The sequence below is a fragment of the Peromyscus maniculatus genome, chromosome 2 (genome assembly GCF_049852395.1).
Source record: "Peromyscus maniculatus bairdii isolate BWxNUB_F1_BW_parent chromosome 2, HU_Pman_BW_mat_3.1, whole genome shotgun sequence".
NCBI lineage: Eukaryota > Metazoa > Chordata > Mammalia > Rodentia > Cricetidae > Peromyscus > Peromyscus maniculatus.
The window spans coordinates 161,978,147-162,122,325 of NC_134853.1; the positions used below are offsets into that span (position 1 = coordinate 161,978,147).

Sequence of the window (144,179 nt, forward strand, 5' to 3'; positions counted from 1 at the left end):
AACAATGGCAGCCCTCAGAAGCCCTCAGCAACAGTTGGTTAGAAGCACCCCTCCCCCAGTGTGTCTGCACAGAGAAGGGAGCTCACAGCTGGTGAAGCCCTTTCTTGCCCCCAAATGATTTTATTTTGCAACATCCTGCCAGCCATTGCCAAAACAGATCCTCTCACTCATCCTTCTGCCTCAAGGCCTTTGTATCCCACAGCAAGAGAGGGAGGCTGTGGATTCAACACCCAAATGAAAAACAACTCCATTTCACGCATCAGGCAGAAGGCAGAGGCACAATCCCAAGATGTAAATGGCAGGTGTCAAGAGTCACTTGAACACTCTTTAAGAGTCCTAGGGCTCCACTTGACATTCAGTGACCTTCACATTCAAGGCAGAAGCCACTTTGAAGAGCAGAGGAGAAACAGGCCCAGCTGCTGGGCTGAGGGCCAGTTGACTGCTGAGCACTCCCAGTCAACTGCAGAAGTCAAGATGACCCAAAAGAGAGGGACAGCATAGAGGACGTTTTGACCTCTGCACAGGACTGCCAGACAGGGCAACATGGGGTGCCCAGGCACATTGGAACTTCACATAAACAGTTGTTTTGGTGTAAGTGTGCCCTGTGTGATATTAGGGACATATTTACATTGTGAGGTCTTTTCATGATTTTCCAAAATTCACACGATTGGGCATCCTGTATCTTATCTGGCAGCTGCTGTGGGAACTGTTTTTTTCCCTTGGAAGATACAAACAAATGTCTCCTCCTTCTAGAGCACCAACAATAAACCAAAATAGGATTCCACCAAAGTCCAGTTTGGGAAACCAGCAAGTCCATTGGGTTTACTTACAGAACATGGGGGAGGGGTTGCTTAGAGGAGCATGGGTGGTCCCAAAGCAGCTGTTACTACTTGAAAGTCTCACCCCAGTATAAATGATGACTTTCCCATAGCTGAATATATGCAGTCCCCCAATCAGTTAACCTTCTGGTCTACATGCACTAGCACCTCCCAAAGCTGCAAGGCCATGTGCAATTTTGACAGAATTGTATACAGATAACTAGAAGGTACAAAAGAGTGGCCAGAATCTCCAGTGAGGGTCCAATGACCCTCCCCACACCCCTCCTTTCATGTGGCAATGTCAACAGTCAACAAACCCAATCATGGGGGACTCTTGTGAATGTCATAACATCTCTCATGAGGATGACAGCCATTACACTCGGGGGATAGCTCTCCACAACAGCAAAACACCTGAGAAGCAGCAACATTTACAATAAAGCCAACCTCACTTGGCCCTTGGACCTCAAGGTGGGCACAGAGAGAGCCTATACAGTAGCAAAGCCAGGCACAGAGGCCATGTACAGAAGCAAGGACAGGCACATAGCCCCAGCCCAGTCCGAGCATTGAGGAGCATGGGGCCAAATACTCTACCCAGCTTGACAGCTGCAAACCAGTCATTTCCACACCTTCCTTGCAGTTAACACCAACACAGCCAGGGCTTCTCTGAGGTTTAATACTTGACACACACAGAGGCCCCCCGTGCATCCTACAGTGACTCAGAGGAACCACTGGGGCCAGAGGCTGGAACTGACTATGGGACACAGAGTTAGCCCCTCTGGGCTTGTAGAATTGATGTTTGAGAGAAGCTAAAGACTAGAAAATCCCATCTGGGACCAGTTCCAAATAGGAGGCTACAGCCAACCAAGTGGACAGGGAGAGATCCTAGGGAGATGGCATCTAAGCCAAGAGCCATGTGACTATTGAAAGAACCATTACAGGGAACAGAGTTAGTTCATGGCACGACAGAAGATGGCTTATATATCCCTGTGTATCTTAGTGAAATGCAGCTGTTATGGCTGGACTGAAAGGGGAAGGTATGGAAGGAGGTGATTACTCAGCCCAATAAACACACAGCACCCGAACCACAAATGGGGGAGACAAGTGAGGTGCCTGGGGTGCAATAAAAACATTCAGTCTCAGATTCCCTTGAGTTGGAGAGTGAGATGGAGGGGGATAAGATGTTTGCTGCTAAGCATGATGATCTGAGTTCAATTCCCAAGACCCACATGGTGGGAGGAGAGAAGCAACCCCTGAAAGATGTCCTCTGACCTCTCCATATGCACACGCGCACAAAATAAACAAATGAATGTAATAAAGAACTTTTAAAAATAATTTAGATTCCCGTGAGTGCCACTTCTCACTTGTAGCTCTTTCTGTGGAAGCTGAGTGGCAGTTGTCGTATGGGCAGGCAGCCTTGTACCTGCCTGAGCATCTCAGCAGACCTGCCCGTTTTCTCTGGCTGACTGTCAGAGAATAGGAGCCAGTCAGAAAGGAGGAGGAGAAGGGAGATTTACGCCACCCATGGGGCCAGGCAGCAGGTCCCATTTCCTGGGAGTCTGGGAGCCACTACATACAGTCCTGTTATCATCACAAAAGGGACAGAAGTCAGGTTAGGCTTGAAGTGTGAGTCTCCTATGGGGGAGTCTAAAAGTTAGCAGCTGTCTGCTCAGCTGAGTGTGGCTAGCAACCCCACCCAGCACCCTGAGCTTCTGGCACCCTAGCTGAGCTGAGCACCTGAGCTGAGCACCCTAGCATAGCAGAACCCCAACCAGGGGAAAAGGTAGACTAGATGGAGTTGGGTGCCTCAGCCCAGACTGTGGCTTTCCTCCTTTGCTACACACCCAAAAGCCATTCCAAGCCTCCCTTTTCCAAGGTAGAGAGCACAGGCACAGGAGCTCCTGACTCCACCTGTCCTGTCCCCGCCCAGCATCCTCGAGCCCCAACTCCGTTTGCTGTCAAGAGACAGCATCACAGCTTTGGCTGAACCACTGGGTACCCTACCATGACCTGTACAGCTTTGGAATTGATCTGACTTGGGCGATGGGAAATAAAAAATGGCAGACAGAATGTGCAGAAAAGCTGGGATCAGGTGGAGTGTGTGCTCTGATGGAGATACACTATGAGCTGGGAACTCGGTGCGTTTATTACAAGCAGCTGAATAAGGAGGCAGGTTAGCCAATCCTGGTAGAGAGGTACAATGTAGGGAGCAGTCTCCGGCTGCAGTCATCCATGAAGAAGAAGCTGTGGTTGATATTTTCTGCATACATCTTCAGCATGTGTACTCAAAGCAGGGGAAGGCCCTGCCATTTCCATGGGTCTAAGCATTGGTGTCCTTGATGTGTCTGTGCTCATGTCAACAAAGCATACACTCTGAATTTCATCCACATTCCCCCTAGGCTTCATTTCCTCCCAAGTACCCAGGATGATGGGCCAGCCTCCCAGCCAGGGCTAGCAGCAGGTTCTGTCTGGGAAGCATTGTGCATTGGCAGCTCTGGTCCCCTTGGCACCCGAGAGTCCACTCTTGATCACTTGGCAATTTGCTAAACTCCAGGCCTCACTAAAGTCCTGGTTTGCTGTGATGCCCACTGGTTTTTAACCTGTCCCAGAGAAGTGGAGGGCATGTAATTGTCTGCTGCTGCTGCCACAGAGGGACATGGGACTTCCTATCTCTATACCCTCTCTTTATGTTGCCTCATTGGAGCCAAGTGACTGGGTGCCGCAGGCTCTGTGAAGCACCTGGAAGATAAACAGTCACCGGGGGCTAGAGAGATAGCTCTATCAGTAAAGTGCTTTACTTACAATCGTGAGGACCTGAGTTTGATCCCCCAGAGGACACGTAGAGGAAGGATAGAACCAACTCCTACAAGTTGTGCCCTGACTTTCACACACATATCATGGCATACACACCACACACATACACACTAAATATATGTAAAATAATTAAAAAGCAAAGCGTGGTGGTGTGTGTTTGTAATTGCAGCACTAACAGAGACAGGAGCATCATGGGGCTTGCTGGCCAGCCAGCCTAGACTATTTGGTGAATTCCAAGCCAGCTAGAGACTCTCCCTTAGAGATGGAATTTGGGGATGGACCTTAGCTGTAGTGCAAGGGAGAGAGGCCATGGTCTGGGGTGGGGCACTCAACCACTTCCAGGTCCCTAGCATGGCATCTAAAGATGATAGGTAAGGTTTCCCTATGGTCTCCACATGCACACATATACATGTGTACATGTGTACAAGATATACACATACACTGGATGAATCCTGTACATCCATGCATGCATGCGCACCTGCATACACAAAGAATCCTCAAGATGTCAACTACCTTGGCAACATCAGCCTAGTGACTGGCTCAGCCCTGCAATGCTGGGCTCTGATCTGGGCTGGTGCTCCAAGGCCTGGCCCATGAAACCTGAGCCTCTTCTATGGCCATGAACTTGAAGTGGAACAAAAGTCCAGAATCTGAGTGCTCTTCCTGGGGGCTGGAGACTTATCTCCATGGTAACATTCCCATCTGAAGGAAAAACCAACCCTGAGGAGATGGGGAGAGCAGTTAGGGCAGGGATGGGCAAATAAGAAACGTTAGCCATTGGACCCTCAAAAGCTCTTGTCCAGCTCCTGCCTGGTCCACATCCCCCAGCTGTGTGATGCTGGCCAGACGGCCCAATATCTCTAAACCTTTGGTGAGATGGCAATTGAGATGCCCACAAAAATGGGCTGTTGGGAACTTCCTGGTATACCACAGGGCTCAGTAAGTGGTCCCGTGCAATAGCTACCACCTGCCCAAACACTGAGTAGGTACAACCTGGATGCATTTCTTAGCTTGCCAAAACCACCTGCAAAGAGGAACCAGTGGGCCATGAAATGGAACTGTGTGAGTAGCTGATGGAGGGGAAAGTGGTCTAAAAAACCTGGTCATTGTTTTAATCCCAGCCTACTGGTTACTGTGCAGCACTTCCCTCCCAATCCAAACATTCTCTCCAAGAGTGAAAGGGAAGCCCACGAGACTCCAGAGGTAAGGCAAATGTCACACACACATCTGAGAAAGCCAAGACTTGCAAGATTCTCAAAGGTCCCTCCCACCATGATCAAAAGCAACTTGCGGGGGAGGTGGTTATTTCATCTTACATTTTTGTGGTCCATCATCCAGGAAAGTTGGGACAAAAACCTGGAGGTAGAAACTGAAGCCGAGGCCACGGAGGGATACTGCTTACTGGCTTGCTCCCGCTGGCTTGTCCAGCCTGTTTTTTGTTGTTGTTGTTGTTTTTAAGATTTATTTATTATGTATACCATGTTCTGCCTACATGCATGCTTGCAGACCAGAAGAGGGCACCAGATCTCATTATGGATGGTTGTGAACCACCATGTGGTTGCTGGGAATTGAACTCAAGACCTCTGGAAGAGTAGCCAGTGCTCTTAACCTCTGAGCCATTTCTCCAGCCCCCAGCCTGCTTTTTTTTTTATAGCATCCAGGACCACCTGCCCGGGGATGGCACCTGTCAGTTGTACCATCCACAGTAGGCTGGGCCCTCCCATATCAATCATCAATCAAGAAAATATCCCACAGACAAATCTGGTGGGGGAGGCATTTTCTCACTTGAGGTACCCTATTCCCAAATAACTCTAGCTTGTGTCAAGCCAACAAAACTAGCCAGCACATCACCTCTACAGACACAGTAAGCATCTTGGGGAAGAGACTCTGAGGAGCCCAGCTGCTCAGAGGAGGCAGAGGAGCTATCAGTAGACCTCTTAGACCTGTGCGGCTGCCAGTAAGTGGTGCAGAAATCTCCAGGGTTGCAGCTTTCAGGCTGCATCAAGTGAACTGTCACCCATGCTGTGGTGGGCTTTTTGGAGATTCAGCTGCTCCTACGTCATCCCTGCTCCTGTAACCCCTCATTCATGCTCCTATTAGTAGCCTCATTAACAACTCATTGGGAACAGCAGTGGCTCAGCAGCTAAGAGAACTGGCTGCTCTTGCACAGGACCCAGGTTCAAGTCCCAGCACCCATATGGCAGCACACAACCATCTGTGTCTCTAGTTCCAAGGAATCTGGTGCCCCCTTCTGGCCTCCCCAGGTTTTGCATTCACATGGTGCACAGATGTGCATGCAGATAAAATACCCATTCACATAAAAAAAATTAAATATAAAAAATAAAAACTCTCTATTGAAGATAATTACAAATTTATTAGTATGTCTTTGAAATACCATACTCTCCTGTCATTTGTAATGTCAAAATGCACAATAACAAAATGATACTTTCATTTTTAATGACTGTGCTATAAAGCACTTTTAAATCTTCTGTGGAAATTATATAATCTCATTATTTTGCTGAGTGCTAAGTTTTAAAAATTCTAGCTTTCATTTTAGCTATGGAATCAAAAATGCATTGTTGCTGGTGTGATATAAATATGTAAAGTTTAATGCAATATTAATTTCACCTCCTTTTGGTAAACATGTAAAAGAAGACAGAACAAAGTATAATAAACAGTGAAAAATTCACATTTTAAAAGAACAAAATTACCATTTAGGAAAAAGAATTCTAAATGATATTTAATACAAAAACATACATGAAAAACAGAAATAAAAAGCACTCCACCACTCAGAGAGTTATTGTGATAATAGTTATTGTGAGAGTTATGTGTTAACAATATTCTGATAACATTCCCAAACCCAGACTTGGAAGCCTTTCCCTTTTACATCTCGTGACCTGATTATACAAACCATTTTCTATGCAGCTTTTTACACTTAACATTATAATCATGCAACTATAGCAAGTTATATAGGTTACCACAAACTTTAACATTTTTTTATTCCAGTTGCTTATTGACTTAGTTTCTTTTCCTACTGCGGTGATGAAATCCCTGACAAAAGCCACCGAAGAGAAAATGGGTTTATTTTGGCTCACAGTTCTAAAGGGATACAGTTCATCATGGCAGGGAGGCACGGCAGCGGCAGAGAAGACACAGACAGCAATTAGATCTGGCTGATCACACTGCAGCCACACTCGGGAAGCAGAAAGAGAACAGGAAGTGGGGCTAGGCTGAAGCCGCAAGACTCACCTTAAGTGACATATTTCCTCCAGCCGTGCTCCATCTACTAGTTTCCTCAACTTTTATGAACAGGACTCCCAGCTGGGGACCAAGTATTGAAACACACGAGCCTGCGGAGGCTCACCCAGACCACGTAACAGTTATGCCATTGCTCTTAATGTGTGTAATACTCTGTGATATGGACTGAGCCTTGTGATTATCCTCCATTCTGTTTACCCTCTGGTCCTGTTGAATCTGCTAAAACTAAGACTTTGTTGCATTTACTAGAAAGGTCCTAAAACTGATAGATCAGGACTGTATCCTGGCTCCAGCCCACAGGAGAGCACAAGAATCAGATGACAGCATGGTAACGGTGTCGTCTAATTATAGGTCAGATAAGTGCATGTGTTTCACAAAGTTTATTTGTCATGATTTGGTAGCTTCTGGATCCCGGGAGAAGCTGAAACTTCAGCTCTGCGGCAGGTGCATGCAGAACGCTTCATGGATTAGGACATACATCTGCAGCATTCTTAGCTGAGAAGAGAGGAAAGGCAATATATGATAGCTTGCAAAAAACAGATGTTCCAAAAGAAGCTTCAGGACTATTTAGATCTTTCCCACAACACCGCCTCTTACCCAATAAAGGATTAATTTTGTCATCAAACTAAAAAAAAAAAAAAAAACCTCAAGCTGGGCGGTGGTGGCACATGCCTTTAATCCCAGCACTCGGGAGCCAGGTGGATCTCTGTGAGTTTGAGGCCAGCCTGGTCTATAGAGCGAGATCCAGGACATGCACCAAAACGACACAGAGAATTCCTGTCTCAAAACAACACCACCACCAAACAAACAAACAAACAAAAACCAAAAACAAACAAACAAACAAAAAACCCTCATTAGTTCACCAAGTTGGACTTTGGGGTAATCATTACTTTGGTCTGTTATGGGCTCCCTTTCTAGGACGAGTGAATGTGTGTTGCATCTCTCCCCAGGCGCCCAATATGGAGATCAGTTGAGACCTTATCAGCATCAGTCCGAGTCCCTGGGTCTCCTTCTCATCTAGGAAGCCCTGACAGTCCACTCCAAGCTCTCAACACCCACAAGACAGACTTAGCACCTCTCTTATCACGTTGAATGGTGTCTTAGTCAGAGAGCACAGTAACTCTTACAAAGAAAACATTAAATTGAAGTGGCTCACTTGCTGTTTCAGAGGTTCTTTCTATTATCATCACGGTGGGGAGCATGGCGGCATGCAGGCAGACGTGGTACTGGAGAGGTAGTCGAGAGTCCTACATCTTGCAGGCAACAGGAAGTCAACTGACACACTAGGCAGTATGCTGAGCATAGGAAACCTCAAAGCCCACCCCCACAGTGACACACTTCCTCCAAGGCCATAACCCACTCCACCAAAGCCACACCTCCTAATAGTGAGTGCCACTTCCTATGAGATCATGGGGGCCAATTACATTCAGACTACCACAAATGGTCTACTTTATGCTGTGTGAACTCTGCTGCATTCTTCTTGCCACCACCAGTGTGGGGCCCCAGAGGGAGACCTGTGAACTCAGGCCTGTAGTCCAGCCAGGTCCAGGGATTCAATGAATGGATTTCACCACGAGAGGAGGTTCACCTTCCCTTTCTACTTTGCTCCAGAGAGTGAGAGGTTGTGTGTGGTGACTAACTTCACACTGAGTGGGTGGAAGTGGACGTGGGATCAGGCTGAGCCCGATTTTGAGGTCATCTATGAGGTTTTCAGATGAGAATATCACTTCAGTCTCAGAAGACTGTGGCAACATTGTGTTCCCCAAAATATTGTGCATCCTAATAAACTTATCTGGGGTCAGAGACAGAACAGCCACTAGATATAGGGGCCAGAAAATGGTGGCACACACGCCTTTAATCCTAGCATTTCAGAGGCAGAGATCCGCCTGGATCTCTGTGAGTTCAAGGCCACACTGGAAACAGCCAGGCATGGTGACTCATGCCTTTAATCCCAGGAAGTGATGGCAGGAAGCAGAAAGGTATATAAGGCATGAAAACCAGGAACTAAGCTGGTTAAGCTTTAAGGTTTTTGAGCAGCAGTTCAGCTGAGACCCATTCAGATGAGGACAGAGAGGCTTCCATTCTGAGGAAACAGGATCAGCTGAGGAACTGGCAAGGTGAGGTGGCTGTGGCTTGTTCTGCTTCTCTGATCTTCCAGCATTCACCCCAGTATCTGGCTCTGGGTTTGTTTTTATTAATAAGACCTTTTAAGATTCATGCTGCAGAGGACATCCTCAGTGTGTCTGGACTTGTCCAATCTATGGAGGGCTCTGAATAGAACAAATGTGATCAGGAGGAACTCTGCCCAGTCCCTGCCTGTCTTAGCATGAACTATCAACCTGACATAGCATAAAAATTCTTAAAGAGTCTCAAATGAGTCAATGTCTATGAGGTTGGTCTGCAGACATGTGCACAAGTTATTGTATTAATTGCTGTGGGCAGCCTGACCTACTGAGGGCCACATCATTCCCTAAACTGTGTAAGACAGCTACGTAAGCCTGAACCTGTGAGTGAGCCGGAACCATTCCTTCGGTTCCTGCTCTGATTTCCCTCAGTGATGGCTTGTGACCCGGAAGTGTAATCCAAATATAAGCCCTATCCTGCCAACTTGCTTTGGACCACGTGCTTTATCATAGCAACAGGAAACCAGAACAGTAACCTGCTGAGGGGGCTGAGGCAGCTCACTTCCTCTCCTGCCCTGGGTCCCATGGGTCCCTGGTTCTCAGGCCCTTGGACTCAAGACTGAATGGCATCTCTGCAGAGCTTCTCGGCCACCCCAAGTTTGCAGACAGCAGATCATGATGCCTCCCTTTTACACATATGGAAATCTATTTGCCTCATTTCTCTGGAGATCCCTGACTTCTGCTTTTTAGAGTGTTTAGGTGAAAATATAGGATGTTCGACTCTTTCTCCTATCATGTAGTACTTGGGCATCAGTGAAGATCTGCTCTGAACACAATACAAAACACTTATGTAAGCCTATTGTATCCAAAGCAAATTAGATCTCAATAAAGAAAAATTTTAAAATATACTCTTAAAAGAGTATATTGGTGGGGCTGGAGAGGGAGCTCAGGGTAAAAGAGCAAGAGTTGCTCCTGCAGAGTACCTAGATTCAACTCTCAGCACCCACATGTCAGTTCACAACCATATGTAACTCCAGTTCCAGGGGATCTAGAACCATCATCTGGGTGCAGTGCGCCTGCACAAATCTCTCTCTCTCCCCTCCTCCCTGCCTCCCTCTCCTCTCCCCCCCCCCCCCACGAGGAAGAGGGTATTGCGATCACAAGAGACTGTCCAGTCTTAACAGAATACAGTAACTTACGGTCTGGCAGAATGGGAAGGGACGTGAAGGTAGAGAAATCTTGTTCAACACGAGGCCGTCCCCACCACTGGCCTCGCAAGCCTCTGATTTTCTCTGTTCCTAAATCAGAGTCTACCCCACCTTTGCTCCGCCAGCCCAGAATCCACCAATGTGGAAGACCAAGTCTGAAAATGGAAAATGACCAGGCCCACACCGGTGTTTCACAATCGCTCCGCACTTTTATTGTTCACTTTCTTCACATGGCAGATACAGAACTGTCTTCGCGCGTGGCCTAGAACCAGGCTGGAAGACCTCCACTGACCAGGAAACACCACTCATGACAATACTTTCTCCTTGTTTTCCTGACAATCTGGGAAGTGTTGACGGGTGACCCAGCACAATTTGCACATGCAGAGAGAGAGGGAGAGAGAGAGGGAGAGAGAGAGGGAGGGAGGGAGAGAGAGAGAGAGAGAGAGAGAGAGAGAGAGAGAGAGAGAGAGAGAGAGAGAGAGAGAATCCCCCAAAAGCCCAGCAACACTTTCCAGAGTTTTCCAAAGTCTGACTGGAAGCAGCCTGCCAAGGCTTTGGGTTCGTGAGTTTTCCTGGCTGCTGGGAGAGGCTGAGCTAGAGTCCGTGTGATCAGCTGTGGGGCATCCTGTGTCTGTGGGGTTAGCAACAGCCACGAGTCCATGCTTGCAAGGATTAACTGCAGGGTGTGGAAAAGGAAAATTCCAGTTGAAGAAATAAAAAAGGCAACACCAGAGTTTAGCTGGGTGGGTGAACAGGAAAACTGTAACACTGGACGATGATGGATGTTTGTCTGCCCGCGTGAGTCTCTAGGGACGCTTTTTCCTGGACCAGTCAGTCCCCTTGCTGCAGCCAGTCGACTGATTAATTAAATAACACACGTTATAAAACTTTAAAAATGGAGCATTTACAGTCGGGGCCATAAATACGTGCTTTTAAAAGTGTCTACATACATATTTACAGAGTTGTAAGATCAACCATAGTAGCCCTGAAAAAGAAAACCCCTTCCACGTGTGACAACTCTCCCAAGTTCTGTCCTCCCACTTCGACATGTTGGGACCAGAACGGAGCTGAGGAAACAGCACCAAAAATGTCTCAGGCATCCTCCGCCCCAAAGGCACAAAACCCAAGAACCTCAGTGACCCAGGTGCGAACTCTGAGCTCAGTCCCGTGTTTCCCCCAGACTCCAACTGTCCACCAGAGCAGGGGTCAGCGGGAGGTGAAAATCACCCGTTCACACTCCGGTTCTGTTTTCTTTAACCCGACCATATTTTTCTTCATTTCCCTTTTTACAATTTTTTTCTTTGCTTCCCTTCGCAGCTAACTTGAAACGTCCAGATGCTAACAGTAGAGGAGGTCGACCACGTGAGACAGGGGAGGGCACAGGAGAGCCACGCCTCCACCTCAAAGTCCCTAACCACTGCTTCCTCTCAACAAGAAAGCAGGTCTGAAAACCGCTGGGCGGGCGCAGAGCCTGCCTCCCAGGTGCACGGGCTCTAGGGTTCCCTGCAGAGACTTCAGAGCAGTGGACTCTGGAACTTCAAAGGAGAAAATGACTTGAAAGCTGGAGGCTCTGGTTGCTTAGGGAGAAAGGGGGTTTCCAAGTGCGGGGGCCAAGGTTCAGGCTCAGCCCTGATGGATCTATATGCTATTTGCTATTGATTCCCAGAGACAGTGTGAGGAGAATGTTGGTGAGGGAGGGGCTGGCATGAAGGGGAGCTCGGCCTCTGAAAGGTCATCCTTAGATAGGATCCCTCTCCACCCCTCAGGGCCAGACTGAAGCCCCAGTGATGGCAAGCGACAGCTCAAGAAGCACAAAGCAGGGTCAAGGAACTCTTTAAAAAATTGCATAGAAGGAGACGCCCCTCCGGGCAGGATGGCTGCACCACAGAGCACGGTTCTGGGCCACGTCCAAGGATCAGCTGGAGGATGATGCGAAGGCTACTGCCTTCCTGCTCCCGAGGCTGGGACCTTGGCTTGAAGACCACATGCATGCACCAGCACACACACATGCATGCACACATTCATATTCTCTCTCTCTCTCTCTCTCTCTCTCTCTCTCTCTCACTCACTCTCTCGCTCTCTCGCTCTCTCGCTCTCTCGCTCTCTCGCTCTCTCGCTCTCTCGCTCTCTCTCTTGCTTTCACAACTGGGAGAGGTCAGTACTCTCTGCAGGGCAGAATGCTGGTCCCTTTGGCTTCACTGATTCCAGGTCACTTCAGGTGCTGGGGAGAAACAAAGAGAAAATAACAACAATGGCCACATACTCACTGCCTTTTGTGGCTGCTCATGTTTCCCTGTTTAATTATTCTATTAAGCAGTTTAATAAAGTATAAAAGACATATAAAAGCCCCATTTGACCAATTTTCATAGCATATATTCAGCATTAGATAAAGATGCAGACTATGACCCCAACCCACCCTGAGCCATCCCTATTTAAGGATATCTACCCCCAGATAGCCATCATCCTGGTTTTTAATCACTTTATGCCCTTGCCTGCCTGCCTGCCTTTCCTTCCTTCCTTCCTTCCTTCCTTCCTTCCTTCCTTCCTTCCTTCCTTCCTTCCTTCCTTCCTTCCTTCCTTCCTTCCTTCCCTTCCTCCCTCCCTCCTTGTTGTGACATATTTGGTTACACTATATAAAGATATGTCACTCTGATTGGTTTAATAAAAAGCTGAATGGCCAATAGCTAGGCAGGATTTCCAGGTACAGAGGATGCTTGGAAGCTGAAGGGTGGAGAGACGAGGAGATGCCAAGAGATGGAGAACAAGCAAGACATGAAGGAGGGGAGGTACAGCCTCGAGCCACATGGCAGCACATAGATGAGAAGGTTGGGTTAGTTAGAAACCAGCCTAAGCGATCAGTGTAGTTTCATGATTAGTAATAAGTCTGTGTCATGATTTGGGAGCTGGGTGGTAAGACCGAGAAAGATTCACTACCCTGCCTTCCTCCCCTTCCTTCCCCATGATGCTGAGAATTGAACTCAGGACCTCCCACATTCTAGGCAAGCACTCCACCACTAAGCTACATCCTCAATCCCCTCTTTGAGACCATTTCACAATGTGACCCAAGGAGGCTTCAAATTCAGAAATCCCCCTGCATCAGCTTCCCAGGTGTCTGGAATTATAGGTCTCCACCACCAAGCCTAGCTCATTTTTTTTTTTTTTAATTTAAACACACCGAATTGACTAGCATCTATACCTTTGTGCTTCAGTTTAGCGTGTCTGTGAAGGTCTGGGCATGCAGCTACAACTCTGTGTATATGAGCAGGCTGTATTTCTGTCTGTCTGACCGTGTGGCTGTAGCTCTGTCCATCTGCTGCTTTACAATATTCTCTTGGGGGAACATGCACATTGGTCCCTCGGGTCCACTGCTAATGCACAACACGGAGCCCCTGAGGCAGACAGCACAGACTCTCATGCAACATGGAGGAAACGGAGACTCAGAGAGGACCGGCTTTTCATGAGATCAAAGGGAGCGTGGGGCTTCAGGGAGTGACCTTCTCTCCTGCAGTGGGCAGCTCTCCCTCCCTGGGTGCTGTCACCTACAGCCCACTGTCCATGCTGGAAGTCAGAGGACCAGAGTTCTGACACATGTTCTCCCCGTCAGTTTCCCTCGTGAAAAAGGAGGGGGCCAACCTGCGGGTATCTTCCTGAGCTGAGATTCTATGCCATGGACTTTAGAAACCTTTCTGCACCCATGTCCAATAGTGCTCTACAGTGAATCTCGTCTCCCTGAAAGCCCTGTGTTATAAGCAGACCCTTCAGTGTAACGGATCAGGACCGAGTGGCAATAATTAGGGCCCCAGCAAGTGAGGACACAGTAAGAAGGAAGATACTGGCTACAGTCCAGGAATTGGCAGGTCTAGTTTGAGCAGGCGCATTTGCAATGATCTTATGGTTGAAATGGCTGTGATACACAATTTTAAAATAAGCACTTTATTGTCTGAGTCTGGGATGACACAGCAAAATACCACCAACGGACAACTTCAACAGCGTTTGTCCCTCACTGTTCTGGAGGCTGCAAGTCCCCATTTGCACACGTGGAAGTGGAGACTCGGAGAAACTGACAGCCAGTGAATGGCAAAGCTGGGGTTTGAACCCTGGTGGTCCAGAGTCCATACGCTAAGCCACAGAACTCATGCCTGCAGAAGGGCCCATGCCAGCCTGGAGGGCCCTTGGCATGCCATCTCTCCCACTCACCACCCACCCAAGACCTACCTCAGACCCCATCCCCAAGACCCAAGAGCCACCCTGATGGTGCCAGGGTGCCTCTGCCTCCTACCTGTCAGGGAGCAGACAAAAGTGCCTACTCTTTGAAGAAGGGTCCCTGGAACTGAGCTGCTGCTGCGCCCTTGACCTTTCTGCATTGTCTGGTGATGTAAGGGGCTGCTGAGGAGGCGCATCGGGACGCCAGGCGGAGACTGTAGCTGTATGGAAAGGAACAGCACAGGTCATCATCAGGAACCAGTTTTGGGTCTCTGGCATCACTGAAGGCACACACAAGTTTTTGCTGCCTGTATCTCCCAGGCCCAAGCAAGATGGCACTTCCTTTCATGCCAGGGGAGGGGTGATGGGACTTCCTAATGGAAATGTAAGCCCAGGCCTCTTTGACATGGTAGAGCTTTGTGTTTTATAGCCATCTATTAAATGGGATTCATTTTTTTCAAGAACAACTATTTTTTGGTTCCCACCCATCACTCACCCTCCTCTTCTTGCACCTAACTAACTTGTGTTCAGCTGGGTTTCCACCTTCTCTGGGAACCCTGGCCTCCTGTGAGTGCACCCCACCCCTCCCGCCATGTCTCCCCATCGCAGCGCTCAGCACACTGAACTACTATTGTAGACTACAGGAGCTACCGTCCTCCTGAGCACTAAGAGCCCAAGGTCACATCTTCTTAGCTGCGGCTGCTCCACCGTTGGCTTAGCACAACAAAAATAGGAGTGGCTAGATGTGCCTGTAACTCCAGCAACCCAGGAGGCTGAAGCAGGAGGATGGTGAAATTGGGGCTAGCCTGAATTATATTATATAGTGAGACTCTGTCTCAAAGTGAACAAATGGCTATAGGGTGCTCACTTCATGCCTGGGTGTTTCATGTAGACTAGCTACCTTCCTTTTCATACAAGCTGCTGAGTCAAACCCTTATTGTCTTGAATTCACAGAAGGGGAAATGGAGGAACAGAGAGGCCGAGGATCATCGTCAGCTGTCTCTCTGGGCACAGAACAAGGGTGGCCGAGCAGGGACTGGGTGCGAGTCGGCTTGTGAGGTGCAGAAGGCAGAAGTGGGCGGGGCCAGCACTTCTCTACTCCACTTGCTTGGAAGCTAGCAGTGCCTGGGAGAGCAGGAGATGGGAACAAGATCCTCCCTGGGGCTGGCCAACAGGAGGGCGGGAGTCAGTACTATTCAACCAGGACATGATTTTGGCAACGTATGGAGATATCTGGGTTGCCATAACTGGAGAGGTGGGGACTGCTGTCTGCATATGGTGGGCAATGCTCAGGAAGTTATGAAACATCCCACAAAGCACAGGGAAGCAAAGAGCTAGGCAGCCAAAGCCTAATACAGTAGACTAATACCCCTGAGCCACAAGGGCTCTGCTCCAAGACACCCTGTGCACACTGCCTACCTAGAACAACACAGAGTACTAAGCCCAGTATACACTATATTTATTCCTGTACATACGGTTGTGACTTAGAGATCAAGTGAGCCAGGCCTGGTGGCTCATGCTTGTAACCCCAGCACACGGGGGCAGGAGGATCACCCGGAGTTTGGGGTCTGCCTGTGCAACACAGCTCAGCAGCCTGGGCTAGAGTAAGAACTCTGAGCGTGCGTTTCCGTTAACATCTCATTGCACGTTCAGCTTCCCTCTGAGAAGCAGCCTTGACAGCTCCTCTTTGGCACTCCCGTTGCCGCCCTTGCTTGGATATCTGTCAAACATTTCAAACCAGGCCCTAGATACCGAAATCCTGCGGGCCCCACCTCCTTGCCTCGAGGCCCTCTCCTCCCAGGCAGCAGCAACCACAGCCATTTCCACAAGGGGGCGCACTTTCTCCCCAGCCCAGGACATCCACCCTGGTGTTTCTAAGTAGCAGAGGAAGGGCCCTCTGTTTTTACCCCAGGCATGTCTGGCATAAACGGAAGACAATTTCAGCCACATTCACATGGCGCCTAGGAATCCCATATTCTTTCTCTCTGGATCGTCCATCCCACGAGTCAGGAAAAGCAAATGATTCTACATTCATCTTAGAGATGAAAAAATGGAGGCATGACTCAAGGACAGGGGCTTATTCTTGGGGTGACAGAGGCCAGGCCTTGCACTCCGACTGTGGTAGACACCGGGTCACCACCTTGATGTCTCCTATGAGGACTAGGGTAAGAGTCATCTACTGGATAGACTCCTTCTTGATCCTGAGAGGTTGAATGCCTACCAGTGTCTCCGGAATGAGCTGGTCCTCTAGCTATGGATCTTACCAGTTTTTGAGCCTGGCTGCAGGTAGTTACCACCATGACTGGGGGTAAGCTTGGGCAGCTGAGGTCTGAACTAGCTCTGACTCCAAGCCTGTCACCTCTGAGCTCGACATCCTCTTCAGGTGACCTCATCCACAACCTCCTAGAGATGACCCCAGTGTCCAGGCCCAGACCACACCTGGCTGTAACTTGAGTCTGAATCAAGCACCATTTCCATGCAGAGAGGGACATTACCTGGACATCTGAGAAACCCCTTAAATTCAGATCCTGACCTCAACTTGTGATACATTCCCTATCTCTTTTTCTTGGTGACTGGTACTCTCTTAACACCCTGAAAGTCAGACCCATGGGAGTTTTACAGTCCCCTCCTCTGCCGCTGCCAGGTTCTATCTGGGTCACATTCCTCCCTGTCACCACCACGGACCACCTTTCCCCAGGTCTCCTGCAATGTGCCTTCCTCACAGGGCTTTGCATGGCCACACTGGCTCCCCTCCCGTCAACGGACTGCAGAACTGTGATCTTTCCCCCAAAGCGCACACTGGATCCTGACAGCCCTTCACTGCACCTACCCCTCCCACTACTCTCAGGACAAGCCCACCTTCTTTCGTAGGTAGGGTCTGCAGGGTCCAGCCCTACTGACCTCACAGCCTACCTCGGTCCCTTCAGAGCTCAGTGATTCAGCTAACCTGGGCAGAGGGCTTGGTAGCAGTTGTTTGGGGGCAGATAAGAAACAGTCATGTTCCTAAGATTTCCATTCAAGTGACTGACTTTCCTGAAAACCAAGGTGCAGAGGGAGTGTGGGGTGGACTCTCTGTGCTGTGCGTGCACGCACACGCACACGCACACGCACACGCGCACGCGCGCGCACACACACACACACACACACACACACACACACGGGTGCATCACTTGTAGCATATGCAAGGTGCCTTCCGGAAACAAAGTCCAGGGAGCTCATACACCGTGCAAGCCCACCCCAATCTTTAGACAGGCAGGATGGTGCAGATGCCACAGACAAAGCTCTTTACCCATGTCCGGCTCTTGGAAAAGAAGACCTTTCACTTATGGCAGGCAGGATGCATTCATCCCCTCAGGCACCTTTTACATCTCCTGTGTACTTTGCCTGGCTGTCCCTCCTGTGTGACACTCTTCCCCACAGACAGTCATGTGACTCCCATCCCTTCTCTAGGCCTTTGCCCAGATGTTTTCTGGTTAAAAACTGGACCCAACCCCTCCTTAGGAGATAGGTGGTTAATGGCTGCCAGGGGACCAGGAGACATTTAATTCAGTGGCGTAGCCATTGTAAGGTGACCATGGTCCTGTAAATAATCTTCACTCATGCCCCTGTAAGCACGCGCAACGACACCCAAGGGGTCTCAAAAAAAAAAAAAAAAAAGCAGAAGTGAAGAGAAAGGGACCAGTGGGAGCCAGAGAGGGGGAAGAGAGGACAATGGGGATGAGTATGATCAAACTACACTCCACACACGTACAAAAATGCCATAATGAAACCCATTATCATGTAACTGCGCATAACTAATACATGCCAACAACCTCCCCAGCATCGAGGCTGTTGCCCTACAGATGTCCTATGGCCTGTAGGGAACAGTTCTGTGTCCAAGGGAATTGGGTGCTAGGGCCCAGGCCTCAGGTTCCCAAAGGACCACGTTCCTTTTCAGCTCCCAGGAATCGGTGTGAAAGAAATCCAGGTAAGATGGTATGTCCGGGAGCAAGGGGAGGTGATGGTAAGAGGTGATGGGGCAGAGAGAGCAGCCAGGAGCTAAGGACAAGGCTCAGGCTGTCAGCAACACACGGGCCCTGAGGGACTTGGTCTACTTGTTTGTCCTGGGTGCCTCCTATGAGGTGATGGAGCCCCAGCGGGTGCCTTAAGCAGCACCAAGCCTTGGGAGCTGGGGAGGAGGTGAGGTCACAATACCTGGAGCTTCTCCTCCCTGGTGCTTTCTCAGGGACAGGGGAGAGCTGAAACCAAGGTGAAGAAGGAAAGCTACATCAAAAACACAAACTACAGAAAGAGAGTAAAACTCAAACGGGGCGTGGGGTGGGGCCCAATTGGGAGGGTGCTCGCCTGGCTTGATGGAAGTACCACACAAAACCCAATGTGGCGGTGCATGTTGTCATCCTAGCACTCTGCTAGGGGAGGCAAGACGATCGGGTCAAGGCCATCCTAAGCTACAGAAGGAGTTCGAGGCCACCTTGGGCCACCTGAGACCCTATCCCAAAATAAATAAGTAGAAGATGGGTAATTCTATCAATAAATCATTTTAAAAAATAAACAACTTAAAATGGGCAAAAGACATCAAATCACTGAGCAAATTTCAAATAAAAACGGTTAAGTGGCACAGCAAAAGAACAGCACATATTGTCACCTTCACTGGCCAGACTGAGGTAGCCTTTGCAGGAAAAGGAATGTGACAGGCCCCAAAACAACCCCCAGTGCCCCACACCACGGATGCCCGCCCACAACTGAAACCTGGCCGCTAGGCCCTTCTTGAAGCCATAGTCCCAGACCTGGTGCATACAAAGACCACTGCCCAGCACAGCAGGGGACCGGAAGCATATGACAGGACCTAGGGTGTTAAAGCCTGGCTCCCCAGACACTGTACACACTCACAAAGCAAACACACACACACACACACACACACAAAACCCCTCAGGCCTTAATGATCGACTGATCACTATGGAGAGAAAGGAGGCCAAGGAGGGAGCCCCAGAGTGTGCAGAGGCAGGTGAGGGCTGTAAAGTGAAGAAGAAGGCTTCAGATGTAGCTGTGTGTGAGCTGCCCAATGTGGATCTCGAAGACACTTGGCTCTTATAGGTGGGAACGGCATGTGCAGAGGCCCTGAGGTGTGGCGTGTCTAAAACACCAGAGAGGTGGAGAGGAGCAGACGGGAGGATCTTGTAGGCCCTGAAAGAGATGAGCGCTTGTTTGTCCCTGATGTGACAGCTGTGGGTTTACAGGGACACAACTGGGGAGACCAACTAGGAAGAAGTGCTGGAGGTCTGGCCTTTTCCGACTACTGGAGGCTGAGCTGTGGGAAGCGGCAGGTTTGCACACACTGAGGTCATGGCAGAGGGAAGCCTGACCTCTAGCAATGTCAGGGCTGAACGTAGGGGTATGAAGAGAGTATGCAGTCCAGCTTAGCTCCAGAGCAGGATGTGTCCATCCTGCTGACATGGGTAGAGGACTCCAGGGACAGCCAGGCCAAGGCATGCTCGCCAAGGCGTGAGGGTGCCTGCTGGGTTCCTGCCTGGCCTTCCCCTGGCTCACATCTCTCTTATGCACAGACTATGCTGGGTCTCACATCAGATGCCTTATCCAACTCCATACCTGTGTGACAGTTCATTGGGAATCAGTATTGGATATTCTGTATTATGCCAGAGGTAGAGGGGAAAGACAAAGGTGAGGGAAGACAAGCCTGAGACGCTGAGAATTCTTGTGGACTGAACTGAAGGAGCCACTTCCAGGAATGCTGGTCAGTTGGCACTGTGGGCCTCTCCCATTCTCAGGCTGGGAGCCCAGCGACAGAAATGGAAGACAGGCCCACACTCGGGCCTAACTCTGAAGGCCTCCAAAAGATGCCACAGGAGACTCACCTGCAAAAGGAGTATTTCAAGAGGGGGTGGTGGTGTGACGGCAACATTCGTGAGCTAAACACTGGGGGTGGGGGAGGGTGCTATTTTAGGTCCCTTGCTGGAGTTCTTTCAATCCCCTGCGCTGCAAGGCAGGGCTGCCATGACCTTGCTTTATGGGGGAAGAAGAGGTTCAGCTTGGTAAAGGCAGCAGCTGTCAAAGTTTATAGGGAAGCAGATCAAGATTTGAATCCAGAACCATGTGCTCCCAAGCCGATGTGCACCCCTGATACAGGCCTCACAGTAGTGGAGATGAATGGTGCTTCAGGGTGGGGTTCCTCTTCCCTAGAACGGCTGCACAGACTCTGGAGAAGCTGGGTCTGCTTTGAAATGGCCCTGTCCAGGCTCAGAGGAAGCCAGGAACGAGCTAACTCAGGCGCTCAAGGGAAATCCTGGGATGCTTAAAACACTCAAGACTGAGCTCACAGCCAGACATTTGAAGTGGCCCCCATCCCCGCACCCCCACCCCTGTCCCCGCCCCCAGCTCAGCACTGGGATTTTGAGAGCAGGCTCTGAGAGCTGGTGAGCTCTGTACTTCTGCTCAATGTGAGGTCCACAGTCTGGCAGCACAGTAACCATGAGGCAGGTGGGACCCTCATTCCCAATAGCCCTGGGCCACAAGCTTTAAAGGAAACCAGAGGGGAAACCACACTGAAGATGTGGGGACCTGTGGCTGGGGACACGTAGGTGTGAGGCTTCTGATCTGGATTAGGGCTGGTGTCTAGACTATCTGTGAATAAAGTGCCTCTGTGCGGACGTGGGGAGGAAAACACAGGTGGTCCTTGGGATCAGAAAAACACTGGCCCTCTGAAGTGGCCAGATGGCTCAGCAAGTAAACAATACTTGTGATGAAAGCCTGAGTCCCTGAGTTTGATTCCTGAAAGTCAGATGCAGTGGCGAACATCTGTAATGCCGGCACTCCAGCAGGGAGATGGAGGAAGGAGACAGGAGGACTCACCTGGATGCTCACAATGTGGAAAGTTACCTCCTCTGTCCCATACATACATCATGGAATGAGCACACCTGTAAAACACACACACACACACACACACACACACACACACACACACACACACACAAATTAAAAAATTGCTGGGCCTGGAGGGCTGTGATTTCTTAAGGTTGTGACACCTGAGATCTCTCTGGTCCTGTGATGCTGGGGCAAGCTACAGTTGACATGGGGATCTGGCAAGCACAGCGTGAACTCTTTTATGGGTCTCTTTATTTAGTATCTCCTTTAACACTGTTAAGATGGTCATGCCCTCCTTAGGGCTGAGGGGACAGGAGCAGAAGGGTTCCGACCACCTCTCCACTGACAATTTCCCTTCCTTCCCCACAGGCCCAGCAAGGACCTCTTGCTCACCTAAAAGATCCATCCATCCATATTAAGCTCTGCCTTGTTGGGGCTTCTGGGTCAAACCTGTTGGGTCCGAACTTGAAATATCCAGTACGTGGCAAGCTCCTAACACCTGACCCAGTTAACAGGAGGGCCGACAGGGCAGCCAAGCCTGAGGATCTCGGCCAAGGAAGCTACCAGTGGGGAAACCCGTATGGATGCCTCCCTTCCAGCTAGGACAAAAGAGGCCAGCCTAGTTCATGGTCAGACCAAGAAGCTGAGCCAGAGGGTGCAAGGAACTGGGTCAAAGCAGTGCAGTGTGCTGCTCTTGGGAAGGGGGCTGTCATTGGCTTCGGAGTCATCTGGGCAAAAGCGGGTGGAATGTAACCCCAGGAACACAGAGGGAAGCCTGGGAGTCAGGTAATGGTCCTGACTGGATGATGAACTCTCCCTACCAGCTGAGCCCAAACGCTCCATTTGCAAAGAAGCCAAAGGGCAGCCTGTATCCGTCCACTTCCTGCCCACGGGGCCATCACTGCCCTGGAAGGGATGAATCCACAGCAGGCTCTCTATGCAGTCACACCTACAATGTGCAGGTTCCCACTCCCAAGAGTCAAACTCTCCAAGGAGCTGGCTTCCCAGAAGGTTTCACTCATTGCCAGAGTCCTCTCCGGAACATGGGACATGTGATCACATCTGCAGCTTCAGACCTCTCCCACAGATCCCCCTACTCCACTAGTGCTGCCCTTTAGTCTCGGGGACAGGAATCCCTGCTCTACAGGAATCCTGCTACTGCCTATGACACGTGCAGCTCAGGCAGAGAAGCCTGAGCCACCATGAGAATGATCTCCCCAACCTCCTCCTCTCCACATCTCTCTCCTGTGACTTCCAGACTCTCCTTCTCCTCCAATTAAGTCAGAAAACACTATTTACAAAGAAAAGCCAAGAAGAAAATAAATATATGTGCCAGGAATGCTGATAGAAAATTAGGTTCCCAGTGTGGGATCATCTAGAGAAGGACAGTCTCCCAGGACATCACGTGGAAACACTCTTTTCAGTGACAGTCCTTTGGAGATGTGAGACATCACTAGCACCTGTCTGAAAGCTGAGCTTTAGCCAAAGATGTTAAAAGATGATGAGGTCAGCACCAGGGGCAAAGCAAGGCTCAACCCTTCACGGGATTTGCTGTTGTTGGTACAAAGGTTCTCGTAAGATTCACATGGCATCAGTGTTGGCTCCAGGACTCCAGAACTTGGCGTCAGATGCCAATGTTGAAGATGGTTCATCACAAGAACAAGCCCAAGGCTGATCTTACACAGCTGAGCGGCTCATGTAGGACTTTCTGCTCCCGCCTCCGCAGAGAAGCCCATGTTCCTGGCTAGTGTCCTAGACACAGGGCTGACACTGTCACTGGAAAGGCACGCTTACCATGTGATTGCATGGGCATTAGTCAATGGGAAAGGAGCTGCCAAAGAGCAGGGATATTATGGGATGGGGGCCAAGTTCCACCTCTAGCTTGTGTGCCTTCCCCCAAAGCCCTCACCCTGTCTGGCGCCAACCTTAACAGTTTAACCTGCTCCACACACTGGAGATGATGTGGCCTCAGGTCGTTCGTCCCACCCTGAGCTGCTCTACCAGCTCACTGGGTGGAGACCTTCCAGAAAGGCTCCTCCTGGTTGGGACAGACAACTCGGCCAGTTAGACGCTACTCAGTACTTGCGGAGCCCAAAGGCTTGCAGCTAGGTGGAGGCAGGTATAGAATGAACAACACGCCCCCCCCCCCCATACTTCCTTCCCCTTATCTGCCCTAGCTAATGGGGACTTGTTCGTTGGAATTTAATCCTCACCAAGAGCTGTGAGATGGGTATGCCAGCCTTTCAGAGTGGGTAAAGCACCTTGCTGTGGAGCACAGACACCGGGCCCCAAAAAAATCAGGATTGAAGCAGTATAGACTCCTAAGGATAGCAGGCAGCTTGTTACTGACCTAACTTGTTTTGCCCATTGGCACTATGGGATGTAGCTGTGAGCAAGGATCAAACACTGCATGGGGGGGGGGGGTGGAGATGGATGGATGTTCTCCAAGGAGATGAAGAGGAAGAACATACGATTTAATTGTACGTGTGCTCACTTGCATGTGAAAGACAGGGGGCACACTTAGGTGCTGTCTGTTTGGTGCTGTCCACCTTGTTTTTTAAGACAAGATCTCGCCTTGGCCTAAAGTCACCAAGGATACTTGGCTAGCTGGTCAGGGAGCCCCTGCCTGCCCAGTGCTGGGACACAGCTGAGCAGTCACACTGCACTTGTTCTCATGAACAAGGCTACTTTCATTACTGACTCCTGGGAAGCAAACACTGGGCTCAGGATTTACAGAAGCATCGAGCTGTAACTGTTGATTACAGTACGCTGGGACGACACCACAGGCAAATGAGTCTCAGCTGTCATTCTGTCCACAGCTCGTGTCATAGCAAAAGGTCAGAGTTTTTCTGGGACCTTCCCACTCTCCTAGCTCCTTGCTTCAACTCCTTAGGCAACAGTGGACACGTGACACCCAGTGACTTAGGAGACCTGTTTCCTTCATCTGCAGCATTAGGAGACCTGTTTCCTTCATCTGCAGCATTAGGAGACCTGTTTCCTTCATCTGCAGCATTACCCTTTGATTCTGTCAGCTGCTTCATTACAGCAGCTCTGACTCACAGGTGCGATGGAGAAATCACCAAGGTAGGTGACACTAGGCCGTGGATTAAGGCTTTGGAAACAAGTCCAAACACAGCCCTGCCAAGTGCGTACAGCATTGTGAAATCAGCCAATGCAGACATCAACAAGAAGGAAGGGGCTTCCATATTCTGGGTGAAAATCTCAAGACAAGAGGAGTGGGGTCCCCTGCAATGCATTCTGGGTGGCTGCTCTGAAAAGGGAGCCCGTGGATGTCTAGTGTCAGGATAAAGTGGGAGATGGTCCGATTTTTAGCTCCCAATTCTAGAACAACATAACAGAAAACTCTTCGAGCCTATGTGGGTAGCTCAACTCCCGAGGCTTGGCTGAGGCCAAAACTTGCCTGTAAGGACTCAGGTCTGTGCTATGGCACCAGAGTGGGCTGTAAAGAAAGAAGCCAAGCTTTCTAGTGCCTCTGAATGAACGAATGGTGTTTCGCTGTTCTGACAGCACCTACAGTCTCTGCTGTTTACTGATCAGCTGTCATGTTTTGTATGCATGTACACGACTAAGTACACACATGGGTGCATGTGAAGGCCAGAGGACAAATCTGAGTGCCAGCCCTAGAGATACTGTCCAGTCCTCTGAAATAGGTAATTCTCATCAGCTTGGAGCTTGTCAGTCAGGTTAAACTGGATGGCCACTGAGCCCTAGGGAATCTACCTGTCTCTGCCTCCCGGTGGGTTCTGGGGATTGAACTCAGGTCTCTGTGCTTACAGGGCAAGTACTTCAGCCACTGAGCCATCCTCCCAGTGCACACCATGAACGGTTACCCTGAGGACTGCATACTGAGGCACTATCCCTTCAGCCAGGTCTGTCATGGCATAGCTCCCCAAAGGGGCCTCTGCCTCTCACTAGATTTTAATCATTTCCACAGCTCCAAGAGTCACACTTGAACCCAAAACTTCAGTACTTTTTCATCACGAGGCCTGTGAAGTGGAGTAGCTCTCACACTTTAACCAGCCCTAAACATTTTTTTCTTCCATTATCCCACAAGTACTGAGTCTGTGTAGGAGCTTGGGCTATGGCAGGTGCTGGGGAAGCATGGGAAGGGAGGATGCTGCACCAAGCCAGCCCAAGTAATGACTCAAGTTCCTGTTTCCTCCTTGGGAAAATTCAAAGGACAGACAAGCCTGAGAACTCTCAGTTCTACCTCAGCTCTGACTTTCGGAGAGTCCTGGACTTTGAAGCTGCCCCTAACTTACCTGCCACTAGTGGGTTATAAAGACAGAGGAAATGTATGTGAAAGCACCTGAGAACTGAACAACACTCTATACCAAACAGAGATGGTAAAAGCAAGAGGAGTGCTGAATGACGACAGCTGGGAGGAAATTACACAAGAGTAATATATATCCTTTTAGGATGAAGGGACTCTGTAGTCTGGTTATGGCTCACTTGGGAAGCTAATTTCAAAGTCCCAGGGGTTACCGTTCAGTATATTTGGAACCTTATATAAACTTCTCGGGGGGCCGGCACACAGTCACAAAATGGTAGTCTCTTAAGCTGAAGTTAACAAGACCGTTCATGCTCAGCAAAATATTACCCTCACCTAAGCAGGTGTCAGACACAGCTCGGAATGTTACCACAGTGAGACACTGGCTGGCAGTGTCACTAACGGGCTCCATTTCTAAGTTTAAAAGACGCTTTAAAGAATGTAAATGTTGTTCACAATAGTGATGGAAGTCATTCTGTGCAGCAGTTCATCACCATGCCTGGGTTCAAACCCAACACCACTGAGGACAAGCAGAACAAGAAGCTTCTTCAGCAGCCCCCTCCCTCCAAAAGTCCCTCAGTGACCATCACCATGAAGACTGCTCAAGCACGTCCCACCCATTTCACAGGGAGTCAGTTCCTGAATGTCGCCTGGCAGATACTCGGTGATACCTCCCAAGGTTATGTGACCTTGGTGGGTGTTAACAATCACTACCGGGCCTTCCTAGGAGCCTGTGTCACCTTCATTAACACTCACAGCCCATGCATGGAGGCCTCCATCTACAGAGCAGGCAACCCAGGCTTGGCCAGCAAGCATTCATTACTGACAAAACCAAGGGAATCATAGTAATTCAGCTGGTTCCTCCAACTCCACTGAAACAAAACCGAGTTTTGGACAAGTGACAGAGGTATCAAGCTGCCATCAGGCACAGTTATATAAATGAAATCACTTTAATACAAGACAACCAGGTGGCTCCACACTGCAGCTTAGCACAGCAGCTGGGAGATCAGACTACTAGGTGTGGCGTCCCCTTACACCGGTGTGGGACAGGATTCAAGTACTGTCATCTTCCCCTCTGTTACCTGTAATGAGAACTGTGCTTCCTTCAGGTCCCGAGAGAGCTCAGAGTGAGGTCCCACTATGCACTCAGAAGAGATGCCATACAAGAAACAGTGGTTACTTTTGTTCCTCAACAGAATTGGTGCATCCCACGGGGTAAGCCCCGGCGCACAGGAATACTCTCCGGATCCACAGCAAGATACAGAATACAGCCTGACACCTGATGGCCTACACAGATGTTTTCTGATTAGCAGGAGCTAGGGGTAGGACTCAACACATCCAGTCATCGCATGGAAACAGAAGCTATCTGAAAATGTTCCTGCATCCTATCTGGGCTGGCAAGGGCTGGGCCTGATTATAGAAAGTGAGGAAGAGGATGCTACTACAACAAAAACTAAATCAACAAGGCTTAAATAACTTCATCCCAATACTGAAATATATCTCATCAAAATACTTATCTGCTTTAAATAGAAAATGTCCTTAAGCACTGCTGTGACAACATCCAAAAGCTGTCATACATTCTTTTTGCTAACCTACACGTGCCTCAAAGTCTAGGATGCTATGAAGTGAGTCCTGTTTAAAATTTACATTTATATTGATGCTAAGACTCAACAGATTACTAAAGTAGAACTTTACAGTAAATGTCTGTCTAAATACTGATAGATTCCTGCTCAGAATATAAACCTGCATCTCACAGTCCCAGACTCTGTGGCTCCCCAAACGACATTACTGTCTTGCTCCATCCAACATCTCAGGGAGCACCTATTACAGGACCCCTGGAGAAGCTGCTTCTCTGGCTGGCTTTCTGCTCTGGTTTGGTAGCTGAACACTAACATCTTCCATAAGATGTTTATGTTTCTTTTAACATCTGCCTGGATCTCCTATCACTCTACATCAAAGGCTTGAAAAAAGACATCCAGCCAGCATAAGTGAGGCAGAAACCACAGTGTGTGCAAATCCTATTTCAGAAATATTTCTAAGACCCTTATGGCTCAAAATTAAATCTATATCTTTTGGAATTGCATTAAGTAATTTAATGCAGTCATGTGGAGCTTAACCAACCCCCCACCTCTAGTTTTCTTGCTTAGTCAGAAGTAAATGAAGCTTACAGAGACCCTTAAGGCCCTAACACCCTTAAAACCCAGGAGAAGAACACTGGTTTAGTTCCCACCACGTGACAGCTCACAACTGTTCGAAGAGCACCAGGCACGTATGCACTGTGCATACATAAACACAGGCAAAACTCTCACACACAAGACAAACTTGAAATAATCTTTAAAATAACACCACAGGCAGATCTGATTTTGCATGTAAGGCAGTTTGCTGAGGTCGGAGGAGCCTAGACTAGCCTTCTTTGGGGGCTAACACACAGCTGGCCATGGTCTTCTGGCAGTCCCCCAACCGACTTCTTAAGAATCACTGTTAAACACAAAGGGCATGATGCTAACAAACTTGATTTTACATGCATGAACTCAGTTTCTGTTGCAGTCAACTGCTGAAGCAGAAGGTTCCTCTGAGCCTAGTCTGAGAGGAGGGACAGGCTGAGGGAGATGGGGCCGAAGTGCCAGCCAGGGTAGTCCCTCAGCCGTAGGTGTTCTATGTTTACTAATGCCCAAGTCTTTAAAGGAGAAAGTACCAGGATGGCTCCTGAGATCAACCCTAACAGTTCTTGAAGAGGAAAGGGCACTGTGAAGGGAGGTAAAACAGGTAAGTGATGAGCGAGCAGGTTGTGAGGCAGTGCCCTAAGGCACCACCTCAAGACTACAGTTGGCAGCAGTTCATGCCTTCCCTAATCACACCCACTCACAAGCCCCAGTTTGGTCCTATTTTCTCCTGTGTGAGACTGGATGCTTTATATTTGGAATTTTAATGCAACACAGATGTCATCTTTACCCTCAATTTGGATCTATTATTTGGTATTCCATAGCAGCGGCCACTTAAGGTCCTGGTGTGGAACAAGGTCTGTGGCAGGAAGGCTCAAGGCTCAGAAAGGAAGTGGCTTAAAAGGGTCTGAGGGCGCTGTGGCTGCTCCTGCTCCCCTAGGATTTACACGCACCCCAGTCCTGTGCCACCAGTGCGTATGTCTGTAAGTCCAGAGCTCAGGGTTCAGGGACTTCTGCAGTGTCCTGCAGGATGGTCGTGAGGATTAAGTGTGCAAACAGAAGGCTCAAGAACCCACAGATCCTCTAGGGATGGAGTTGCACACTGAAACTCTTGTTCGTGGGCTGAAACTAGCCAGAATATTTAAAGCAGAAACTGTCCAGCACTCCTGGGGCTCATAGTCTAAGTTGAGAGGGCTCTTCTAGTGAACTGCAGAAACCCTGGTCCAGAAAGGATATGGCTCTCTCTTAATGGCCTGCCCACACTTCCAAATATACAACAGTGCTCTAGCAGAAAGTTCACTGGGACCAGATGGGCAAGTGACAATCTCAGGCTGGTGTCAGGGAGGAAAGGCTAGGGGCTGCCAGCTCTGGAAAGCCAACAGACAAAACCATTCTCCTTAGCCATCAGCCAAGTCCTTAGGGCACCTGCAAAGTGGCGTGTATATTCACATAACCCTCTCAGTCTACTTGTGCTCTAATGCATTTTCAAAGTAAACTACCCTCTATGAAGTTTTTGGGTTTTTTGTTTTTTTTTTTTTTCCTTTTTTTGGTTTTTCAAGACAAGGTTTCTCTGTGTAGTTTTGGTGCCTCTCCTGGATCTCGCTCTGTAGACCAGGAACTCACAGAGATCCACCTGCCTCTGCCTCCCGAGTGCTGGGATTAAAGGCGTGCACCACCACAGCCCGGCGAAGTTTCTTACAGACATCAATCGAGTACAAGCAAACCTCAATATCCAAAGGCACACCACACGAAAAGTGAACTTGGATGTCAGTAAGCATTTAGATCTAAGTATGAAAATCTGCATTCCCCAGTCATCAGCACTCAAGCATCAAGTTGGTTGCACCTTTCTCATCAATCAGTTTGGGGGACAATGACATGAGGACAGCACTCCAAATATGAAGTTTGACACCAAAGCAAAGATCGCTAGGAAACCAGACTCACAGAGGTCAGGAGTTTTTGCTTTGCTTTGCTTTTTGGGACTGGGTCTCACTATGTAGCCCTGGCTGGCTGTGTAGCCCCTGACTCCTGATTAATGATATGCAGCACTGCACCTTCCTGGGACCAGGATTTTTGTTCATTCTGTTGGCTAACATACATTAAAGTACCTAGAATGGAGCCTGGCACATGTTAAAGACTCAAAACTAAGTTGACTCTAGAAACTATTCTTGCCAGGAAGTACTTGTCACAATGGAGCTTACAACAGCCAGGATGGGATCATCCCTGGAAATGACGTGAGGGGCCTCCAAACAGTACAAGGGACAGAAGGCTCTAGTCATTCAGCTTTTTAATGTTTAACAAATATTTCACTTGGCATAAAAGGTAAGAGGAACTGGAATGGAACAGCTCCTGCTTTACCAGATGGACATGGATGGCATGGCTTCTTGGGAGCTCTCCCATTTGGCAAACGTGTCTGAGGTTCCAGTGCCTCTGTCAGAGTCAGGGACACGATGGAGAATGGGAGAAGCACACCCTGTTCTTTGCCAGTGTGGGTGGACCAGCATGCAGGTCCAGCAACAGTCCACTCCTTGCTTTCTGCACACTGGAAACTAAGATCCAGAAAACAGCACTCACCCAAGGCTAACCCACGAAACACTAGGAAAGGACAATAGTCCAATGAACGAACCCTAAGCAGACAGGGTGGGAGGGATGCTGCTTTTCTTTCTCAGAGTACCTCCAAGAGTACCTCCAAGATCTGGCTTCCTGGCAGAGCACTGTGGTGCATCTGCATGCAATTGTGTACAGCATTTCCAAGAACAACTGTTGAAGGCATTTCCAACTTCCATCGCCATCCCCTCCTTCTCACTGGGTTTCTTAGAACCTGGTAGGTAGATTTGTGAATACCTGGACACTTAAGTTGTCAGGCCTGCAGTTCCTTCCCTAGAGGAAGGCCAGATAGAGGACCCTGGGATGAGAAGTGACAGAGTGTCAGACTACAGGAAATGCCTCCTATATACACACATTAAAGCCCCTGGAAGAAACTTAACACAAGCTTCTCTGATTCATGCCTGGGAGCAGTCAATCTGGAAACTAAACTGCAGGCAGCTCAGATGCAGTTGAGACCTCAGGTAACAACACCCCCAGTCCTTTGAACTGTTCTCATAATCCACAATCTTGATCCAGCCCTCTTAAGAGGAATCAACTGCAATTAGCAAAACCCAGTTGACACCACACAGACACAGGTAGAGAGAGGTCCCCGGTCAATGGCTGACTACACAGACTACACACCAAACAAGGTCCAAGTAGCCTGCTCCCCCTTACAGACAAAATGCAGTCCTTTCACAAGTGTTTACAAAGTGTTTATTGGTTACAATGATATAGAATGTGTGTCATCCAAATCTCCTCTAGTTATCAGGTATTTTAAATAACATAAAAAAAATCTTTCTTGGCCATCTAACAAGCAGAGGATGCATCCATTCTAAAAGGGCAAAATAGCAAACATCACTCTTGGATGTCTGTAATAAACTCTGTCAAGGCTACATTGGTTAAGATCAATGAACAATCCCTTTTGTAGGTCAAATGGTAAATTTTAATGTTTCCATTAGAATAGTCTTTATAGCACTCTGCAACAAGAAGCAACAAAATAACTAACAGCAAACTTCAGTACAGCAGACACTGTCCAGATTAACAATGCAAACAAAAATGTAAGATGTAAATCACATAATACAATTGAAGCACCCAAAACAATTTAAATAATTTTAAATATTTTATTTTTAAACTGCTACAAATGCTTTATACAGTATTTCAACACCAAGTCTCCTTAACAGAAATGTAACAAAATGGGAATGACAGTGAAAGGTTAAAGTGGCACAAATTCATCAAACAAGTATTAAACTACAAATTTTAAGAGGTAGATTACTTTTAAGGTTGAGTACAAAACACAGCATGAATAAAATGTAGCCATTTTCCACCAACTCAGTCATGAATTTGGGGGAAATGTCAGGACTCGTGGAGAAGTGGTACTGATCCACTTCAGAAGGAAGAGGCCAGTCTGCTGTTTTCAATCTACTGAGACTCAAGTGTAAGGCCTGGTGTGCTGATACAGACAGCTATACAGGACTGGATGCTTTCCATAGTCTGATACACTGCTACATAGCATCTCGTAACACAACAGCTATAAATTAGTGCCAGGCAGTGAGAGAATAACATCCACTTGGGATAAATAAACATGACACTGATAGAGCCATAAAAAGGAGTCCATATCCAATCTGGCTTCCTCTGCATTATACTGGCAATCTGCTTGTGATTTTTAAGAGTCAAGGGGTAGAAATCAGCTAAATGCCTCTCTGTGTAATACAGGCAAAAGAAAGGAAGGCATCAAGGGCTGGTGTGTAAGCAAGTGTTCTGAAGTGAGTGCACCCGATCTGCCACTCCTGAAACCACAAGGACCACTGATAAACAACAGCACTTGCTTTGCAAGGTTCAGTTCAATCACTCCCTTATCTGCTCTCTGCCAGACTCAAGGGCCACACTCAGAGCTGGGTTGCCAGTCCAGTGATGTGGAAGGAGCCAGTTCATCTAGCCCGTCTTATGGCACCCTGGCTCTTTGGATCTCAATTCCCTGAGAGCCCAGCACACATGTGAGAACACACCAAAGAGACTCTAACCTGACTCTAACCAGGGCAAGAAGCCTGCTGGCAAGCAGCTGTATGTTCTTGCAAGCTGGGTAGAGTTTGCGTCCTTTGCCGTAGTGCGTATCCTAAGTTGAGCATGCAATACCTTTTTGTCAGTTAAGGTTTGTTTTGTGGGGGTGGGGGCTTTTCTACAGGAAGTTCCTAGAAAATAAGAAAACTGAAGATAAATGACAACATAACACAACCTTATATGAACTGACCATGTTAAAGGGAAAAAAAAAGGTGAAATGACTATAAGACAAATGTCACTAAGACAGAAACACATACACGACTCTTAGAGTTTTAGAAACTCCACACCTACTCCAAAAGACACTGGGCTGTTTCTCACCCATGGTGGGTGGGGCTGTCAGCAGAGGGGGGAACTTTGTTAACTCAGCACTTGGTGCTGGTGGTGGAGAACCTGTCCTAAAGTTGCTTCTTTTCTAGCTTTCTAACTTGTGGACATGGGGGTGGTGGGGGTGCTGTGGAAAATGTTGCTTGGATAGAGCGGCCCTTTGGATTACAGGGGAGAACATGGTAAGAATCTGATTTACTCTCTGGCAAGGAATCCTTAACAACATATCCAAAGGCAGTAGCAAGAAGGCCCAGGCAAACTGTGCTACACACTCAGGACAAGGGTCACCTGCGTGCGTGTGTGTGTGTGTGTGTGTGTGTGTGTGTGTGTGTGTGCGTGCGCGCGCGCGCGCGCGCGCGCGCGCGCGCGCGCGCGCGCTGTTTTGTTGAGAAAAGCATTTGGAGCACATGGCCTTTTACCCCCAGAATGGCGTATCAGCAGTGGCCAGCTGATAATCTGTAGAGTCCTGTGCTCAATGCTGTGTTCTGGTTACATGCATGTGGCTGGTGGCAGTCATGTCCTTGAAAAATTGCAGAACCCTACGATGGCTTTCAAATAATCATGGTTTGCTGCAATCAACAACAAACAGGAAGGAATGAGTTGCAAGTTCTGCAGAGCTGAGGACAGCAAATCCCTGCAACATGGGAGCTTGTATCAGGGAGACTCTTGTAAGCCAACTGAGAGAAACACTGGGGCAGAGGACCACTGTCAGTAAACGTTCCTCTCTTGTCAGCATACAACACACAAGCACTAAGAATGAGCTCAGTCTAGCCTGTATCAGCCCTGAGTTAGAGAACACCTGGTGTACATATGTCAGCAGCCAGGAATCCTACTGCTGTCTACATTTGCAATGGGATACTAATAACCAAAACACACTCTGCACAAATGCCCAGTCTTATATCTAGGCAGTCAAACATCATGTTCCATTGGACATTTGGTTTTTAATTGTCCAAAACAGCTCATGAGGTTGTAGCCCCAATGGTTGATGCCAAGCATCCTGCAGATCTGTCTACAACACAGGGGCAATGACTCACAAAGGAAAAGGATTAGCCACCGGGACATCTGCTGCACCTAGGTCTATTATTGAGTGCACGACTCATGTTTTCGTTATCTGTTCCTTTAGTGATTCTTTTTAGACCACCTTTAACTCCAGCAATGTAACTCTGTTAACTATCAAAATAGTTTAAATTTACTGGAGCAAAGATGAAAGATACACATGCACACTCAGTTCTTATGTTTTCAAACATTTACCCTTGAAAAGTCTAAATAGGATCCAGTATGAAAGGAAATGCGTTTAGAAAATACTATAACAGAGTAGATTCTAAAGCATCAACTACCTGGAGGTGTTCTGGTAACCCACAAAAATGATGGTTCAATAATGTTCCATTGGTGTAGAACTCTCTAGAACAGAGGCCAGTAACAAGCAGGGAGCGCTGATGACTGAAAACAGTGCTTTCTATCACCACAACCAACTCCACGATGCCACCTATGCACCGGTGTGGCCAAAGATGACCAGATCTATAGCAACTAACACTCAGCACATTTTTAAGTACCTTTAAAAATTCCAACCATTCAGGGCTATAGTAAATCGTTGAAATCAGCCTTTGTTGGTGCCCATGACCTAGAGCTTTCCTTTGCTATGCTTCAAGGCACACTAGCACCAAGAACTCTACCTGATCGTCATACAGTGACAATGAAATCTTTGTAGGCTTAGGTCTTCTCCAAAACAAGTCACTCCACAGCTGTCCCTCATTCTGTTTGTTTCCAACACCCAGAATTATAGTCATGACAGTCCAGAATCTAAGCAGGGTGCATACAAGGTGTCCAGGTATTTGCAGAGATGCCTTCTGATGGCCACTGACTGGGGACATGGGGGCATTATATGGGAATTCCAAGTGTATATCAACTCAGCCTGAGAAGTTCAATCAATGTAACAGATTGAACTAGGGCCATAACATCATCCTGTCTGTCCCTGAGAACAGTTTGTAATGTGAGGAGAACATGGAATAAGGCAGTAAGGTCAACTTAGATGAAATGAAATCTAATGTTATGGGGAAGACACTGAGCCTCAGGGCCACAGGGCCCTGCCTCCCTGCAATCTCAGTGCCTATTCCACTCTTCTTGCCCATTGGAACCTTGACTGCTGATCACACTATGGCTGTAAGCAGAGGGCTGGAGGGGGAATATAAGGCATTTTTAAGATATATGGTATTTTATTTTTAAGCAACATGGTAAATTTTTAAAATTCAAACACTAGCAAATGGAAGCATTAATAATAAACAGTCTTAGACATTAGTAGGTATGCTTAAGTCACACTATAAAAGAGTGCACTGCAGTTGCTAATGGACTTGTGACCCACTTTACCCTAAGGAATGCAGGACCAGGAACCAACACGAGTGGCAATGAAACATTGCTCAAGATGTGAATTAAAAGAACCTCATCTTTTCACACGAGGAAATGGGTTCAAGCTCCATCCAAAAATTAGAGAAATGGTACCACTTTGTGAGTACTAAGTCTGAAATAAAATGTATTTATTCATCTGTACAGCAGCCAAAGCAGCAAGGGTATGCTACAAATTATGCAACTGCCACTTTGCTAAAAAGCTCGTGTCAACATTTTATAGGAGGGGGAAACAAAACCATCCTCCAGGCCGGCTACAGCTCTCCTGGCGGTCCTCACATCCCCGAGCTCAGGGCTTACCTCAAGTCCTTCAGCTCATGCCTGGCACTGCTGTCCTCTCTCCTGCTTTCACTCAGGTCTGCAGCAGCTGCCAGCTGAAGGCTTCTGGTGATGGGGCCCCCACTCCGCTCTCTAGACTTCACTATGAAGCGGTCTGTTCTTTTCTTACTGGCCAGAGCAGTCTTGCTCTGTACAACAGCTTTGCTCTTCTGCACTCTCACATGCAGATTTCGGGACGATTTGCTTGAGAGCTGAGCACAATGACTCTTGGCAACAGCCTTGGACTTTTTGCCCTCAACATGAGTAATTTTGGCCATTCTTATAGGACTGGAGTTCCTCAAGGATGAAGAGCTTGCTTTTTTGGATTTGACTGAAGCTGCAAACTTGACATTCTGTCTGGATCTGAAGGATGAGGAGGGCAGTGAGGCTTGGGCAGGGCCTGAGCTCCGAGCTCTGGTCTTGCCCAAGGGCGCCTGCGTGCTCTGCATCTTAATCTCCGTGTCCGCGGTCCGTCTCCGGGGATTGCTGCTGCTGTTTCTGTCACTGCTGGCTGGTGATGCGTGGCCACCTTTCTTAGATGAATGGGAAACTTTTCTTTTGGAAGGAGAAAGGGGTTTTTTAGGACAGCTGAAAGCGGCGTGCTTATTCAGGCTGCCGATGTATGTGAACTCCCTGTCACAGTAAGGGCAAATGTGTGAAGATACCTCAGAAGTGTCCTTCAGGTCTGTCTTCTGCTTTGCAGATCTGTTCTTCTGAAGGATCGCTTTCTGGACCAGCTGATTTTTCTTCTTCAGTGCACTTAGCTTGAGCTTATTGGGAGACATTTTGCTGAGTTCAACATTGAAGCTCAGTCTCTTGGGCTGCCCCATCCGTCTGAAGGCGTTTTTCCCAGAGTTGTCTAAAACCACCACTCCATTTTTGGGTTGCACAGTTTGTTTCAGGGGCACTGGGTTTTTCTTAGGGGTGTACCTCTTCTTGTCACTTGCAGATGCACATGCCAAGATATGTTTATGCAGCTCAGGCATATTATCAACACCCTTTCCACACTTTGTGCAGCGAATGGCAGTCGTGAAAGTCTGTGGAATATTGTGGGTAGTGAAGTTTGTGGCCGTTACGCCAATACCCATGGGGTTTCGATGGTGGTATTGAAATGGAGGTGGTTTAAAGCTCGGGTAGTGCTGATTGAGACCAAGTCGGACATCTGGATCTTTCGTCTTTATTCCAGAAGCCATTATTTTGATGGTCGTGTAAAGCTCTTCAGAGGAATCATTTAACTCCTCCTCTCTAGAAGTTTCCAAAGGCTCTTCTGGCAAACTCTGAATATGCTCCACATGGGCCTTGCTGGGGTCTGTGAAGTTCTGGGGCCTCAGGGTCCCACTTTCAAACTCGTGATGTGTGCACACCTCATCTGGGTGGAGATCTCGCTGGTGCTGCTGTAAATTGCACAAGAAGGCAAACTCTTTCTTACACACCGAACACACAAAGATATTCCCAACTCCGTGAAGCAGAAATCGATGCTCTGACAGGTCAGTCTTACCCTTAAAAAGCTGCACACAAAACTCACATTTGAAGGGCCATTCTTCAGCATGAACAGATAAATGTTTGGTTAGGTCCTTAATGGAAAGAAAAGGTGATTCACAGACATTGCAAACAAAGTTTTTGCTGAATGTTTCTTGGACAACACTCTGTCCACCTGCAGGTGGGGCCTCTTCCTTGGGTTTCAGACCTTCACTCTCTGACTCCTCCTGTTTGAAAGTTATTGCAGGGAGCGATGCTTCCAGGTTGTCACCAGAGGAAAGCACAGAGGACACTGCTGAGAGAGGAGGAGGTGAGGGAGATGTGGAGGAGCATGAAGAGGAGGAGAAGGAAGAAGGAGAGGAGGAGGAGGAGGAAGAAAGTGTCGGAGGTCCAGGGGACGCAGCAGACATGAGTGGCTCCACAGGAGGAATGGGGGAGGGTGAAGGGGACACTGTGGGGGAGAGAACCGGGAGAGGGGACTGGGCAGTGGCCTGTGAGAATGGAGAGGGGCACTGCTGAGGAGACGCATCTGAAGAGGGAGTGGGGAGAGGGACAGTGGGAAGGAGGGGAGGTGGCGGAGTGGCAACCGTCAACACAGGAGGGCACGGGGGAGGGGAAGAAGGCTCTGTGGGGGTCAAGAGAGGAGGCAGCTGACCCGAAGACAAGGAGGTTGTCTGTAGAGAGGGTGATGAAGGACCAACTACTTCTGGTGGGGACTCGACAGCAGGGGCTGAGGAACTCAAGTCAGGCCCAAGTTCAGGATCTGGCTGTGTATCTAGAGATTTACAAGGACTTGGGCTTCTGGTCACCTCTGGGGTGGTTTCTGTAGGTAAGCTAACACCATTATACTCATTGAGAAGAACCTTTTGTAGCATGCAGGTGGTTGGTTTCTTCTTCTTTGCAGCACCACAGGCTGGCTGTGCTGAATGGTTCTCTTTGAATTCCTTGCCTTCAGTATCACAAGGCTTTTTATGCACACTGAGATCCAATACAGATTCCCATGGGACTGGAGTCTTGCCTGTGCCCTCGGACTTCTGTTTGACCCCGCTGGATAAATCCAATGGCTGTTGGTTGCACACACTGCTGAAAGTAGAATTGGCTGCCCACTCTTTTGTTATTTTGTATTCATCAAAGCAAGGAGGGCTTCCAGTTTCTCTCTCATCTCTCCCAGACAAACTCCATGCTGGTGAGTCACTACGATTTTCTAATTTGGGTTTCTTGGAAGTCAGAACTGTATCTGTCCACGCTGCTTTCCCATCACTTGGTTTCCCAAAGTCTCGAAGGGCAGGGCTGTGCTGTGGAGAACTGGGTGGAGAGCTGGTGCGCCTCTTAAACCTACTAGAGGTCACTGGTAACATAGATGCTGGAGTGGATACACACACGGGACCTAACTTGGGAATCTCAGCCGCTGAAAGTCCTGCAGGAGGAGTCAGTTTGTCCTGGGTCTGAAGAAGCTGCTTGAGCTTTGAAGATAAATAGACACCCTTCTCTTTATGGAAAGACACTACCTCTGTTGTGGATATGCTCAGAGGCAAACTTAAGGAACACGAGGGCGCTGTGGAGTCAGAATCTGCTTCAGCTTTAATTTTGGGGAGTACAGGTGGACTGGCAGTTCTCCGTTTCTTGGACTCACAATTTGTGCTACTGGGAGACTCTTTGGGAAGATCATCTGTTACAGAGACCTGGGTGCTCTTTATATTTTGAGTAATTTCCACTGTTACTGGGGCAAGCAGACAATCTATGCCATATAAGTGTGCAGAATTAGACTCCATCTCAATCACATCACAATTACTAGTGCTGTTGTTGGTCTGAATCTTACCATCAATATAGTAATTTAGGTTTTCAGAGATGTTGCTTGAAATGTCCATAATGTAGACATCATCAGCTTCCCCTTCCTCCTCTGGCTCTGTGCTTGGTACATAGACATTCTGGGAGGGTGGGGCCTGCTCTGCTGGTGGCTGTGGCTCTTCCAGGAGTCCTCCTTTTCGACGGACACCTTTGGGAATCAGATGGCGTTCATGAACCCTGCGCTGATGTCGTCTCATATTGGTGTGAGTTCCAAATACCTTTTTGCAGTATTTGCAGGGATGAAGTTCTTTAACTTCGCCGTTCTCTTCCACGAAAGATGACTTTATTTCCTGGGAGGCTTTCTCTGAGTTCAATATCAGACAGTCTTGTCCAAGTTGAGGTGGACTTGACTCATCTTTAGAAGTGACATTTTCCCCCTTGCCATCATCTAGGTCCTCTGAGGGCTGTAGTGTCACGCTGGGTCTCCTCTTTAACCCCGCTTCATGGCGACGTTCATGCCGTCTTCTGTTAATCTGTGTGCCAAACGCTTTCCCACAGTACTTGCACTTGAAAGCATGATTGATTGTAGACATGTGGATATGCATGTGGCGTTCAAGCCCTTGCTTGGTTGCAAATTTTCTTTCACAATGCTGACATGGAAACGTAAATGTTTCAAATGCATCACCGTTGGCCTCCTCTCTAGTTCTAGAGTTGTGGAGAAGAGGGGCCATGTCTGGAGAGTCTTCAGAAGTTTCATTTGAAATGCTCTGTGGTTCTTCTAATAAATCCTCTGGCTTTTCTTCACATCGTATTTCTGGCTCTTTCACAGAGCTTTCATTCAGCATGTCAGCTTCTTCCTCCCCATCTTCTTCCAACTCCTCCTCTTCTTCCAACTCCTCCTCTTCATCCTCCTCCTCTTCTTCCTCTTCCTCCAGATCATTGGTCTCACAGTCTGTGACTTCTTGTTTCCCATCTGGCTCTGGCTGTGGTTCGCAGGCAGGGAGAGGGATGGCCACCTGTGGAACTGCATCCTGGCTGATCACCTCAGGAAGAAGGGCTGGCTGCTCAGGTGCGGAAGCCAAAGGCCTCTTGTCCTCTTCCTTAGGACCTAGGGGCACAGAGGAACAGAAGCACAGAGGTAAGGACACACTGGCTACGTGTGATCAACTCCTATGACTTCACTGCCAGAAGGCACTAAGATATATGAGCAAGAACACTCCATTTATAGAGGTAGCTGGTGCAAATACCTTCTACTGACTTAACAAATGAAAGGGACTGCTTAGCACTAGGGAACACTCCGGACACTTCAGGACAAGCAGATCCACAGGGTACTGAGCTTTTTGTTTACAAAAAAAGTAGTGCCTACAATGGTGTTGGAACAGTCAGTATTAACTGTAAGGAGACTAGTTGTAAATTCCAATTTCTCATGATTCAAAGGACTTGCTAAGCCTATCAGATTAGATTCTTGACAGTGTACCTAAAGGACGAAACCAGAACTCATTCTGATATAATCAGTTCTTCAAGTCAAAGAAACTTTCTATCGCTTAGAAGCCTAATCTAATTGTAATGAATCAGGAGCACTTCACTGAAGAAAACAGCAATCTCCAATTACTTGTGACACTATATGCTTATTCCCACCTAAAGTAGACAGTCCAGAGGAGGGCTTGCTAATGAAGCCACAGTTGAGCAGAGACATAAAGGAAATAAGTCACACAATCGCCTGGTGGACAGAATGCACTGGACAGAGAAAGCAGCCAATACATTAGTTCTAAGTCAAGATGGCACCAAGCAGGTTCAAGATTGGAAAGGCTGTAAGAGAGGGTTGGGAAAAGGCCAGGAGATGAGATTAGAGGTAACCCAGGACCTAGATACCATGAGAAGCTAGCCATTACCCTGAGTCAACAGGGAGGTGGTTCTAACAGAGAAGTTATATGGCTCCACTTTAAAGAGAATCAATCAGGTTGCTCACTGGAAGGAAAATGGAAAACCTAAGTGGGTAAGGGAGGGAGGTGGTAAGAAGAGCTCATTGCTCTAGGAGAGGTGCAGGACAGTGACATACAGGTAGTAGGATGGGGAAGGGGGTGGAAGTAATCGGACCCTGGGTACTAGTATTTGGGAAATGAAGCTGACAAAATGTGCTTATTAACTGGCTGTACTGAGAAGCCAGAAGACTGCAGAAAAACTGCAATAATCCTGCTTACCAACCCACAGTGACTACAGGAAGAGCAGGGATATCTATGTACACGTGTAGACATGTGACAGAGAGAAATCATGAGTTTACTTAGGATGAACTAAAGTTTAGGGTATGGTAATATAGTTGTCCCACTGAAGATATTAAGTAGAATTTCATAAGAATCTTGAGGTCAACACCAAGGCTGGGGCACCTGCCTATACCCAAGTCCTCAGGGGAGAGAGGTTAATGAGCAATGAACTTCAGACTACCTAGAAAGGGGACAGGCAAGGAAGGACTATATCCCAGACACTGAGAGGATGTTATGGCTAATATCTGTCAGCTTGACCTACCTAGGAAAAAGGAACATCAACTGGGGAAGTGCCTCCAGCATATATATTAGCCTATAGGCATGTCTGTGGGGCATTTTCTTGATTGATGGTTGATGTTGGAGGGTCCAGTCCACTGTGGGCAAGGCAAGCCCTGGGCATGTAATCCCAGGTTGAATAAAACAATGTAGCTGAATTTGAGCCTTGAAGCAATCCAATAAGCAGTGTTCCTCCATGGTCTCTGCTTCAGTTCCTGCCTCGGCTTCCCTCATTAATGGACCATAACCCATAAGCCAAATCAACTGTTTCTTCCCCTACGTGCTTTTTGGTCATTGTTTTATCACGGCAACAGAACACAAACTAGGACTGAGAGTGAGGAATATCCTCTAGGTCAAGAAACAAGTCACAAGGAAGGAATGGTCTGTTCAGTCCAGAGCTGCAGGACGCTGGGTAAATAAAGGACTAAAACTGGGGTATGCTCCATTTGCCAACAGGGAGGTCTGGTGACCAAGACAACAGCCACAGCAGAACAGTGAGGACAAATTCTCAAAGGGAAGGGAAAGGAAGGAATGTTAGGAGCTCTTTCAAGGTTCTCTCTATATATAGGACTTGTGGATGGAAAAGAACAGAAGACTCTTCCAGATCAAAGCTAAGAGGAAGATGCAGCATGAGTGCTGGTAGGGTGGTCCACATGTCACCTGCCCAATAAGAAGGACCAACTGCTATGCTATTGAATTCAGCCCCTTCACCCATAGTCACCCTCAGAATTCAGAAAACTGCAAAAGAGGCAGAGCTACAATTTCTCTACACCAAGTAAACTGGCCAACTCTTCAAGTTTCCTGACAGATCCCCATGAAGCATGCACAATAGACAGCATGAGTCACACCAGACTGTCAGGACCCTTAGCCCTACCTCCCACACACATCCCAAGTTTATAGCAGGAGCCACACACAGCAAGCAAGCAACTATCCTATAATAGACTAATGGCCATATGTGGTGTGAAGTATGCTATGCAGGCTAACCCAAAGTTCATAAGGATCAAGGATGGAGAGGGAAGAACAACAGAGGGCAATCAAAGTGAGGGACAGAAAGCATCTGGATACAAAATCATTTGGGATACTGAACTATGGGATGGATGAAGAGACTGAGAAAAAGACTTTCCTGAATGCTGAGACCAAGGCGGGAATGGTGCTGTTGGACAATAGGCTATGAGACAGAGGCAGGAAAGAGCGGTCCAACTGTCGGGATACAACAGGCTGTCCACAGACAGGGACCACTGGAGAGAGGAAATGCTAAAGAGCGCCCAAATGCTACAAGCTCTGCAAATACAAAGGTAAGAATAAAAGTTCACTTAACCACCTAGGCATCAGCCCTCTTGCTATTTCCTAGAAACAGAGGTCCTACTTCTCCCACCTGCGTCTACCTCCTTAGCAATAGGCTCCTGTTTCTAAATAGAAATCAGCCTTCTCTCCCTTAGACACATTTTATATTTTCCGTGTGCTCTCAACAAGCCGGGAGAGCCATCAATAATGTTAGTAATACATTTTAAATGAGCTCTCCGATATTTTTAACAAGCACCCAGAACACTGGACCAAAGTCAACATGGGACAACAGGAATCTATTTCCATGGCTCCAAAAGGTCTTTCTAGAATTTGTTTTCTGTGATAATCTGTAGTTTCCTTAGGTTTTAAAAATGCCTACAATTGATGATCAATCTGGTTTGACACTATCTAAAGCAGTGGTTCTCAACATTCCTAATGCTTTCTGTCTTCTTGGGCTTTCACACATAAGGGCTGGGAGACCTTGGGTCAGCAGCTACACTAGGCAGAGTGACCCTCACACTGACCTGCAGTACCAAACCCTGGGCCTCAGCATCAAGTGTCTCTTTCATGGTTTAATGGTTCAACAGGGAACAATAACTCTTGACTTACTAAAGGGATCTCTTACATTTTCAAACTCTACTTTTAAATAAAAACTGTTTAGCAATTTTTGTATTGTTCAAACAAATGTCTTAGCAAATTTTGCTCTCAGGAGGCAAAAGTTATATTGAACTCATCTCACTTCCCCCACTGTGTAAAGCACAAAGGGAGGTTTAGGGGTGGAGGGGAAGCTCCCCTTCTTCCAGTTAATTCCTTCTGTTTAAAAATCACACTGACCTCCTACCTGATTCCCTCGGTTACCCTGAAGGCCATGTACACAATGAACCCATCCTTCCCTGAGTCACAAAAGGGCATAAAAATTGTGATTCTTTTGAGTGTTGTCATCACCAACAGGGCAAATAAGTGACCATAAAAGGCATTCAAGATATTGATAGCCCTAACCCCTTCCCCTCCCCCCCCACAAATGTTTCTTGCACGAGTCACAAGCCTATATTCTGAAATCTGCCTGTCTGTGTCACAATGAACAACTCTTGGGCAAGCTCCTGTCGCTATGTGAATTTGCCTGCATCAAACTAAGAAGACACATAAGAGTCCCAAATATGGAAGAGGTGGGGTGTGGAAAGTTCAGTTTCTATACTAAACTCAAGACGGCTTACTTGCTAGTTGAGCCCTCTCTAGTTCTTGGCAGCTTCTCAGGTGGGCAAGCCAGAAGACAAAAGACTGGATGACGTAATAACACATACCCAGATCACCAAGATCTCATCACTTACCTTCTGCAGAGCCTCTCATGTTTGCAAAGGTGGAGTCGGGCTCACTTGCCTTCAGCTGTGTGGCCTGGGTTCTGAGGCCTTTGTTTTTATTCTCTTGGGATTTCTTCTTTCCTGAAATACAGCATGCATTTATTTACTCATTCATTCACATCACACTGATCTTAGAGACAATTATTAACCAAAGCAAAGTAAACTGTATTTGTAGGCAATTTTAGCATTTTGGATTTCTAAAGAAAGGAATGGATGACTGACTGTAAATAACATCAAATCTGTCAAAGAAAAAAGAAATTCATAAGTCCTACACTTTTAGATGCTCAGTCCCTAGTGTCACAGCTGTAATAGCTATCCAATTAATGAACAATGTATTCTCAAAAAGTTAGCAACAGGCCAGGCGGCGGTGGTGGTGGCGGCGGCGCATACCTTTAATCCCAGTAGTTGGGAAACAGGGGCAGGCAGATCTCTGATTTCAAGGCCAGCCTGGTCTACAGAGCGAGTTCCACAACAGCGGGGCTACAAAGAGCAACCCTGTCCCTGTCTCGAACACAACAACAAAAATAATGATACAAAAGAAACTTTAGAATCACCAAAGTTTGAAATCATATAAATAATATATGGGCAAAGGCATATTAGAGAGAAACAATAAGGTGTAACTTAAAACCTTTTTATTAAGATAACCTATTGGTTAAGCTAGGATAATCCCTAACTGCAACTTCTACTTTAATCCCAGCACTTGGGAGGCAGAGGCAGGTGGATCTCTGTGAGTTCGAGGCCAGCCTGGTCTACAGAGTGAGTTCCAGGAAAGGTGCAAAGCTACCAGAGAAACCCTGTGTCGAAAAACCACACACACACACACACACACACACACACACACACACACACACACACACACACACACACAAAGTAGTAGACATTGCACTGCATTATGAAGGATAAATATGGCTCAACATCAAATGCAGAGTGATCATGAACAACTCCATCAGCCAGCATAGCCCTTGTTTCAGTAATAACATGGGGAGAGGCACACAAAGTTCAGGAAATAAATATTAAGTGCATTTCAAATGATCCCAAAGCACAGAAGGTTAGATTCAAACATGACATCTCCTGAGAAGCTACAGCAATGAACTGAATCCCCAAAGGAACACAGCAGAGTACACTGCAGGTCCAGTCCTGAAGGACTGACCCCAAATTGGTCATCAGATCCAGGGGAGTCTCAAGTCCCTTACCAAACACTCCCTTCTCTTCTGGCACTGTTCTCCCCACCCCATCCCAAAAACCCCCCATGTTTCCCTGCTTTTCCTAAACAAGCCTTCTCCCCCTTTATGTCCACCTCAGCTAAAGACGGACAAGAGCCGGGCGGCAGTGGTGCACGCCTTTAATCCCAGCACTCAGGAGGCAGAGCCAGGTGGATCTCTGTGAGTTTGAGGCCAGCCTGGTTTACAGAGAGATTCAGGACAGGCACCAAAACTACACAGAGAAACCCTGTCTCCAAAAAAATAAAAAAAAGAAGCCACTCATCACTCGGAACACAAAGAAATCACATTCTGATAGTCTCAGACAATCACAGGAAGAATAAAGACAACTGATGAAAACTAATGTCAGAAACTCAAAATGGCATAACTGAAAAGATCATTAGATTAAAAGTACAGAAATCAATTATAATATAAAGTACTAACTAAAAAGATTTTGATAAAATTTTAACAGATATAACAAGAAAACAAACTACACAAAACAAGTCATTTAATTTGTTAGTCTTCAAAAGGAAAATCCTAAAATATCTATCATTTTAAGTGCCCAAATCTTTAGCCAGTAAGAAAACATGCTTAGTTTTTGTCTTTTTAATTTGGGGGGCAGAGGGGTTGTTCTTACAACTATATGGTTAGAAACTCCTGACAGTATGCCCACATGTTCTTTTCCACCTGCAGTTAAAGAACACACATATGATCAGAAGCATCTCCACTCTGGTATGGCTAGAAGTCAAAGGGCAGAGGATCATGGCAATGGTTGATTCCATCTCCAGGTGAAGAATCATACTAATCGGCACCACAGGAGTCAGACACATAGGCAACTTGGGGGGGGGGGACGGACACTCAAGACTCCCCTGTCTCGCCCTTACAGTGCTAGTCTAGGAAACACACAGGCACCTTCCACAGAGTGAGGGAGGCTCTTTGGACTCCCCTGTATTGACTTTCCACTGTGTGGAACAGAATCTGGATCCTCTTCCCTTTCAACAGTTCCTCATCCTCAGTGTCTATGTCCTTCCTGTGTGTGATGTTCAGTGTGAATGAGATTAGTAACTGCAAACAAAATGTACGCGCGCGCGCGTGCGCGCGCGCGCGCACGCGCGCGCGCACACACACACACACACACACACACACACGAGACAATCTGACGCTATGGTGCAGAGGAACTGCTCCAGCATCACAAGGCCAGCAGCAAAACCTCCAGACTCGGCACTCAAAAGTTAGACATAGAGTTGTGGTTCCTAAATCAAAACCACATCTTTCTCTAAGTACTAGTCAGTACTACCCCATGTCCTCCCTCAAGCAGGTCGAGAAATAGGACCCTTTACTCAACTGTCTACAGGTCTGCAAATAGAGAACAGCAATCTAAACATGGCTCTGCAATAATCTTCAGATACATTGGAAATAAAGGCATACTGTAAGAGTTTCTAGAAAAACAGGTGTCAATCTGTTGACCATGATACCTTGCCAAAGCAATTCAAAGATTTTCTACAACCCAAGTGCTGTACCATGCCCAAGTAGCAACATGAAGCACACCAGGCAAACGGAAACAAAACATTAAATATACTTCCATTATAATAAAACATGCAGTGTGATACACTCAAAATGTAGCTGCTTAAGTATGTGAAAGACAAACACTATTTACATTGTATTCCTTGCCTTAAAAAACAAAACAAAACACCACTAAAACAGCTAGTTCACACCATATGTCCCTTTCTGGGCTCCTCATCAACAAATTAGTTTGTTTTCTAGTCCCCAGGTATTTACTGTAAAGCCACAGCCATGGAAATGCAATCCGTTGTGAGGACAGACCACATCAGGATGAGCACCTCCTGTACAAGATGAACAAGAGCACACCACAGGCACAAACAGAACAGTTAGCCTGGCTTCTCAAGCATAGCACAAATGACACTCCCAGTGCCACAATTCTGTTGTGAAGGCTGCTGATTCACCACAATGTATTTCACTGCATCATGTAGTGGGCAGGGGCACTCTACCCACAACATCCAGCAACAATGCCCCCTTTCCCAATGTGACAACCTAAAACTCAGAACACAGTGAAATCTCCCTTGTTCTCTGTGGGGAGATCTCAAATGTCAGAGCACTGGACTATACCAATGTATTAGATTTGAGGTCACAACAGACAGACGTACAGGAATCTGTGGCCTATATATTTATTAAAAATTATGGTAAGTTCTTAGAATAACACTAATATAACAATTCTATAGATGAAGAAATGATACCACCAAGGTAACTTAGTGAACAACAATGGATTATGTGGCAACAGGAATCTAGAAAGACTATTATTTGTTCATGGAGCTAAGTCTGATATCTAAATTTTCTCAATCAAAACCATTTATCAAGAGACTTCTCCTGAGGCCCTCTGGCTAGAGATGAAAGGGCTACCAAAAAAGCTACATGCCTGTCCCATTGGAGTGCAATTTTGTGGGAGAAACTGAAGGCTCGGAGCCCTGAGGAACAAGTACATCTATGACAGAAGACAAATTAAATTCTGCTCCCACTTATGTGTCAATACAACACCAATACTGTTGGACAGGCGGGGACCTTCCAGTTTCCTTAATCAGAAAAGTTCTTTCCAGGTACTTGGTTTCTGTCTGCTACATTAGAAGAGATTACAAGAGAAAATGAAATGACCTATCAGAACTTTCCACAGGGGAACGGAGGACTTGTAACTTCTATCTCTGAAGCAAGAGGAACCACTGGGCGGCTGGCAAGTACACAAGTGCACTTACCAGGGGTTCTGCAGGGTCCTACATGGCGCTACTGCCAGCTGGCTGCTCCACTTGGTCTAGACAAGAAAGATACAGGAATGAAACATGAGGAAAGCGAAATGGAAATGACCACAAGAATAGCATGAGGGACAACACCTGAAGTGTTGAGGGGAAGGAATGTGCACATAAAGATGAAGAAAAGAAGGCAAAGAGCAATTATCTACTATATCAAGGCTCTCATACACCACCCCCGCAAAAAGCCACTCCTATGTCCTTAGTTGCTGCAGGTAGAATCAATGCATCAGGCTTACTGTCAGGCCTGTGCCATGCCTATGTTACATGACACCATGCCACACCACTATGGGCCATTCCTCTAGACCTCACAGTACCAACCCATGCCCCCAATTTCATAGAGACCCCCACAGATCAGAGATGGGATTAGACTCAGGAGCCAGAATCAGTGGCGACAGCACTACTCAAAGTGCTCTTTCTCTGGCTGCCACCTCCTGAGCCAGGGAGGGCTCAGTCAGCACACGCCAGTCTTGGCATCCATTGCTGGCCTGACAGATGAAGAAGCTCCTACACACTCAGCATAAGGACAGTACTCAAGGTGGAAGGAAGCACTCTTTCATTTTCATTTTATCTTACGTCACAAAGCATCAGTCAACCACACAGAACTCTGCTCTCAACAAACATGATTCACCAAGGAAACAGGCCTTTCTAGTCAAACAGCTGCCATAAAAAGACACTCAGCAGCTGTAATGGCTGCTTTCTTAGACAATAGACAGCCTTATACTGCTAGTACCCAGGGTGGGAATTACAAAATCAAAATTGCTTAAGACAGCACATGAATAATTTAACCCAGATCTGGACTATGTTTTACTAGTCAAATAAAACTAGACAAACAACAAGAAACTCTACAGAATAATGTTTCACTTAAAAATGTTCAAGCAGCAAAGAAAATTCCAGGTCTAATCAAGCAACATTAAAAATTCAGCACAATAGTGAAGTTCGTGCATATAGTGATTTACGTGAACTAAATTTAGAACTACATGGAACTCTCACTGGGGAGCTAGCCATCTCTTCAGTATCAACAGAATTAAGACAGCACAGAAGCCAGGCCCATGGATCTTTCACACCATCCTCGGATACACAGTGACTCTAATTTAGACAGTCAGGACTGCCCGTGAGACTCTACACTTTGCCATGAAAGGTCACTAAAGGTCAACAGCCCTGAACAGTATCAAGAGAGGCCATCAAACTGTGCTGTCTGCTACCTCTAGTCCTTACCATTCAGCCAGCCCTGCCTCTCAGCAACTTCTGTCCCTACCACTCCAACAAAATCCATTTCCCATGGTTATCACTGACATCCTTCTTTCAAGTTCAGCATTTCTTCAGTTTCATTTGTCTTGTGTTCTCCTTCTGAAGATAGTAGGGTAACACGATCTTCCATCCTTAGGATTCCTCTTCCTGGTCTCATAGCATTACCATCCAGAATCACCACCACCACCACCACCACCACCACCACCACCACCACCACCACCACCACCACCACCACCACCACCACCACCACCACCACCACCCCGCCCCCTGCCCCTTCTGTCTTTCTTTCTTCTGTCCCTGAGGAAATCTGAAGACTGGAACACTGCTTTCACAACAAGCTGCAGAAAGACTCCAACAAACACCCAGAGCTAGGATGAGGGGAACAGAAGCTCAGTGAACACACCATGGGAGATGGGCATGGGAGAAGCTGAGCTGCTTGTAGCAAAAAGATGAGACCACCATAACACCATGGAACAGGAGAACTCGGAAGACTACCCAGCTCTAAACTTTACATTATTATATGGACTGCCTCAAGTCCCAACACATCACAAGTCACATCACAAGTCAGTACCCAATCTGGAACTTCAACTCCCACCCAATTCTCTCCTCATCCTCTGTGTTCCAGGAAGCCTGTCAATGACATTTTCCGAGTCCTAATTTCACTCTTAAAAATGAGACATAATGTCTCCTTCTATATCTCAGGCAAAGTGTGAGCGATTCATTACAGCACTTAAGTTCATTACACCTCCCCCCACCCCCCATTTCTGTAAGGAAAAGCTGGCTGTGGACTGATGAGCACTCGGGATATGGCTGAGATACAAGCTTAGGTTCCAAAAACCAGATAAAAGGTTTAACTGAGAGAAAGCACAAAGTACATGCTCCAGGAAGATTTTTAAAAGCTAAACCCCCCTTTGATTGTGTTAATCAGGTCAAAGAATAAAGAGGTAATGGCAATGTTGACAGCTCAAACTGCCAGAATTATGTGAGGCAGTGGTGGCAGGAAGAGACAAAGTACCAACCACTGGAGGTGGTTCAGTGCTCTATAGTGCATATGGGAACACTCGAAGCTAAGTTCTCTCTCCATGAAGAATCCCAGCCACTGCAGGATCTGTGTGCCTGTAGGCCACCAAAAGCTACTCAAGGGAGAATCGGGAAATTGAGAGGGCAGGATTGATGGAGACCACTGTCTGAGACACTGCGCCCAGAAGGGCTGCTGGAAAGGTCACCAAGCATCACACTCTGGCCCTGGTAACAAGGTCAAAAGTGGCCATGACAAGTAGTCACCAGGGAAGAGGTCCTGTCAGTCTACCTACCAGTTTGACACTGATAAGAGTCTGGGACATTTTCCATTTCATATAAAAGTAAGTAACATGCTACACATTTCTCAGATTTTTCCCTTAAAATAACTCCAAAATTTCCCTGAGAGTAAAACATTGCTAAGTTACTTTGGCACAATCACACCTTCTTTCTACAGCTAAGTTCAAAAAGAGCTGTCTGTCAACACTAAGGCAAATAATAAAAATAAAACCTTCACGGTTTTAAGTTGCTCTGTGTAATAAACAGGACTCTGAACTCGTTTCCAGCAGAACAACGGGAAGAAACTCTCCAGCAGCCTCAGTTCTGCTGTGTAAACTCCTGATGAGACCCTGCTCCTTCCTACCCGGGGGCTGCTGCAGAGCCTGGGTGGCACTTCAGGCTGCCCCACTTCCTCACAGGCTGACGGACACAGCAACAACGTTATCTTTGCTTTTAGTTTTTCTAAAAACAGAAAAAAAAATTATACAGTGGCTTTGAATTTTAATTTCGAGAAAGAGCTCCCCAAACAAACCAGCAAATTTAAATTAAGAAAACATCAAGTTTCCTTTCCTTTCTCTTTAGAATCTTTAAAGTCCTATGGTATAAGAAAAAATATTTTAGAGGTAATTAAAATATCTCTGAAATCTAAGCTAAGCTGCTAGCCTGTTCTATCTTATAACTTAATTAGAGGTTTCTTCTCCTAGTTTTTCAAAAAGCCTTTATGAGTGAAAATGGATGTCCAATCTAAAAACATATGGAAAGCAACTGGTCAATTAAAAAGCAAAGAGCTTGAGGCTGGAGAGATGGCTCAGCAGTTAGGAGCACTGGCTGCTCTTCTAGAGGAGCAGGGTTCAATTCCCAGCACCCACCAGGTGGCTCACAGCCACCTGTAGCTCCAGTTCCCCAGGGAAACATTGAGGGTTTAAGTCTGAGTCTGTTCCCACAGCAGACCAAGAGCACTGACAGCTCCACAGTCGTGGTGCATTCCAGGCACCTGAAACCCCAAACCACCAGGGAAGGCTGTATCCTCCATAATTGGTAAAAGGCCTCTTAGAGCCCATGCTAAATTTTACAATACTATCTTTTGATGAATTAACTATAAATTTACTTTAAAATATTTTAGAAATAAATTTAGACATAACTGAGACAAAATACAACACTTAAAATTCATTCTTGGCATTTATGACAGAAATAGAATGTGTTCAGACCTTATGACAAGAAAGTCTACAGTAATCATAAATGTAAATGTTAAGTGACCTCAGGATACACACATTAAGACACTGGAAGGTGGCACCTAGTGATGCAGTTGTAGAGCAAGGTCTATTTTTCCTACCTGTGTTCTCTAAAACCGAAAAATTCATGAATGGGTGACTTTCAAAAATGAAATGCACACAAAAGCAAAATTAATGAGATAAAATTAACATTTCTGTGGGTAAGATTAACATACACCATTTTTCACCCTTTGGCAAAAATCTCTACTTTCCATTTTGAACAAATTATCTGTTTCCTCCCTCTTACTTGTATACCCAATAAAACTGCTCAGAATAAAAATCGCTCTCCTCAGAAATATTAAGTCCACAAGACAGCTACAGAGATTTAAATGGAACTAAAAGTATAATGTAGCATTTAAAGAGCCAGAATTGCTTAAGTCTTCAAATCACCTCATTGATCCTCAGGTGTGTAACCTGTCGCTTCTTGTATATAACAGAACTTCAAACAACTGTTTCCTCCTTTCATACAGAGGCACACACTCATATTCTCTGTTGTTTCACTGCTCTTTAGTTATTATACCCATCATTATTTAAATAAAATATCCACATCAAAACGATCATGTTGAGTGCTTATTGATATTAAAGAGGGTCCTGATCTTGGCAGTCAGCTATGATGAGAGTAATGTTAACTAGCCTTTATTTGCATTTTCTAAAACTCTCCAAGTAGGCAAGTGGATCTGCTATGTTTAGCTAGAGGGCTACAGACACAGGATCCCTTACAGAAACAAAACCACTTCATCTCATGGCCCTACTATGGAGGAAGGCACTTTGTTCTAGTCCAGCTGCAATAGTAAAACAGCAATATTGCTCATCAACCCGATCCTATCTCTGGCATGTTCGCTGTCGTCAGGCTGCCCTCATACCTGCACGGTACCTTATCACAACTGAAGAACGGCACATCACTGCTCCAACAGGAATCTTGGCCACGCTCATCTCAGCGCTGCTATGCAGTCCTTTACCTCAGCAAGACAAAGCATTGGACACTTTCCTCACAACTATTTTTAGATTATAGAATACACTGAAACTCAGTTCCAAAGTTTTCCTATAGGTCTCCACCTAAAGCCAGAGTTGTTCTCATTCATTTAATAACCCATCTATTCTCAGATGCACCAGGAAATCAGCACAAGCCTGTTCTTTCTAAGTTTAAAAGACCTTTTCTCTGCTTTTTCTTCATTGCATAAAGGTTCTAATGCAATGGTAGAGAGACATTTTTATGGTTTTCTTGGGTGCTCTTAGCTACAGGACACTATTAGAAGCCACCAAAAAAAAAATGCATAGAAAAGTTGTTCAAAAGTATTTGTATTTCACTGAGAAGGAAAGAGGAAGAGTTGGCTGGAGGGAGAAGGACAGACACAGGAGGGAAGGGAAGGAAGTAGGGGCTGATGAAAAGAGCCAGACCAGACCAGATAAGGCAAGGTAAGTAGCTCCAAGTCACAGCAGCACCCACACCTACCCACCTCCAGCAGACCCCTGATTCCCAACAGGCTCCAGCACTGAGTAAACACTACACCATAACTCAGCACTGTTCTTCAGGGATTATCCCACCTCTTCGTCAATAGATGTTTCTTATTCTGCCAATTCAGGAAAGTAAAAGAGTGCTATTCCCAAGAATAGGAGGAAGACTAAGATGAAGGCTTGTCAGAATCAGGTTCAGAGCACGGGGGCCTCCAAGGCCAGTGCTCACGGCTGAGGAAAAGGGTCTCTCTCATTCTCAACCCAGCCCCTCATCTCACCTGTTCATAGATCTGCCTCATGTGCAAGGTTATACATCTCCTCTTCAAAGAACTAACCCAAATCAAGGGAGCACACTAAATCAAATAGGTCTTCAGCAAAAGAAACCCCAAACCTACATGAAAGTACTGCATGACAGCCCTGGGCCATGATCTGAGAAATAAGAAATAACCATCTTGCAAACAAATGAGAACCACCTGGGTACATGTTGGTGGTCTAACAAGCCAACACTGACACCGAGGCGCAAGCAAGATCAAGCATACAGAGGAAGCCTCTCAGTGTTGCCTGGACACCATGTGAGCAGAATCATCTGTAAAAGGTACTCACAGCAGATTCCACTCAACAAAACATGAAATTCCCCACACTTGGTTGGTTGACAGCCTCTGTTTCTTCTTATGCATTCTCTAGCAAATTTCTCCATCAGCCTTTTGCTTTGTTTGTTAGTTTTACATGAACCTAACCTGATATATTTATGGCATGCACAAGTCTAATGCAGGAGAGAAAAAGAATCCCACTACTCATCAATGCATGCCAATGCATTATCAATATGAGCTACAAGTACATTCTATCTTTACAAGTATTAGAAGATTCAAGTACAGTCTACACTTACGGACTTTATTACTGTTAACAAATCTTTAATCTGTTGTGTTTTTTTTTCCAAATCTGAACATCCATTTTGCATTTATTTTAGTGTGTGCATGCACACATGCATGTACGCAAGTGTGTGTGGAAGTTAGAGGACAACTTTAGGGAGCTGGTGCTCTTTTCACCACGTGGTTCCAGGAATGGAACTAAAGTCATCAGCACTTTTCCCTGCTGAGCTGCCTCTCTGGCCCTCAACCTAAGCTGTTTTGTTGATGTTTTAATTAAACATATTCACGGTTAGTGGTTTTTAATCTTTAGTGAAGGATATCTTGAACCCCTTGTAAAACCTAAGGCCCCTCCCTCTGTGAAGTTAGTCACATTGGGCATAATCACATTTTGTAATCCACACTAAGGTCTGGGCCTCCTCTTACTGGAGTCAGGCTGTAAGTGCATGCAAGCACTGTGAATCCACAGAAGCAAACCTGTGTATTTATTCTCTAACTTCTCAGAGCTGTCGAATCCATTTGCGTCCCTCAAACTCAACTTCATTAGAAACTTCTAAGAAAGTGGTTCTTTACACTCTTGCTTTTTCCTAACTTCACTCCATAAAGAGCACAAAGAAATCTGAAATGTTTCCACAGTTACTTTCATGACTAATGATTTCTGGGAAAATGTATCTAAACTTCATCCTAAATGTCAAACACATAAAATCTGGTTCAAACACACAGCATCCAGGAGTGGTATGAACTACACAGTGTGGGACAAAGAAAGATGACACGCCTCCATTCCAACAAGCCAGTGAAGAGCAGGTATGTGCAACACATCAAATGCCACAGATCATCTGATCAGCTCCATCAGCCCAGGTGAGTGAGTTTCAGGAACAAGTGTAGCAAGGCAGCTTTGGAGGCGGTCTGGAGACTCTTCCAGGCCACAAGACAGCTAGTAACGCTTGCCTAATTAAATCTTTTTAACTCTGCATCTCCAAAGCAAAAACAAAGATTTCTAAATCTAGAAAATGCTGAAAGTTGACTTCTTAGATCAGTCCCCACAGAATGAATTGTGCTAGTACCTCCATTACTATGGAATAAACCAAAGATGCATAGCAACCAGCAAGGAAGGGCTCATCCTCATCTTTATTGTTGCTGTTTTGAGACAAGGGCTCTCCACTTTGTAGCCTAGACTGGTTCAGGTGGCATGAGCTATCACAGCCAGTTCATTTTACCCCATTTTACAGAAGCGTAAACTAAAGGCAAAAACATGGAAAGCAATGTTGATACTAAAGCAAGAAATCAATCTGGCCTGGATTTCAAGTCTAGGTACACCATTCTCACTTGCTGCAAAACAGTCCAAGCTCCACACATTTAACACTTGAGGTGTAAGTCTGCAACTTTCCCTTCCCCTCTCCACTAAACACACACACACACACACACACACACACACACACACACACACACACACACACACACATTTTGGACTCAATTTTAAAAAGTTATCCCTTTGCAAAGTATTAATTGATTTGTAGTCAACAAGGAAGTAACTAACAGAGAATCCTGTGGGTACAATGCAATATCTTGGCTTAGGATAAAAAACAGCAGCAAAAAAAAAAAAAAGATCCACGGCATTCTTTAACACAGATATTTAAAGAGGGACAATTTTATGTACTTTTGACAATTACTCATGAGATGTATAGGACTTTGTTTCCCCAAAGCTTAACTAGAAACAGTGTAGACTACACATGATCTAATATTATCTCCACTCTTTACTACAACTATGAATTTACTACCTTAGCATACAGAATGGTTTACATTAATCTTCAATTCCTCAATTTACTGTTTTGATGCAATTGTAACTAAATAGATACTCAAGTTTTACATTTAAACTCCTTCTTATCATCAGTCTTATAACTCAACTAACAAGGAAAAGATATTTCCTGGGATAGTTCATGTAGCTGCTGGTAAAATTCCTAATGATGAGTACATATGGAATTTGGGATCCTTAAGAAAAGAAAAGAAAAGAAAAGAAAAGAAAAGAAGAGAAGAGAAGAGAAGAGAAGAGAAGAGAAGAGAAGAGAAGAGAAGAGAAGAGAAGAGAAGAGAAGAGAAGAGAAGAGAAAAGAGAAAAGAAAAGAAAAGAAAAGAAAAGAAAAGAGAGAAAGAAAGAGAGAGAGAAAGAAAGGAAGGAAGGAAGGAAGGAAGGAAGGAAGGAAGGAAGGAAGGAAGGAAGGAAGGAAGGAAGGAAGGAAGGAAGGAAGGAAAGAAGGAAGGAAGAAAAGAAAAAAAAGCCAAGCAACTGTAGCTAATGACAACCTGATCCTCCTTTTTGTAGTCCAGATGTGGATATCACTGTGAACTGCACAATCTAGTCTGTGGAAACAGGCCAAAAAGTTGTCCCATATTAGAGAAATCACAAGACTGACTGACCACCAGGGCCACCCACAGTACAAACCTACCCATTCATGGACAGTCTCAGACACTGCCCCCTGCCCCTGTCAGCATTAACAACAAAAGACCCTTCAAGGAGCAGGAGCAGAGTGAAACCCTCATTTTTCTCCTAGACTTTGGACTTTAGCTTTTAGCCAGCAGTCACTCTACCCTAGAGAGAAAGAGGCTCTGGTAATCCCACATTAAAAATATAAACAGCTAGCAGGCCCAGAAAGGCATTTTCTAACACCTCAAACTGGCAAGAAAATAAAAACCAAACCTGAGAAGGCAAACAGTAAAAATAACAAAAGGCCCAGAAATTGAATTGTTGTCCATTCTCAACTACAACTTCAAACAATGCTTGTAATACTGTTCTTAGATCTAAACGCAGGCAAACAAACCAGTTTGCCTTCATTTTTTGTGGCATGTGATGTCAAGAAATCTACAAAAGACTGCAGAGATTATAAACACTGAAGGAAAGATTTCCCTTTTGCCCAAAGCAGAGACAATCCTCTGCTTAACATGGAGCTCATTCATTAAATGTGAAACTCGTCTTGGTCAAGCCAACACCATTAAACTAGTAATATAAGCTTGAAAATATCCAAAGTATCATGTAAGCAAAGACTCCATCTCATTTCAGAAACCAGAGAATTTTTATATACCACACTCACACAATATCATTTTTATCATAAAAGTCTTGCCTCTGAAAGTATATTCCTGTACATTCAAAACAATGTTGTAGTACGCTCTGAGTATATAACATATAAGATAACTATCCATTCATCAGCTGAGTATTAAAATTTCTATCAAGAAGTCCTTTGAAGCCAAAAATGGCATTGCACACCTTTAACCCCTGCACTGTAGGGGATGGGAGATGGAAGAGGATTTCAAGTTCAAGGCCAGTATGGGATACACAGTGAGCCAAAAGATCTTTTGAAATTTCCAAATGATAACCAGATTTGGAAATAACTAACACCTACAATCAGTGCTTCAGAGCCCCCAGAGTTCTCTAGTCTCCTACTCATGTTCTCCTAGGGCTGAACATATGCACTGCTTCTTGACACTGTAAGTAAAATCACTTCCTCAGAACTTCTGGAGAAAACAACAGAAAGGAAAAGTTTAAGGCATTTGGAAACTGAATGCAAATATTACTAAGCTAGCTCTGCACCCTGCCCATCAGGCATATTTGCCACAGGGTCAGATATTAGCTACCTGACTCTACAGGGACAACTGAATATTCTCAGCCAAAGTTCCCAAATTCACACTTATCACATTGTATTCCATTGTAAAGTTGGAAAAAAAATAAAGACTCTACTGTATGACAGGCCATGATGATGCAGTAGCTCAGTGGTATGGTAAAGTATATCAGGGTATCTAAGCCTGATCTGAGTGCAAGCTCCAGTGCTCCAGACAAACAAAACATTATGCATACAGACACATGAATTTAATTTTTTTAAATTACTAGACAGTGGTACACACTGGGATCACAACAACTGGGAGACAATGGCAGAAGGATCTGGAGCTCAAAGCCAGCATGAACCACACAGGGAGATCATCTTCAAAAACAAATAGAATCAGCTGGGCAGTGGTGGGGCACGCCTTTAATCCCAGCACTCGGGAAGCAGAGGCAGGTGGATCTCTGTGAGTTTGAGGCCAGCCTGGTCTACAGAGTGAGTTCCAGGACAGGCCCCAAAGCTACATAGAGAAACTGTCTCAAAACACACACACACACACACACACACACACACACACACACACACACACACACACAAAACAACAACAACAACAACAAAACCAACAACAAACAAACAAGTAGAATCTACTGTAGGAAAAACATGATGAAATGAACTTCAGCACTCCTTAAGACAATTCAATTACCACTGCAGTTCATCCAGGTCTAATAGCACATGCCTATAATCCCATCCCAGCACTTAGGAGGTGGAGGCAGATCAGAAGTTTAAAATCCAGTCTGGACTGCATGAGAAGTCCAGAAGAGGGAGAAGGCAAGGAAAGAGAAAAGAAAGAGAAAGAAGGAATGTAAAGGGGCAGGGGGTCATGCCCAGGACAGGTTGGAGCAACTTCTCCTACAAGTCCCCTTTCCTGCCTTTCTTACAGAATGAGTCAGGAACGGCTGCATCAGCAGGCCAGACCTCTGGAGGTGCCACTTCAAAATAGCTCACACTTGTTCCAAGCAGGCAAAATGAAATACAAGATGCTATCCCTCACAAATAAACATTCAAACAAAACAAACAGAAAAACCAGAACACTTACCTTACCCTAAGACAGGGAGGGAAACTAGCAAGCATCACTTCCTTCTACTACAGCCACAAAACAAATCAGAACTGCACTAAATCAGTTTCTACATTTAATTTTCCGACTGTACATTAAAGCATGTTCATGATCCTTAATCTTCAACCTAAGCAAACTTTCAAGGACACATGATCAGTGGAACAGTGACAAGACCTCAAGAGTGCTGCAGAAGAGGAAACTAAACTCAATTCTTCCTTGACTCCATCAGTAACAGTAAGACAAAAATGAGGGTCCCAGGCTGGGCCCCTCGGCCAACTCTATCCAAGAGGCAAGGAAGTGAGGACAGCAGGGTCTTACTCTGCTCTTGTGGTTTCATGACTGATGTCAAGATAATACAAAATATTCAAAAATCCCACCCTGGCAAATATGCCGATAGAAGTAATCTAGAAGTAGTCGTTAAACTGTTTAATTTAGGACACTCAAAAGAATGAATCTAGCCAGGCAGTGGTGGTGCACACCTTTAATCCCAACACTCGGGAGGCAGAGCCAGGTGGATCTCTGTGAGTTCAAGGCCACCCTGGGCTACAGTGCAAGTTCCAGGAAAGGCGCAAAGCTACAGAGAAACCCTGTCTCAAAAAACCAAAAAAAAAAAAAAAAAAAAAAAAAAAAGAAAGAAAGAAAGAAAAGAAAAAAAGGATGAATGAATCTAGTTTGACTCATAACCTCTCAGAACTGAGATAAACTCTGCTAGCAGCTTTCATTCTAACTTTGCTTTCTACACCAAAGATGTTAAGTCAAGCACTGTTTTCACATCTAGTTTTATACAGAGAATAAATAAGTAGCCCAATTCACCCTGGCTAATCGGCAAAGCCAACAGCACATCCATGTTCACTGTAAACCTTTCCTATTCAGAAACACTGTGGGTAAAAACTGGGCTTAGGCAAGACAGAGCCACTAACAGCACAAATGTGGGCACAGGAGCACCAGTTTCTTTGGTGAGAATAAAGATCCTTTCTGCAGGGTGATTGGTAACAGCGCATATGCAATACCAAGCACAGTGCTAGAAAACAACCGTAACTGTTGTCACTGTCGGCAGTAGTACAGGTGCATGGCATGATATGGAAGTTAAGTGTCAAATCCTGACATATGTCTGTATCAAAACTCACCTAATTAATTAATTCAGCAGGAAAGGTTTGCAAAGCATCAAACTGGTTTGGTCAGAACAACAAAAAGGAACAGCTGCTTTCAGTATTAACTTTTTCAATTAGAGAAAGCACAAACAGTTTCATATGGCTCTTGCTTCTGTACTATAAATTCCCCTAAACTATTAATGTTAATAAAAACCAAACTCCGAACCTGTTTCTGGCAGCATGGGCTACACACAGGGAATCCAAACTACACAGAACCAGGCTAGTTAACCTGAATTGCTACCTTTCATCTCTGAAGTCTTCACTCAAAGATGTGCCTATTGATGGCTACCCCCCAAAGTGTGCTCTCTTCCCACCCAGCCAATTCCCACTTTCTTTATTTTTCTTTCTTTGTTTGTATGTTTATTGAGACAGGGTCTCTCTATGTCCTGGAACTCTCTTTAGATGAGGCTGGTCTCGAACTCAAAGAGATCCATCGATAGTCTCTGCCTCCCAAGTGCTAAGATTAAGGGCATACACCTGGCTCCTGCTTTCCTTAGAGGCAACTTCAGATATGAAACCACACCCTCCTTTCTGCCGAGCTTAGGAACATTGAGTTCCCGTATCTAAACCCCATCTGTGAACTGGAATGAGAAACTGCCTGGGAAAGAGAAGCACAGCTAGCTTTAAAACCAACTTAAAAATCAGTTATTTAAGCAAAGAACCTAGTGTTCATATTGTGTTTTAACATTCAAGTTATAATCAGATAAAAAAAAAACTAAACTAATTTGAATTCATTATAAGGGCCTTATTATTTGACCTTCTAGAAAATGCAATTATAATCAAACCTTACAATTTACCTATAGACAAATCACAGCACATGGCACAGCTCCTAATACACTCAATCAGATGTCTCAAATAGTTTTTCATATATTAAGATTCTGGGCTAGAGAGCAAGATGGCTCTGCAGGTAAAGGCACTTGCTCTCAAGCCCGACAACCTGAGTTCAATGCCCAGAACCCACACTGAAGTAGAGAACTGGCTCCTCTACAAAGTGTTCTGACCTCCACCCCTACTGCACCTCCTGGCATGTGCATATGTGCATAGACACATGCACATAAACAGAGAAAATACACTTGTGAAGAACAGTTTAGAAAAGTCTAGTTAACCCACACAACTGTAAACAAGGTTACATATAACGAAGAATCAAAGGCACAGAAACAAACATTTTTCAATGTTTTGCCTAAGTCTGGAATACCTCAGTGATGGCACAAGTAGAATTAGAAAAAGTAGCAGAAGTTTTCTCTCTCGTGGTGGAAAAAAAAGCTTAACTGAAACCATACTGAGCATTTAAACAGCCCACAGCAGCAAAGGTGGGCAAGACATGCAATGCTCAGCAAAGGCATCTCTCAGATGGACGGCAGCCAGGGCTTCAGAAGACACAGATGTTAAGACCCACCATACAACCATACACAAGACAGCCCACTGGACCCAACATAACAAGCCTGAAGCCATAAGCACAGCCTGCCTCTGGCCCCCAGAAGTCCTGCTCCACAGCAGTAAACAGGTGAGGGCCCAGTTAAGCCTATGAACATAAGAACTGCCTACAAGGCACCAGGAGGTTTAGGGCCTATCAACCATCATCCTCAGGCACCACAACCAGGCCTCTGTCACTCAGCTCCAGCAAAGGAATCTGAAACAGAGCTGCCAATTGTTAGAAGGGACCAAGAGATCACTCCATGGAAGCCCACCTGTTCTCTGCTTTTATAACATGTGTTTGTGAATGCTAACTTCAAATCTTTTATTGCTGCTTTACAAAAGCATAGACACCTGCCCACCTCACCCCCAGCCCCTGCTCAAGTTGATACCCATCAGCAGAGTAATCTCAAACAAGTCCGTGACTCTTGCCTGAGAAGTGCCCATTCTTCATCTGGAGCTAGGACAAACCATTCCACAAATGCAGGGTTAGAGGGAACTCTGGTAGGGTGCTCAGAAGTCTACAAGTCTCTGTTCAGGAGGCGGAGTACCATCATCAGACCCGGAATTCTGTACATTTCCTACATGCCTAACAGTTTCCTGTGACCCCATATCCTTCACAGGGAAAACTCACGCCTTGCTCTTTCTCAAGATCCTTCCCATGATGACTGGGGAGCCTCAAAGGTCAGTCTCTGCTGACCCACATCAAGTACAGACGCCTAATTTAGCTTTCACTTGGTTGCACTCATGGAGACTAGGAACTTCACAGAGCTGGTTGTCTAGCCACCTCCTGAATCTCCACAACCAAGCCATACATGGTGCCTAGAGGAAAGAGGCCAATACAGCCATGTACCGAGCGGAGTTCCTCAGTTCTCGAATGGGCCTCTGTGTAAGCACGAGCTCCCTAGACCATGTGCAGCTCCTCTCCTAGAGCCCTCAGTCCCCAGAGCTTCATGTCACTTATAACACATGTGCAGGAAGACCCTGACAACAGTTGCGCCACACCCCACCTACTTCTCACCGACACTGATTGTTACTAAGCCTTGCTCATCAACAGCCGATGGTCCATTACTCTAAAGTCCCTCTGAGAGCAGGAACCTTCTCTCATCTATTCACACCCCTCCCTGAACTGAGTTCTCTGCATGTGGAACTTTTCAGCTTTCCTAACCTAACCTAATCTGAGCTGTTCAGCACCTTTGGGGAAGAATGTCAAATATGCTTGATTTCAAAACACTTGAGTGTTCATTATACTAAGAGTTTTCATTTGAACAATTCTATGTGGAGACAGGATGAAGCCATTTCCTTCTGAATACTGACCAAATGTAAATGTCATGTGGTAGTTGAAAGCCAAATAGATAACTAGATGATGTTATCAAATGAATGACCGAATCTCCTGACCTTAAGGAACATATCCTGTGCAGCCGGTTATGGGCTACAGACTTAGTCTTCTTTACCATCCAGCTTCAGGTCCCATCCAAGGAACTTCTTGCTGCTATAAATAACTCTTCTCTGCTAACCTGCTGGAACAGTGAGGTCAGTGGGTTACAGAGGCCTCTAATAAGGGTGAATGGGAGAGTGAGGCTGAGCCTAGTGAGGACAATGGGGAAGAATCCAGGGCGTATATAGAGCTTCTCTCTGGTGGTCATAAACATCCACTGGCTGCAGGAGTCACTGATGCAGTACATCCTCAACAAGAAACCCACACTAGCATTGGCACTTGTAGTTTCCAAGTGTCTTCCAGCTTCAGAAAACACCCTCCTTTTGTTAACTCCCTTGTTCCTCACAGTGACAACAAGTTAAATTGCTAAAGCTCAAGTGGCTTCCCAAGTCCCCACTTTAAAGCTGGCAAAGTGTACCTCTGAGCAGTGTCAAGACTGCCCACGGTCCACACCTGGCAGACCGAGGTGTCTCATGTTTCCCATCCCTTCCACCAAGCCCATCTGTGTAATGGATGTAGCACGAGTCTTAAAAGTTCTTATTAATAAAATCAAACCTGAGGCCAGTTATTGGGGTGAAAGCTGGAAGATCAGAGAAGCATTGCAAGCCACAGCTACCTCAGTAGCTTGCCAATTCCTCAGTTGGTCCTGTTTCCTCAGACTGGAAGCCTCTGAGTCCTCATCCAGAATGAATCTCAGCTGAACTGTGCTGCTAGAAGGCTGAAAGCTTAACCAGCCAAATGCTTCTAGTTCCTGGTTTTCACACCTTATATACCTTTCTGCTTTCTGCCATCACTTCTTGGGATTAAAGGTGTGTGTCACCATGCCTGGCTGTTTCCAATGTGGCCTTGAACTCACAGAGACCCAGAGGGATTTCTGCCTCTGGAATGCTAGGATTAAAGGCGTGTGTGTCACCATTTTCTAGCCTTTGTATCTAGTGGCTGTTCTATCTCTGACCCCAGATAAGTTTATTAGGGTGCACAATATTTTGGGGAACACAATACCACCAAACTCCTTCAGGTAGGGCTCTCTACACACACTGCTACTGCAGTCGAGTTTCAGAAAAGCATTACCAGAACTGGGTTTAGTGCGGTGGCACAGCGCTTACTCATCAACACTACGAGACCCTAGGTTTCATCTCCAGTGCCACTAACAAGCAGAGAAAAAATTCACCAACACTCATGACTTATGGCTAGCAAACTCAGTTTCATTTCTCAGTTATGAATAGGGGACAGGAATCAAGAAAGGGGTAAAAATTCTAAACATGGCCTTTTCTCTGCTACATTATAGATTATACAGGTCATAGCAAACAGCTGGAGGCAGCCAACACTAACCCTCCCACTTTCTACCTGAAAGCTTTAATCTGTCCCATCTGAGGCATTTCTGACATTCAACCTTACAGAGGCTGCTCATACATGTTTGCGATTCAGCAGAAACACAGAGCTGAGAACTTTAAAAATTCTAGTAAAAATACCTAGTCCCTGCACATCTGTGACCATGGGAAAATTGCAAGCTCCTAGTTCAGGGACAATATGAACTGTCTTCTCAAAGCATTATGTACTGTTCTTTCTTCATACATTGTTTGAATGTTTACTGAAGGCCACTACCTGCCGGCTACCCAAGCGCTGATCACTGCCTTACTAATGCACCTACTCTCTCTCCCCAGGTCTAGGTTTCAGGCTAGGGGAATGACTGCTGCTGGTCTATTCACCAAAGAACGGCACAACTAACTGCCCAGGAAGTCCAGCATATGGCAAGGCTTAACAGATACTAGTGTCAGAGGGAAAAGAAGAGAGAGGGTGCCAGTTTGTCATGGACATGGGAACCAGGGCTTTTCATTACCCAATACACAACACAGTCCTTACGATCCACCAACAATCTGATGAGTTCTAAAAGGTTCCTCATACAACACACAGATGTGGGCATAGCAGCTGTCATGCAAAGGAGCTAGAACTGTGAAGAATCCAGTCCTTTGTCTCAACGGTACGAGATTATTTATGCCCAATGTCAATCTACCAGTCAGCTGTATGTCCCCAACAAATAATCAACACTGCCTCTGAATCAATTTATTCTGATTCTCTCTGACACCACTGCCAAAGAAGCTATTATTGAAATGCTTCAAGTCATCCTGAGTTAACAGTAAGAAGTTCTGCCTTCGGGTCTTACAAGCTGTTAAGTCAGACTTCACAGCATAGCTAAGAAAGGTTTGATTCACTAAACTCTCTTCTGAAGGGAGCTGCCCAAAGCAGAATGGCTATATGTTCTAAGCATAAGCTTCATGCAAGTCTTTTAATTAAAGCTCAAGAAGGACTCAGTGAGCTGTTTGCCGTCCAGACTCTCTATCAAAATAATAATGGGGCAGTAAGAAGTATGGTTTACCAAACAATCTAAAAACCAGCAAGCTAGCCATGAAATGTGTAAGTCTATATATCACTAATAAAACAGTAAGATTAATTCCAGGGTTTTCCTCCACATTGAACTAACTGCATAGAACAGTAAGGAGTAACTAAAGAAAAAGAGTAATGAAAGAGGTTCTGAACACACACCAAAGTTTACCACGGAGCAAAGTGAGAATGCCATCAAGTTATAGATCTGATTAAATGTCAGGATTAAGTTTAGTGGCACAGGAAAAAAGTCCCCAGGATGCCTAGTTTTTGGACTCCACAAGTCGTAGTTTGTCTAGGAAGGCCGGTAACATGAATTCTGCTCACAAACAAAATGTACATAAGTATAGAAACCAGTCAAATAATGGAGTGGAAACAAAATGTTAAGCCTTAGCCCAAAGAAATCTCAAAACACAGTTAAAACACTTGGGGGAAGGCTGGAATTTTCTAGACTCTTGTCATCTGACCCAGAATCAAAGTATTTAATGACCTAAAGCAGCAAGTAAATCTCCGTCAACAAACAGAAAAATGTAGTCAGCAAGTAGCCCACTAGCCATCCTTGGGTGAGCCCATTTCACTTTCCCGTGAAACACAAAGAATATGAAATTGAAAAGTCACAATGAGCTCATCAAATACTGCTTGAAAGTTTTCCAAAACCACGTTTATGCTTTTATTTATAGCCTCACTCCCACAACATACTTTGCAGTGTTCTGGGAAAAGAACGGGCTTGTTAGGATTACAAAAATTTACTAATATCTAAGAGATAAGCAAAAAACTAAACAACAACAACAACAACAAAAAAACCCAATGTTCTTGTTTTAGTTAAAAAAAAAAAAAAAAAAAGACTGTATCGTGTGTTGGCCTGTTTTCAAACTAGGCTCAGTAAGAGATTCCCAAATTCGCGTTAAAGTTTTTCGTAAAAATATTCCAGCGACGTATCTGCATGCCAGCTGGAAATATGATATAGCTTTCCAAACTATTTTCCTACCCACAAATTATCCTCTCCCTTTTATAAGTGTGACTACATTCTACCTTCTGTTCAAAACATCGTTTATCTGAGAACTGTAAAAATTGAGGGCACAGCAAGCCTCCTTAACTTCCACAAAGCCCAACATATCCTGTGCGGCAGCCCGCCGCCCTCGGCCCCCGGTGCACCCCATCTTTGTCTCTCCCAAGTCCGGCTCTCCCTTCCCGTCTCCCTCCTCTGCCGGGTCCTGGGCTGTCAGCGGAGCCGGAAGGCGCGGGCGGCCCTCCCTCGCGGCGCGGCCGGCCCGATTCCGGGAGCAGGGCCGGGCCCGCACTCGGCGGCCGCACGCGCACTTCCCGCCGCGCGGGCGCTCAGGCGCAAGTTCGCAAACAGCCCGAGCGCGCCGAGATCGCCGTGATTCAGCAGCGGGCCGGGCGGGGACGGCGGGCCGAGCCCGGAAAAGGTCACGGCGACGCCAGGGGCGACGCCCGGCCTTCAATCCGTACACCCGCGCGGGTGCGGCCCGGGCCCAGCGGCGGCGGCGATTCTTACCTCTGCGGCTCTTCGGAGAGCTCCGCTTGCTCCGGGCGCTGGCTCGCTCTTCCTCAATCGCAGCTGCTATCTCGGGGTTGTCTTCCCCATTGTACCAGACCAGGAGCTCCTCGCCAGGCGCGATTGGCTACAGAAGAGACGAGACAAGGTGTGAGCCAATCAGAGAGGCGGTTGTTGACGGGGGCGGCGCAGCACTGCGACGGGCAGCAGCGGCTCGCCGACCGCAAACAGCTGTCGGGAGGGCGCCGCCGCCGCCCCGTGGGCGCGCACGGAGAGGAGGCGCGGCCAGGGAGCGCGCAGGGAGGAGGCGGGCCTTGGGGAGCGCGCCCGGACAGAAGGAGGAGCCGCGGCCCGGGCTAGCAGAAAACTCACTGCCTGGCAGGGCCAAGGCAGGACACTCAAGGCAAGCAGGAGGACCTGGCAGCTTGTCACAGAGGATCGCAGGAAGGCGTGTACCGCCTGATCTGGGACTAGTGCTCAGCCTCCATCACCAGATTCTTACAGCTAGCTCCAAACCTCATGCCACCCACGCAAGAAAGAAAATAAAACAACGGACCATTTTGCCCATGAAATTGGAGTGGATGAGAAATTTAAAGGGCCATTAAGAAGCAAATGGCATGGGAAGGTGTTAGCAGCATAGTTGCTAATTCCAAGCACAAGTTAAACAGAAACGCTCTGCACCTTTATCCATGCACGCACCCGCTATTTATAATTACAGAAGGGCTTAGCTCAGGCAGAGCCTGACCTAGCCTCCTCAAAGCAATCACCAACCAGCTCAGGCCTGTGAAAACATATCAAGAGTATACATCACAATTTCTAGTTACAGAAATGCCTAAGAATACCTGCCAGGCATTATGCTCTTAAAACATTAAATTTTTCAGTCGCTCCTGAAACATCCCGAAGAAACATTTGGAGTAGAAAAGTGTAGTGAGTCCTAAACAGAATTGGGGAGGTGGCTTATAGCTTCATTCACTCTTGGTGATGTATCTGTTCAGAAAGTTCTAGTAAAGGCCCATCTAAACCCACATGCTGACATAGATGATCGAAGGAAGACAAATAAGTGGGAATGTTCTTACTTAAAGTAGAACCAGTGGGAATGAGGGAATTATACTACTCTATATAGCAATCATCAACACAGATTGATCCAGACAAGACTCCCCAGTGGACATGAGGGTAATAGGTCAAAGTCTGTGAAGTACCAGAACATTTGCCTCCTGTCAAAATTCTCACCCCACAAACAGCTCAGTCACAAAGGGAGGAACTGTCTTTATAATGAGTCAGATGGACAGCACCTGCCTCCTGAAACTATGCATAGAGAACAGATCACTTCTGGGATGTCCAGAAGGCCTAAGTGAGATCTAATCAGAAGCCCAAATTGCTTCTCCTCAGCACTAAAATGTTATCAAAGACCAAAGTACTTCCCAACTGTGACGGCCACTGTTGGTTGTCACCTTGACTATCTGGAATGAACTACAAGCCAGACACAGAGGGCACACCTTTAATCCAGCTCTTGAGGCAGGAAGACAACATGCCTTTGATCTGGATCTTGAGGCTAGAAGACACAAGCTTTTGCTTTTGATGAGGATCTTGAGGCAGGATGATACACTCCTTTAATCCAGATCTTGAGGTGGGAAGACACACCTCTAATCTGAGCCACACCTCTAATCTGAGCCACACCTCTAATCTGAGCCACACCTTCTGCCTGCTTGCCCTTGCCAGCCCATCCATTCCTTCACTGCATTAGAGCCTACTTTGGGACTTCAGCACAGACAGAACACCAGCTGAGACATCCAGCGTTGTGGACTGAGCAACTACTAGATTCTTGGGCTTTCCATTCACAGCTAGCCATTGTTAGACTGCAGCCTGTAAGTCATTCCAATAAATTCAGAGATAGATAGATAGACAGACAGACAGACAGATATACAGATAGACAGATCTTTCCCTAAGTTCTATGACTCTAGAGAACCCTAACTAATACACCAAGCCTAGGAGACAAATGAGAGCCAGAATTCTTTTCCTACAAGGACATGACTGCAGCAACAGATACAATCTTGGCTGAGTGGACAGATCGGATAATACAATACTTACTGCCTAGATGCTGGCTTCCTGATGTGCCAGTATACTGTGGCTATGTAAGAGTTTGGTCCTGTGGTTTTTGTTTGTTGTTTGGCTTTTGTGAGATAGGGTCGCAATATGTAGCATGGGCTGGCTTGGAACTCTCTAGGTAGACCATGCTGGCTTTGAACTCAGAGATCCACCTGCCTCTACCTCCCAAACACTGACATTAAAGGTGTGTGTACCACTCAGCCCCTGTTTTTGTGTTAAGGAGGAAATTCCATCAGTGATGTCAGTTTAAAAATAAAATGGTCCCTTACTTCCACAAGCTTCTAGTTTAGATAGCATATTTTTGCTTCACTATCTATAAAGAATTACCACTATTTCAAATACTCAAGCTGTTTAAAATAAAAGAACCAGCCTGTTTACTTTTTCCTCCAAAAATAGCTAAAATGTGCCACTTTATTGTTTTTGAACCAGTATCTCAATATCTCATATCCTTTCTTGCATCAGGTAAACTTAACCAAAAACCCTAATTTAACAATCTATTAATGAGCTAAAATAAAAAAAATTTTAAAAAAAAGCAGCATCACAAATACCTTTTGGCACTCGGATAAGCTAATCTGTTTTGTTTGCTTTTCAAAATTAAACTGTTTTTAGAGCATGTAAATTTTAGTTCATTTCTCTTTTATGCCATACACTTATGAAATGGTATTAAACACTATTTGAAATGATTAGGATTCTAGAAAATAGAAAATAAAAGCAAATTTTTAAAGTAAAGGTGCAAGACTGATGACAAATGGATGCTCACCATGCATGATCTTCAGTCAACAGCATCATCAGAACAGACAGGCTGGAAGCCACCATGAGACACTCGGGCCTCGAAGAACAAGAGCGCCTGGTCTAGCTCCTGTTTCCCTTTTCACTGCTCTGTGGGCATCAGCAGAACTAGTTGTACTTCATGATGACATGAGTTAGACTTCTGCATAGGGATGGGGTGAAACTCTGTGCCCTGTGTTTGACCCCCAACACCAACAGATGGAGAGGGTGGGAATCGTGCAAACTCCTTATAAGGAAGGGCACTCATGTCCATTCAAGTTATTCTTTATTGCAATACACAAGAATCTGTGTACTGCAAATCAAATAAAAAAATAACTTAAACATTGATAGACATGAAATATTGAAGGGAAGCCTGGTTTGTTCCGTACTGAATGGCTTTCAACACTGTCAGTGACTGAGATATTACTATACTATGGAGCTACATACTAACAGACACTCTCTTACAAAAGAGAAAAATAATATTTTTAATTTTTTTTCTGTACTCCTTAGCATTTTCAAGGTTTCTTACAACAAATTCCCATGTAATTCATTTACAAAGGCTGCCTCAGAGAATGCTGAATTCTGGAGAAAACAGGTGATCGCTCTTGAGGGACCCAAAAGGCCGCAGGCATACCTGAACAACTAGCAGAGGTCAGGACTGCAGGTATACAGAGATCAGAACTTACGCCCTGCCAGTGCACTCATTAGTTCACACTTGGAGTAGGTACTAATCCTCTGCACTGATCCACTACATATTGGCTCGTCTACTGTTTACAGCAACTGTATGAATTAGTGTGACAGGTTAAACATCTACCAATACAAAAATCTGAAACCTGAAATGCTCCAAAATTTAAAACTGTTGAGTGGTGACATGACCCCCACAATCAAAAGCAGGATCAATAGTGCCCCTGTATGTCTGCTTGTCTCAGATGTATCTGAGACATAAGTGGATTCTGTATTTAGATGTGTAGATCCCCAAGAACTAAGTGTATGTAGATGTTCAAAATACAAAACACTGTGAAACTAAACAGTCCAACTAAGGAACACTCAACCTATACAGTTACCTCCATCCTCAGTCTCCCCACACAGCTGCCCCCATCTTTACTTGACACTGCCTGTCTCACAGCCACTGTCTCCCCAAAAGAAACAGATGTGTCTCCTGCTTGAGATGTATTTGAGAAACAGAATGAATCCTAAGTGGCATTTGGAACCAAGCCGCAGGGCTACTAGAACAGCCTGTGACTACAATCCAGCAGAAAGATATGAAAAAGGTTTTAGACAGCCTAAGTATGAAAATGAAAACAAAAACAAAAACAGAAACCTCCAAATCCTGCAGGACCCAGAAGCCAGGATTAGCTATAAACAAGTCACATGCAGTCCAGTTATGTGGCAATGCCAGGAAAATACAATGGAGGAAAATTTAACAGTCACATGTTACCACACCTAACTCAGGACACTGCCTGAAATGCTCAATAATTTTCAACTCTGTAAAGATTTAAAAAAAAGAAAAAAACTTTATAGACTTGTCCGCCAGTCTGTGACATATATAATGGAACCAAATGAATGAAGAGCTGTTTGTTTGTTACAGCAATTTGGACAGAGGTATTTTTCCAAAAGAAGCAACCACCATCTTTCTTTCCAACCCCAAGATTCCATTCTAGAACATTCCATGCATGGAATGTAGCTCTGTCTGCTACAGAAACATGACCTGTGAAAGCAAGAGAAGGAGACAGAATTCTACTCACAACCCAAACATGCTAACATGAAAAGCATCCTAGTAGTAAGATCCTGAGTGCAGTGAGTGCCTCATCAACAGCTCTGAGCATGGCTGTCTTCTTAATCTCTGCAACTAATGTCCCCAAGATGTATTTGGCAGGAGGAAGAAATATATCCCAAATTCTATCCTGAATACAAGCGAAGGAAAGGGAAAGCTAATCCAAAGCTTCATGCACACCGAACACTATGAGTGTGCTTTCTGTTAACATGCACCACCAGGGTATTGATAGCTACTCACAGTGGGATAAATCTGCCAGACAGTTCCAGTGTATCTGTGCCAGAGGAGGGGAGCAGCTGCCATAGATAATCAACAGTATCAAGAAAGATGCAGTCTGTAATTACTCAACACAATCTTCCTGCTCTAGCTCCCTGACACATGCAAAGCCTCAGCAACCATGTATTTAGCACAGAGCCTTGGGAGTATGGATGAACCACTTCAAACACAATCCATTCCAGGTCTGTGAAGTTGTTCTTGTCGGTCACAACTAGACTGCATTTAGAGAATGCACACCGAGTAGCCAGGAGTAGACTAACAGCAACACTGTTACCTTTAATGTTTTATAATAAATGGCTCTGTTGATTTCCAGTGGAAATAAATTCTGCTCTTCACCTGAGCAGGCCCAGTTCACATAGCGCAACCAGTTGCCCTTCTCCGGATCAGTGGCATCAATGCACATCCACCCCAGATTTGGGTAGTACACCTGTGGACAGAGAAGAAGTAGCTTGTATTAGGACAGGGATGCCTAAAATAGTTTCATCTTCAACTTTCCAAACAGCTGTTTTCACTATTCACAAGCACTCTACATACAGCATTTCAGAGAAGCAAGATAAAGAAGCAATACAAAAAAATACAGGCAGGAAACAGAAGCTATAAAATCGTATTTATTCTTAAGGCTTGTTTTCTCCCCCAAATATAAGAAATTGAAGTTCATATGCTTGATCCACAAATGTTTCCTGTACATGAAAACAGGTTACAACTACAAGCTCTCAAATGTGACTTAGCAAAATGCCCTTCTAAGTATTTTGCCAGTCCAGTCCAGGCCTGTACTGCTTGGCTACACAGTTCCGAAGTCTTCTTTCTAGCATGATTTATAGGATTTCACAAATGAGCACATGTTGTGAATCACCATGTGGGTGACAAACTACAATGGTTTTGTAAACCTCACTGTCCCTTAACACCTACACCACCCAGCACATGTGTGAGAAGTGAGGTCCATCGCTTCACTTCAAAACATGTTTGTGAAGTTCTGGGATGCTGCAGAAAACCCAGGACACAGGATCTACTCTCTTAGGAAGCTTCCCTGATCATCCACGCTTGTTCCTCCCCTGTGATACTGCCAATAAACACTTAGCCAGTCATGCCTTCATCGACTCTGCAAGGAGTTTGAAGTTTATATGAGCTCATATACATGTTTATTCTGCAAAACACCTGAGTAGACACTGAACCAGAACTACAACTAGTCATTTTTTTAGGAAGAAAGAAAGGATTCTGGGTGTGCCTCTCTTTCCCATACACACCTTGACTCCTTCCACTCACCCCTTTTTTTCCTCTCCCACCACATTAATCACCTTTAGTTGGGTGACTTTCCCTCAGATCAAAGCTCCTGCTCTCAGCTGATGGCTGGGATGCTGATTTCCTAATCAAACCTGGGCCCCTGAGCCTGGGCTCTAAGTCTGACTCTCACCTTCCAAGACACGGACACTACATAAGCCTCCCACTCTGTGTCAGACCTCATTTACTACTTTGCCCTTCCACATGTGGAAATCAGGGCTTGAAGGTGGAACAGCGTTCCTTTCTAAAGCACTTGACTGGAAGAAAGACAGTCTTAAGCCCAGGCCTGTTTAACCTCCATTTGTGGCTGTTTCCTTGACTACCTGATCACCCTAGGTAAGACTACAGGCTCGCCGGGCGGTGGTGGCGCACGCCTTTAATCCCAGCACTCAGGAGGCAGAGCCAGGCGGATCTCTGTGAGTTCGAGGCCAGCCTAATCTCCAAAGTGAGTTCCAGGAAAGGCGCAAAGCTACACAGGGAAACCTTGTCTCGAAAAAACAAAAAACAAAAAGACTACAGACTCTTCTCTTCCCACCAGCACCCCAGCCTCCTTCAGCTCTTCTAAGGGTAGACACACACACACACACACACACACACACACACACACACACACACACTCACTCTCTCTCTCTCTCTCTCTCCTCTTCAAAACAGAGCACCTCTCAAATGGTATGTTATGAAGAGGCAGTCAAAAAAATGTTAAACACAATACACAAAACAACAAAAGCTGTTTTCCAATGTTTAAGAGCTATGATTGTCCCACTTGTCCACACAATCAAATATGGAAAGTGAAGTCAGTGATCCATGAACATTGCCAATCTGCTGGTTAGTCCACTACCTCACACAGGTATTCTTAGTCCCTTTGCCCCCAGGCTCAGAGATTGTCTGTCTGTCTGTCTGTCTGTCTGTCTGTCTGTCTTTATTTATTTATTTATTTATTTATTTATTTATTTATTTTAAATGTATATTGGTAGACATTGGGGTCCTACTGGATCACCACCAACACACTGGCAGTATCACCAGGTATCAATACTGCAGAGACAGCAGCAGCACCAGGAAAACCCACCAAATAGATGGTGAAGGTGGCAGCTTGACTATCCATCTGCTTTAATAACAACTCAGGCTCTGCTGGAACTTCCTGGATCTTGAGTCAATATAAACCTTTATAAAAAAAAAAGTGTTCTAGTTGAGTGAGTTCTTTATTTACACATACCTCATTGTATCTCAATGGAATTAGGCATCTTGTAAGGCACAATGATGTTCATAAAGAAAAAAGTTGCATAGAAAAAGATGAATACAACAGAGGGGATTTGAGAAGGGTGTATTTGTTGGGGGAAGGGAGGCTTTTGTTTGCTTTTTTTATTTTGTTTTCTGAGAGAGGGTCTCACTCTGTAGTGTACCCATACATACACAAATACATTACTGAGTGAACAAAGCCACTTACTGAAAGAATGAACTATTTATTTTTAGCCTAAACATAAGAATATATGAAGAGAAAATAATCTAAAACTAAACATAAGAAAATGTCATTAATGGTTTTCTCTGAGAAAATGGGATTATTCAGTATTCTTTTCTTTGGCTTGTCTAAACTTTCTGCCTTTCCTCCACTGGTGTGTCATTTACACTGGGATCGGGGTGGAGGAAATGAAGAAGGTCTACATCTGCATGAAGTACCAAGGTCTGCTGGATGCTAAAGAAAACCACAACTTTGTTACACTTAAAAAAAAAAAAAAAAAAAAAAAGCTGAGAAGCTGAGTTTGGTGGCACACACCTTTAAATCCCAGCACTCAGTATTTGGAATGTGGAAGCAACCAGATCTCTGTGAATTGTCAGCCAACCTGGTCTACATGATAAGTTTCAGGCCAGACATGAAACCTGTAGCACAAATCTTAAAAAGTCTTATTAATAAAAACAAACCTGGAGCCAGGTATTGGGGTGAACACTGGAAGATCAGATTAACAGAACAAGCCACAGCTACCTCACCTTGCCAATTCCTCAGCTGATCCTGTTTCCTCAGACTGGAAGCCTCTGAGTCCTCATCCAGAATGAATCTCAGATGAACTGCTGCTAAAAGCCTAAAAGCTTAACCAGCTCTAGTTCCTGGTCCTCACGCCTTACATACCTTTCTGCTTTCTGCCATCACTTCCTCGGATTAAAGGCGTGTGTCACCATGCCTGGCTGTTTCCAGGGTGGCTTTGAACTCATAGAGATCCAGATGGATCTCTGCCTTCAGAATGCTGGGATTAAAGGTGTGTGTGCCACCATTTTCTGGCCTCTGTATCTAGTGGCTGTTCTGTTCTTTGACCCCAGATAAGTTTATTAGGGTGCACAATGTTTTGGGGGAACACAATATCACCACACCCTGTCTTAAAAAACATAAAAAATTTTTTAAAAAGTGTAGTGTTCTTATTTTTATTGAGCTTTAGTTTATTAGTGGGGAACTAAGATGAGAATATGATTTGATAGAATTCCCATGTTTGCTAGTCAAACATCTACTTCTAATCACATTAAACTCAGTGACTGACACAAATATCTCTAATAATGAAATAAAATTTTGCTTAACTACTATTTGCTAAGCTACAACAGTGCCACCCATCATCAGACAAGGGTAGTGGGAAGCCAGTGACAACCAACTAGGATCACTTCCTCCAACAGTCACAAGGCAGGCAACCCTCCTTCCCTAGCTCAAACCCAACAGAGACACTGAAGAAGTCTATTTCCACATCTCCATAATGACCAAGAAATAGTTGACTCACCTGATTCCAAAGGCTCACCTGCATCAGTCTTTATCTTGATGCAATCCATAAAGCAGTCCCTCTACCCAGCTGGGGTGCCAGAACAAGCTGACTGCCAGCCCTCATCCTTCAACTAGAGAAGAGGACTGGAGAAAAGCACTGTGTGCCAACTCTGGGTAGGCTGGGTACCCTCCAAACTATTTTTGTTCAATCTTTATAAGGGTCTACAGAATAATCTATAAATATTATGTCTTTGATATTTAAAAATTTTTATATATGTGTTATGTGTTTGTGTTTATGAGGAAGGTGTGGGTGTGCACATGAGTGCTGGTGCCCAAAGAAGCTAGAAAATGTCAGGTCCCCTGGAGCTGGAGTTAATGGAACAGGGTCTAAGTCCTCTGCAACAGCAATATATGCTCCTAACCACTGAACCATCTCTCCAGTCCCTATGAAATGTTATTAAGTCCTTTTTATAAATAAAGAAACAGCAGATGGGCAATTTTAGTACAATAACCAAGCCACTAAAATACAGCCAGGACTCAACCTTGATCTTCTCATATCTCCCTTACATCCAAATGAAACAGATAAGAGACAGGGAGCAGGGAAGGAGAGCCTTAACTAAGATCCCTCTTTATAATCCTCCTTCTGTTGGCTGGGGTGTAACTCATGGTAAAGTGCTTATCCAGCGGGCTGCCCCAAGTGTCCCCTCTAGCAGAACTAAATGAAAGGACACAGCTTTCTTCCTCCTCCTGACTCCTCTAGGTTAGGGTTGTAGAAGCCATTCCTGTTTCTCACTGAACAGACTGCGTGCTAATTCTTCTTCAGGCACAGCATAAATGTCCTGTAACTTAATTTCAATTCTATTTAATCCAGTCATTTGATTAAAATAGTTTTAAAATCATCTAAATTCAAATGCAGTACTCATGCCCATTGGAATGTAACACACTCAAAGTCACATCTCTATGCCATTAAAAAAAAAGAATTTGCAAAGAACAAGCCACATTATATCTTCCCTTAATCATTTACTTATTATTCTGTAAGCAAATTGGTTAACTTTGAAAGTTTAAAACAAAACTTGCATTAACTTTATGAAGCATAGCATCATTCAAACTCTCACTGTTCACCTACAACATCCTAACCCAATAACAAAATCAAACAGCAAGTTACCACAGACATCACTGACCGGAACTGAAACAAGGCAATGAAGAAATCTCATGCTGGGTCAACTCTCATATCAAGTTTGAATATGGTACTTGATTAAACCAGCTCTCTAACATTACAGCCTACAGTGACAAAACCACGTCCCTGGGCTATTGTCTAGAGTTCCCTACAGTGTAGGTACCGAGCGTTTCTAACACTTCACAACAAAGACAGAACCTCTCCTGGAAACCAGGTTCCCACATCAGCAGCCCCAGCCTGCCTACACTGTGGGAGGCTCCTTTCCATACCGCTGTATCTTCCCAGAGGATTTGTTGTTAAACTTCAGCATGATGATCTAAACCAGCAATTCTCAACCTGTGGGTCAAGACCCCTCTGGGGGTGAAATGACCCTTTCACAGGGGTTGCCTATGACCATCAAAAAACAAAGATATTATGATTCATCACAGTAGCAACATTACAATTATGAAGTATCAATGAAATAATCTTATGGTTGGGGGTCACCACAACATGAGGAACTGTATTAAAGGGTAGCAGCAATAGGAAGGTTGAGAACCACTGATCTAAACTGTTCTACACTTATACACAGCTACAATTTTTAAAAATGTTTTTATCCTCTATAAAATCAAATGTTTTTCTTCACTGTTCAGGCTCAAATAATATCACTGAGTTAGAATCATCTCTAGCAAGTAATTTTATAAATATCATTGAACCTACAAAGTTATGAAGACAAAAAAGAGAAAGGTAATCTCACTTTGGTATGAAAAGGTAATAAATGTATCTTCACAAGTCTTAAAGGATTTTTACTAATACTACTCATGAAAATATCCCATCTTTGTGACATGTTCAGCCCCTAGTTGTACTTTAGTTACCAGAGCTGGATGCCTACAGGCCTCATTATGGACAAGCAGACTGCTGCCCTGCAGAAGTAACTTTCTGGGAGGTACAGACAAAATGTATCATCACTACCCCACTCCTCAGATTACTCTAGAAGCTCAAGGGCTTCTAACATGTTCTAAACATTCTACAATAGAGAAAAAAGGTCTAACCAGTGCTTGCACATCTTAACAGAAAAGGCCCACTCCTCAGAGGACAATTCCTAGATGTCAGCTTTTTGTACTGGAAATTCTAAAATACAAATGTAAAATGTGAAGAGCTTGGCTTCTCAGGCCCTCAAAGCCCAGCCACTGCCCATCTCTTGAGCATGCTTATGACCCTCTTTTGAAATTACTGGGAGTAGGTCTCAGATCTATAACTATATAAATGTTTGTGGGAAATCCTCCAACAACAGATGCTCTAAAAAATATAAACTGCTTCGCAGCAAGTCCCTAATCAAATTCTAGTAGGTAAGAAAAATAATTACTCTTGTTCTTAAATCAGAATTTCTACCCATGACCATGGGTAAGAATTCCATAAACTCCTAGAAGTGGCATCCAACTTTTCCTGGAGTGCAGTTCTATGCTTTCTGCACAGACTTGCAAGAGGGTGCTGTGGTCTGGGTGCACAGTCCTCTACAGGGTGCTACTGAGAAGTAATGGACCTCTGAGATGTGCGGCCTGGTGGAAGGTCCTTAGGCCATTGGCACCATGCCCTCAGAAGGGACTATGGGGACCTGCCTAGCCCTCTGTTTCTGCTTCAGTCTGATATAGAAAACTTTGGCTTCTACATGTGCTACAGTGAGGATATGCCACTGTCACCAGAGGCCCAAGCTGCATGACCACTCAATTTTGGATGGTCACAGATAGAACTGTGAGCCAAAACAAACCTTTCTGTACTTTAGATAACCTGTCTTTGTTATCAAGGGTCTACATCACAAAATGCTCTGTCTGTGGCTTTTGCTATAGGAAGAGTACTGACAGCAACCTAGATGCTTAATTTGGTTCTGACTCCAGATGTAACAGCTTGAGGGCCTCAAGCAAGCTCCCGAGAATCCAGACTCATCATCTACATGAGTCTTGTACTCCAGACCAATGACTTTCATGCAACAAGGCCCGAAGTTTATAGTACACGTTTCTATGCCAAGATCAATGCTGAAAAACACATAGAAAGGGCTTGACAAAGAGACATTAAATGAACTTCCAAGGAGGGTGGGGCTATACCAAGCTGCTAATCTATGTAATAGTTAACCTGTTTGAAAAGATTTAATCCTCCATACTTCAAAACCCTCATCTATCCTGAAACTCCTAAAACAGCAGATGATTGGCTCTGCTGTTACTACGACAACCATTTCTCCAGTTGGAATACCAAGTTTTGCACACTGCTATAACCCACTCACAGTAAACCTGAAACATCAGACAGCTCCACATACACTCCTCTGCCCGCCCCCCCCCCGCCCCCCCCCCCACCCCCTAGTCAAGACACAGGAAACTTTCTATAATAAGTAAAGTGAAAGTATTTGGGAGTATAGGAAAGATGGCTCCATAAAGAACACCAACTGCTCTTCCAGGGGACCCAGGTTCAATTCCTAGCACCCACATAGTGGCTCACAACTGTCTAACTCCTTTTCCAGAAGATCTGATATCCTCTCTGGCCTCTGCAGACACTGCACACACATGGTGCACAGACAGACACACATGTAAACAAAACACCCATACTTTTTTTAAAAGTATTTTTGGCCTTACAGGTCATACAGCCTGTTGCCATTGTTCAACTCCACAGACAGGAGACACATGAATGTGGTTGTGTACCAATAAAACTTTCCTCATGAACTGAAACTTCGATTTCATAACATCTTCATGTACCACCAAGTTTAAAACTATAAAGATGCTTCTTAGTCTTCAAGCTTTAAAATACAGGGTGTAGGCTAGATCTAAAGACAACCTTTCCTACAGCTGCCCTGACAGCATTCTACAGCTAGAGAACAGCAGTGAACATGACTAGCACTTTCTGAAAACAGGCTCTGCAGAATCTGCTGGCAGCTTCCAAGTGACATCCAATTACAAGAAAGGACACTGGAACGGGCTGCCATTGCTCCAAATGACATCCAATTACAAGGACACAGCAAGCACTATCAAACTCACACACTAACATTTATTTTACTCACAATGCTGCTAGCTCATTAAAAGGGGGGTTTGCTCCTTTAAACAACTGTATGAAATCTTTGCACTATGCAGAGGCTCTTCTACTTCTCCCCTCTCTGTCCTCTACACTCAAATTTATCGCCAAGATGTTCAAACCACAAATAGAAGTAGTGATTGCTCACTTAAAAGAACAGATTTTTTTTAAGGCAATTAAAAAGATAACAATACTTGGTTTCAAAGGCCTAGAAAAAAAGCATACTCTTGCTGGTTATACAAATCATTACAATCTTTCTAAGGACTTTGGGGCAAAGCTGACCAAAAACTTACAGAAGTTTACATAACTTTTGATTTAACATTTACAATTCTAGGAATGTATCTTAAGGAAAATATCAGACAAGTCAGTACATTGCATGTACAGTGAGTTTATACTTTGAAGAACCGTACATACTCAGCAAAAGATTACAACTATTTAAATGTCCAAAAGAAGGTAAATCATGGATGGCATGCAAACAGAATTATGAGCAGCCACAGAAAAAATGGCATATGCCAAGTACTTGGCAGACAAGCCCCTGGTACATTGGTAGGAAAGAAGCATACTACATTCCTATACAAGGTGCAGGAGCAGGCACCAGTGTGAGAGACAAGGAGAGCAGAGGCATTAGGCAGAGAAAGGACAGCCTGCACTACATGAGACTCTGACCAAAATAATTCCTTATTAATTTAGTAAATTTTAAATGTAGTTTTAAGTGTTCATAGAGATGCCTGTGTGCTGGAAGTTTAAGTGAATTTTAATTTTTGGTAAGCTTTTTCTGTATTGTCCATACTATTATAGTTTGTGGTAAACGTATTTTTTGTTGTTGTTGTTGTTTTGTTTTAATTACATTTATTTGTGTGTGTGTGTGTATGCATGTAAAGTCAGAGGGCAATTTAGGAAGTCAGTTTTCTCCTGCCACCATGTGAGTTCAGTGATGGAATTCACGTCATCGGGCTTGGTGGCAGCACCTTCACCCAATGATGCATCTTGTTGGCCTTGTTGAAAATTTTAAGTTATATGCTGAGTTGGGTGGCACATGTCTTTAATCCCGGCACTGAAGGAGCAGTAGCAGGAAGATCTCTATACATTCAAATCCAGCCTGGTTAATCTAGCAAGTTTCAGGGCAGTCAGGCTATACAGACCGTCTCAGAACAAAACATTTTTAAAATACTTATTAGAATATATACCAAGAATAAGCTAACACAAACTATGATTGTTAGGTAATAACAGCCCTTGGATGCAGGTTTAGTAATAATAACAAATGTCTCACTCTGAGGGAAATGTTGGTGGTTGGAAAATCTGTGGGTATGCAGGGTAGGGTTCTTTATTTGGAGTAGGGATGGCTCCCAAATGCACGTACTGTATAGAGACACGGGGCTTAATGGGATGTCCAGACTGTGGCAGCTCTGGCTCTGTGAAAGGATGAATACAGGTCCTAAAAGGGTTTGAGGCCACAGCTTCCATCTCTGGCTCTGTCTTGATCTGTAATACTTTCCAGCATGTTATAATAGATCAAGAATCCCCTCACCAGATATTTATAGCTCTTTGATGGCCTTCTTGGCCTTCACAATAAGTTTTTGTACTCTACCCTGGCTGTGGAACTTTATCAGAGCAGCACAAAACAAATTAAGACAGAAACCACTGCCACTTTCCAATCAATTCCTTTCTGAACCTAACACTGGGAATCGTGGTCCAGGCCTGTATTACCAGCCCTCAGGAGGTTAATGCAGGAGGAACTGGGTTTGAGGCTAACCTGCAAGCAAGGCTCTGTTTCAAAGCAATACAAGTAAAATAAAATAACCTACTTTTAAAGGATTACTAGCATAATTCTTACTCAGTTAATTCCAAAAAATCTGTTTATTAACAGCAATCTGAGCCTAAACTTTTCCTCCTTACAAGGAAAAGTCAATCTTCACAAGAACAAGATGACAAACTCGAACTTGACTAAAAAGAAGTGGTACTTTCATAATGAGTTACAAACTGAAGCATGTGTATGTAAAGAATCTTAAACTATTAGTACTAGGATGTTGCATGTGTAGGGGAAAATGGGTCACTAGTATATCATGGTTGTAAATCATAACCAGCAAGTGACTCTCAAGCCATACTAGGTGTGAATTTCAATGTAGGTGATAACTCCCATATGCCATGAGTGGTGGTTTATACAGCCATATCCAACATCAAACTGTTACACTGGATAGAAGGTACCACTGACTTCACTTTAGCAGTAATGGTGTTTATTCTACTCGGCACTGTACATACAGAATGTTGAATAAGCATGTGACTCCCTAATATTACTCACTATGATTAATGCTAACAAGGTCAAGCATGCCTGTTAGCTTCCTTTGAAAAACTTTTTAAATTAAGAATGTGCTTTATTTCAGAGCAATATTTGTACAGGCATACATTTTTAATGACATAGTACTATGGTAATGAAGACTTTCTGTGACCAGACAGTTTTTCTACAATTACAAAGCTCTTTCACCTCCAAACAGTCCTGATTCTTTTGGTAAATCCTTGTTTCCTAAAACCCCCAGGGTTCACTGTGACACTAACACAGACAACAGACTCACAAGAAACAAACACAAAATGATGAAACTGTCAGATCAAACTATAACCTTTCAGACTTAAGAGCTCCCACCCTATGCCCTGAGTTTGGGGGCGGGGGGTGCCCACACATTTTACTGTCAGGCTTTTATATGTCAACAGGTATGAAACAGACTGATTCCTTCTCATTCAAAATGGAGCTTGTAAAGGAATCATTCCCTGAGGTGCTTCCCCAGGCACTGACCTGCAGAATCCCAAGCAAAACCCAAGAACATCATCAACACATATAGTCACAAGCATCCTAATGAAATGTTTTCAGCCTACTTTTTAAACAGAAGGCTTCATAGCCCATAGGTTAGGTAAGTCAGGAAGCTAGTGTAGAAGCCGGATCTGGCCAAGGCAATCTGGGAGAACATGTAAAACTATTGTTCCTAGGAGACATGGCTCTGACTACATCTGCCCCACTCAGGCCTGGGCCTGCAGAGCAAGGGCAGTTCTTCCTTTTCTGGAAGCTTCTATAAAAGGCTGCCACTGCCCTGCTTTGTCCTCCAGGGCTGTTGAAAAAATATGAAATAGAATGAAAACCTTTTGCAAAATTAAAACTTCAGGGCTGGACAGATGGCTCAGTGGTTAAGAGCACAAGCTGCTCTTCCAGAGGACCTGGGTTCAATTCCCAGCACTCACATGGCAATTCACAACTGTGTATAGCTCCATTTCCAGGGTATCTGACACCCTTAAACTTGCAGGCAAATACCAATGCACATGAAATAAAAATAAATATATCATTAAAAAATTAAAAATTCAATGTAAATGTGTCACATGCTATATATGTTTATAATATTTCAGGATGAAACTACTTTCTAACACACAGAAAGGAATCAAATACTGTTGTTGGCAGCCTTTGAAGTGTACTTTGTGGTGTCTATCTGTGTCATTGTAAAATGACAGGCTACCACACAGGAAGTCAAGGTCTTAGGTGCAAGGCAAAATGCCCTGGACAAAGAATAAAAAAAAAAGATGTGACATTTACAATCAAGAACATCCTAGCAGCTTCAAACTACACACACATATGCAAACAACAGTCATCCAGAAAAATTAATATTCTCATTAACAAAAAAATTTTTGATTTTTAAAGAACACATTAAAATACTTGTTTTAACTTGAAAATGTCAAATCACATGAGGATAGGCAGTGGTCTCTTTAAAATATTTGAAACTCTCTTACCTCCCACATGTACACATTATTCCTAACCTGAGATCTCTTCTTCTTATCACCAACAAAGGGCCCAAACTTTTTCCCTTTTAAAATTGGTTTAGTGGCCCAGACACCTAGAAAAACAAAACCAATATTTTTATAACGTAATGTGGTTATTTTATATATTGAAAGCATTAATGTCATTGAGTTTTACAAAACAATTAAAAAGCAAGGTTGCCCAACAGCAAAGTAACTATGAGTAAATTCAATCAAACCAAATAATGTCCTCCAGGGGATTCTGAGTTTTCTTCTGTAGTCCCTCAGTATTTTCTAAATAGTCTGTAAAGAATCTGCAATGTTTAATATGTTTTAAAAGTTTATATTAACTTTTACATGTAAAATAGACCATATATAATACAAACACAAAACTTGAAAATTAACATAAACTGTTGGAGCCCACTAGGTTTCCTGGTGGCTGTACCCAGCAGGACTGCATGGGAGGTTGATTGGACTACGGGCCTGGGTACCAGGTGACTGTAACTAGCAAGGGGTAGGTCTTTTGCTTCACCCCTTGGCATTGTTATAAATAAACCTTTGGAATAAAGTTCTGGGCCAGTGGATAAGGATCCAGGCCCACCAGAGTCTCTCCTGTGTTTTCTCTGTTTCCCTCCTCACCGCCATTTCTAACTAAATCTCTTATCCCTCATTCCTCAAGAGTTTCTGGGGTAAGTAAGTGTGGGGCTGGTCCCCCACAAGAAACAAAATACAAATGGAAAAAACTACAAATAACTTAAATTCTTCATTGTCTATCTACAGATTTCAAACAGTCCCTACTAAACATAAGTTGTTTTTATAATGGTTAGGACTTGGTTTTTATTAATAAATACTTTCAAAGTTGATTTGCCTAATTAGAGTGGAAAACTCTTCCCTCTCTCATTAGCTTCGTGAAACGTAGCTCATGGGACAGCTTGCCTCCCAGAGAGTCAAACAGACAACATACATGCTCATCCACGGCATCCCTTAGGATTATTTCTGTCTCTTATTCACCTATCATGAAGCACACAGATAGGATAAAGGCACAGTCAATGGAATGTCAAGAGCCCAGGAGTCAAGAGAATCACACATTCTGGACAGGATCCTTCATGTATAAGACAAGAGGTGGAGGCTAGCCCTGCCATGTGTGGCTAATACATATATACTCCACTCCCACCAAAGACAACTTGGAACTGCATCTGTGAAACAACCAGTTGGCTAAACTGTGAGACAAACACTTTTGTTCAAATTTGCTCACTAAGCAAATTTCCAATGAGAATTAGAAAAGGTGCTTGTCAGAGTCACACTCACTGAGCATCAGAAGAGCGAGCATCTAGAAGGCAAAAGGGGGGTATAAACATGATCTGTTCAAGAGTATGCTCTTAAAAGATTTTGACAACTTACTCTTAGCCTTCTATCTAAAACTTATATCACAAAAACAAAATTCAAATACATACAAGCTTGTGTATTCAACAAGAAATTTTAGCCAGCTTATGTTGTTCATTCAGATATCCCTAAGGGTCCCTAAGTATCTGGAAATGGCAAAACAATGAGTAAAGCAGACTCACTATCAGTAACAGGGACAGATATAAAGTGCTAACATAATCACACTCAAGGCACAGCGAAATCAGAGGAAACCGCCCACTCTGTGGAACAAGGCTCACAGGGATGCAGAGGAGGGCACACTGGGGCACACAACCAAGGACAGAATATGCAGGTTCACTGTGTGTTTGGAGGTGGTGGGGCGGGGGAGTAGTTTCCTTCCAACCCCTCCCTGTTTTCTTGAGACAGGGTTTCTCTGTTTAACCCTGGCTGTTCAGGAACTGCTCTGTAGGCCAGGCTGGCCTTGAACTCAGAGATCTGCTTGCCTCTGCCTCCCAAGTGCTGGGATTAAAGGCTTGCACCACCACCACCCTGTTAGTCTCCTTTTATAATCCATGTCCACCCTGGATTCTTATGTGGAAAGTACATATACACCACATAATTTAAGTGAGGGCCAACCTTTCCTTTTTTTGCATAATGCTTACCTAACATGATCCCTGCTCCCAAAGCAAGCAGCCTACTCTTTGCTGCCTGCCTCCTGTGATGAGCATACTCACCAATGCGGGTCTTGTCAACCGCAGAGGGTAAAAGCCTCACTTCCTCTGGAAGTCCTCGAAGCACATGCTCAGGTACCCCAGCCAGAGTCTCAGTGGCAGTCACAGACTCAGTGTTCTGTAAGTCAAACAGCAGAAGGATCATAGGAAAAGGAAGAAACCAGCAGTGTTGTTTTGTTTTGTTCTGTACTGCTTTTTAGTTTCTCATCCAATAATCAAATAGTGAAAACTATCTGAAACTGGAGTATGCAAAGCAGACTGGGACAGGTTGTTCGGCAGCTCTGGAGTTGCTGTGCCACCTACTGAGACTGCTAATAAAACACCAACAACTTGCAAACCGGGATCTATTTTACTCCAGCCACCTATATCCAGTTTCAAAATATGTAAGTCCTTAGCACTACACTGCTCTTTAACTTCTAACAGAAGCGGGCAGCAAAGAACAGCTTATGCCTGTTTCTAAATCAAAGGCTACCAGCAGTACAGCACAACCTTAAAAGAATAATTTTGGCATGCTCCACGAGGGCCATTTCACCTATCAGGTGCTGCCCCCTCCTGAATCCCTCCAGCAACCTGAGCAGCTTGGACATTCCACAGAGATAACAGTTTACTGTTAACCCTCACTTCAAGTGGGGCTTTCCAAGAAGCAATAGCTGATCACTATGTACTAGGTCACTAGACAGCAAAGGCATGATATCTCAGAGTTGACAGGAAATAAAGTATGCTATACAATTAATTCTCAAAATTTAGGCTGGAATTCATCAGAATCTTAAGAAATAAGATTAGTATTAGATGTTTATGTAAGGAATAAGGGGACTGGTGTCAATGAGGAGAACAAGCTTTTAGAATAACTTGCTGCATAGAAAACTAAAAAGTTTACCAAGCCCCTCTGCCGGAAAAAAAAAAAAAAAAAGTCATCCAAACTCAAAACTCCTGGAGTTTCAATTTAGAAAAACAAAACCCACCAGGCTGTTCTAATAAAACTCAGTTGCGATCATCATGGACTACTCTCTGGCCTGCTTGGAGTCAGCAAGCCCAAGAGGATGGTTACAGACACGTCATCTCTGGAACAAGGCCAAACTACTAGTGTGCTTGCTTCAGAAGCACAAATACTTTGTTCTACTCTGACTGACATCCTTTTCAACAAGTCATCCAACAGTTCCTAAAAATGGAAGTTTCAAATTGCCCCCGAAAACAGCCTCCTGTACCTCTAATTAGTTAAAAAATATGAATAAACTTAGCAGGCATTTTTCACTTCCACATATGGTATTCCCATTTTAAAATGTTTTAATCTATGAGCTGGGTATTATGAATAAGCTTTCTGTCAAAGGAAGAAAAATACTGACCTGACAGTATCCTATACCGTGATTTTTCTATGGTGCCAATAACACCAATAAATACTAGCCAGAATTATGAGTGTATCGGTCTGGCCACTTAGAATAACCAATGAGAACCTTCTTCCTTTTCTAGCTGTGGCCCACCTAACCTATAATCCCCAAAAGGTATCCCCTTCACACACATGCCTATGTATACACACACACACACACACACACACACACCCCTATGTATACACACACACACACACACACACACACACACACACACACACACACACACACACACCAAGGAAACTGAGGCATAGGGAAGTGGCCTAAGTTGCTCACAGTTGACTCTGAACCTTGGTCTAACTTTGAAACCCAAATAGTTACTGTGGGTTCCCATTAAGACTCACTGGAATCATCTAAGATGCTCTGCTGCACAATTTCCAGACTCCTGGAATAGCAGCAAGAGGTATTGCCCAAGGCAGACATGGTCTTCCATAGGAAATATGTCCCTTCAATGGAGACATGTACTAAAGCTCCTGAAATGCCTGTGAATATAAAGGGCTTCAACAGAGCTGCCTGGGGTTAAGCCTGTTTGGGGTCAACCTGCTACCTGGGTGTGTCTTATGTCTTGTTTTGGTTTTGGTCTTGCTAAATGGCCTCCACTCAAACTGGCTGGTCTCAATCTCAAGATCTTCCTGCCTCAGTCCCTGAAGTATTGGGATTACGAGGATGAGATTTTAATGTGGGCTCATCTTTCTAGGAGAAGCTCTCTTTGCTATCTACTGTAGTTTTCTTCAATGAAAATAAGACTCAACTAAGTTCACAGCAAAACTCTCTAGAGCCTGTCAGCCATGGCGTCACCCTTCCATCAGCCAAACTGCTGGAACATCTCCGAGGCTGCAAACTGCTCAGCACATTCTCAGAAAAGCAGCGGCTTGAGAAGTAGAAGGCAGGCTCCATCACCCCACTTCCCTTGTTTTGTCTTGTAATCGGTTGCTAGGCAATTTTTCCTAACTGCTTACATACCATGTTGATTGTGCATCATAACACTTACTGTGTTGACTGTGCATCCCTGTGAGACCACAGTAGATAGAGATGGTGTCTCTCTCATTCCCAATGCTGGAGACTTGAAATGTTGTTTGCATTTATATAGGTAGATAAGTATCTGATTCTTTATTAAGATAACTAATGTAACATCTTTGAAAGAATATATTGTGTGTGTATGTTTGCCTGCATGTATACATATGTACCTGATGTGTGCTTTGTGCCCAGAGGCCAGAAGATGATTACAAATCCCTTGGAACTAGAGTTACAAAAAGTTGTGAGTTGCCATGTGGGTGCTGAAAAGTGGACCCAGATCCTCCCCAAGAGCAGCTGTTAACTACTGAGCCACTTTTCCATCACCATCACCCTGTCCTTCTTAAGAGGGACAGAGTCTAGGACTAGCAGAGTCATCTCTCAGGACACATTTTTCCATGTGTGTGGTAATGTCTTGAATTTATGACAGATACTCCTTGGGGCTGATCCCACTTGCACCCACACATGTGTAGTAACAAAATCCAAAAATGCTCAAGTTCTTTCCATAATCGGCACAGAATGTATATATGCCCTGCACACATCTTCTCATGTACTTTAAACCCACCAAGTATGGGTTAAGCACTATGTAAATAGATGTTAAACCTTATTATTTAGGGAACATGGGAAAGAGAGAATCCTCTACATGTTAAATGCAGAAACAAGTTTGCCGTCCAAATATTTTCAACCTGAACTTTGTAAAGTCTAGAGGTGCAGAAACCATGGATACTGACTAACTACACAAAAATCCTTTTTATTAGAAAATGCAATTTTAGAAACAAGCAATTTAGAAATAAATCTTTGGAACAAAGGAATTTTTCTTTGATTCTTTCCCCTACAGCATTCATAAGCTGGGCTCTTTTCTACATTTACTATGATAGTACCAGATACAGTTTCATACTCCGAACTGGCTGGCCTTCTTACATGAAACAATCACAACTGTTTCTCACTTTGGTCTTAATCTAAAAGAAACTATAATAAATGTCTACTCAGTACTAGTGCACTGATATATTTCTAAGTCCCTACTGCAGTCCAGACTACACATCACATTTATCCCAACAATGCATCTCTGTGGTAAGGACATTAAATTAAATGCAAACAATTCCCAATGCTCAGAATCAAAATCAAGCATAGAAAGGGGAGCAGTGATGGGATGGGAATAGAGGTGCCACTTCAGAGAAATGTGCAAAAGGCAATAGTAGGGACCAAATCATGACTAGAAAGAACCCTGGTGAACTCAGAGAGCAACTAGGCAAAAAAGGGCCAACGTGTTCAGGGCAGAGGAGATGAAAGTGGCTGTTGTAGAATTTACTTTAAGGTGTGTTACTTACCTTTTTTTTTTTTAACCTTGGAGCTGAGGACCAAACCCAGGGCTTTGCACTTGCTAGGCAAGCATTCTACCACTGAGTTAAAGCCCCAACTCCAAGGTGTGTTACTTTTGTTATGTTGCATTTGTTTAACTCTGCGCAGTTGTGTCTGAAACACCTGATGGGCTAATAAAGAGCTGAATGGCCAACAGGGAGGCAGGAAAAAGGACAGGCGGGGCCAGCAGGCAAGGAGAATAAAAAGGAGAAATCTGGGAGGAGGAAAAAATTAAGAAGGATCAAGAACAAGGAGAGGAGGATACTATAAGGGCCAGCCACCCAGCCACACAAGCCAGCCACAGAGTAAGAGTGAAAGTAAGATATACAGAAGGTAAGAAACAAAAAAAGCTCAGAGGCAAAAGGTAGATTGGATAATTTAAGAAACACTGGCAAGAAACAAGCCAAGCTAAAGCCGGACATTTGTAACTAAGGATAAGCCTCCATGTGTGATTTATTTGGGAGCTGGGTGGCAGGCCCCCCAAAAAGTCAAAGAGTTAAAACAAACAAGTACAAGAGGCAGCCAGAGCTAAGGCTGGGACAGCCAGAGGTGAAGCCTAGAGAACAACATCCACCAACATGGAACAAAAGGCAAAGGAAGCAACTGAACACAGCAGAAGCTGTGCTCAGCAAGCGACCTACTGCTTCTTTAGACTCTAAGGCTCCTCCACAGTATGAGCCCAAAGTGTCTATCCTTGCTGCCGCTGAATAAAGGCACACGCCAGCTTTAGGTTTTTAAGGAGACCTCAGTGCTCCAGACTGAAGAAGTTACAGGATTTCCCTGTTTTCCTTTGGTAGGAACTCACTCTAAACATGCCAATGCACAAATCTAGGACAATAAGTGTGGGAGCCTGTTTTCAGGTTCCTTGTGGCTTTACCCAGCAGGTCTACATAGAGGATGATTAGGGCCACTGGCCTGAGTGCAGGTGTCTGAAATGGTCTGCACTTGGCTGTGCTGGGGGAGGAGGTCTTTTGCTCCACCCCTTGGCGTCTCTATAAATACCTGGGGCAGAGACAGTCGGGACCATTGGAAAAGGTTCCAGGCCCTGTCGAGGTTAGCCTTTATTTTCTATCTGTTTATCTTCATAATATAAATCCTTCTAATATTTCCTGCTGCTTGCACTCAAGAAAACTCTGGGGAACTGTAGGGTTGGTGGGTAAACGCCCCACAAGTAAGCATGAAATTTAGTGTGGTAAGTTAGTGAGTTACTTAGTCTTAACTAATTCATTGATTTTTGTTGATCTGATGCCCTCAACTTTCTACTATCTCAAACCAAAGAGAGTCAATCATTCCCCCTCATCCCCAACTGATGGCCACATCCCCCTTCTTCATTCAATCATTAACAAATACTTTCTGAGTGTCTGTTCCATGCTGGCACCAATCAAGACCTCCATCTAATGAAGCTCATCCATTGGGGAACCTCTGTTCCAACTGCCTAACACAAGAAACCTTAAAGATGTGATGTTCCATGTCTGACCTTACTGGAAACTGTGAAGAAACACATGCTTTCTCCTGCCATCTGTCCCTTGACCCTAGATGTCTTTCTCATGCTAGATGGATGGGGACCTGAGGGAGGATAAGATTCATCACTCTTCCCTCTGGGCAAATGTGTGCTCAGTGCTTTATGAATGTTTCTTCATTTAATCACCATAACAACCACGCAGTCACAGCGAACTCAACAGTGTTTGGAAGAGATCAGACACCACTCCAGGATGATCCAAAAGGTACTTTTATGACCCATATTTTACAGAAAAAAGTGAAAGGTGCCCGTAGTCATAGCCAGTGTGTGGCAGAACTAGGTGATCCAAGCCAGTCAGGCTAGGGTGGGGCCACAGGGCAGTCCTCAAGAGTCACTCTCCACACTACACAGTGTGATATTGCAGTCAAATAAAACCCAGATGGTCCCTATTGCTCCAACTTTTCTGGGGTTCACAAAGTCAGACCTACTATTATAATAACATCAAGAAAACATCTGCCATTTTTAGCGTACACCGTGGAAAGTAAAAATTTCCTAGAGGCTGTGAACGTGACAAAATCATTCTGACAAAATGTGGGAATGCTTAATTTCTTAAACTTTTCTGATTTGTGACTAGACGCTGTGGTCTAAAATTATACCAAACCAAAGTTTTGATCCTTCCCTAGAGCTATGTGAATGCTACCACTGGAGAAGCTGAGGAAGAAGCCACAGGATGATACAGCATTCCAAGGTGATGTTGCTAACCTCTGAGAGAACAAACTAGAACAATCTAGGATGCACTGCAGTATTTCAGAGTCCTAAGCACAGTGATCTGCCATCACTGCTGCAGCCAGCCCAGGAGGCACAAGAAAGCAACAGAATAGAGTTCCCCTCTCCACTGAGTTCCACCTCAAGCCCAGGGAAGAAGCCACACACCACACTAGGACTAGCACCTAAAGGTGCCAATCTGCATTTTTACTGTTGGCCTGTGAACTTCACCAGGATCAGCCAGGCCTCTTCAAGTCTCCACTTTCCTCCCCTACAAGACTTCCTGTGGCTGGCACTTAGTAAGCCCTTACTAGCTGGTGTATTCAATCAAGAACAGGTTTAATGCATGCACAGCTATGGCTAGTCTCTGGCCCAGGATAGGAGACACAAAGAAGGAGTTATGAACAAATAAGCAAAAGTCTAGCTTCAATGCCCAAGAGGTCTATGAAAGTCTGAATGCAACTGGCCCCCATAAGCTCATAGGGAGTGGCATGATTGAAGGAAGTGTGTCACTGTGGGGGCAGGCTTTGAGGTCTCTTTTGTTTAAGCTTTGCTCAGTGTCACAGTCCTCTTCCTGTTGCCTACAAGATGTAGGACTCTCAGCTCCTTCTCCAGCACCATGTCTGCCTGCATGCTGCCATGTCCCACCATGATGATAATGGACTGAACCTCTGAACTGTAAACCACCACCTCAATTAAATGTTTTCCTTTAGGGTTTCCATGTTCATGGTGTCTCTTCACAGCAGCAGAAGCTCTAAGTAAGTCAAGGTCTGAGGCACAAAGGGATAAAGTGCATGGATCCCTGGAAGTGCAGACAAGTCTTCATGGGAAGCAGGGAACTCAAGATGCCATTATCCCAGAGTGAAGCAAACACAAGGGAGAAATGGATCCTTGTGTTAGAAGTCACAGCAGAGGCAGAGGGATCCATGAGCTTTTGTCAGCAAAGTGGGAAGGAATTCCAGTAAGGAATGTGGGCCACAAACAAGATGCCTGTAGCTTTGAAGTCCACTGTAGCTGATGCTCTCATCCACTGCACGGCCTCTGTTGCCCTGAAGCCTGAAATGGCAAGGCCCTCTCCACTTGGCCCACACATGCATAGCAGCAAATGCTCAGTGGGCCAATGAAGTAGGGCAGGTATGGCCTGTCTGTGGCCCACAGGCTGATGTGAGACATGTGGTGGTATTGTGTTCCCCAAAATATTGTGCACCCTAATAAACTTATCTGGGGTCAAAGAACAGAACAGCCACTAGATACAGATGCTAGAAAATGGTGGCACTCACACCTTTAATCCTAGCATTCCAGAGGCAGAAATCCCTCTGGATCTCTGAGTTCAAGGCCACAATGGAAACAGCCAGACATGGTGACACACTCCTTTAATCCCAAAAAGTGAGCCTTTAATCCCAGGGAGTGATGGCAGAAAGCAGAAAGATATATAAGGCGTGAAGACCAGAAACTAGAAGCTTTTAGCTGGTTAAGCTTTTAGGCTTTTGTGCAACAGTCAGCTGAGATTCATTCTGGATGAAGACTCAGAGGAAACAGGACCAGCTGAGGAATTGGCAAGGTGAGGAAGCTGTGGCTTGTTCTGCTTCTCTGATCTTTCAGCATTCACCCCAATATCTGGTTCTGGGTTTGTTTATATTAAGACCTTTTAAGATTTGTGCTACAGAGACATGCAGGTATTCCCATCAAAATTAACAACAGCAAGAGTCATAAACAGAGTTGAGGATGTGGTTCAGTGTTAAGGCTCATGTCTAGCATGGGCAAGGCCCTAGGTTTGATCGCTAATTATACATCTAACCTCCCCTTCCTGTTACACACACACACACACACACACACATACCCCTACACACCCCTACCTCATACAAATTCAAGGTCCTGCCCCATCCCCCAAAGCCAAGATCTAAATTGCCACTTTTTAAACTATTTCCATCAAGGCCAGCAAACAGAGGCTACAGACAGACTGTGAGGTGGGTTTATTTGGTCTACTGAATGTTTTAAAGACAAAAAAGAAACAAACAAACAAAAATCCCACAATTCTTTTGGGGGGAAATAAAAAGGTTCCCATCTTGCCCTGGCCCCTGACAAACACCAGGCACAGCCTCTGTGTTCTTCCTCCTCTAGATCAGGGGGGTCTCTCTTAAGTCAGGCTTTTATGCTGCTACTCCTCCTAGGCCTCCATTCTTCCAACCTAGCAATGTCCTCTTCATCTTTTCAAGTTCAGTTTGAATCCCAGCTTATTCATGAGGAGAAACAACCCACTAAGGCCGCTCCTTCTGAGTTTCTATCAGTTTCATGTCATAGACACACAGGACTCAAGGTCTATGGAAAAGCTCTCAGCTTCACAACCCATGAGGTTGCTGTAATGGAACAAGCAAAAGTCTGAGCTCAAGTTGGCAATAAGAGGAATTAGAAGGCATTAGAGGGTCAGCAAGACAATTCAGCAGGGAAAAGCACTTACCATGCAAGCATGATGCCTTGAGTTCAAATCCCAGAATCCACAGTAGAAATAGATAATAGACTCCTCAAAGTTGACCTCTGACGGTCTGTGGCATATGTGGGCCCCCACCCCCAGCACACATTATACACTCACACACAACAGTAATGGTGAATGAAGATTTTAAACTAACAACAACAAAGGCACTAGAAGGCAGAACCAGCATGTAGCTGCTGGCTGAAGTAGCAGAAATCATTTACAGTGTTCCCACTTCCCAGGCTGCAGCCTGGAGGCTTCCTTTTACTAATCCATTTACCACTGACTGTAACCACAGGTCTACCCTAACCCAGCAGGTAGCAAGCTAAAGCCAAGAAGTCCGTCAGGTTACAGAGGGAGTGGCTTCAGAGTGGAGCATGGGTAATGACCAAAGACCACACAATGAGGTGCAGTAAAACTGCTCTAATGCTCATCTACCACATCATCATGTCCAAACAACACAAAAAAGCAAAGCTTTCCAGTTACTTAAAGAAACACAAGGGGTTTGGGATTTAGCCCAGTGGTAGAGTGCTTGCCTAGCAAGCACAAGGCCCTGGGTTCAGTCCTCAGCTCTGGAAAAAAAAGAAAAAGAAACACAACCCAGGTTGTTATTGTTTTTTTTTTTTCCCAATTTTCAGATAATCTAACAGTTTCATTAAAAAAAAAAAAAATCCATGTTTTATAAAAATTGCTGTTTAAAAAAAAAAAACTGCTATCTAGCAGATTACAGGATTTAACATGAGATTTAAGTACCACCATTAGAATATAAATTTCTTAAACTAGTCATTTATTTAGATCAAAATCATAACAACTAAGAATACCTATGGAAGTCTTTTTAAGTCTGAAGATTTAAATTTGCATTTATACTTATAAACATTTCTTTGGTACATAATTAGTATATGCTAAGACAGACTATTTTTAGTGTTAGGAAAAAGAGGGAAGAAGATAATGAAAATGAAAGTGAGAAGCCACCACAGAACTAACCACCTGGTAGAATCAGACCTATGGTCAGACTCGGCTAAATACTCGGATGGTATCAAAAGAATTCTGCAAAGGAAATGAAGCTGCAAGGCAGACAACAACCTGGATAGACTGCAAAACCGTCAGAAGATAAATACAGAACATGCTCTGTATGACTGCATGTCTATGACACTCGAGAACAGGACAAACCACTCCATGGAGACACAGAGCTCTTCAGGAGCCGCTAGCTAGGGTGGAGGACTAATGGGCAAGAGAAGCCCTGAGAAACAGAAATATCCTGGAGCCAGGAAATGGCCATAACTCCATGTGTGCAGATGTGTGTCAAATGGGTACACTATGCTGTACACAAATCACACTTAAGGAAAAAAATCTAGAAAACAATGGCCTAGAAGTCTCCTTTAATATCAAACAATTTAAAACTTAAGCTCAGAGACAAATATTTGAGGAAAAATGTTAATGAGATACTGAGAAAACAGGAAAGTAGTAACAATATACAAGCACAGTAGAAACCTAAGGCAAACAACAACAAAGAGCTTAATAAACATCGCAGCAGAAAAACAGTACTACTGAGGACAAACTCCAGCAGCCCTAAATTTCAACAAGAATGGAAATGATGGGAAAACACTTTAAAGTACAAAACAGTATCAAACTTTAAAAATACAACAACTGGAATAAATGCAATGTCCACAGTAAAGGTAACCCAAGTATGCGTATTAAACACCTCCTTGCAAGAAAACACTAAGCAGGGTTGAGAGCTGGTCCAGCAGTCAAGAGCACTTGCTGGTAAATCTCAAGGACAGAGTCGGGATCCCAGCATCCCCATCGGGAGGCGCAGGAGTACCTGGAGCTCCAGTTCTAAGGAATGCAGTACCTCCATGGGCACCTTCAGACAGACACACGCACACACACATAAATAGAATAAGTATTTTTAAGTGTATGAAATTAAAGTTTTAAATACTGTATATTTACAGATAGAAAAGTTAATTTATATGCAAAGACATAAAAATCTAGCTGACCTCATAATTTATGATCATAAATACATATTAATCTTTAAATCATCACTAAAACAAAATGAACCTTTAGGATATCAGACTTAAAGGACAGGAATACCAATATAATAGAATATAAGATTTATTTATTAACCCAATTCAAACATTTCTCTACTCGAAACTCTCCCATCCCTCAGGCAAAATCCCCTCTAGTCTTTTACAAGGCCCATGAAACTGACCTCATCCCTCTTTGCTATGGTTCCATGTGGACTCAGAACCAGCCTCTCCTCCCTCACCATAGTCCCTCTCTCCACACACTCTGCCAGCTGCCATTGGTAAAATAACTCTGCTGAAATGGTGGCTAGTACAGAAGGTGCCATCCACATTTTACATGTGCAATATGGACTAATGGTTCTGGCTTTTAAAAATAAAAGAATAAAGATTGGGCATGGTGGTACACATCTTTAATCTCACCACTTTGCAGGCAGAGGCTGGGGATTTCTGTGAGTTCAAGGCTGTCCTGGTCTATACAGTGAGTTCCAGGGCAACCAGGGCTATGTAGAGAGACTTTTTGTCTCAATAAACCAAAAGTATGTATCACACACACACAAATGAATGAGCAAATTTTATTGGCCTTTCACAAGAATGTAGTAATTCCACTTACACACTTTACCCAAAAAGTAACTACAAATTATCACACCAGTTTTAACCCACCAAAACACTTAAAGAATCTGATCCAGATACTGAAAGAGAGCAGCAGATTACGGGGGATTCTACTCAGCAGGGTTTAACATTAAGAATACTTTGGAGGGGCTGGAGAGATGGCTCAGAAGCTCTGCTCTTCCAGAGGTCCTGAGTTCAATTCCCAGCAACCACATGGTGGCTCACAACCATCTGTAATGAGATCTGGTATCCTCTTCTGGCCTGCAGACATACATGTAGGCAGAACACTGCATACATAATAAATAAATAAATCTTTAAAAAAAAAATCAAAAAAAGAATACTTTGGAGCCAAGTGGTTGTGGTGCATGCCTTTAATCCCAGCACTCAGGAGACAGAGGCAGGTGGATCTCTGTGAGTTTGAAGCCATCCTGGCCTACAGAGTGAGTTCTAGGGCAGCCAAGGCTACACAAAGAAACCCTGTCTCAAAAAACAAAAATAAAAACAAAACGAACAAAAATCTGTTTTTAAAAAAAAAAAAGAATATTTTGGAGCTGGAGAGGCAGCTCAGTGGTTAAAAGAACTTGCTGCTCTTACACAGGACCTATAACCCCAGTTTAGATGATCTGATGCCCTCTTCTGGTTTCCGTGGTCATCAGGCAAGCATGTGATACACATGGCATACATGCAGGCAAACACTCATACACATAAAAATAAAGAAAAAAAATATAAAAGAAGAATCCTTCATGCAAAGCTATACATCACTGTTGCAATAGGCTAATAATTATCACCACAGCACTTGTTACAAACACAACACACCTAAGATTTAATCTTAGGGTATCCAATATTCAAACAATTCTTGCCTGTTTATACTTTCGATTTGAGGCCAACCCAATGTACATAGCCAGAATCTGTCTCTTTAAAATGGGGGTGGGGGGAGGGGGGAGCTGAGGAGGGTACTTCAAGCTAATACTAGGACAATCAATGGGGAAAAGAATCAATCAAGCTTCAGGACACTAAAACAGCATTTAATTGCATTTGATTAAGGAACAACTGATTGTAGTAACAGTTTACAGACAGACACACACAACAGAAAATTCTTATACACCACCTTGGGAAAAAAACATCAGTCAAATCAAATCTACAGTACAAAAAAAAAAAAAGTAGCCTCTTCCCAAAAGCTGGCAGGTCCCTTAAATTGTCCGACTGAAGAACTGTGCTCCAACATGTTGCAGGTCTCAAAAATGAACAGGCTTGTTACCACATCCCTACGATACATCCTTGGCTCCAGAGCAAATCGGACAGCACTTTCAATAAAATACAAATGCCTTCCCACAGCACTGACTCTCACACCAATATCACCCTGTACTGGAGTCTCTGAAGGCACCAATCTTCTTAAACCAAGCTCAGGCCCTCCCCTAAGGATCGAATGTGTGTTACTCTGCCTGTTGTTTTCTTTTCCTAGATCAGTGTGCACTTCAGTGCTGGCTGTGTCTCATCTTGGCTCTAAGATGGCCTCTCAGACCAGCCTTCTGTGTAACCCCAGTGAGCTTCCTCTAACTCCACCGCCATGCTTCCTCACGAGCACCTGCTGCATTGATTGCCTTCACAGTACTTTCACTATCCACTGGAAACGGCCTTGCCTGCTTCCTCCAAGCATACAGGCTGCAGTGCTTGGCTCACTGCAGTGTCCACAACATGCTAGGAGGTGTTCTGTGCATGGGAACAAATAAACACCTAAGATGGTCGGTCGGTCGGTCAAGATAAGAGCTGCAGATGGCTTAGAACAGTGCTCAGAGCTGGATGTGTGAAACTGAGTGGTCACAGCTTCTCTGTTCTTTTACTGGTCTCTAAAACTAGCACAGAAAGCTAAACTGCCCTGCTACTCGTTAACAGCAGTAACGTACAGAGATCACTGTTTAGAACAAGGAGATGCTGTGACTATAGTCACTTTATTGCCAATACAGTCATTATATTGCAAATATTACTAATAATTTGAGCTATACAAAGAATGAGGGGGACTGTGTAACTCAGTAAATTAGTAATAAAGGTACTCAGAGTAAATCCTCATAGCTGTCCTTAAATACTAATTTTTCTCTGCTAGCAAATACAATCCCCCACCACACTAATTTAAATGATATATGCCAAAAGGTGTGGCCAATTAATGTCACATATTAAGACCAAGCCTCCACTGACCCTTGTACTTGTGTAACTATAGCAGCACAGCACCATATTAATCTACACAGGGTATGTTGTTGTAGAATATTATTTTAAGGTGTGTTGGTTTTGTTTATGTTGCATTCGTTTAACTCTAAGAAGTCGTGTTCCTTTGTCTATCTAAAACACATGATGATCTAATAAAGAACTGAATAGCCAGTAGTGAGGCAGGAGAAAGGATAGGCAGGGCCTGCAAGCAGAGAGGATATATAGGAGAAATCTGGGAGGAAAGAGAGTAGTAGCCAGAGAAGGAGGACTGGAGGGGCCAGCCACCTATCTACACAGCAAGCCACAGAGTAAGAGTAAGATTTACAGAAGTAAGAGAACGGGAAAAGCCCAGAGGCAAAAAGATGGGATAATTTAAGTTAAGGGAAGCTGGCAAGAAATAAGCCAAGCTAAGGCTGGACATTTAGAAGAATAAGCCACTGTGTGTGATTTATTTGAAAGCTGAGTAGCAAGCCCCCCCCCCAAAAAAAAAGCCAAAAAACGACCAACAACAGTATGTAGCAAAGACAAGGAAGTAAGTTAGTGCTGTGTTAAGCCAGTGAGCTGGGGAGCTGTTTGCTACCTCTGCATAGCCCAGTGTCCTCTCTGCTGCTTAGTAGCAGGCTTTACACCTGACAGGCTGCTGACTGCAAAGCTCCTTTTCTTCCTCTGGCATGGCCATCTCTCTGGGCCTCAATGTCTTCAGTCATAAAATGGGAATTCTAATGCCTGCACTTCATAGGGTGTTTTACAAATACGGTATTAACAGGAGAATATTTATACATTCTGCTTGTTTTGCTTTTGATTTGGGTTTTGTTTTTTTTTGGGGGGGGGGGTTGTTTTGCTTTTGTTTCTTTTTTTTGGGGGGGGGATGTTTCGAGACAGGGTTTCTCTATGTAGCTTTGGGCCTTTCCTGAAACTTACTTGGTAGCCCAGGCTGGCCTCGAACTCACAGAAATTCGCCAGACTCTGCCTCCCCAATGCTGTTGTTTCATTTTTAAGACAGGGTTTCTCTGTGTGTCAGTCCTGGATGTCCTGGAACTCTCTTTGTAGACCAGGCTGGTCCCAAACCCACAGATATCCACCTGCCTCTGCCTCCCGAGAACTGGGATCTACACTACAGGGTTAGTGTAGAATGCTAGTGAGGAAAGAAAGGACAGCTATGATAAAAAAAAAAAAAAGAAGAAGAAAATAAAAAAGGAGGACAAACATGACCCTGCCTGCCAGCCAGGCATGACTGTGAGGAGGAACAAGGACTCACCTGCACAGCAAGCTGTACTCCCTCTCAAGATCAAAGAGATGGCAAGAGTAAGTACTAAATGAGTAACAGGGATGAGGAAGAAAGATAAAGAACTAATGTTCTGGGGCATGTGGAACCCCAGAAATGGCTTCAGAGAGAGTCTAGCAAACTGCCTCTCTAGGAGGGACTTAGAACACACCAGGACAACAGAATGTGACAGGTGGTGTGTACAGTATGGGCAGGCTCTGAACTCCACTGCTCCTCCTAAAGAATTCTCACAAGCACCGTGACCATAACCAGATCATCCCTGTGCCTCAAATGGCTCATTCATGGGAGAAAAGTGAGTCTGTGCTAATGCCTCTGAGATCACAGCCATTATGAGAAGTTTTGACTGCTGAAATGCAACAGAGAGATGCTAATCATTTCCTAGAGGGAAAATTCCAACCAATCATAAAACAACTTTAGGATTTTAATTATAAGTCAGTCTTGTTCAAGTTCAAACTTTTTTCCACCTGAATTTTGTTGTGCAGTTATTTGGAAAATTTTAGTACAATCTGGTTGACAATGAGAGTGATAAATACAAGAACAAAAGCCATAAACTATTCTGAATAATATTCTTATTTTTATTATAATAACAATATTGGAAAATATTGATTAACTTAATATTTCAGCATAATAAAGAAATTTAACTGAAAACGCTAAAAGTTTTAGTCAGGAAAAATGGAAGGGTTTTACAATCCAAATAAAACTTTCCTCACTGCCAGCCCATTTAAAATACACAAATAAGAAACATGCTAGCCATTAGAACACACATGGATACTTTCGTCCTGATACCTGGCACTTGGCATCAAAGGAAGTCCTGTACAGATCTAATGTTAAAACTTGTCAAAAGTAACGTGAGATTGCTAAAGAACCAAAAAGTGAAATGGTTATTGCTATAACTCTTTTTGAATAGTATACACTCTTTGTTTGACACAATTGGGACATTAAAGCAAAGTGTTAAGTATCAGAAAATAATAATAAGGTCCAAGAACACTTGAAATCTTACTAATTCAGTAGGGAATGAAAAGCAATGCACAGTTAAGCCTAAGCTTAACTGTCAGCTTCTCAGATAATCAATGAACACAAAACACAGCAAGAACAGTCCACACTCAAATTCACTTCAGAAAGTCACCATCACTCTAGCCCAGACTGACTCCTCTAACGAGTCCCAGACTACAGAAAAGCCACTGCCTTTGAGTGACCAGGTTCACATTAAGAATCAATCTTACAATAAGAGAAAAAATGAAATGCATACATAAATATACCTCTGATGTATGATGACTGAAAATCCATTCTGCTTTTTCCCTGTCCCCTCACCATTTCAAATATAATCTGCCTTCAAAAGCATGTCAGTAAATCTTCAACTATTACTATAATAGAGACCATGTGCCCATGTGCTTGCCAGACTCATGTTTATGAGTATAGTCCTCTATATTAAAATAAGCTTATTTCTGATAATGAAAGCAATGAAAAGAAATCAAAAAGATCCACTCCAACAATTTCACCTCTCTCAATGTAACCCAGGACAGAATGTATTAAATCTCATCACCTCACAAAATTATACTTGTGGTTTCTAATTAGAAACACCTGGAAATGACAAAAAGATATCTAAAGTTTCAATTGATAAGATACAAAATATTTTCAAGTCCACAGAGTTTTAAGCTATGAAGTAAAAAAGAAATTTACATACTTTACATTTTTGTGTTTCATCTCTTTTAAAAGTTACTTATAAAAAATTTTAAGAGAATGTTTCTGACATCCATAAATTAATCTTTCTTTCTTTTTTTTTTTTTTTTTTTTTTTTTTTTTTTTTTTTTTTTTTTTGAGACAGGGTCTCTCTATTCTGTAGTTCTGGCTGTTCTGGAACTTGATATGTAAACCAGGCCAGCTTCAAACTCACAGAGATCCATCTGCCTTTACCTCCCAAGTACTGGGATTAAAGGTGCACTTACAAAAATTTTTAGGAGAACATTTCTAGCATCCATAAATGTCTATAACTGTGAGAATGAGACAAAAAATAAGAATATTGCTCTAGAATGCATGAAAATCACATAGCTAATATTACTCATCAGAACACCCTTGAGGTTATGGAAATATCCATAGCAAAATAGTTTAATCTCCCAGTAATCACACACCCTCCTGCAAGAGAAAAACATCTTACATTTTAGTATCTGCCTTCTGTATTTTATACAATGGACTTTCAAGGACAAAATACTTGAAAGTTTCTGTTTGATCAGCTGTGGTCTCTAAAAATGACTTTCAATCTTGGAAAATTGAAAAATAGAAAGTTCAGAAAATAAAAGCTTAATATGTACCAAACAAAGAAACACAAACCCCTCAAGCTGAATGTGGCAGAAGAGAGGTTAAAAAGGGAAATCTGGAGCTAAAGTTCCTAAGAGTTCGTCCCCCTCGGGAAGCAAAGCAACAGCAGCAACCCACAGCAAGCAATGCACATGCCCCGCCACACACACATTCACACTGTGAGAGCAACGGCGGATAATGGGGCGAGGGAACCAACACAAACATCCAAGAGGAAGGAATGAGGGTATGTGCGTGTTGCTATGTTTTAAAATCAATAGCTGGCCTAACATTTAGGTCATGAATTTGTATAAATTTTATTTTTAAACTCACCTGATGCATTTTCAATTCCTGTTGTGTTCTGTAAAGACACACACAACAAAGAAACTTCTTTGATTACATGAGCCCTAAAAAGAAAAACAGACAATTGTAATATGCACCTGCCTACAAGTTTACAGTGATTTAAAACCTCATATGAACTACAGAGTATACTCCAAAGGCTATTCATAAAGCAACCCCTGCCAGTCAACCTTAGTCCAGACTGACAACTAACTTCTCAGATTCATTATCATAATAAATATATTTCTCACTAAACCCTCCTAGGGCTTCACTGTACTCTACAAACCAAGCAGAATCAGCAGAATGACATCATATTTTGGGCTAAGAATTGCATCACTCCTGGAGAAATAAATCGGCTTTAATAGTCAGAAGCACAAAGCCTAGTGGAGTAAGTGGTGTGCAACCCAGGCATCCTTCTTTTGCTTTCAGTATTTGCTGCATGCAAACACAATTAGACTCCATTACTCTGTTTTTCAAGCTCCTGAAGCAGAAGGGTGGACTGACTAAAAAGGGAAATTCTGACGAAATTCTCTTCAAAGGGAAGAATAAAAAGCAGGCAGTACCATGCAAAGCTTTTAAAAGAGGTCTGGAAAGAACTACAATTATGCCTCTCTAAAGTATTGTTTGACATAGTCACGGCATAGTAAGATGACAACAAAAGTTCTTCTTGTAAATACATATGGCATACAGTCACATACCTCATAACAATAGTGCAGTCAACAACTGTCCACATACACAATGAGGATCCCGTGAGACTGTTGTATTGCCTCATGTTTAGCACTGGTCTCAGCAATGTCATACCAGTACCTTAATGACATTCAAAAATAAAACTGCCCAATGATACATTGTTAGATCACACCCTTAAGTAGTGTGTGACTGTATTCATTTCTAAATAATAATCTACTAGTCAGGTGTGGTGTCATACTGTAATTCCAGCACTTAGGTGGAGACAGGAGGATTTGGAGTTCAAGGCCAGCCTGATCTACGTAACACTGCTATCTTGAAAAAGTCTATGCAGATGGTCTTTTCTATGTATGCCCATGTAGGTATGGTGGCTCATGACTAATCCCAGCACTTGAAAAGTAGAGGCAGGAAATCAGGTTACTCTGAGCTACATTAGATAGTACCCCCCCCAAAAAAAAATTAATTAACTAGTGATTTAAAATATACAGATACAATGTATGCCTCGAGTCAGTTTCTATCATTCATATATGTGAAACATACCACTTTTGGTAGACCCTCCACTGTAACATTGTAAATGTTTCCAGTAAGCACACATACACATGTACCAGGAAGTATAATTCTCTTATTTTTTCATGCACATCTTTAGTCCACAAGACACCACCTATATGGTAACTGTCTGATTTGATTGTCAATCATACAACAGGCTTGTGATGTAATGACACACATTTTAGACTGAAGAATACATGCCTGCCCCATCAGAGGCAACAGTGGTTCTCTAAGAGGAGTTGACTTTCTGTACTTTCCTTGAGCTGCTGGACCTTACTCACCTGATGACCTTTAACAACAAGGTATTATATTTAAATATGGCCCTGCTCATCTGAATTCATTTTTATGTGTATTATGCCCAAGGAATGTACTCCACAGCATTCCATCTTGTTACACGGGTCAGTCAGTTCTGGCCAAGCCAATATAAACTCTTAGTATATTCAACAGATAAAATGTCAAGGTAACTGAAGGACAGCCCATGGAGTCAGTTCCTTTAAAGTGGTTCTCAACCTTCCTAATGTTACGACCCTTTAATACAGTTCCTCATGTTGTGGTAACCCCCGACCATAACATTATTTTCATGCTACTTCATAATGGTAATTTTGCTACTGTTATGAATCACAATGTTTCTGTGTTTTCTGAAGATCTTAGGCTACCCCCATGAAGGGGTTGTTCAACTCCCAAAGGAGTCGCAACCCACAGGTTGAGAATCACTGCTTTAAAGTTTAACACTGATATTCAATATTACCTTCCCCAGGATACATATAATACAGGAAACACAACTCACCCTATTGCCTGAGACTTAATCTGCTATCCTGTCTGAAGGTGGTTCTAAGGTCTGAAAAGTTACTAATGGTCTCTTAGGCAGGCATACCTGCCCCCCATACAATGTTTACTAGCTACTATCAGCTCCTCTAGGCCTGTGTGACATCTTACACTTAAGGTTTCTCTTCTCTTCTTCAAGTTCTTATATGTGAGTTTATGAATTTGGCCATGGGAGATGTGTGGAAGGATTAGACTTCTATGCCATTTCCTCAGTTTGGTTTTTCCTTCTTTTTTTTTTTTTTTTTTTTTTTTTTTTTTAAAGATTTATTTATTATGTATACAGCATATATTCCTGCAGGCCAGAAGAGGGCACCAGATCTCATTACAGATGGTTGGGAGCCACTATGTGGTTGCTGGGAATTGAACTCAGGACCTCTGGAAGAGCAGCCAGTGCTCTTAACCACTGAGCCATCTCTCCAGCCCGGTTTTTCCTTCTTTTAAGACTTACCAGTATCACTGTAACAATCACTTATGAAGCTTCTTCCAGAGACAGCAGGCCTGTGCTGCCTTCACACACTTACTTTGATGATCTGTTTTGAGGGAAGCACTGAAATCTTCAGCTAACAAGACCTACCTTCAGGCTGGCTGAGAAAACTAGGCTATGTTCTACAACCTGGTTTCTGTTATTATTTAATGCATGGTGGTGGTGTTTGATTTGGTTTGGGTTTGTGTTGTAATTTAACAGCTTTACTGGCTATTCATGTATCATGTAACTAACTCAATTACAATGCATAGTTCAAGAGTATTCACCAGACTGAAGAGATGATGGCTCAGTAGTTAAGAGCACTGTTGCTCTTGCAAACAATCCAGGTTCCACTCCCAATACCTAATAGTGGCTCACAACCTTCTTTAACTCAAGAAACCCAACACCCTCTTCTGACCTCTGTAGGCATCAGGCGTGCACACACATGAATATATGTACACAAACATACAAGTAGGCAAAGCACACATCCACATAAAATGAAATAAGTAAATCTTGAGAGAGAGAGAGAGAGAGAGAGAGAGAGAGAGAGAGAGAGAGAGAGAGAGTTTACCATGTTGTGCAACCATCACCACCACAATCACTCACTGGACATTTTTATCCGCACAAAAGGAAACCCTAGCAGTGACAACACCCACCCCTAACTCTTAGCCCTCAGCATGTAGCATTCAGCAACAACTAACCCACTTCTTGTCATATAGATTTGCCAATTCTGAACACTGCACTTTGTCAAGTGAAAAAATGACAATGAAAGACCTTAATGGGCTTTACTTTACATTCCAGAAATTAGGCAGCACATCATTTCATACAAGAGAGTGAGTGTCCCTTCACCTGCCTGTAACACAGATTTATAAAGGTCTTATCACAAAAAACCCGGAGCCTGATACTGGGGTGAAAGCTGAAAGATCAAAGAAGCAGAGCAGTGGTGGCTGGCACACTCCTTTAATCCTAGCACTGAGAGGCAGAGATCCATCTGGATCTGTGTGAGTTCAAAGCCACCCTGGACTACATGAGATTGACTCAGTCTAGGAGAGAAACAGAGACAGGCAGTGATGGTACATACCTTTAATCTCAGTACTGGGAAGCACACATGCCTTTAATCCCAGAAAGTGATGGCTGGGTGGAGAAAGGTATATAAGTCGTGAGGAGACAGGAACTAAAGGCTTTTCGGCAGAAGTGTCCCTTTCAGCTAGAGGCTTTTTTGGCTGGAGCCTTTAGGTGAGGACTCAGGGTTTTTAATCAGAGGATTCGTGGAGTTGGTGAGGATGAGATGTGGCAGTGGCTTGTTCCTTTGTCTCTCTGATCTTTCAGCATTTACCCCAATATCTGGTTCCAAGTTGTTTTTTTTTTTTGTTTTTTTGTTTTTTTTGTTTTGTTTTGTTTTGTTTTGTTTTCGAGACAGGGTTTCTCTGTGTAGCTTTGCGCCTCTCCTGGAACTCACCTGGTAGCCCAGATCTGCCTGGCTCTGCCTTTCGAGTGCTGGAATTAAAGGCGTGCGCCACTGTCGCCCCAAAACACCTTCTTTTAAAAGTTCACTACATATCTATATTCAAGGGACCCTCTTCTCTGTCACTTCTATTCTTAACTGCTAAAAAAAAAAAAAAATCCTTTTTTTCTCTCTCTCTTGATTCCCAACATGGTAAGTTACATACCGAAAACTTCATAAACCAGGCACTTGCCACCAAGCCTGATAGCCTCAGTTAAATCCCCAGAACACATGTGAACAGAAAGAACCAATCCCCCACAGTTGTCTTGACCTACACAAACACACCACACACACACACACACACACACACACAGAGGCATGCATCACCCATACATAAATGCAAAAGTAACATAAGTGTACCTTTTTAAAAAAATATTGCACAGTATCAGAACTATTACAAGCCCAACAGACTTCTCAGCTGATTTTTTAGTATATGTATGTATGTAGTGTGTGTGAGGGTGTGTACACACATATTCACATGTGAGGGGCACACCAGTGTGCAAGTGTCTGTAAACTTGTGTGCACGTGTATGTAGAGGCCAATAGGTTGACATCAGATACCTTCTTCAATGGCTCTCCACTTAGTCGGGATCCCTTGCTGGGCCTAGTCCAGGTAGCTGGCTTGCCCTGGGATGTCACTCCACCTCCTGAATGGTGGGATTATAGACAGGGGAGCCATTATTTGTATATGGATGCTAAGAATCTGAACTCCAGTCCTTACACTTTTGCAGAGAGTGCTTTATCCACTGATGCATCTCCCCAGCTTTCCTGCTTTTCTAGGTTAAATTTTCTCTAAAGTATGCCAAAGTAAACCACATACAGTAGTGTGTGCTTGTCACACTAGTTACTCAGGAAACCAGATAGAAGGATCACTCTTGAGTTTAGAAGTTCAAGACAAGCTTGAACAACCTAGCAAGACTATAACACCAGCAAATGGGAGACTTGGGGCAGTCTCTTTACAAGTATCACTGTGTACTGAACTCAACAGCCCCTGGCCTGAGACTGTCTCATTATGAGCATTAGCACTGCCCTGGCCCATCAAGGCCAGCAGTACTGCAATCATTTTCACAACTGAAAAAACCTACCTACCTTCCCAAACTCAAGCTCAGGGGCTGAGAACAAGGGTCTGTAATAGGACCACGTGTGCTATCTATAGTAATGACAAACTCCAAACACTGTTTAAAAACCCCAAAGCCTTCACAGTACTTTGACCTCAGCACTGACCGGAACAGCAACACTTCCGCATTCCCACTTAGCTAATGTATGGCATCTCAAAGCCAAAGTTAATCCACAAGATATCCACAATGAATCCTATCAGTGCAGAGGGAGAGAAAAATCTTCTCACACAAAACATCAAAACCATTCCAGTGCCAGGCAGTGGTGGCCCACGCCTTTAGTCCCAGCACTCAGGAGGCAGAGGCTGGCGTATTCCTGTGAGTTCGAGGCCAGCCTAGTCTACAGAGCGAGTTCCAGGACAGTCAGGGCTATTACACAGAGAAACCCTATCTCAAATGCTTTTTTAAATTTTTATTAAGATTTATTTTACATGTGAAGATGTTTTGTCTACATGTATGTATACTACATAAATGCCTGGTGCCCACAGAGGTTAGAAGCAGGTACCAGATATCCTGCAAATGGAGTTACAAGTTGGTTGTGACTTGTAATATGGGTGCTGGGAACCAGACTCCAGTCCTTTGCAAGAACAAGTGTGCTTAACTGCTGCAATATCTTTCCAGTCCAGTAAACTCTTTTTTAATACTGAAAACTTCAGTGCTTCCAATTTTCTACTTACTAATAGATACTGAAAATAGGTAGAAAGGGTACAGTAGACAGATGCATAAGCTTGAGCCTGTGAATGTCAATCATCAGTTACTCACAAATAGCATGGATCACTGAAAAGGTACGAGCGTCAGCTCCACCTTATATTTCTAAAATTCTGATCACATACATATACTTATTTTCTTTTTAGATTTATTTTGTTTTATGTATATGGGTGTTCGTGTTCTGTCTGAATGTGTACATATGTGTGTATATGTGTATTATAAACATACATATATATTTAGATATATACACGTACACACACACACACAAACACACACATAATGTAGGTACCTGGTGCCCACAGAGATCAGAAAAGAATGTCAAATCCCTTAAAGTTGGAGTTAGGGATGGCTGTGAGCCACCATATGGGTGTTGGGAGCCAGCCAAATCTGGGTCCTCTGCAAAAGCAACAAGTGACCTTGATCACCAAACCATCTCTGCAGCAACTTTTTTTTTTTTTTTAAGTAGTGTCTGGCTTGGGCTATAAGAAACACTATATTTTTAAAAAAAATCTAATCTTCCTACTCTGCCTTCTGAGTGTTGGGATTATAGTGTTCTGCCATGTCTAGTTTATAGAGTGCTAGGGATAAAACCCAGGGCTTCTGGCATGCTAGGCAAAGTCTATGAACTTGGACACATTCAGCTGTACTTTTCAAAGATACTGCTTTCAAATTATGGAACAAATCATCCTTACCAATATTAACTTGTTAATATAAAGGTTACTTGAGTATTGAGGGTCAGTACCAAAAACCTAAACAAACAAAAAGTTACTGGTCTCTCACAGTATCAAAACAATCTGAACAACTGGTAACATGCTCCAGAGACCTGAAAATGTAGAGATAAGTGACACTCCTGACCCTGGGTGTTCAAAGACCGTAACCACTCACCATCCTCTGAAAGAAAGCAGAATGTATCTAAGGGCAAGCACACTAGCACAAATCAAACACATATGACACTGGTTATGCTGTCTCTGTGCACAGCTGCAACTTATGCATTTTACACAGCTTTAGGAAAAGCAATCATTTTTTTAAAATATCAATTTAAGTCTAGGAGAAAGGAAGAATGATGAAAATACTTAATACATTCCCCACAAATCACTCAGTTATTTTTAGGATCAATTCAGATCTTCTGTTCTTATTTGAAAAAATACTGTAACTTCAGGACTGTTACTTCTAACTTATATTCATTATTGCATGTGGGAGTTGCCACTGTGTGCATGTAGGGGTCAGAGGACAACCTTCAGGAGTCAGTTGATTGTTTCTTCCAGAAATTTTCAGGGGCCAAAGTTCAGACACCCAGTTTGGTGGCAAATGCTCTTACTTGCTGAGCCATCTTACCGGCCTAATTTTCCCCACATTGTAACATCAAGAATCAGAAGCGATTACTTGAGTTGTAAGACTCCAGAAGCTCACAGACAAAGAATAAAACACTAGCTTGCTGTGCTAGTGTTAGACCAAAATGCAATACAGACAGACAAGGTGCAAGGAACCAGCACACTGTTAGAGCTAGGCTAGAAGTGCAGTAAACACAGACAAGGTAGTACAAGAGAAAGGTCTGAAAACAGCACTTTGTGAAAGGAGTCTCACAAGTCCATATAATAAATAGTCTAATCACTACAAAGTAGCTCTTTCAGCAAATAAGCATCATAGTAGCAAATAATATGGAGATGGGGCCTTTAGCTTATCAGATTTACTAACTGTGGCTTACTCTGACCAAAAGACTCTCACAACCCAGAAACTTAAAAATGAATATATTAAAACCATGCTAACATCTCAAAACCAGATTTTATCAATTTACAAACACTATCAGAATTGTCAGGATCCCTACCAGGAGGGTGGCACCAGTAGGTCATGATTGAAACAGGCACTGCTCACACTACACCTGCTCAGAGAAAAACACATCCATTTTCCTTTCCCAAAATAATATGATTTCACAAATCACCTAGTTCCATCCAAAAATAACAAAGCCCCAATTTTTCCTTGAAGATACAAATTATGAGTGGCCTGTTGGTGGCATGTTTACAGAGCATGTGCAAAGCTGTACAGCATTGCCAAAACAAAGAAGAAAATACAGGCAGTATTACCAGGTTATATAAACTGCAGTAAGAACTGTACTGAAATGTGTACCCCTTTAAGAACAGGGAGACGTGTGTTTGTGTGTAGATCATGAAAGCAGACTCATGAAGGAAGACTGAGCAAAAGCTGATTCACTGGGTGTGGCCTCTGCTGAAACCTGTCTCTCACCCCCCAGAATGACTTCCACCCAATACCAAGGACAGAGGTGATAGAGTAGATCAGAGACACCAGCAATCAGTTGCTCAGCCTCCAGAGCATGTGAAGAGGCACAGTGACCAGGCTGTTAACAGAGAACCCTGAAGTGTTCTCCCACTTCAGTACACTGCTTTCCATCACATGGCCCACAACACCAACATAACGGCCCCAGGGCCTAGATCTCTGAAGGTGCACAGCACAGACTATTCTGTGACCCAAACATAAATAAGGAAATGGGGGCTTAGAGGGTTGATACAGGTGCTGACAACACTGTTTCCATGCAGCAGACTAAAAACCCGGGCCTTCTGTTCCCAGAGCTACAGACACAAATGAGAAAATGGAGCTGATTAGGAGTTCTGCTTAAAATATGTAAAGTTACAGAGCTCTGAGGTCAACAGCCCTTGGCTCTAGAGGGCCTTAAGCAATTAAACACCATCATATTAAAATGTCAAGGAAGAGACCAGTTGATATCCTAGGAAAGTAATATAAATCTGCACTTAGACTTCAGACACCCAGGAGTTTTCCAACCAAATGGAATTTTTTACTTTACAACAGTGGTTCTCAACCAGTGGGTCACACCCCCTTTGGGGGTTGAATGAACCTTTCACAGGGTCACCTAAGACCATCAGAAAACACAAATATTTACAATTCATAACAGTAGCAAAATTACAGTTATGAAGTAGCAACAAAAATAATGTTATGGCTGGGGGATCACCACAACATGAGGAGCTGAATTAAAGGGTGGCAGCATTAAGAAGGTTGAGAACCATTGCTTTAAAACAAAAGGGACTGAATAAATAATTCAACTGATAAAGTGCTTGCTGAATAAGTATGGGGACCTCAGTTCAATGCCTAGCCCGCTTGTAAAAAAGCCAGGTGCCACAGCACACATACTTATAATACAGTGCTGAAACAGGAGGACCCTGGGTACTTGCTGGGCAGCCAGCCTAGTCAATCAGCAAGCTCCTTCAGGTGAGAGACCATCTCTCAAAATATAAATTGGGCTGAGGAAATGGCTCAGTAAGTAAAATACTTACTTGTCATGCAAATGTGAGGACCTGAGTTTGAATTCCTAGAACCCATTTAAAAGCTGGGCACAACAGCATGCATGTCTGTAATCCCTGCACAGAGACGGGGATTGAGTCCCTGGAAGCTCACAACCAGCTAACCTGACATACAGAGCAATGAACAAGAGATCCTACCTCAGACAAAGGAAAAGGTAAAGATCAACACCGAAGTCGTCCTCTCACTTCCGTCTGTGCCCACTTGCATGCACTCATGAGCACAAGCATGCACACGCGAACACACACACACACACACACACACACACACAGACACACACACAGACACACACACACACACACACACACACACACACACAAATAAGCAAACAAACCAATAAATAAATAAATAAATGCAATTAATGGCCTGCCTACAGGATGTGCTGTGGTAAAGATGGTGCAGAAATTGTGGGATGACCAACTAGTGACTGGCCCAGCTAAGACCCTTACCCTGAGAGGGTGCTCACCCCTGCAGGCCAGGATAGAACCAAACATGACTGGCCAAAAAAAAAGTCAATGAAATGCTTCCTAATGATATTCTCCTACACTCACATATTGGTGTCTACCTCAACTGTTATCAGAGAGGTTTCACTCAGCAACTGATGGAAACAGAAGCAGAGACCCACAGCCAAGTATTAGGTGGAACTTGGGGAATCCTGCAGAAGAGGGGGAGGAAGGACTGTAGGAGCCAGTGGGGTCAAGGGCACCACAAGAAAACCCTCAGCACCAACTAACCTGGACTCACAGGGGCTCATAGAGACTGAACTGACAACCAGGGAGTCTGCATGGGTCTGACCTAGCTCTCTGAATATGTGCTACAATTATGTAACGTGGTCTCCTAGTGAGACTCCTAAATGGGAGCAGGGGCTGTCTCTTACTCTGTTGCCTGCTTCTGAAACCCATTCCTCCTACCAGATTGTCTCATTCAGCCTTAATAGGAGGTGACTAGTCTCACTGCAACTTGATAAACCATGGCTGGCTGATAGGCATGTGAGGCCCACCAGTATCTGAAGGAGAAGAGGATGGGTGGGAGGGAGGGTGCTCAGAGGAGCAGAGGGAATTCTGGTTGGGATGTAAAAACAAAAAATAAATAAATAAAAACAAAAAAGAAAACAAAAATGAGTAGGAAAAAAGAACAAGCAATAAAGAAAAATAATAAAGATAAAAAAAAATTAATGGGAAATTCTTCACAAAATATTACTCCCAAGTTGGGGATGTAGATCAATGGAAGAGTACTTGCCTAGCATGTGTGAAATAATGGGTCCAAGCCCCAGCACTGCAAAGGAGGGGGGAAAGCTTCTAGCACCCATTAGTAGAGCTAAGCTTAGAAATAATGTTGGTCATTGTAGATTATCATCTCCCTGACTGATTTTAAAGACGTCTATTAATACTCTCCCTATTCCCCTCATCATATACCTATGACATATTTCACTGAACGTGGGAACTCTGAATTTATGCCATTGCGAGCCTCGAGTTCTCTACAATATATATTTTCTTATCTCTCCTTGTAGCAGTAGTTATTCCCCTTCACTGTACCAAGAACAAAAAGATCACTGTCAATTTTCCTGGGTGAAATAATCCTATCCCATCAAAACATCCTTGAATCAAATGTTTCCTTATTTTAAGGACTAACTGCCAAAAAAATGCAGATGTGAAGATCAGCAAGACAGGTGGGAATGGGGCAGGAGCACCTGGGCTTTCTGCTCAATCTGTGCCACTACAAATTCAAGGTTATAAGGAGTCCCAGCCAAAGTACTGCAACCCACTGCTAACTGCACATTCTGCAAAACAGAACCAACATAAAGACGTTTTAATTAAAAGATACTTTTGTAATATTTTGTTAGTTGTATAAAACTTGCCATTATTAGGAAAGGAAGTAAAATCAATTCTTCACTAACCTCCAAAGACAAGCATCCTGAAGAATGTCCAAACAGAGGAGGGATGTGACCATCCACTCCACAGTTATCCTATGAAGTCTTAGCCAATTGCTTTGAGTGACCTTTTCCCACCAGAGTTCCCAACATAGCACTACTTTTGTAGTTAAACTTTGAAAAATAGATATTCAGGACTCCTGCTAAGTGTTTCCAAAAAGCAAAGAAAGCTACAGCAACATGGACATGGTGAGCATGTCACCCAAACGCAAATTTTTACTCTAAGACTCCCAAAGGTTTCATCTGCTCATGCTTCAGAGGCTGCTTGCAGCTCTCAAGGTTTTTCCTCCACACTGGGGAAAGCGGGAAAACTAATCTTGTTCATACTCACATCCACTGTGGGCTTCCTGACACTACAAGTGAGCAGCTGAGAACTATGAGGTACACCAGCCACTGTCACTGCTGACACTGTTTTTGGTAAAGGTGCTAGCCACATGGACATCACAAGATTCACCTACCACTTCAGTGGGGGATTTTTTTAGTTAGGGTGGACATTAACTTGTATAATCTGAGGTTTGAGGTTTACACTCTAAATGTGTAACAACTGTTCTCAAGACCCCTTAAAAACAGTAGCAATACCTACTGTCTACAAAGTATATACACTACACTACAGTTTTAGAAGGTCTTGTATACATAGTAGTTGTTTTTGTTGTTGTTGTTATTGTTTTAAGATAGATACATTTCCTCAAAATAACTTACCAGGCTGGCCTCCAACTCACAGAGATCCACCTTCCTCTGCCCGCCACCCCCACCCCAGTGCTCACCCCCACCCCAGTGCTCGTCCCGCTATAGTTCTCAATTCAACATAAGAGCAAATGTCTAGGAGTTTATGATAAAAACATGAAAAGAAGTCTCTTGATACAGGTATGATAGCTGTATGGTTAGTACAATAGTACCCTCCATGCAAAGGTATAGAAAGAAAGAACAAAACAGATGAGGACAGTTCCAGGGGGCTTTGGGTTCCAGGTTAAATCTGAACTTGACCTTGTGGTAGGTGTCTAGTTTGCTTTCTGCTGCTGACCAAAAGCAACTTGGGAACAAAAAGATTCATTCCATCTTATATTCACAGTCCATTGCTGAGAGAAGTCAGGATAGGAACTTAAACAGAGATCATGGAGGCAAGCTACTTACTGGCTTGCTCAGCCTCCTTTCTTATACCATCTTGGACCACCTCCCCAGGGCTGCCACTGTCCACAGTGGACTGGGCCCTCCCACATCAGTTAATAATCAAGAAAATGTCCTACAGACATGCCCACAGGACAGTCTGGTGGAGGCACTTTCTCAACTGAGGTTCCCTCTTCCCAGATGTCCCTAGCTTGAGTCAAGGTGACAAAAGAACAGACAAGCATGGTAGGGCTCCCCAGACATTGTTGCCCTCTCAGCCTGCCCCCAAGCTCTAGAAGTCTGTCTGCCTACAGGATAAGTCAGAAGTGGGACTGCTAAAAAACAGAGCCCACATCACCTGCAGGAGAGATGGTCTCAGGACAGTCTGTTACGAAGGTCTTATCCACCTGGGGGACTTATCCACCAGTCTTTCTGACTGAGGGTACACCATAAACAAAGCCCAATATTTAAGGAAAATTAAGTGAGGAGCCCAAAGCTAATAAGCAATTAGAGCCTGAACCACACAAGATAACTGGAAAGATACAAAAAAGCATCCACACCACAATGGAAGAACAAGGAGAACATGGTGACCAACCTAACAGGAAATGAGAAGAGATGGAAATAATCGAAAATGTGGAAGGTGAGTAACAGGGAGGGCTATGGAAGACATTTAAAAACATCTCATTAACATCTCATCAGAAACAGAGATGGGTAAGGAAGTGGTGAATTCCATGTTGGCCTCTGATGCTCAGAAGAGGGCAGACCTTCCCAAAGAAAGCTACATCAGTCAAAGGGGAAAACTGGTCTCCACTCAGACTGACATGGACGACAGAGATGGAGATGCAAATATTTTTAGTCTCACTGGGGTGCCCCAAGAAAGAGGACTGTCCAGAGGGAAAAATATGTCCATAGGGAGAAGATGCAGGGTTTGACTCTGTGGAGTAGTCACCTCCTGTGCTATGTCTGCGGGGAGGGAGGGGTCAAAAAGCCTAAGGACAATTCTCTCAACAACCGCCCATTATCTCTCAAGGCTTACTGCACTGGAAATATCTAAGAAAAATGTTAGTTTTTAAAAAACATTAAACTGCTTGCATCTTTTAAAACTTTCTTAAATCACATTGTGTGTGTGTGTGTGTGTGTGTGTGTGTGTGTGTGTGTGTGTGTGTGTGTGTGTGTGTGTGAGACTGCATCACAGGTCAAGGGATAACCTCTGGGCACCCTCCTTTCTACTACTGGGTCCTGGAGAGCTTTAACATGCTAAGCCATCTCACTGGCCCTACTTGCATATTCTTTACCTATTCAGATCAAAATATCCCAGTGAAAGAAAAAAGTATTATTTGTCCCCACTTTGCAAGCATTAAGAGGAAAAAAGAGATGCCACCTATATCCCCTCACATCTATCACCACCACATACACAGCTGTGTGGTCCTGTGATCCTGTCATTCTGTCATTCTGTGCACTGAGGTAGGGCTCTGCTAAACAACAGGGCTATATGCACACACTATCTCCACGTCTTCTATCGTGGGGAAAAAGGCTTTACAACTGAGCATCTAAATTTACCCCCAAGAGCCTTCCTTTTCAGAGGTTCTACTTGCAAGTGTATCTTAAAGCCAAGACTTGCTGAATTATGGCAAAGTCTTTAAGCCTCAGAGAATCAATTTGAATGTCATTTTTATAGTCTCCAAAATATGCTTAATATACATTGTCCGCATACAGTCTTAGGAAATATACAGGATTCATTCTCAAGTATATACAGGTTTGGGGAATCTCACAATTCTGTTCAAATTTTGAAACCATCATTTAAATTAATTTCCCATGAGACTTTAATGAAGTCTTAGAAAACCTACATGCAAGTACATATAAAATATGTAGGTTTTACCACTTTCCAGATGGGCTTCCCACAGTAATCAACCTAACATTTCCACTTAGCTTTACATATTTCAGACAAGCTGTGCCAAGAAGTAATTCAGCTCTTTTAAAGCAAAGCCTAACGTGATTTATTGCAAGGGCTACAAAATAATTCTTACCAAAATACCTGGAATATATAGATTCAGTCAAACTTTTTTATTGCACATTCCAATGGGCTAGAAATGAGAACACAGTATAGGTATGACATGAACCAAGATTCCAAGAATAACTACTACTTGCATAGTATAATTAACAAAAAAAAATAAGCATTTATCATTGTAGTGACTGGGTTTACTATATACTATGACTCTAACTCATGTTTCAAGGGGATGGGATAGAGAAAGAAAAGCATTCCCTTTAAAAAAAAAACATTTAAATGATACATGCATCCACTGCACTGGAATTATTCAGCTATTCCTATAATTCAGAAAAAACACTCATTACCAAATATGGCTCCAATGGTAGATTTTTTTTATATGTTTTATTTAATGGTACATTCTGACTAAATATAATTTCACAACCAAAACTAACTAAATAAAAAAGAACCACAAGCAATAAAATCTTTTCTTAGAATGATTAAGAATAAGACTTGGGAGACATATTTCTCTCCCAGCAGAAGATGCCATTAATGACACTTTTCCCATGATCAATTACCTACCATTAAAATGTAATGCACTGAAGTCAGGTAAACATTGCAAAAGTAAGATCTTTCCTTAGGACAAGTTTCTGAGCATAACACCAAACTGGTTGGGTTTTTTTGTTTGTTTGTTTTTTGTTTTTAAGGAGGAAAAAAAAATAGGAGATTTTTGGAAAAAAGTAGTTTGGCTTTCATCATCAATCTTCAATCTTCAAGGAGTTGCTTCAAGTCTCATTTTTCTAGAAGAGTTATTTCTGTGCTATTCACCATGACAGACCAAATGCTTAAATTATTCAACATCCATCAACTCTATGCAAATTTATTTAAATTTCATAATAATTTAATCTGCATACTGGGAATGCTGATCCCATGTCATGAAAACTTCATAATCTCCAGGCTATCTCACACTACCACATCTCTTGCCACAAAAGGATGCCAATGTTCAATTGCAGAAAGTGAGTTACTCTGTATTCACAAAAGCAAATGCTGAAAGGAATTTGGATAGGAAGCCCATTTCCTTCTTCAAGGTATAAACCATAACATCTATTCTTAGAGTTCTTTGAGAAGCCATAACTGCTTCTGTGATTCAATCACCCAGCAAAGAAACTTTCATTTAATGAGGTAGTTGAGAATCATGCAATTTTGTTCCCCCCAATGGACACCTGGTAATGTCTGGTGACTTCACGGCTTGTAACAATTGAGCAAGGAACCACTGCCACTTTGTGGGGTGGAGATGCTGCTAAGCATTCCACCATGGACAAGAGAGATGGCCCCAACAAAGACTAATTCAGTGCAAATGTCAACAGTACAGTAGCTGAAAAACATTGTTTTGCTGGGACTAAATACGCTAGTCCTACTAACAGACTCTAGCTTTCCCTGGCCTGCTCTATGAAAACCATTTTTTATAGCTCTAACTAAAAATTTCTAACTTCAAAAGGCAAGCACCAGATATGACACCAGGCACTGTAATTGCTGGTGGACAGCACACCAATTATGAAGCACTAAACACAAGTGTGCAGGAGCAGAAGTCATGCTCAGCAGGTACTTCCCCCCTCTGCATCCAGAATTCCCTGTGGATGCTCTCTGCATGCAAGTTTGACATACTGTCTTCAACGTCCACATACGCTTTCACTTTCCACTATGGAGTTATCTGCTGAAGGCTGCAGATTTGCTATTGGGTTTTTTCCCCCTTGTATGTGTATTAAAACTAACAGGGAGCTAAGCAGAAGACATGAAAATAGAAAATAATCCAAGGTGCTTTCCACCCGGAAACTATGATTTCACAAACCCTGAAAGGTTTCTAAGTCAGATCTAAACTTGAAAAGATATCAGCATTCTGAAGAAATAGTCCCATGAATAAATAAAGAGCAAATGTAAAATAATCATCAAAAGAAACCGTGTGCATATGCATGTGAGCTACACAGATGCCACAGCGAAAACAGTTGAAATGGACTGTTACTTCTTAGAAAGATAGCTAAAAACAAAAAATGTGTAGACAGGTGCTAAAAAGCAGATTTTCCAGTTTTTACATCTTAGGTAACTACAGGATTTTAAAGTTCATCATAGAGAAAAGACAAATTTTAATGAAAAGAAAATGTCAGGCTTTAGAAGCCTTACAGATCAATGTGGAATTGGTTGATAAATGACAGCCCATCCACATATCAGACAGCCATTAAACATCAAATTGAAGAACAGTTAAAGCCATAGATATGCACTTACAACAGCATAATGGAAGACAAGCTACATCAATACACACAACATATCAATTCTGTATAAAATATAATACAGAAGTGAATGCTTCTATGAATAAATATGTGTGCATAAAGAAATACAAGCAGGCACACCATGAGGGACTGGTGACAATCTGCTACAATGTTAACAATGGCTATCTGTGGAGGCGGAAGGTTATGGCTGGTTTCTATTCCTTCTTTGTGCTTTTCTCTGTTTCCCCCATGGTCTTACAGTCAGACTATTTTTGCTGTTTTGTGCTTACAGAGCTAATACATTATTACAAAGTTGCACCTTATTATCTTGAGCACTGCGTAGAAAAATAAAAATCAAACCTAAATGAAGCCAACTCTTCCATCAACAAACAGCAAACATTCATTGAGCATTATCGTTATATCCCTGGGTCTAAGAACTTTCCTAAATGCATCAATGGCTTTAATGAAAAAAAAAGGGGGGGGGGGGCCTGAAATAACACCAAATGCAACTGGGTGTTGCTTCCAACAATGGATTTACAGCTCTATTCCCATGGCTTGAAATAAAAGGGGCTTATAAAATGATCTATAAAGGTCTTCAAAGCTAAGTTGAAATTTCACATGGAAAAGATTTTTTTTTTACCAAGTGTTTGTAAGAAAGCCTGGAAAGTGGCAGCTACATTCGATCTCAAAAACAAAACGCTACAGAAAAGAAAACAACATAATAATGACTCAGTTCCTCCTTAATATCTAGATGCAAACTTCCTAAACCTCTTCTTTAATGCCATCATGGGCAGGACTGATGAAACTGTAGTCTGCGCTACTGTAGGTAAAAAGAACCACGGGTAGGGTTCCCTTTGCTGTAAAATGTTACTTTAAACAATAATCCCGAAGTAAACAAAAACTTTGAGATACATTTCAGTCATGTCCTGGGGACATTTTGTTTTAGAGACAAACATTCCAGCGTTTGATTAAAGGGTCCTAAGGGCAAGGCCCTGCGATTCAGCAAAAGGAAGTCCACAGGTCAAATACACCCAAATCCTCAATATATGAAACATGGGGGGGGGGGGGAAGAACCCCATTTCTCCAGGTGCAAATTCCAACTGCGTAGTAAGGGACAACGGGCCTTCCCAGTTATCTGTGGGATTGTTCCCCCTGCTCGAGGCCCGATCCAAAGGTACCAGGCCGTGGGCTGGTGCTTCACGCGTGGATCGTGGAAGATCACTGACCTGTTAGGTGAATTTCGGGTCTCACTTGTCATCCTCAGAGACAGGGTAGACCGATCTTTTGACTAACCCAAACCAGTCATGTGTATGTTGGTGCACACCTGTGACACACGCACATACGCACCAGTGGGTGGATGGGAACATTTCGGGGAGACCATGGCCAGGTTTACAGCTCACAAGAAACTACCCGGGGGGACACAAAAGACTCGCGACCCAGAACCAAGTCGGGGATGCAGATGCGCTCAGACACTCTCAGCGGGGACACAAAAGAGCAGAGAGGAGCGCAGCCCCGCGGATGGGGACCGCCCGGGGCCCACGTGCGGACCCCGCCAACCCCGCAGCCACGCACCCCCCGAGTCCGCCGCGCCCGCCACAAAGCGGACCCCCAACTTGGCCGCAGGGACTTGAGAGCCGCAGGGCGGGAGCCTCGCGCCGCCGCCGCCCGCCAGCCTCGGTCAGCTTTGGCCACCGGTCCCCAGCGGTTCGGAGGGAGCCCGGAGGGGGCGCGTCAAGCCGCCCCGCAGTCCCCTCAGCGCCCGGCCCGGCCGCCCCCGCCGCGGTGGCCACGCTCCTCACCGACACCGAGCGGTGTCCCTCCGCCCCGAGGCCCGCCCGCCCAGGCTGCGCCGCTCCTCCTCACCAGAGAGCGCCGTGCCAGCCCCTCAGCGAGCCCAGAGCCGCCGCCGCCGCCGTCGCTCCGGCGTCCGCGGCCGCGCCGCTGCCATCTTGGCTCCGGCCGGAAGTGACGTCGGCAGGGCGCCCGACACCGACCCGTTGCACAGCTCGTGGCCCGCGACCCCCTGGGGCCCCCCGACACGACTAAGCGGCGTGACCCTGACGGACTGTGTCGGCCTCGCTGTCAGTCACTGGTTCACCTCGGAGAGAAGCCCGCGTCGCCATTGCTGGGCCGGCCTGACCACTGAAGAGTTAGGGCTGAGGGATTCGTAGCTCCTCAGAGAACCCACCACCCTTCAAATGGTCGGGGCACGCTTTAATCCCCAAACTCACGAGGCAGCAGCAGGCAGACTTCTGGGGTTTTGAGGCCAGGCTGATGCGCATAGTGAACTCCAGGACAGCCAGGACCACACCATGAGACCGTGTCTCAAGCAAAACAAGATCAGAAGAAAGGGTCCACTGTGAAGGCCATTATACCTCCGTCGGGCAAATAGACCACTTAGGTTGTGTGCAAAGGACCAGGGCAACCGCGTGCACTAACATGAAACTCCAGCAAAGCAGGTGCAACTGGGTGGCTGTGTTCATCCCTTACCAGGGAGCATTTGCCAGCCGCGGGCCTAGGTCGGTGCCCGGGAGCTTTGGCACCTAACATGGCCTTCACCTTGCCCTTGAGAACTAAGTCAATGTTTACAGACAAGTCAGCAAATAGATGCCTGGACTGTAGTAGTGTGTGATGGAGATGGACTGGGTCGAACTAGAGACCACTTCTGGACATCCCCAGAAAAGATGTCTGACAGGAACACAGCTGCCTATCAATCTGAAGTTGTGGAGAGATGCAGCCAGAGATGCAAGTTACAGTTGTCACATCTGGACGGTATCTAAAGCCATGAATACTTCGAAGTAAAGCTGTCTTCTGAGAAGAAAGGAAGGATCTAAATGTAGTGGACCATATTAGTCCTCTGTGAAAGGATCTAGTCTGAAGAATAGTTAATATATTATGTTCAAATGTGTCTCCAAAACTTTGGAAAGACCAGACATGTAGCAGGTCATTCTCTGTACTGCCACTCACTGACACGGAGACTTCTTACTAATTATGAAAGCTCGGCCTTTAGCTTAGGCTTAGCTCAACTAACTCTTATAACTTAAATTAACTCATTTATATTAATCTACATCTTGCCACGTGGTGTTACATCTCTTTCATCTTGCACCTCCTCTTTCCTCTCCATGTCTGGCTGGTAACGCTGCCTTTCTTTTTCTCAGAGTCCTCTCTGTCTCTGGAAGTCCTGCCTGACCTCTTCCTGCCTAGCTATTTGGCCATTCAGCTTTTTTTTTTTTACACCAGACACAGCAAATATATCTTCACACAGTGTGTAAATATCCCACAACACAGACAAGTTCATGAAATGTACTTGGAGTTTAGAAACTATGTCAATCAACACAGATCTTGAGATGCTCTTACTGTAAGGGATGGATGATATCGCTGATCGTTTCATCAGTGTTGTTGACAGGTGAAGAGAATGTCCAATGTCAAAGTCTTAAAAATTACTGGGTCACTATAGAACTCATGGAAAAAGGGAATAAAACATCAAGTGTTTGCTTATTTCTCTCACTGTTCAAGGAAAAGTTCATAGATCTCAACGATACAGGTAAGCATGTTACTAGAATATATATAATTATGATACAGGCCATCACTGGACTTTTGCACTCTTTACTTGATTAATGCCTTACAACTTAATACATGTACCAAAATCATCTGAGATGTCTGTGGAAGCAAAAGGGAGACCACCATCTCATCTACCACCAAACTGCCACACAAGTCATCATTTTAAAAGAAAACCTAGACTGGAGAGATGGCTCAGAGGTCAAGAGCACTGGATGCTTTTCCAGAGGTCCTGAGTTCAATTCCCAGCAACCACAAGTTGGCTTACAACCATCTGCAATGAGATCTGCTGCCCTCTTCTGGTGTGCAGGCATACATAAAAAAAAAAAAAAAAAAAAAGACCCAGGTTTGATTCTCAGCACCCACATGGCAGCTCACAGCTGTCTGTAACTCCAGTCCCAGAGGATCCAATGCCTTTTTGTAGTCTCTTCAGGAACAAGGCAGACATGTCGCGCACAGACATACATGTAGACAAAAGACACTTACACACATTAAAAGAGAGAGAGAGAGAGAGAGAGAGAGAGAGAGAGAGAGAGAACTTATATGCCACTGACATCTGATAAAATGCAAAAGGAAAATAGGGGACTAGAAGTCAAAAGTGACATGGTAAAACCAGGGAGTATCATTCCAAAAGAAGGCTGACAAAGAAGTGAGTGGCTGTCCTTCCTGTCTTTAGTCTAAAATGACAATGTATTTTTTTCCTCTGAGGCTACTATTTCAGATCTGAGGTCTTAAAACAACAAAAATTTAATCTCTTATAAATGTAGAGGCTGGAATCCAAAATCAGTATCAGTAGGCCAAAGCTAAAGTGTCAGCAGGACCATACTTCCTCTGAGGCCTCTAGAGGATACTGTTTCCTTCTTCCAGCTTCTGGTGGCTGCCAACATTCCCTGGCTTGTGACCATGCCACCAACTCTTCAAGGCCAGCATCTTCACACTCTCTGCTCTAGCTTCACACCACTTTCTCCTTTGTAGGTAGTCAAATTTCCCTCTGTTCTTTCTTAGAAGAAATGCATACACTTGCACTGAGGATCCCCAGATAAACCACAGTTAATCTCTTCATTACTTAGTCACATGCACAGAAGTTCTGCACAAGGTGATGCTTGAAAATTCCAGGGATTTAGGTGTAGTCTAATATTAAGGAATGATTATTTAACCTACCACACTGAGTGTATCTTAGGTATTTCTAAATCCCACCTCTAACCAACCATCATGCACTTTTCATCTGCATATTTTGTTTGGACATGTTTCAATTCTTTAACCTGTGATACCTTTCACGCTGAATAATATGCTTTTTATTTTATCTGTTTAATCGAAAATGACAAAGGCTAAATTGGTGATGATTTCCTATGTGATATACTCAGTGCTATTGTTTTCCTCTTTGAAATGGTGAAATGTGTTGCTAATGAATGAGGGAAGGAATTGAGACACTTTCGTCACAACTCATGGTCTGTTTATTAGAAGACAGAAGTATAAAATGCACTCATTATCAAAATCTGCAACATGAATGAAACTCCATGCTACACCAGTCACCTGACCCAGCTCTGGGCAGTTCTGCACATTATGCATTAACATGGCAATGCTGTTCATGGCACACTCTTCACTCAGTGCAGCATCTCAAAACCCAGAGCAATGTCTAAAAACAAAATAGATCATCTTTATAGGGGCAAAATGACATCTCCCTGGCTCTCAACATGAATAGATTAAAGCAGATATGTATTAGCCCATACAATGTATATTTTAAAAATAGCATGTGGTTGTAATTAGAACCACAGCAATATCTACAGAATTGCCCCCAAAAAAGGTTAAAACATTTTTAGCTGAGATCAAAGAGTTTGAACTACAATGTCAGTGACAACGTGAGTGGACTTAAGACTCCATGAATGACGATAACACTGTTCTCTGCTAAGTTCTGCTATTGTGCATGGATTATCTCATGCTCGTCATAGCCGTGTGTAGTGAGCTCATGCACAGCTGTGGGAACAAAGACTAACATGGATAAAGAAATTGCCCAGTTATGAAATGAGACCAAGGGGGTTGAAGAGATGGCTCAGTGCTTAAGAGCACTCACTGCTCTTCCAAATGTCCTGAGTTCAATTCCCAGCACCTACATGGCAGCTCACAACTGTCTGATGCTGTCTTCTCATGTGCAGATATACATGAAGACAAAGTACCCATATACATAAAATACATAAATAAATAAATCTGAGAAGTGAGACAAAGTTTTTAACTTGGACAGTTCAGCTCCACAGGAAGCAACCACCTCATCCTTGGTGCACATACATGTACATAGACACACACACTTGAGACAAGACCAGTAGTCACTGTGGGCAACTATGATAAATATATGTGCTCTCAAGCATAAATTCTAGTGTAAATGTTGTCATGATGGCCAATCCAACCACAGTTATCAGCTGTCATTACATTCAAGATAATCATGACTTAAGAGTAGGTAAAGGGAAGAGCAGGTATGTGTGTGCATAAAGAGAGCTAGGCCTGGTGACATAAGCCTGCAGTTAAATCTATTTGGGTGGCTGAAGCAGGAAGATCATGAGTTCAAGCACTTCTTAGGCTTCTGAAAAAGTACAAGGACAGACTAGGCAATGGTGTGGCCCTGCCTAGCAAGTGCAAGGTCTTAGGTTTAATTCCTAGTAGAGCAGAGTATAAAACAGTATCTGCATACAAAGACTATGGCCATCCTAAATATTCTCCCTGAACTGTCAGGAGAAAACAGCTTTGAAAAGATCAAAGATGCGGCCTCAAGATCTGAAGAAACTGCCTTATAACCTTGTTTGTTCAGATAATGCACTGTTCACCTTAAAAACAACAAAATGGAAACAAAACAAAATCTCTTTTTGTATGAAGACCAATTATTTTCCAACAAGAAGTAGTATCTCCCTGGTTTGGTCACTTTGCCCTTCTGATCCCCCATCCTCTGCACATCATTTACCCAAGCAAGGAGTGACGTCTTAATCACACAAGCATCCAAAAGATGTGAAGCTTATTTTCTTGATTGTTCTTAAATAAACATGAATGAAGTTAGCCAGGCGGTGGTGGTGCACACCTTTATTCCTAGCACTCAGGAGGCAGAGGCAGGGGCAGGCGGATCTCTGAGTTCGAGGCCAGCCTGGTCTACAGCGTGAGTTCCAGGGCAGCCAGGGCTATGGAGAGACACCCTGACTCAGAAAGAAATAAAAATGACAAAACTAGACATTAGACATCCTGGGGACAAAATACACATCTCGTCATCTGACAAACCCTTGGAGCTACACTGTCTCCTAAGAAAACTGCTGCAGCCTCACAATGCAGCTGCTGCTCCCTGCGGTGAAGTTGAACTGAAAGCAGGGGCTGGAAGTCACCTGGACTGAGCACCTCCCCCTTCTTCAGCCTGGCCACAGCAACGACCGCTGGAGTTGACAGAAGAGGTTGAAGCTGAGATTCATTGTTGACAGACATCTGGTGGTAAGCCAGAGAGAGAGGCAAGGGTCTGTGTGGTGCCAAAGTCTAAGATGTGTCTACTGCTCACGCTGCTTCCGGTCATCAAGGTGCTCCAGGGCGCAGGGGACCAAAACACTGCCCCAGCTCTGCAAGAATGTGGAATCAAGGCTAGAGGACTGGACTTAGAAAGAAAGCAGCTTACAGTGCAGTCAGAGCTTAGAACTGAAAACCTTGCTCTGGCTGTGCCCTTGAGGGCTGCTCCCCACACTGTTATGGGAGGGGAGGGGTTCTTTTACATGTATATGTGTGTATGTGTGTTTGCACATGTGAGTGCACATATGTACATGTGGAGGCCCGAGGCTGACACCAGGCATTTTTCTTGATTGCTCTCACTTTATTTAGTAAGGCAGTCTCTCACTGAACTGGAAGCTCATGGATTCAGCTAGTATATCGTTAGTTAGCAGGTAGCCTTGGGATCCCCTGTCTCAGCTTCCAGAGCATTTGATTTTTAATGAGCTGCCACTCTCACCCACCACTTACATGCATGCTGGGGATCCAAACTCTCATCCTCCCTCTTACATGGCCAGCACTTATCCACTGAGCCTTGGCTCCTGCCTGCCACAGGTGTTTGTTTTGTTTTGTTTTGTTTTGTTTTGTTGTTTTGTTTTAGATAGTCTCTATTTCCCAGGCTGGCCTCAACCTTACTAAGTGTCTGGAGATGACCTCTGCCTCCTGGAATTATAAGCATGTGCCACCACACCCAACCCCACAGGGAGTCTCCCTCCCCCCAAAAATAAACAGTACTTTTTAGAAAAGAAAGGAAAGAGGGCTAGAGAGCTGGCTCAGCACTTTAGAGCACTGGCTTTTCTTTCAGAGAACAAGGTTCAATTTCCAGCACCCACATGGCCCCTCACAATAACTCAGTCTGGGGGGATCTGATGCCCTCTTCTGGCTTTTCAGGCACCAGGCATTCATGTGGTGCACAGACATAGGTGCAGGAAAAATACCCAAACACATAAAATAATAAAATAAATACATTTTAAAAATAGCATTTTAAAAAGAGAAAAAAGAGCAACTTCAAAATGATAAAATGACAATTCTAGCAAAGCTAACTTTATTCCATCCCAAATGAGACACAGATGACAGATTCTTCACTTTTCCTGTGCATTCTTTGAGCCAAACATGCTAATGAATGAGTTAAGAGGTCCAGCCTTTCCCACACAGCTGCCCCTAAGAAGCCGTATTCGCTCCTTTCTCAGAAGCTCCAGTGTGCTGAGCTCAAAAGCCTGCGTGGTTTGTTCCCAAGAACACAAAGGGAAGGTTCCATCTCCGCCGTCCTCGAAGGCAGAATTAATTCACTAACAAACCACCACGATGGCATGAATAAAACATATCCACCGACAACAAAGACAAAGTGAAATGTTTTTCAGCAGGAAGCGGCAGCAGTGTCTGAGGGAACCGAAGATAAATCAGGTGCAGAAATCCACAGGCCACGCTGGGAGGTGAGTTTTCTTCCTTGGGTTAGAGGCCGCACTCTCTGCCTTTTGGGGGGTAACTGCAGACAGGATGAACCATCCTCTGTAGACTACTGGTCATTTCTCACACATCCTCAGCATAAACCATCTCTACACAGGGGCACCACTTCTGCAAAGATGCTGTCTCTAGAGGCCCGTGCTCTGGAAATGCAGGGTTGCTTGCTTGCTATTTGGCTAAGAGTCTCCCATCACCCTTTCCTTCTTCCTTTCTCTTTCTTTCTTTCTTTCTTTCTTTCTTTCTTTCTTTCTTTCTTTCTTTCTTTCTTTCTTTCTTTCTTCCTTCCTTCCTTCCTTCCTTTCTTTTGTTTTTGTTTTTGTTTTTGTTTTTGAGACAGGGTTTCTCTGTGTAGCTTTGGAGCCTGTCCTGGAAATGACTCTGTAGACCAGGCTGGCCTTGAACTCACAGAGATCCACCTGCCTCTGCCTCCTTCCTGAGTGCTGGGATTAGAGTTGTGCGCCAACATTACCCAGCTACCCTTTCTCTTCTGCATCCATAGTTTGTCTTTCTTTAGAAGCCAGCTTCTGGATGAAAGCTTCCTTAGTTATGTGGCTTTTGTAGAAAACAGGATGTTAAAAGGCTGAAGGGTTAAAACAACACACAGATATTCTCAGCAGTCTGCAGGGTAGGATTGGTTGATTCTGAGGGCTCCGAGGGATAACTTGTTGCACATCTCTCTTCAAATTCTGGGTTTGTCTCTGTATTCCCCTAGCTTGTAGACCATTTTCACTCCAGCAACCTCTGCCTTCACAAGGCCTCTTTGAAAGAATACCAATCACTGTATCTGAGACTCGCCCTAGACCAGGATGGTCTCAACATACTGCATCTTCAAAGATGCTATTGAAAGGTCACATTCTGAGGTCACAGAGTACATGAATGTTGGAAGGCACTCTCCAACCCTGAAGCAGAGCCCACATGTGTTGTTACCTCTTTCTATGGGTTTCATTACAACCTGCATCTGCAACTACATTGTACTGCCTACTGCAGTGCGATTCCCGAACGTGTGTGTCTTATACCCCAAAGGTATTTTAAGCCCCATGAGAAAGAAACAATCCTACAACATCTCCGTTGTGTTTCAGTGACGGACAGGTGTTTTCCTCATAGATACTGTTGAATAATAAGTATAATGCTCTGTTTTGTCATTTAAATATGATCTCTAAAGTAGAAATATCAGCCACAGCCAAGGCTGGGATGCAGTTCAGTAGTAGAGTACTGGTTAGCTGGAGGCAGACCCTAGATTCTGTCCTCCACACTGGGAAGAAAATGCCTTCAATTCACGTTCCTTCCTTTCTCTATCCTGTCCAAGGGATTGAAACTTTGATTTCCTCATAAGATTCTTGAACTACCAACAGAAATATGAATTCTTTTGCATGCATGATAAGAGCGCGTTGCATTCCTTTGTCGAAAAGATTGTTTCAACAATATGAAGCAACCATACAGGCGTCATAGGCAGGGCAGTACCTATCAGGGCTGAAATATCAGAGCTGGGTTTGTAAGCATTGACACTGGTCTCTGTAAGCCAGTTGTGACTAACTCTAATTGTGAAACTGGAGAAGACATTTTACCTTCAGGGGCCATTTTGCAAGGGCAGCAGCAGCAGTATCATCATTGACTAGAGAGCAGGCCTGGCCTTTAGTTGGTCCTGGCCAGGCAGGCTGCTAAACATTCTACTTGGTACAGGAAAATATCTCCCATATCAAAGGAATATCTGGCGGCAAATACCACAACTGTTCACAGAGCTGTACTAGATAACTCTATGTTTGATTTTCCAGCCTCACCTGGAGATATGTTTCTTCTTGACTGGAATATGGAACCCGGGCTCATAGAAAAAGAGAGTATTGTCCGTTTTCTATTATTTTTCCCATTCCAAGAGCTCTTTCAGATTTTTTTTTCCTTAATCCATTCCCGTGGCAGTTTGAATAAGAAATGTTCTCCATGGTCTCAGGCACTTGAAAACTTTGTCCCCAATTGGTAGCACTGTCTGGGGAGGTTTAGAAGGTGCATTCTTGCTGGAGGAAGTATGTCAGTGAGAAAAGACTTTGAGGTTAAAAAGCCGTGCGCTGCGTCTAGTTTAACTCTCTCTCTCTGCTTCCTGCTTGGGCTTGAGAATGCGAGCTTACAGCTTCCTGTGCCTGCTGCTTGCTGCTGTGCCTCGCTGTCATGATAGACTCATCCCCAAATCATATGCTCAGTTAAACCCCTCAGGAAGTTGATTTTTTTTGTCACCCCTCATGAAATGTTACTATCACAAGCATGTTAGTGTATACACTGTACAAACATTTATGCATTGAATATTCTAGAATAAGCTAATCTTGTATGTAAGAGGACAATGAGCTTTTGTGAAAATAGTCGCAGGAGCTAAGGGTGTGGTTCAGTGGTATAGTACTGATTACCGTGCATGAAGCCGTTGGTTTCATCTCCAGCAAGGAAAAAAAAAAGCCATCTGAACCTGGCATGGTGGTGCTTGACTGTAATCCCAGCTACTAAAGAGGCTGAGAGGATTATTTGAACCCAGAGTTCAAGGCCAGCCTGGGCAACATAGTGAGACTATTTTCTTTTTTATTCTTTTAATGGTATATAAAAAAGACAGGGGGGAAATGGGAAGAGAGGTTTAAGTAAGGAGAGGATGGAAGAGTACAGAAGGGGAGGGGTTTAGGATACAGATAACCAATACTAAGGGTGTTTGGACAAAGGCATATAGAAACCAAGGATTTTTTTAAAGATAGATAGGTAGGTAGATAGATGATAGATAGATAGATAGATAGATAGATAGATAGATAGATAGATAGATAGATAGATAGATGTGAGTTTAATTGAATTACCCTACACAAAAGATGATAGTCTTCTCAGAAGCCATAGATTACTAAATCAAAAGCCCTGAGTCAGATGTGGGATATCTCTCCTTAAACTGTTAGTCGGGGTGTCCTGGAGACCTCCCAAACAATACAAGCTATTGCTCTTACTCTCGGTTGCCCACAGGCACTAAATGGTAAAACTCTATTGCTAAAGACATCACATACTTTTGTCACAGGACATGGAGGAATCTAGATGATACTGACCACAAAGCTTCCTCAATTCTAGATAGATTGCATAGTGTTAGAGAGTGCTGTACAGCCTCCGAGTGGGAGAGGAATCTACATTCTTACCTAGCTGAGAATTCTCTGTGCTACAATAATGACTGCCCATGAGTACAATGGTGGTATAAATCTTATGGGGGTAACCAATCACTCTTTAGTTGGCTTTAGGCCTGATCCATAGATGGGAACATATGTCTGCTACTGTAAATCTGGACAAGAACCCATGGCTAGGGGGATATTAGGACTCGGGGTGACACTACTCCAACTATTTTGCTGAATGAACATATTATCAAACTGCCCTCTAAATTCACATCTTTATACCCATAGATTAGTACAGCTCTCAGACCTCATTAGAGAAGATTCTTTGTTCAGTGGACAGCAGGTAACTAGTTCAAGTACAGAGAAAGTCATTGTGTCATTGTGTCATTGGAGTACACAACCACAAATGGGACATCTACATCACACCCTCTCCCCTCAAGGCTCAGGGACCATTGTGGAAGAGGGTAATATTGTGTAGAGCTGGAGACTGAGAAGGACTGGAGTGAAACAATGTCTTCCAGCCTTGACAGGACTTGCTGTGCTCGTGAACTCAGAGCAGCTGCCCTCACAAAATCAAGCCAATCAGCGTTCCAGCATGGAGAGGCAAGAGGCGCAGGAGCTCCCACCATAGCTAAGGAGTTATTGACAGTTGATGGCTTCTGGGAGAAGGAGAGTCAGTTTTCTTTAGAGTTATGGCCCCTAATAGGTCAACCACCCTCCAGTGGATGGCCTCACATACAAGTATATGGGTGGCATAAATTGAAGTCTGTGGGTTCTTTTAAGGGACACAAACTTTGAAGGAGGCATGGAGTATACCTGGGAGGAGTTGGGGGAAGGAGTAGGGGGTAAATATGATCGAAATACATTGTATGTGTGTATGAAAGGATCTGAAAGAATGAAGATATCATAATTTTAAAAATAGTAAAATCCGCCGGGCGTTGGTGGCGCACGCCTTTAATCCCAGCACTTGGGAGGCAGAGCCAAGCGAATCTCTGTGAGTTCGAGGCCAGCCTGGGCTACCAAGTGAGCTCCAGGAAAGGCGCAAAGCTACACAGAGAAACCCTGTCTCGAAAAAACCAAAAAAAAAAAAAAAATAAAAATAAAAATAAAAATAAAAATAGTAAAATCCACTGGGCAGTGGTGGCACATGCCTTTAATCCCAGCACTTGGGCGGCAGAGGCAGGTAGATCTCTGTAAATTCAAGGCCAGCTTGGTTAACAGAGCGAGTTCCAGGACATCCAGAGCTGTTATGTATAAAAACCTTGTCTTGGACAACCAAAAAAAAAAAGAAGGTAAAATCCAGAAATGTGGTAAAATACATTTAATGTAAGGCACAAAGCTACACAGATAAACCCTCTCTCAAAAAACTAAATAAAAAAAAAATTTACTATCTAAGGCATTTTTAAGTGGGCAATCCAGTGACATTCAGGGCACTTGATGTTTAACACTTATAGCCATCCTGTAGCTGGAGAGTTTCTCTCCGGGTCCTGCTGAGCCCTGGCAGTCAGACTGTCCACGGCATTTCCACGTGCTGCTTGTCATGGCGGCAGCTGGTAGTGTCTCCCTCCGCCTTCCTATCCTCTCAATGCTCCTCTCTGTTAGTCCCGCCTATACTTCCTACCTGGCCACTGGCCAATCAGTGTTTTATTTAATAACCAATCAGAGCAACACATTTGACATACAGACTACACCACAGCACCATCCAACCCCAGAAATGTTTTTATCTTATAAAACTGCTGCCCAGCACTCATGAAGGGACAGTTCCCTCTGCCAGTCCATGGCAACTACAATTCTGCTTTCCGCCTCTGTGAGTCCGAGTGTTCTAGGTATCTCAACGCATCTATCTTTTGGAGATTATTTAATATCTGCTACTGTATATCTCCAAGCTTCATCCATGTTGCAGCATGTAGACAAAATTCTAAATGTTCTTATTAAATAGGAAACACAGAGCCAAATACAGAGTTAAAGCCAAAGAGATCAGAGCAAGAGCCACGACTACCTTAACTGACAACCTCACTGCCGTCGCTCAGAGAGAGAGAGAGAGAGAGAGAGAGAGCTTCTTCCTGTGTGTCTTATGTTCTATTGCTTTCCTGTTCTGCCCTCTCATTGGCTCTAAGTCCAGCCACATGACTTCCTCGTCACTATATGTCTGTATAGGAGGTCTGTCTATATAGACCTCCTGGTCTCTATGGTTGGTACTGGAATTAAAGACTTAGGTCACCACGCTTGGTTGTCCTTGACCACACAGAGACTCTGCCTGCCATGTGATCAGATTAAGGGTGTGGGCTACCACCACCTGACTTCCATTCCTGGCTCGCTAATGACCTCTGATCTCCAGGCAAACTTTATATATTAACATACAAATAAAATCACATTTCAGCACAATAAAAATATCACCACAGCAGCATGTGTCAAAATGCCTTGCATTTAAATTTTTTACATTTATTTATATGGCGTGTGTGTGTGTGTGTGTGTGTGTGTGTGTGTGTGTTCACCCATGCCATGGCATATGTGGAGATCAAAGGACAACTTGCAAGAGTTGATTTTCTCCTTCTACCCTGTGGGCTCCAGGATCAGTCTCAGGTCATCAGTCTTGGGGGACTTTATGCACTGAGCCATCTTGCTAGCGCTCTTTCATTTGGAAAGCTGGATAATATTCTATTGTATGTACATACTATATCTTGTTCTTCCGTTTCCTCTCTGGCTACAAACTTTTTAACTGTTAAAAATAATACCGTTACCAACATGTATATAAAATTCTTACACATTGTTTTCAATTTGTAAAATATGTTCTCTTTAAGATTGCTTTTAATTTTTACGTGTATGAGTGTTTTGACTGCATGTGTGAAAGTGCACCACCTGCATGCAGTGCCCTTGGAGGCCAGAAGAGGGCACTGGATAGCCTGAAATGAGTAATAGGTGGTTGTGAGCTGCCATGTGGGTGCTAGGAACTGAACCTGGATGCTCTGGAAAGTCAGCCAGTGCTCTTAACCACTGAGCCATCTCTCCAGCCCCTGCTCTGAATTCTTTGGGGTCAATATACAGAAGAGGAATTGCTGGATCGTGTGGTAATTCTATTAAGTTTTTGAGGGGCTGCTGCACTCTTTCTGGGGTTGCCGCTGATGCTATACAGATGGTCCAGTTTCCCTATATCCTCAGCACCGCTCATTTTTCTATCTGTTCAGGTGTTGTGTTTTCTTACAGGGCCTTACTACCTGGGGTGAGGTGGTATCTCATTGTGGTGTGACTTGAGTCCCTGGAATGATTCTAATGGTGTTTTTCCTTATCCTTGACAAAAGAACGGATGCAACGCAGAGGAGTCGAGACTGATTCTGTCCCCTGCCAGTTTCAGAGTTTTCAATCCATCATGACAAGGAGTGTCCAACAAAGCAGTTCACCTCATGGTGTGCAACTGAGAGGAAGAGAACACCACATCGCAAACCTTCTCCTCCTCCTTTTGTCCATCCAAGCCTGGCCCCAGACTATTGGGGTGGGTCCTCTGCAACTACGCTCCCACACCCCCAGAACTGTGCTTTATAGGCTTCCCAACCCCATCAAATGGACAAACAAGGATAAATTGTGTGTGTGTGTGTGTGTGTGTGTGTGTGTGTGTGTGTGTGTGTGTGTTGAGGATGTGCACATCTGTCATCCCAGCATTCAGGAAGCAGAGGTAGGTGGATCTCTGTGAGTCTGGAAGCCAGCCTGGTCTACACAGCCAGTTCTGAGCCAGCCAGGGATACTGTTAGGCCCTTGTTAAAAAAAAAAAAAAAAAACATAAATGAGTTGGTCACATGACAGTATTGCCATTTTGTTTATCTAAATTGTGTCCTTTGGTTATTTTTAAGGCTGAGTACATTTATGTGAAAATAGTTCTCTGTTCAAAGATCTACAAGGATTGTGCTGAGCAAACCCAAAGAGGCAGCATGCCAAATGTGCCTCTCAACAACGAGAAGACCGAAGCTTCACAGCCCAGCACTGTGGAGACTGTATCTAAAAATACCCACTCACTAAAGCTTCACTAGAACTGGAGAGGGACAGCCCCTATCCAGGGGTGTCTCACGCAGAAAAATGGCCTGGCAGACACAGCCCAGCAAGAGCCGGATGCACAGAACACCCTCTTACGTGTTCTTCTCCAGGAGCAGCTGTCAAAACAATTTACAGGCAAGATTGACAGCTCATTAGCATCCCTTAGCCAACCAGGGTGCAGACTGCTTTCTAGCAGCCAGAGCAAAGGAGAGGAAGCAGCTGCCCTCGGCCAGGAGGCTCCAGCTCCACTTCTTCTGACATGATTCACATTAACAACAGGCATGCTTATGGACTGGGTTTTTAGTCACATGGGGTTGTCATCACAAGTCACAGATCCTCAACCGCTTCTTATAATTGACTGTGATGAAGTATCACGCCTGTCCTCACGGGAGGGCAAACAAACATTTGTCAGGAAAGTCCTCTTTTGTGTGAGATTCACAAACAGTGCTTAAGTGTAAAATGGACTCCTGCTTCTCTTTGCAAAATATTTATTTTAGCCGCCACAAACTTGGGTGCTTTGTTCTTTGTTTTTGAGTGTTGGTGGTTTAGGCATTTGTACAGCCTTAGTGGTGATGCCTAATATCCCTGGGTCTGCTTTATATTACATCTGTAAAATAAAGGAGTTAAACTAAGCCACTAAGGCTCCCTCTAGTTCTAAAAGTTTATGGTTCTGGTTGCATCTATACACATTTCTCCAGGGCAATTTCACAACTGAGCATTAAAACCAGCCATAATTGATTAGAGGTATTTTGAAATACAAGTAGTTGATCTCTTAGATTATGAGAAATGCTCTTAAAACAGTAAATACTATGGACTGGAGAGATGGGCCAGCAGGTTAGATCTTTTGCCCCCCTTGCAAAGGACCCGGGTTCACAGCCTTCTGTAACTCCTGCTTCAGGGGATTGGACACCCTCTTCTGGCCACTGCAGGCACTACATTCATGTGGTGCATATACATAATTCAGGCAAACACTCATAAACATAAAATAAAATTAAATCAACATTTTCTAAAATAATAAATGTTCTAACCAGGCAGTGTACACCTGTAACTCTAGCACTCTGGAAACAGAAGCAGGAAGACCATGATTTCGAGGCCAGTCTGGGCCACATAACAGATCTCCATCTTTAAACAAAACAAAACAATCCAAATTTCCCAAATTATAAACATTCTTTTTATGAAACTTTTTAGCAATAACTATTTAAGCAAAAAAGAAAATATGCAAGTCATCTTCCATTACACACAGCATAGAAAACAAATAAAAAGCACACTTTTCCATAATTTGATACTTATTCTCTAACATCACTATGAAATTTGGATATTTGTAGCTAAAAGGGGAATTTTTTTTCAGTGACAAACCCCAGACTCAATACTGTATGAAATATAGAATATATAAGCATATACATATGAATATATTATAGAAATTACATGATACAAACATATATAAAACAGCCTGAAATAGAAAAATATGCTTAATAAGGAATGTATGTGCTATTGTATATAAAAGTCACTATTCTGACCAGGTGTCATGATGGTGCACGCCTATAAAATCCCAGTGCTCAGGAAGTTAAGGCAGGAGAATTGTTACAAATACAAGGCCAGCCTGGGCTACACAGTGAGTGTCCTATCCTTCAGCTGTGGGTTCCAGGGACTGAACTCACGTTGTCAGGCTTGGTGGCAGGCCACTTTATCCATTGAGCCTCCTCACTGGTCCTCTTCATTTCTCTTTCCTGAGTTGTTCATCAGATGAAGGTGCCAGAATTGTGTAGGAAAAAAGATTTCATGTCACTAAATGAGCCATGTGTCAACATGAAGTTCATCCTGTCCAGATTCGTTTGTTCAGTCATCATAGATTTACTGAGCACCGTGCCCTCACGTAACTGGGATTTACAATTTGCGTCTGAAGTCACAGTTTATCTCACCTGGAGGTCAAGGCATTCCAGAGTCATCAACCTTGACATTCAGTCACCAGGGAGTACAAGGATAATACAAGTCACAGGAATAAGTTCTTATGACCTTGGGTAGGCAGGGACTTTTCAATGTGATAAGCTCAGAAGCAGTTAGAGGGGGAAAATGACTTGGATCTTATCAAGCTAAAAACCCAGTAACAAATAAACCATCAAGAAAGTACAAGGCTGTCCAATGACAGAAATACTTATAAACTGTCTCAATGGGGCAGGAGAGATGACTCAGCACTTAAGAGCTCTGGCTGCTCTTCCAGAGAACCCAGGCTCAGTTTGCAGCACCTACAGGGCAGCTCACAGCCATCCGTAACTTCAGTTCCAGAGGATACGATGCCCTCTTCTGACCTCCACAGGCACCAGGCACATATGTGGTGCACATACACACATTCAACAAAATACTCATATACGCCGGGCGGCGGCGGCGCACGCCTTTAATCCCAGCACTCAGGAGGCAGAGGCAGGCGGATCTCTGTGAGTTCAAGGCCAGCCTGGGCTACAGAGTGAGTTCCAGGAAAGGCACAAAGCTACACAGAGAAACCCTGTCTCAAAAAACAAACAAACAAAAAAACCCAACAACAACAACAAAATACTCATATATACAAAATAATAAATCTAAAAAAAAAAATTTAAACTGCGTCTCTGATAAGCATCTCCTATCCAGATTATGTGAAGAACTTTCACAATTCAATAACACAAAGAAAAATTGCCTTTTATAAATTTTAATTTGTTATTTTTTAATTTATATTTTGCACATGTAGGTGTTTTCCCTGCAATATATGCATGTGTACCACATACATGCCATGGAGGTCAGAAGAGGGTGTCAGATCCTCTGTAACTGAAGTTACTCGAGATTGTGAGTTACCATAAGGGTGCTAGGAATTGAACCCAGGTCCTCTGCAAGAGCAGCAAATGGTTGGTCTTAACTGCTGAGCCATCTCTCCAGCCCCGTTTCTTGTTACTGTTATTTTTTTTTTTTAGATTTATTTATTTATTATGTATACAGTATGTATGACTGCAGGCCAGAAGAGGGCACGAGATCTCATTACAGATGGTTGTGAGCCAACATGTGGTTGCTGGGAATTGAACTCAGGACCTCTGGAAGAACAGTCAGTGCTCTTAACCTCTGAGCCATCTCTCCAGCCCCCAGCTATGTTATATATTTTTTTGTTACTGTTATTTGTTATTGTTGTTTTTAAGGGAAAAATACTTGAATATACATTTCCCCCCAAAAGATCCTGACTATCCAGAATCATTCTTTGGGGAAATGCAGATCAAAACCACCACGAGACACCACTTCACACCCACTGGGGGGGCTGTTATCAGTAGGCAAAAATGACAAATGTTGGCCAGGCCCTGACATGACTGGGACGCTTATACGCTACTGACGGGGATGTGAAGTGGAGCAGCAGCTTGGACAACTGCTTGGCAAGTCCTGGAAGAGTCGTGCATAGTTATCACACGGCCCAGCAGTCCGTGCCTGGATACACATGCAAGAGTACTGAGAAAACAGTACTGAGAAAACAGCCGCAAAGGTAGATGTCCTCTGGGGAGGCCTACAAGGGGAATTGTGGGAATAGTCACGAGCCATCCTAAGAAGCTACTGGATGCCACTGCGGAGAGCCAGGCTGCAGGAGGGAGACCAGCCTCTCTGGTCCTGCTTCTTCTTCCCTGGTGGCCTTGTGCCACTACCGTCATTCATTTTGCTTTGAAAATCCTGGACCACTGCCTTCTAAAGGTACAACCAATCCTTGCGGGACTTGGGGACTGATTGGAATATACTGGGAGTCCTGGCTGCCTCTGGTCCCTCATACCTACACTGTGCCTGGGTCTCCTGCCTCCTCTCCAGGCATGGATAACGGCCTCTGTGGTGGACCCTAAGGCCTCCACAGGTACTGAGAGCAGCGGGCGGGGGACTGAGGAATCAAGAGACGTGCTTAGAGAGTCTCAAAATAAAGAAGGGTATGTTGGAGAGAGAACACCCAGGGAATGGGGCTGGAGAGATTTCTCAGTGGTTAAGCACACTGGCTGCTCTTCCAGAGAACCTGGCTTCAATTCCCAGCACCCACATGGCCCCTCACAACAATCTGTAACTCCACTTCTTGGGAATCTAATGCCCGCCTCTGACTTCCCAAGGCTCCAGGCACACACACAGCACACAAACATACATGCAGGCAAAATACCCATACACATAAAATAAAAACAATAACTAAATTTTTAAAAACAAAACCCAGAAAACTAGATAACAAAGATTTCAAAAAATGTAATTAATAAACTTAATTATTAAATAGTTTAATAAACATAAATATGTGAGCACGAATATACGTGTGCACATTTATATAGTCTATTATAAGGTATATATGCATTATGTATGTGTGTGTATTGAGAGAGGGGAAAGAGAGAGAGAATGCTAACACAAACCAGAGTTCATCATCTTTCTTCCACATTTTTAAGAACATGTGGAAAAAATTCTTTAAAATTAAACCATGAATTGGGTCATAAAATAAGTCTCAGTAAATTCCAAAGGTGCAGGATCATAGCCATGCAGACCTTGTTCCTCAACTCAAATGCAATAAAATTAGAATTTAATAACAAAGGCAGAGCCCAAAAAAACACCAGACACCAGGCACCCCAAAGAGTCCTGAGTGAAAAGCCACGTGTTTTGAAGGGGATCCAAAGGAAAATGAAGACGTTCTTAGAGTGTGGTGATAATGTGTACACTTGTCTGTGCTGCTGAGAACCCAGCAGGAGCCCCTTGCATTGGGACCAGCATTGTGCCCCATGGGCTTCCATGCCAATGCAGAGTCAGGCAGGGGTGGAGTCACGTGGTTTTTAATGCTGAAGTTGAAAGGGAGTTGGCTCCCTCTGTCTCTCCTCCAAATTCCCCAGCTTGGCCTTGAACTCTTGATGCTGTGCTGTTTGTGTGTTTGAGAGACAGGGTCTCACTATGTAACTCTGACTGCACCGGAGCTCACTATGTAGACCAGCCTGGCCGCAAACTCAAAGAGATCCTCCTGCCTCCCAAGTGCTGGGATTGAAGGTGTCCACCACTACGCCTGCCCTGCCGCCACCAATCTTGCTGACGTAGAGTGTGAATTAGGAATGTCTAGGTTATTACATGAAGTAGCTGAGTGGTGTGTGTGGGGTGCAGGTGCTTGCACTCATGTGTGCAGATGTGGACACCAGATGTCAATGTGAGGTGTCTTCCTTTGTCTCTCTCCATCCTTTTTTGTGGTGATATTTTATTTGTACTGAAATGTTATTTTAGTTTTATGTTAATAAATAAAGTTGCCCTGGGGTCAGAGCTATTAGAGCCATAGTAAGAGCGTGGTGGTTAGAAGAGCTAGGTAGATTTCTGTGTGTTCAGGGATACAGCCAGTATTGGAGACATACGCCTTTAAGACCTGGAGGGCGGTACTTACAGGCAGTGATGAGGCAGTCATGTGGTTGGGTTTACAACCAATGAGAAGGCAGAACAGAAAGATTATTTAAACAGGGACACAGGAAGTACCTCCCTCTCTCGGGGAAGTTAGGAGCACTGCAGGAGGTAAGATTTTATCTCTGAGCTCTGACCTCTCGGCTTTTCTCTTTTACCTTGGCTCTGTGTTTCTTATTTTAATAATACGATTGGTTACATCTACATCTGGCGCCCAACGTGACAAGAATCCATTAAAAACTGCTTGGGGCCGGCTCCCTAGCCGGAGCAGCCGGCTCCCTAGCCCTGGCCCAGGTCTGGGCTCAGGCTGGACTGTGAGCTGCTTGCTTAAAGCCAGTGCTACAAACAGCTCAGGCCTGCCTTGCTAAACAGGGCCCCTGGCTGTAAAGCCAAGCCTTGACTTGGCTCAAGAGGGAACAAGTGGCTGGCTTTAAGCTTTAGCCGGCTACCCCTTCGATTTCACTTTCACTTTAGCTTTCGCTTTCGCTTTCTCTCTTGCTTTCTCTCTGTCTCTCTGTTTCTCTCTCTCTCTCTCTCTCTCTCTCTCTCTCTCTCTCTCTCTCTCTGGATTTACACCTAGGACTCTAGGTGGCTGTTTTGAAATTCGCTCGGATTTCTACTGTTCTACGCAGATTTGGTAAGTCATAAAGGAAACTATTTAAAAGACAAATTTTTTCCACATTTAAAAAAATGGGTTTCCTGTGTACATTGGAAGAAAATTGGGTTTTGTTTGAAATTTTAGGCAGTCTGACAATGGAACAACTATATGAAAAGATTAGTATTATGGGAATTATGCAGTTAATCACCATGCTTATTCTCATTTTACTATTTAAAAAGATAGTCGATTTAAGTGCCAGGATAACAGCTTTAGAAAAACCTGTTAATTTTAACAGTGAAGTTGGTTCAAGTTTGGATCATAAGGTTACAGAAAGAAAGCCTGTTTTCACACAGTCATCCTTAATTTATCCTGTAACCGTACAGCAGATGCCTGATCAAATGGCTACACAAAATATCTGGGCTCCAATTGAACTAATGGATTTTAAAAGGTTTAAGGAGGCAATAGTATCTTATGGCATGCATTCCCCATATGTAAAGCAAATGTTAAACTCTTGGTCAACATATAATAGGATTATACCACAGGACTGGCGGGACCTTGCACAAGCTGTTCTGGAACCCAGCCAGAGAATTCAATTTCTAACGTGGTTTAAGGAGGAAGCTAGAAACGTAGAAACACAATGGAGGGATAAAGGAATACAAGTTTGTCAGGATCAGCTTATTGGAGAAGGCCAATATGCTTCAATACAAACACAATGTTTATATGATGTTCAAACCGTAATTTTATGTCGAATGGCAGCCTTGAATGCATGGGACAGAGTTGATGAACCAGGAAAAAAACCTGAGTCATTCACAAAGGTTATGCAAGGCCCAAAAGAATCTTTCACAGATTTTTTAGAAAGACTGGCTTCAGCAGTAAACAGAATGGTCTCAGGATCAGAAGCTAGTAAGGCAATAATTGAAGCTTTGGCATTTGAGAATGCGAATGCAGCATGCAAAAGAATAATCAGGCCGTTAAGGGCAAGATCTGCACCTTTGGAAGATTGGATTAGAGAAACAATTAATGTTGAGGTTGATGAGCATGATACGTGGGTAGGAGAAGTAATTTCAAAAGGTTTGAGGAGTGTTAGATGTTTTGGGTGTGGAAAGCAAGGACATTTGAAAAGGGACTGTAAACAGGTCATTCCTAGAAGCAATGTTTCTTCAAGGAACAATGGCAACAGAATGCCCCTTCCTTCTGGAGTATGCAGAAGGTGTGGTAAGGGAAAACACTGGACCAACGAATGTAGATCAACAAAGGACAGACAGGGTAATCCTTTGCCTCAGTTTTCGGGAAACTCCCGGAGGGGCCTCATGCAGGCCCCCATAGCAAAACCAGTTCAAACCTTTCCTGCAGCTGTAGAGGAAATCCCTGCTCTGAGCGATTAAATAACCAAATGACTATTGGAATAAATCATGCTGGTCAGGATGATGAAAAAGAGAGAATAGAAAATTCAGGAGAAAACATAAAGAAAATTTTTTGGCAAACTTCTATTAATGAACAGAGACCAAAATTAACGATAAAAATAAATGGTGTTTTGTTGTCTGGTCTGGTAGACACAGGTGCGGACATTACCATAATTGCACCAGAATTTTGGCATCCAGCTTGGCCTCTTCAAGAGGTAAACGTTCAACTGTTAGGAATTGGGACATTATCTGGAGTGAAACAGAGTGCAAGATGGCTGGAATGTATAGGTCCAGAAGGACAGAGAGGAAAATTAAAACCATATGTCGCTAACATAGCTATGAACCTGTGGGGTCGAGACTTGTTGCAACAATGGAATACTCAGATTAAAATCCCTCCAATCTCAGAAACAAATCATAAACTAGCACATGTTTCTGAGAGAAATATTAGAAGGCATTATTTTGAGTGGTCACCAGCCATCCATATTATACAAGAACAGGGCACAACAACTGATAATCTTCCAAAAATACCAACAGCTCTACCTTTAAAATGGTTAACAGACAAGCCTGTATGGGTTCAGCAATGGCCTTTAACAACAGAGAAACTCCAGGCTTTAGAAGAGCTGGTAGAAGAACAGTTAAATGCTCAGCATATTGAACAGTCAACCAGCCCTTGGAATTCTCCTGTATTTGTTATTAAAAAGAAATCTGGTAAATGGAGAATGGTAACAGACCTTAGAGCAATTAACAAAGTAATTCAGCCGATGGGCTCTCTACAATCTGGAATTCCTTTGCCTACTCTGTTACCAAAAGGATGGCCTCTCATAGTTATTGATTTAAAAGACTGTTTCTTTTCAATACCCTTACAAGAAAAAGACAGAGAAAGATTTGCTTTCACAGTGCCTACTTATAATAATTCTCAACCGGTTAAAAGATTTCAATGGAGGGTCCTCCCACAGGGAATGTTAAATAGCCCAACTCTGTGCCAATATTTTGTACAACAGCCATTGGAAGTAATACGTAAAAAATTTCCTAAATCTATAATTTATCATTATATGGATGATATTTTACTAGCTGACTCAAATGCAGATACTTTAGAAAGAATGTTTGAAGAAGTAAAGAAAATTTTGCCTTGCTGGGGATTACAAATTGCTCCTGAAAAGATACAAAGAGGAGATTCTATTAATTATTTAGGATATAAAATAGAGCTACAAAAAATTAGACCCCAAAAGGTGCAAATTAGGAGAGATAGACTACAGACTCTTAATGACTTTCAAAGATTATTTGGAGATATTTCTCATCTACGAACTATTGTTGGGGTAAAAAATGATGAACTGACTAATTTGTTCAAAACCTTAGAAGGTGACAAGGACTTAAATAGTCCAAGAGAATTATCACCTGAAGCTGAGAAAGAATTGGCCTTGGTAGAAAAGAAAGTACATGAAGGGCACGTGGATCGTATTGATCCAAAGCTGGATTGCATTTTGGTTATTTTACCTTCTAGGCATTCCCCTACTGGAATATTAATGCAGAGGGAAGATATTATATTGGAATGGATATTTTTACCAAATAAACCAAATAAAAAATTAAAAACTTATGGGGAAAAAATCTCTGACTTGATTTGGAAAGGAAAATTGAGACTTCGTCAGTTAGCAGGAATAGACCCAGCAGAAATTGTCGTACCTTTAACTAAGGAGGACATTGAAAAATTATGGACAGAAAGTGAACCTTGGCAAAGAGCTTGCAGTAATTTTTTGGGAGAAATTAACAGCAAATATCCCAAAAGCAACAGAATTGA

At 44.0% G+C, this 144,179-nt stretch overlaps 1 protein-coding gene across 5 annotated transcripts; it reads right to left on the bottom strand.

The window, feature by feature from the left end:
• Positions 1 to 10,407: 10,407 nt before the first annotated feature.
• Positions 10,408 to 121,291, bottom strand: Prdm2 (PR/SET domain 2). 5 transcript variants are annotated; one of them, XM_042272264.2, is made up of 10 exons: positions 121,182 to 121,291; positions 102,857 to 102,930; positions 85,663 to 85,777; positions 83,561 to 83,664; positions 71,842 to 71,994; positions 66,644 to 66,770; positions 43,853 to 43,963; positions 35,419 to 39,811; positions 14,498 to 14,642; positions 10,408 to 12,439 (listed from the first exon to the last, which is right to left on the bottom strand). In XM_042272264.2, the coding sequence occupies exons 2-9, from the start codon at positions 102,863 to 102,865 to the stop codon at positions 14,522 to 14,524; spliced, it is 5,133 nt and encodes a 1,710-aa protein (XP_042128198.2). In that variant the 5' UTR covers positions 102,866 to 102,930; positions 121,182 to 121,291; the 3' UTR covers positions 10,408 to 12,439; positions 14,498 to 14,521. The 5 variants fall into 5 exon arrangements, with proteins under 5 accessions (XP_042128198.2, XP_076421738.1, XP_076421737.1 ...); XM_076565623.1 differs by lacking the exon at positions 102,857 to 102,930 and having other exon boundaries at positions 121,182 to 121,200; XM_076565621.1 differs by lacking the exons at positions 10,408 to 12,439; positions 14,498 to 14,642 and adding an exon at positions 31,028 to 33,287.
• Between the last annotated feature and the right edge of the window lie 22,888 nt (positions 121,292 to 144,179).

Coding starts and splice junctions, on each gene's coding strand:
- Prdm2 (XM_042272264.2), bottom strand. Junction 83,665..85,662: donor GGTTGACAAGACCCGCATTG/GTGAGTATGCTC, acceptor TTGTTTTTCTAG/GTGTCTGGGCCACTAAACCA. Junction 71,995..83,560: donor ATAATGTGTACATGTGGGAG/GTAAGAGAGTTT, acceptor CTCTGTCCACAG/GTGTACTACCCAAATCTGGG.